The sequence below is a fragment of the Gigantopelta aegis genome, chromosome 13, assembly GCF_016097555.1.
Source record: "Gigantopelta aegis isolate Gae_Host chromosome 13, Gae_host_genome, whole genome shotgun sequence".
Classification (NCBI taxonomy): Eukaryota; Metazoa; Mollusca; class Gastropoda; order Neomphalida; family Peltospiridae; genus Gigantopelta; species Gigantopelta aegis.
The window spans coordinates 14,213,752-14,337,018 of record NC_054711.1 but is presented as its reverse complement, the minus strand read 5'-3'; the positions used below and the strand labels follow the sequence as shown (position 1 = coordinate 14,337,018).

At 37.7% G+C, this 123,267-nt stretch overlaps 1 protein-coding gene and 1 long non-coding RNA gene across 6 annotated transcripts; one reads left to right on the top strand and one right to left on the bottom strand.

Moving 5' to 3' along the window:
• The first annotated feature begins 21,663 nt into the window (after positions 1–21,663).
• On the top strand, positions 21,664–37,905 carry LOC121387754. Of its 2 annotated transcripts, XR_005959870.1 has the most exons (4): positions 21,664–21,977; positions 23,296–23,523; positions 28,050–28,213; positions 36,721–37,905. It is a non-coding gene; the product is annotated as an uncharacterized LOC121387754 (long non-coding RNA). The 2 variants fall into 2 exon arrangements; XR_005959869.1 differs by lacking the exon at positions 21,664–21,977 and having other exon boundaries at positions 23,180–23,523.
• A 28,877-nt stretch (positions 37,906–66,782) lies between these two features.
• On the bottom strand, positions 66,783–83,362 carry LOC121387753. Of its 4 annotated transcripts, none has more exons than XM_041518956.1 (4): positions 78,339–78,594; positions 74,744–74,923; positions 73,524–73,651; positions 66,783–67,728 (listed from the first exon to the last, which is right to left on the bottom strand). In XM_041518956.1, the coding sequence occupies exons 1-4, from the start codon at positions 78,422–78,424 to the stop codon at positions 67,517–67,519; spliced, it is 606 nt and encodes a 201-aa protein (XP_041374890.1). In that variant the 5' UTR covers positions 78,425–78,594; the 3' UTR covers positions 66,783–67,516. The 4 variants fall into 4 exon arrangements, 3 of the variants coding, with proteins under 3 accessions (XP_041374890.1, XP_041374892.1, XP_041374891.1); XR_005959868.1 differs by lacking the exon at positions 78,339–78,594 and adding an exon at positions 80,533–80,768 and having other exon boundaries at positions 67,491–67,728; XM_041518958.1 differs by lacking the exon at positions 78,339–78,594 and adding an exon at positions 83,334–83,362 and having other exon boundaries at positions 67,491–67,728.
• Positions 83,363–123,267: the final 39,905 nt, after the last annotated feature.

The window sequence follows — 123,267 nt, the reverse complement described above, 5'->3', positions numbered from 1 at the left end:
GGGTTAAGTTTAGGGTTATGGTTAGGGTTTAGAAAATCATATAGAATGATAAAGAGTCATTAATTTTGTCAAAATGTTAACTTAAAAAAAAAAAAACGTGGCGTCGTGGCAGGCCATCGGTCTACAGGCTGGTAGGTACTGGGTTCGGATCCCAGTTGAGGCATGGAATTTTTAATCCAGATACCGACTCCAAACCCTGAGTGAGTGCTCCACAAGGCTCAATGGGTAGGTGTAAACCACTTGCACCGACCAGTGATCCATAACTGGTTCAACAAAGGCCATGGTTTGTGCTATCCTGCCTGTGGGAAGTGCAAATAAAAGATCCCTTGCTGCCTGTCGTAAAAGAGTAGCCTATGTGGCGACAGCGGGTTTCCTCTAAAAAAATCTGTGTGGTCCTTAACCATATGTCTGACGCCATATAACCGTAAATAAAATGTGTTGAGTGCGTCGTTAAATAAAACACTTCTTTCTTTCTTTCTTTAAAAAAAAAAAAAATTGGGTATGGTGTCATACCCATTTTACCCTCTGGCAGAAACCCAGCACCATTTGGAAGAAGTAGGTCTAGCTCTTACAAGGCAAAGATCACCCCAATCATTAATAAAGTGACTCAGATCGATTTGTAGTGCATTATATAGATCTGTGACGTAGCATGCAGTGGTGATGCGCAGCTGGTTTGGGATTGATTCCCATCAGTGGGCCCATTGGGCTATTTCTAGTTCCAGCCAGTGCACCACAACTGGTATATCAAAGGTGGTGGTATGTGCTATCCTGTCTGTGGGAAAGTGCATATGAAAGATCCCTTGCTGCATTAAAAAAAATGTAGCAGGTTTCCTCTGATGACTATATATCAATATTGCCAAATGTTTGACATCCAATATAGTCAATGATGTAGTGCTCTAGTGGTGTCGGTAAACAAACCAAACTTTTCTTTTTCTTTTTTTAGCATGCAGCAGATTCTACTCATTCTGTTAGTAGGTCAATATGGTGACAGCAGAGAATGATTTTTCGAAAAACAGCTGATTCTTAGCGGATGCTAGTTTGGACCTTTTGGTCTTATCACATTTGTCTATCTACTCTAATGATACGTCGATTGGTGAGGAAGGAGGTGAAAATCTGTTAGGGGTACTTCTCTGTTAAAATTGATAATCTAAACAATAAAATATAAGTAATGTTTGATTTCAGTGATCATAAATGGCTCTAATAGTGAGAAATATGCCTAGTGTTTAAAAACTAGGGTCTGTCCCTTTAATTATAGAGATATGGCAGCGGTTGCAAAATGAAGTACTAGTAGGCGTTGGAACTGACAGAGTAGGAGTTGGGGGTTTATCGAGAGCTACAGACACTCAGTAATGGAGGCACGCGGGGGGAGGGGGAGAGCTCTATGGGCTGGAGTCTGTTACCACAGAAGTGTGCGATGTAGTCCACATGTAATGCATATAGTTGGTGAAATTGTTGGCCCAAGAATAGAACAAGTATGACTGAGTGGTTTTCCGTTTTAAAAACAAGCTATTTTCTGTTTCGAGTTTTTGTAAATTCCGTTTCATTTCCATTTCAGACTACAATATGCTATTAACAATTGAACTAACACAAGTTGTGACAAATTAAAGTCCGAACCAAATTGTTAACAACTACAATAAATTACTCTCCTACCTTTAATTGCCGATATATTTCCTCCAAATTTTGTTTAGACACGAGTTGTGAAAAAACCATTACAGTGACACAGATTCCACATACGAGACTGTAACGATGTTGCCAGTGTCGACTTCGCTGACATAGCATAGGACAAAATACATGTTTCTTTATGGAATACTCTTCAAGAGGGGTGAACGCCTCCAAAGTATGTGTCATAATTAATATAAAATCAATGATCTCTAGTGGTATCATTAAAAATAATAATAATAATAATAATAATAAAATTAATAATAATAATAATAATAAAATTAATATGACGTCGCTATTTGTTATTAAATCAAAGTAACCCTACATATTAGTAGCGAAAAATCAAAGCAAAGGCTACAATTATAATAACTACATAAAGTATGATTGTCTAACAATTAAGTACACTGCACTTAGGGTTCACAAAACGTAAACATTTATTTTTTCATCTCTGTGACAGTCTAACGTCGTCTGCAAATTGAAGTATGCGCATGACACAGCAGAAATAAAGTAACATTGCAATGTTCAGCCGAGCCATTTTTTGCTAAACGTTTGCAAACACATTTTGACTGGTGGTTCCAGAAATGGTCATTCGGTTTAATGTGTAGCGTAAAAATCTGTCTTTCAAGACAAGCGTTAGCGACAAACCGCTGGCTAAACTTACTCCTGGAAAAAAAAACCCTATACACCGACTGTCGTGTTTGATGGCAATCTGATTACAAGGTCAGGTCAGAGTGTTTAACATGCACATTCAGAACAAGCTGTTGTAGTGCATGCCTGTCATGGGCACAGGTGCCGGCCTCAGCCAGCTCTTCTGTCCAGGACAGGAAATGGGTGGATTGGAGGATGGACTGCCTACATGGGCAGGTGCAAGGGAGCACCAGCAGTCCGACCGGGGCCAGTAACAGGCGGAGGGTGGTATGGTGACCATACTATATGGAATTTGGAAGTCCAGTAGGATTAAGTCAAACAGAAATGCTGCGCAATTTTGTGAAGGAAATTAGGCGTAATTTTGAACAGTCCACCAAAAAGTAAAATAGGGAGCTACATGCATATAGTTTTGGAAGATTAGTATGCTGATTACAACAATTCCATCTACTTAAATAATGGTAAATTTTATCCATGCGCACGTAAAGCAATAGTCCTGCACCAAATATTCCTGAGACATTTATTCTGTCAAATGAAACTAAAATTAAAACATTTTTTAACAATCATCTAAGAACATATGTTACATATTATTAAATATACTCTTCAAAAAAAGAAACGCAAAAGGGTACAAATGGGTTATAACTCCGATTTTATGTTTCCTACCGGTTCATGCTTTGTGAATATAAGGTCATTGCATGTCCCAAACACATTCCCACGGTTACATTCGATAAAACGCAGCTACTGTACAATAAAGTTCCAATATGTGAATATTCGCAAAAACGCAGCCACGTGCAAACCATGTCACCACTGCACGTGCGTTGTCTGCACGTGCAACATGAACACCGACAGTATAAAAGTGCAGGGTGTTCGCTTGCCTGGCCTCTGTATCTGGCCGACAGTTGACAATCCAGGACATGCCACGTCTCAGTGAACCGCAGAGAAACAATGCCATCGGCCGACTAGACGCAGGCGAATCCAGAACGGCCGTTGCCAGGGCATTCCATGTGTCCCCAAGCACCATCTCCAGACTGTGGGACCGTTACCAGCAACATGGATCAACACGTGACCTCCCTAGATCCGGTCGACCACGGGTCACTACCCCCGGGCAGGACCGCTACATCCGGGTACGCCACCTTCGGGAACGATTGACTACTGCCACCTCCACAGCCGCAGCAATACCAGGTTTGCGCAGGATATCCGACCAGACCGTACGGAACCGCCTATGTGAGGTAGGAATTCGTGCCAGACGTCCAGTTCGAGGTGTCATCTTAACACCACAACACCGTCGACTCCGACTGCAGTGTTGCCAGATTCATCGACAATGGACTCAACTGCGATGGAGACAGGTGTGGTTCAGTGACGAGTCCCGATTTCTGCTCCGACGTCATGATGGAAGATGTCGCGTGTATAGGCGTCGTGGTGAACGTTATGCGGCAAACTGCGTGCAGGAAGTGGACAGATTCGGCGGGGGTAGTGTCATGGTGTGGGCAGCCATCTCACACACTGGCAGAACTGACCTGGTCCACGTGCAGGGCAACCTGAATGCACAGGGCTACATTGACCAGATCCTCCGGCCACACATCGTTCCAGTTATGGCCAACGCCAACGCAGTGTTCCAACATGACAACGCCAGGCCTCACACAGCACGTCTCACAACGGCTTTCCTACAGAACAACAACATTAATGTCCTTCCTTGGCCATCGATATCACCGGATTTGAACCCAATTGAGCATCTATGGGACGAGTTGGACCGACGCCTCCGACAGCGACAACCACAGCCCCAGACCCTGCCCGAGCTGGCAGCAGCCTTGCAGGCCGAGTGGGCCACCATCCCCCGGGATGTCATCCGTACTCTGGTTGCTTCAATGGGCAGGCGGTGCCAGGCAGTTGTCAACACACGCGGAGGCCACACCCGGTATTGACTCCAGATGACCTTGACCTTGGTGGTGTGTCCTATCACTTACTCACAATGGACTAGAGTGAATTGTGAACAATCCTGCAACATTTGGTAATTATCGGACTCACCATTCAATAAAATAAATCAATTCTCCAAATGTTACGACAATGTGGTTTTGCGTTTCTTCTTTTGAAGAGTATATATACATATAAATAACATTGTTAATGCATTTTTTGTTAAATAACTTTTATTCAGCAGCAGCAAGAATTATGTATTAGCAGCAAATAGCTATATATAGTAATGGCCGCTTCAAGTGGAAAATTGACTGTGGAAGATATAGTAACACTGATTAATTAATTGATATTAAATATTAATTTAATTGACACTTTATTGGAGGCTATTTTAGGGGTGGGTGGACTGTAGTGGTTTTATTGAGGAGGTGGGTGATGGATTCAGGGCCGTACCGTATAGGACCTGAGGGGGTGGGTGTGCATATGCACCTACCCCCAAATTATCAAAGGTGCCCATATTTTCTATCAAATTTAGATATAGTCACTTAAACTTTGTTTTTCTTCTCTTTTTCTTTCTTTATTTCTTTCTTTCTTTTTAGCCATTGTTGGTCCCAACTAGTTCATCAAGATAAACGTCTCCGGCACGATATTTATTATTGTGATGTTTATTGTTGTGCCGTAACGTTTATCGATTGGATCAAAATTTCCATTTGCACTCACAATTTAATAAAATCAGGCATATATGTGCTTTATTTATAACAAGTACAACAACATATTTTAATAAATTTTAGACTAAAATATTAATTACAATACCTTTGGTAACCTTTCCAGGATTAGATGTTTGAAGGTGACACATTTCCACAATTTGAAAGTTATTTTTATCCTGGCACATTGAAAATGCGGAATGAAAATATGGCGGAACAATAATTATTCGTATCAAGCATTTTACGTACAGCATTAAACATTGACTAATAAATATTAATTTATAATTCTATGATTCCTCAAATGTAAATATCACATTTAAGAACAAAACACTAGATTCTGTATTCTAATATGCTTATGTATGAAATTATAATTAGCTCTGCTGCATATAACACAAACTTTGATGGATGTGTCAGAAATGTGGGTGCTATACCCCAAGAACCTACATGTATTTACATATTCATATGCTACTAATTCTAGAAATTTATTATTAATTAACCCCTGATATATATTTTTGTCATTCACTTATAAAATCAAGCACATTAATTACATTTACGTTTTTATTTAATGGGGAAAAAACCCTGCTATGATCATGGTAAAAATGCCCCAAAAGTGTTTTAGTCTACCATTAAATTCCAAATTTCTTTGGAAAACACTGTATATAATGTAATATATTTGTGTAGTTTTCAATGTATTAGCTGACTCCTTCTACAAGCCGACCTCTTAGTTTGACCCTAAATATCAAGTACAAAATCATCGGCCTCCTGTATAAGCTGAAGTCATCTTTTGTCCAGTTATACATTGTATTGATTTCAATAATACTGTCGACAAATAGACATGTGCTTTTCTTTTTCATTATATTTTCTTCCCCTTTAATTGTTACAGACACAGTAATAATTATCTCAATGCTAATGTCTTCCATGCTGTGCAAAACTAATTTAGCACCGATAAATCATAACAAGAAAATAAACAATTCAAGCTGTAACAACATATCACTGCACATAAGTAATTTAATAATTCACTGGACAGCAAAAATAAACTCATTAAGGCATGTTTAATCCTTGTTTCCCCGACTCGGAAAGAAACGATTCTGTGACTGTTGTCCATGTCTGTTGTTTATACAAAATTGTGTGATCCAATCAAATAAGAGCTTACAAAATAATACAGACAGAGCCTAGGTGTCGAATAAAGATTTCGGAGCACATTTTTACCATTGAAATGTCAATAAAACAAGTAATTTTTATTATTATTCATCAAACTATTAATGCATTAAAGAATAAAAAACTACATAATACTGCGTGATGCAGTGTTTTATTTATACTGTGCACAAATTATTGTTAGATAATCTGTGAAAGGCTGTAAGGGTCTGATCAAAATTTGTAAGTCTGGGTCGGGAGTGTTTTCGATCGGAATTTTATGAATCACTTTGTTGCCTCCGTGTATACGCCGACTCTCTTCTTTTGGAAAGTCTAAAGTCGGCTAATACATGGCAATATACGGTAGATAATGTTTTTTCTCAAAAAGTTCCATTGTTTACATTTAAATTGTTTGTAGCTTGTAACCAGTGTGTATGAAATCTTACCGTAATACTGTATTTTCATTTTAATTTTTCTTGAATTTTTAGAAACTCCCAAGAAAGAACCTTATGAAAAACACTAATTATCAGAATATTTCTGATAAAGAAATGAAAAATTTGGCTGTATCATCACCAACAAGTGTAAGTTGTTGCTATTTAGTTTATGAACTTACTGCTATTGTAACATGTTACTGACCATAGCACAGACATCAAAATAAGTTGAGAATGGCCGTTCAGGTTACCACATGTCAAGAAAGTCTAGAATGGTATTTTATTCTCCACAAAATGTTATTAAAGAAGAGTACACCACTTTATACTTCGATCAATTGAATGTTATTTGGATATACATTAGAGCTGTTGCGATACCATACGTGTCCCGATACTTGGGTTACAATCTTTAGCCTTTCATATCTTTTCATATCAATCATCGATAATGAGACATGTTGTATTACAGGATAGTTCTATATAGTGTCCCATCTGCGTAGGCGCAACAGACTAAGCAGTAAAGCAGCCCCAAGTTCAGCCAGCAAACGTTTCGCTAACGTTCGCGAAGTGTTTAATTGGTTCCCAATGTCACCTGCATTTGGTTTACAGTGAAGCGCATAATCCAGTCTAGCGTTTGCCAATAGTACTGCGCACAGGTCAATCGTCAGTTTACAGTGTGGCAAAAGTAAAATAGTATTAATTTTTTGAAAATCGTAATTCCGTTTCCAAATGTAAATTCCGTTTCACAATGGGAATTCCGTCCGTTTTCCGCGATCGTGAAAAATTACTGGGTCTACTGTGCTCATGAATCAAAACAAAATATATTTTAAAAACAAAGGCAATGAGCAGTAATGGACGCTGTATTCGTGGGAAGCTCAAAGTTTTCCTGAAGAAATTAACCCATAGAACTCTGAAGCCGAGCTATACATTCAGACAAGAACCCAGAAAATATGAACTGGAGTCTGAGCAACTGTGGCGAAAATAGACGTCGAAAATGAGGGTAGTAAACGTCGCATACGACACCTTGTTTTGCAACCACTGTATGGTCTATGTCTATATGTCGTTTGAATAATAGTAATAAATATCTAATAAAAAAACTGCCTGAAGCGGCCAGTCGGCGAAGAAGCAATGTTTCCTGTGACAAGATCGGACTAATTTACCAGCAGATTTAAATAATAATAATGTTGATATGTTTATATATTCTTTGGGTTAAAATAATAATAACAATAATTTAAATAAAAATCTAATAAATAAACTGCCTGCAGTGGCCCACAGTCAGTCCGTCATTGGCCTGTCGTCAATTTCTAATGAAGCGGTGATGTTTCTTCTGACAAGAGTAGACTAATTTATCAGGATGTTTAAATAATAATAATGTAGATATCATGTTATTAAAGAAACTGCCTACATCGGCCCCCTGTCTTTTGAAGTGGCAATGTTTTGATCCATGATCGGACTAATTTACCAGCAGGTAGCCTAGTAGCTAATAATTATGTAGATATGTCTATATTTTCTTTGAATAAAATAAAATAAAATAAAATAAAATCTAATAAATTAAGAAACTGCCTACATGTGCGTGGCCTGCTGTTGGCCCACCGTCACTTCCTATCGAAGCAGCAATATTTCCAGAAACTGGATAACACAGTTTACCAGCGGGTATAATGAAAAGTAACTTGTCGACCTTAGCTACATAATCCCAGATGCGTACGCTGCTAGGATTTTTAATGGGGAGGGGTGCCAATTCCTGAGATCATGATGGGACCTATAGTTCACCAACATCAACGATCCGTTTTTTAACATTTTGACATTTATTGTACCTTCATGACTGGCATATCAAAGGCTGTGGTATGTGTTATCCTGTCTGTGGGATGGTGCACATAAAAGATTCCTTGCTGCTAATCGAAAAGAGTAGCCCAGGAAGTGGCAACAGCGGGTTTCTTCTGATATATCCGTAACCATATCTTTGATGTCATATCAGGCTTGTTGCATGCTTGCGATGAGCTTCCTGCAAGCTTATTCAGTTTAAGCTAGTATTTGGAACCTTTTTACAACCTTGCGACGAGCTTCCCGCAAGCTTGTCGCATGCTTATTCAGTTTAAGCTAGTATTTGGAACCTTTTTACAACTTTCCCGCATGCGTTTTTTAAACTGTAAATATTTATCATATATTAAAGACATTTTATATTTTTATAGCACATAAATTTCTTTAGCACTTTATCTCAATTTAGCATTATGCTTTCATCTCAATGTCATCATGTCATTTTTTTTTTTTTTTCTCCTTGCACTAGCACATTTCGTGTTGATTAAGTTATTCATATCTGCTGCGCTCATGCAGGCTTTACCATCCTTTTTGAACTCCCGAAGGGTGTACTCTACAAAGAAAAGAAAAGAAAATCAATATTTTGTTTCTGCAAATGAAAAAGAGACATTTATTGTGTAACCTTGTTTATGTGAATAATTATACTCATTTATACACCCTCCAGGATAACAAGTTATGACATAGTAAACTGATGAATATATACCTATTTAAGTAATTCATAAAGTGCTAGCTATCCTAAAATCAAAAGTGTCATAATAAAAAACTTTAGCAAAAAACAATAAATTAAAAAACAACGTAAGTTAATTTTAAGCAGGATCAGCCACAATAGCATTTGCGACCAATTCTGACATTATGCAGCTTACTGTCAACTTAAATTTAGAAAAATATTGCAGTAATGTGATATTGCAGTAATGTGCATGCTAAGTGTTATTGTTTGACTATCATTTTGATCTAATCAAATAAAATATAATAATTGCACAAACATTTTTCGTAAAATATTAGTTTGCATATTTTTTCTACATATTAGAATAAAGCTTATTTTGTACCAACATATGTGCAGGGGACAACATTTAAAGCCGCACGCCATAGTTCCATCCAGCGAAAATAAATTATAATTTTGGTTAATCTACACACCTGTAATACACTTAGATCACGTTTTTATAAAATGGAGTGAAAAAGCAGGTTTTATATCGATAAATACCATGGGAATCCCCATGTCCCAATTGCTTGAAATAATTTTGAAAGTTAGTATTCTGATGTCACCGTTAGATGTCGTTCGAAGCACAAAAATGCCTACGTCACGACAAATTTCACAGAGTGCTCACAGACTTGGGGTGCGTTCCTTTCACCTCTCCTGGACTTGTTCCATTTAACTGTTCTGTCCTGGACAGCGAACGGAATGAGTCTGGCCGGAACAGGAAGTTACTTTACCAACATGGGTGCTTCAGTTTAGGAAGTGGCTGCTGCAGCAATCATGATACTTGAATGGGAATAAGACGACACTGACCATGTTGACTATACTACAGTGTTTGAAATAATAAATTTTATATATTTTGTATAAACCGCAATTAGCTATGCATACATTCGCTATTCGGAACCGGGTACTAATGCCTAACCTATTGTTATTAGCAATTAGATGCACCGTTTATTATTGGTGGTGGGTGGTAGTGGTAGTGGTAGTGGTAGTGGTGGTGGTAGCATTTTTATTATTATTTATTTATTTATTTTTTTAATTTTTTTTGGGGGGGGTGCTAGTAGTAGTAGTAGTAGTAGTAGTCGTCATCGTCGTCTGGGGTGGAGAGGCACTTCCCCTCCCCAGGACGAAAATGTAGATTTTTTCCCCCTACTCTATTTAAATAAAGGTAACAATATATTTTGTGTCCCCCACCCCCACCCCCCAAGGTTGTATCCCCTCTCCAGATATCGTAAGACTTAGCTGCAGCAAAATTATTGGTTTTAAGGGTTTGTAATGTTTTGTATTGAGATACTTACTTGTCTGAACTTTATTGTTAATGAAAATGTTCATGAACTGTGAAGAAAAACCTCACAAATGAACAACAAGCAAACGACAACAAATCGGATGTTCATTGCGCGATCCGTACACGAGAAAACAAACCGAACCAAAATGATAACGGTCACGTGGTATAGCAACGTCTGTAACATTGAAATGGGAATATCCCCTCTAAAAATAGATTAGACCTTGTCTGCTCAACGTTTTTTTCTCAGAGGCACGTGGCTTTTTAAGAAATACGAAAAATGCATTTTGTGGTATTATAAACACCAGCATAATTTTACCAGGATTACCAAAAAACACTTCAGGTGAATGGAAATGTATATTCTAAATGATAAACGGTAAGTAAAGTGCAATTTTATTTGTGAAAAAATGGGTTTAATAGCGAAAAACAACGGCGTAATGGTTAACAACTAGGGCATGTCCCTTTAAAAATCTATGGTCACCAGATGTAAATGCACACAAGTTTTATACTTAGACCTACCTAATCCTAACACATTTAAACTATTGCTACATTGGTGGTTCAAATGTATTTAAAAACAAACTGATTCTCACTGTTAGTACTGATATATGGTACTTTTAATTTGAGAATGTAACTTCACCACGTAACCATGCAATTGACTGTTATTGTGATTTTAAAGTTGCGTAACCAACACGCGAACAGAACAGAACATATTGTGAAATATTGTGCCCTGAATGTGTCAGACAAAACAATGCAGTACATGTTTATGTATTCACAGAAATATACAAAATACTTCCTGCATCAGTTAAATATTAGTATGCTTCAAAACTAGCTTTTCTGATTATAGAAAATAATTCAATCGAGTGACACGTTGACCACAAAACACTTTGATAGCAATTACATCTACATCCAACTGTAGGCTGTCCATGCCACTGGCCTTGTTGACCGCTCTTCTTGAGCCTTTGGCAGAAGATATCGCCAAAATATCTTTGCTGAACAGTATATGCCCAGTAAAACATTCATTAACTTCCTTGGGTTGACCCCTTGTTGCTTAATCAGTCATTTGCTGATTGGTTACAAAAATCTGGTGATCAGATATTAGTCTGATTTTTTTGGTACCAGTGTCCTGCAATGATAAAAACAGTATTAAATATACACCAGAAGGGACACACACACACACACACACACACACACACAGTAGTAACCAGTAAGGGACATATTTACTCCAGTGTTCTCTGAACAAAACTACCTTATTTTTGCAACATTGCAAATAAACCAGTATTTTAAAGTCCTAACATTGCCATCACTACTAAGATTGTTCGGACCAGCCTTTTTTTTAGACTTAAATGACATATTAAAATAATTTCTTTGTTAAAACATCAGTGTCTGATGCAGTAAAATCCAGTCTGAACTCCTACTAGTACAAACATTGGGGCAACAAGTAATACATTGAATGAACGTTCATATACTTGTGTTTTTAAAGTTATTTCCACGACCTGTTTGAAGATTGTTCTAGCATCAACATAATTGTGATATTTTACTATTTGCCCGTATGAACCTTGTGAATACATTCATTGGTATTATGTACAAGGATGCTAAAGGCATCGAAATGAGTGATGGGCCTTGTAACCAATGTACAGGTTACCACAAAATACAGACATGGTAACCTTTAGGTTATCACAAATTTATATTTCCATTATAAATACTGTAACATTCCTTCACAGAACCACTAGTACTTGTTATTCATTCATATCACTGTTCTCACTAAACTGATACTGTATGTATATTAGAGCTGTAACGATACAGTATTGTATTGCGATATGAGGGCCACCACACGATACATTGATTAATCATTTTTGGTTTTCAGTACAGCAGGGAATATTGTAATTAACTGCCCAGTGGTCTGCATTGAAACCTAAACACGTCAACAAGAAAAATCTGCAATTAACTGCATTGAACAAGCATGTTATGTTTATTTTTCTGAAGACTTCCCATTTGTATTTCGAAACAGTTCAATTTCATTTTATTGTCAGGTGACAATTCCTGCCAGAAAGACATTTTTGGGTATGGCACTATGGAATTGAATGCAACTACAGTCAACAGGGGGTGTGGGGGGCCTCCCCCAGAAAGAAAATTGATTCAGTTTAGGGTTATGGTTAAGAAAATCATACATTAGTGATAAGAGTAATTAATTTTGTTAAAAGGTTATCTTTAAGAACAAAAATTGCAAATACATCTGGGTATGGCGCCATGTATACATACCCGTTTTACCCTCTAGCTGGCAGAAACCCTGACAGTAAGTAATTGTTTAAAAATTTGACATTGTATGCAACCCATACATGTGCATTATTTTTGTTTGAACAGTTAACGTTATTTACTTTTAGGCTAATTTAAAATGTACCGGTACCTGTCCAGGAACGGCCATCTTGATTTCATATTTTCATCACAAATCTTTTGCAGGCTTTAGTTGTAGTTGAGTAATTTCAAAGTTATTAATATTTTGAACAGTTTGTGTTTAATTAAGTATTTAGTAGTGAATATATAAGTTACAAAGCATTAAACATTTAGATCATAATATATGCTCATGCATACATGTTTTACTCTAGTATTTACAAATTGCATCTATTTTAGTATATGTCGACCCAATTTTAGCAATAGTTTTAGGGTTCATCATAGCCTAAGTAGTTATAAATTAATTGTGTTGTAGCTACACCATGCATCTATTTTCATCTTTTTATATGATTTCAGGTTTTTTTTTGCATAAAATAATTTTCACAAAATATAATGTAGACTGGATTTGATCGGCAATGTTAGATATTGTATAGATATTTTAGCTTTTAAAATATATTTTCAGCTTTTATTTTAAAATAGGTTTCGCATCACTGTATTTTAGAATGGTACGTTAATTGCCCCAATTTTAGTAATATTTTTTAGGGTTCATCATAGCCAAAGTAGTTAGAAATGTATTGTGTTCTAGCTACACCACTTGCATGCTTAATATTTTGAAGATTCTGAAAAACCAAATTATTTGCAACTTAAGTTTTAATATATGATTATTGTAAATTAATTTTCTGTGATGTTAGATACATGTATATATTCTCGTTTAAAAAAAAAATGAAACCCCCAACAAAACGCCCTCATAAATTCCTAATTTGCTTATTCAGCCTGGTATTAAATATGTAGCATAACCTGTAGTTAAAAACTGGCTCTTGCAGGTAGAGTTGGTTATATTGGGGCATTTTCTTCCCTTTTTTATGTTTTATCAATTGACCTATAGTCAGGTTGGCATGACTGTTGATGTATTTATTTGATGCTTGCTTTTTTATTAATTAGTCGTTAGCATACATTTTTGTATAGGAATATATTTTTGCTAACGGTGCATAGATCAAGTGTAGTACTGCATTATGACAGGTTAATTTCTTGAGAATGGGCTTCAAATTTATATGTATTTGTGGTACTAGCTGTCTTCTTCTTTTTCTTTCACTGTCTATGATATAGTGTTGAGAATCTGTTTGAATTTCATCATCAATCATCTGTTGTAATTTATGATAGTCAGTTAAATTAGTATTTTGTGATAATAACATTTTCAACAACAATGGATTATGCAATTTTATAATTGATCATTACGTAATTGATAGAGCTCAACTAATTAATTTTCGATTGTAATCAATCATTAAAATATCTCTACTTTTTTCACTGTATATTTTATGTTGAGCAACTATACCCCGGCCCGAAACAAAAATGTCATATTGGACAAAACGAAGGAAAATCAGAGCAAAGGTATCTGAGCATATGCAGTCAATATATACCAGTATTTCTGATGAAACGTTGACATCGGTAGAGGTTGATATATGTCACTATGAAAACGCATCATGTAACACTTTACAAGATGATGTAAACTCTGAACACCAGAGCACAATACATGAAGTTAACATACCTATACCTGTAAATGTAGAACATTCTGATTTAGAAGAAAATTCACCCGATTTAGAAGAAAATTCACTCAGTTCATCTGATTTAGAAGAAAATTCACTCAGTTCACCCGATTTAGAAGAAAATTCACTCAATTTAGAAGAAAATTCACCCGATTTAGAAGAAAATTCACCTGATTTAGAAGAAAATTCACTCAGTTCAGCCGATTTAGAAGAAAATTCACTCGATTTAGAAGAAAATTCACTCGACTCTGGGAATATTTTAAGTGGTAGTGATGATGACAGCATTGATTCTGATAATTGTAATGACAGAACTGATGAAATTTTAAAACCTCAACTTGCAGAATGGTCTTCAAAGTGTAAGTTACTCACAATGCGGTTTCTTCCCTTTTAACCATATTTCACGAGTATTTCATCCAACACTTCCTAAAGATCCAAGAACACTGCTTGAGACAATCAGACACTACCAGATTCGTGATGTTGGTGAAGGTTCTTACCATCACTTTGGAATTACGTCTTCTTTGAAAAATGCACTCTGCCCAGTCGATGCAGCTTTTGTTGATGCAGATACAGTTTCAATACAGATAAACATTGATGGTCTTCCATTGTTCAAAAGTTCCAGTACCCAGTTTTGGCCTATATTGGGTAGGATAATTGTTCCAACTATTACAGATCCTTTTATTATTGGCCTCTTTTGTGGAAAGAGTAAACCATCTGATGTGTTGGAATATTTGCATGACTTTGTGACAGAAATGTCATTGTTGCAACAGAATGGGATTGATATTGAAGGTTTTACTAGCATTTTAACTGTAACAATATCGTGTTTTATATGTGATGCACCAGCAAAAGCTTATGTCAAACAAGTCTAAGGGCATAATGCTTATTATGGATGTGACAAATGCTGTCAAAGAGGCTTGTGGGCTGGAAAGGTAACATTTCCTGAAGTTGATTGCCCTCTGAGAACGGATATTCAGTTAGTGACGAGGATCACCACAATGGCATGTCCTCACTGAATGACACTGTACATGTAGTTGGTGGGTCGGGACGTAGCCCAGTGGTAAAGCACTCGCTCGATGCACGGTCAGTCTGGGATCAACCCTGTTGGTGGGCCCATTGGGCTAATTCTCGTTCCAGCCAGTGCTCCACAACTTGTGACCTTCAATCGTGTAGCACTACTAAGAACTCACCCAACCGATATGCATGCACTTTGGACGCCTAGATGGACTGTGGTCTCCAAGTGTGTAACACTACTAAGAAGTCTCCCGACCGATATGCACACACTTTGGAGGCCTAGATGGACTGTGGCCTCCAAGTGTGTAACACTACTAAGAACTCGCACGAGCGATATGCATGCACTTTGGACGCCTAGATGGACTGTGACCTCCAAGTGTGTAGCACTACTAAGAACTCGCCCGACCGATATGCATGCACTTTGGATGCCTAGATGGACTGTGGCCTCCAATCGTGTAGCCCTACTAAGAACTACCCCGGCCGATATGGCCGCACTTAGGACACCTAGATGGACTGTGGCCTGTAATCGTATGTAGCCCTACTAAGAACTCACCCGACTGATATGCATGCACTTTGGATGCCTAGATGGACTGTGGCCTCCAATCGTGTAGCACTACTAAGAACTCGCCCGACCGATATGCACACACTTTGGACGCCTAGATGGACTGTGGTCTCCAAGTGTGTAACACTACTAAGAACTCGCACGAGCGATATGGACGCACTTTGGACGCCTAAGTGGTCTGTGGCCTCCAATCGTGTAGCGCTACTAAGAACTCGCCCGACCGATATGGACGCACTTTGGACACCTAGATGGACCATGGCCTCCAATCGTGTAGCGCTACTAAGAACTTGCCCGACCGATATGCACACACTTTGGATACTTAGATGGACTGTGGCCTCCAAGTGTGTAGCACTACTAAGAACTCTCCCGACCGATATGCACGCACTTTGGATGCCTAGATGGACTGTGGCCTCCAAGTGTGTAACACTACTAAGAACTCTCCCGACCGATATGCACGCACTTTGGACGCCTAGATGGACTGTGGCCTCCAAGTGTGTAACACTACTAAGAACTCGCACGAGCGATATGCACGCACTTTGGATGCCTAGATGGACTGTGACCTCCAAGTGTGTAGCACTACTAAGAACTCGCCCGACCGATATGGCCGCACTTTGGACACCAAGATGGACTGTGGCCTCTAATTGTGTGTAGCCCTACTAAGAACTCGCACGAGCGATATGCATGCACTTTGGACGCCTAGATGGACTGTGGCCTCCAATCGTGTAATGCTACTAAGAACTCGCTCAACCGATATGCACACACTTTGGACACCTAGATGGACCATGGCCTCCAGTCGTGTAGCACTACTAAGAACTCGCCCGACCGATATGCACGCACTTTGGATGCCTAGATGGACTGTGGTCTCCAGTCGTGTAGCACTACTAAGAACTCGCCTGACCGATATGCACGCACTTTGGATGCCTAGATGGACTGTGGTCTCCAGTCGTGTAGCACTACTAAGAACTCGCCTGACCGATATGCATGCACTTTGGACGCCTAGATGGACAGAACTCGCCTGACCGATATGACCTTTGGACCAATGTGTTTAGTGCTACTAAGAAATCGCCCGACCGATATGCACACACTTTGGACACTTAGATGGACTGTGGCCTGCAAGTGTGTAGTGCTACTAAGAACTCCCCCGACCGATATGGCCGCACTTAGGACACCTAGATGGACTGTGGCCTCCAATCGTATGTAACCCTACTAAGAACTCACCCGACCGATATGCATGCACTTTGGATGCCTAGATGGACTGTGGCCTCCAATCGTGGAGCACTACTAAGAACTCGCCCGACCGATATGCACACACTTTGGACGCCTAGATGGACTGTAACCTCCAAGTGTTTAGTGCTACTAAGAACTCCCCCAACCGGTATACATGCACTTTGGATGCCTAGATGGACTGTGGCCTCCAAGTGTTTAGTGCTACTAAGAACTCACCCGACCGATATACATGCACTTTGGACACCTAGATGGACTGTGGCCTCCAAGTGTTTAGTGCTACTAAGAACTCACCTGACCGGTATACATGCACTTTGGACGCCTAGATGGACTGTGGCCTCCAAGTGTTTAGTACTACTAAGAACTCCCCCGACCGGTATACATGCACTTTGGACACCTAGATGGACTGTGGCCTCCAAGTGTTTAGTGCTACTAAGAACTCACCCGACCGATATGCACGCACTTTGGACACCTAGATGGACTGTGGCCTCCAAGTGTTTAGTGCTACTAAGAACTCACCTGACCGATATGCACGCACTTTGGATGCCTAGATGGACTGTGGCCTCCCAAGTGTTTAATGGTACTAAGAACTCGCACAACCGATATGCATGCACAACCGATATGCATGCACTTTGGACGCCTAGATGGACTGTGGCCTCCAATCGTGTAATGCTACTAAGAACTCGCTCAACCGATATGCACACACTTTGGACACCTAGATGGACCATGACCTCCAGTCGTGTAGCACTACTAAGAACTCGCCCGACCGATATGCACGCACTTTGGATGCCTAGATGGACAGTGACCTCCAAGTGTTTAGTGCTACTAAGAAATCGCCCGACCGATATGCACGCACTTTGGATGCCTAGATGGACTGTGGTCTCCAGTCGTGTAGCACTACTAAGAACTCGCCTGACCGATATGCACGCACTTTGGATGCCTAGATGGACTGTGGTCTCCAGTCGTGTAGCACTACTAAGAACTCGCCTGACCGATATGCACGCACTTTGGACGCCTAGATGGACAGTGACCTCCAAGTGTTTAGTGCTACTAAGAAATCGCCCGACCGATATGCACGCACTTTGGACACTTAGATGGACTGTGGCCTGCAAGTGTGTAGTGCTACTAAGAAATCGCCCGACCGATATGCACGCACTTTGGACGCCTAGATGGACTGTGGCCTCCAATCGTATGTAACCCTACTAAGAACTCACCCGACCGATATGCATGCACTTTGGATGCCTAGATGGACTGTGGCCTCCAATCGTGGAGCACTACTAAGAACTCGCCCGACCGATATGCACACACTTTGGACGCCTAGATGGACTGTAACCTCCAAGTGTTTAGTGCTACTAAGAACTCCCCCAACCGGTATACATGCACTTTGGATGCCTAGATGGACTGTGGCCTCCAAGTGTTTAGTGCTACTAAGAACTCACCCGACCGATATACATGCACTTTGGACACCTAGATGGACTGTGGCCTCCAAGTGTTTAGTGCTACTAAGAACTCACCCGACCGGTATACATGCACTTTGGACGCCTAGATGGACTGTGGCCTCCAAGTGTTTAGTACTACTAAGAACTCCCCTGACCGGTATACATGCACTTTGGACACCTAGATGGACTGTGGCCTCCAAGTGTTTAGTGCTACTAAGAACTCACCCGACCGATATGCATGCACTTTGGACACCTAGATGGACTGTGGCCTCCAAGTGTTTAGTACTACTAAGAACTCCCCTGACCGGTATACATGCACTTTGGACACCTAGATGGACTGTGGCCTCCAAGTGTTTAGTGCTACTAAGAACTCACCTGACCGATATGCACGCACTTTGGATGCCTAGATGGACTGTGGCCTCCCAAGTGTTTAGTGCTACTAAGAACTCGCACAACCGATATGCATGCACAACCGATATGCATGCGCTTTGGATGCCTAGATGGACTGTGGCCTCCAAGTGTTTAGTGCTACGAAGCAACTCGCCCGACCGGTATGCACACACTTTGTATGCCTAGATGGACTGTGGCCTCCAATCATGTAACGCTACTAAGAACTCACCCGACCGATATGCATGCACTTTGGATGCCTAGATGGACTGCCAACCACCCCAAATAAAGAATAATAAAAACAGTTGACAAAAATTATTAATTAAGTTAGGTATAAACAAGGTAAAGGTACATTGTAGCTTCCAAGTGAGTTAGCAGCTCTACTCAGAAGTTGCCCAGCCGATATGCTCTCACCTCTGGAGGGTGTATACTACCAAATCAAATCCCATAGACGACAATAGTAACATATGCGGCTAAAACTCCTACCTGCAACGTATCAACCGACATAAACGCCACGGATATAAATACTACCACCCCTTACACTTAAAGTGAATCAGAAAAAAATGGGGGTCTAGCTGCTCGTTTCTGAGATAACGGGTAGCGTCTATGACTACCCTAGTTTCGCACAAAATTTGAGTACTTTTTTTTACAGGTACCCCATACATGTTTCAAGCACAAGGCTACTTGACACATTGGTACTAGATGAAATAAAATTGCACATTTATTTTACCCAGATGAAACTATTATTTTTTACAACCAACACACTCACAAATATAACCAATCACAGGACTTGTGGTGTTCGCTTCTCTATCAAAAGTTCGGTGCACCTCGAACTTTGACCCAGCCGGAAGTTATTTGGTATAGTACTACCTATACTGATAACATACATTTTTCAAAAAGTGTCCAGCTATGTGTCTTTATGACAACCAGGATCTGGTGTATTCTGACATAAACTGACAACCTCACTGAAAGTGTTGTTTCTACAGTGCAACCTAATATAATGTACACCTCAAAAAGCATATATATTGCATATAGTTTTGTACAAATGCAATATGTCATATTAAACAACAAAATGTTTTAAAATAAAACTCCTGAAGATATTTACTTTCAGTTGGGTGTGTGTACTCAGGTATATATGTAGAGACAACAAAGATAGTCAGAGTACCTCTACCCCTTTAAAGAATGCCATTAAAACACATGCACTTGATTGACCCCTAGATTATGAAGACCTTAACAGGCACATCAAAGAAATATCAGTATTAAAAAAATACACTGTCTGAGGAAGGAAACACAAACATGACTGTACCTGTATGAAGTAATGACTTAATGTCCTGAACATTAGTGTTGGGAGGAAATCCTGTATGCTGGGTGTGGGTGTCTTCAAGTTACCAGGTGTGGGAATTTCAAATCCATCGGCCATGCTGATTTTCATAATGAACCATCAAAACCATTGGCAGCCACCAATATTCCTGACTATATTTTATTTATAGCCTACTGTAGTTGGAGGTTTTAATAGTTGTGATATCTGGAATAATCATGCAGCTTTAACACATTTATTTTTGATTAATTACTGAAAAAAACTATTTTTAAATGACAAAATTACCCGAACATCTATTTTCTCGCATTATTTTCTAATCCGGATGAATACAATATGTACATTAGATGTATTCCTACAATCTGTAATCCAGCATTTTATTTAGCTAGTAACATTAGGTAATACAGCTTTAACAATAAAATAAATTATCAACTTAATCCAAGGCAGATAATCAAATCTGAAAAAATTGGTTCTGAATCTAGTATAAACTCAAAATGCTTTTCATGAGAGCTAACTAAGTGATTATTAAGAAACAAAAATGATCTGGAGATCTAAGTATATGTTTAACAACCTTATTGTTATGTACAAATAAGAACAGAAGGCACAATAGTGACAACAAATTTAATTATGTTTTTGGTAAAGTTTTTCTTCAAATTTACTTTAAATTTTGCATAAAACTACAAATTTGTCTAAAATATAACTTAGCACCCTATAAATATGTCAAAATGACAATAAAAATCAACTTCTTTACAAATTTGAGTTTTCAGAATATTTCATACATAAAAAATTAACAATGTTAATGGAAACTAAAGACATTAACCCACTATTGGCACATGCTATTTTTAATATAAAAATAAATTGCTATTAAAATCTTAGTTCAGGTTGCCTATATATAATACCATATTTAAGAGCAGTTGTATATGGCAAGTCAAATACCATGTAAAAAGAAATTATTGAAATCTTTACAGTATGAATTATAGGCCAAAACCAACTTTTCTTCAGTGCTAACTTTGATTCAAACTCCATTCAGAGCCATGTACAGAGATTATTGTCATGGTCAAGGTCATTGTGAACTTGCATGATCGAGTGATGGCTAATTAATCAACCAGTATAGTTTAATTAAATAAAATGACAAAATCATAATATTTTTTATTATGCACTGAATATGTGCTATAGGGTGTATACTACCAAATCAAATCCCATAGACGACAATAGTAACATATGCGGCTAAAACTCCTACCTGCAACGTATCAACCGACATAAACGCCACGGATATAAATACTACCACCCCTTACACTTAAAGTGAATCAGAAAAAAATGGGGGTCAAGCTGCTCGTTTCTGAGATAACGGGTAGCGTCTATGACTACCCTAGTTTCGCACAAAATTTGAGTACTTTTTTTTACAGGTACCCCATACATGTTTCAAGCATCAGGCTACTTGACACATTGGTACTAGATGAAATAAAATTGCACATTTATTTTACCCAGATGAAACTATTATTTTTTACAACCAACACACTCACATTTATAACCAATCACAGGACTTGTGGTGTTCACTTCTCTATCAAAAGTTCGGTGCACCTCGAACTTTGACCCAGCCGGAAGTTATTTGGTATAGTACTACCTGGAAGCTTAGACGAACCGACACCCATCCCTACCTAACCCACTATCATGGGTTGTCTAAACTGTCCACCTAAATGCCCCAGAATATTTTGTTATTAGATTCGACAGATATGTTTGATGTAGAGTGTAATATATTGTTTGAAACATTTTTTTTATATCCTCTAGTTTCATCAGATTTGGGAATATTTCGGGTGGCAAAGCCTACTAGGTACATTGTACATGTAAGTATGTTTACAGGTGGCAAAGCCTACTAGGTACATTAATGTATATGTAAGTATGTTTAGAGGTGGCAAAGCCTACTAGGTACATTGTACATGTAAGTATGTTTACAGGTGGCAAAGCCTACTAGGTACATTAATGTATATGTAAGTATGTTTACAGGTGGCAAAGCCTACTAGGTACATTGTACATGTAAGTATGTTTACAGGTGGCAAAGCCTACTAGGTACATTAATGTATATGTAAGTATGTTTACAGGTGGCAAAGCCTACTAGGTACATTAATGTATATGTAAGTATGTTTACAGGTGGCATTTAGCTCAGTTGGTAGAATGCTCACCTGACTTACCGGTACTCATGTTGTTGCAGGGCACAATATTTCACGAGAACCGTTGTTATGTTTGCGTGTCGGTTACGCAACTTTAAAAGTAACGAGAGCTGCCATCCAGTTACATTCTAAAATTACAAGTACCATATATCAGAAAGGAAAGTGAAAATCAGTTTATGTTTTTAAATACATTTGAACCACCAATGTAGCACAGAACCCATAGTTCAAGTGTTTTAGGATTAGGTAGGCCTAACTCGTTGGTTATGAGAACTATATTCATGTAACCGAACAATTGGTTGCCTAAGTAAAACTCACGTGAACTGACTTCCGGTTACCTAAGATTTTGAAATATTGTGTCCTGTTGTTGGATGGAATCTCAAAATCTCCAGCAGCCTATGGTTACAAAATGTTCTCTAGACTAGAGACTATAGTAGTGGTGTCATTAAGCAAAATAATTAACTTTCAGTATCAGGGCTAACTCTGGGTGAGTAGAACATTGCGCTAAATTCATTATCTGTTAAATATTTTTAAAAATGAAGAAATCCAGTTATTTTCTCACTATGTATTATTTATTACATCAAATTATTTTGTTGATTTTTTTTTTTTTTCAATTGGCCAATTTGGCGAAGGAAGGACATTTTATTTACGCTTATATGGTGTCGGACATATGGTTAAGGACCACACAGATATTGAGAGAAAACCTGCTGTCGCCACATCATGGACTACTCTTTTTTTCGATTAGCAGCAAGGGATCTTTTATATGCACCATCCCACTGACAGGATAGTACATACCACGTCCTTTGTTACACGAGTTGTGCACATGGAGCACTGGCTGGAACGACAAATAGCCCAATGGGTCCACCAGTGGGGATCGATCCTAGACGGACCGTGCATCAAGTGAACACTTTTTCCACTGGGCTACGTCCCCCTTCCACCCCCACCCCCACACACACATAGTGCCTGAGCTAGCCCTAAGTAAATGTTTATTTTTCAGCTGTTCTTTGACGATGAGATGATATTCATTCCGTGATGGCTATAAAGAAGGGTCGAGTGCGACGCTATGTCATCTATTTCCTGTCTTTCATCTACTTCTCTCTGTGGGGCTTCGCACTGTTCAACTACCGCAGTCACTGTGTGTTCACGATGCCCAACACGTTGATGCAGCTGCCGCAGATAGACAACTTAAACGCTGGGAAGTGTCAGGTTGACTGGGATGCCTTAGGTAAGTAATTACATTTATCCTATAACTTACCCATGATATCCATGCCATAAACCCATGTGATAATTTTAGTATATTAGCCCGGTTAATAATGGTATGCAAATTTGCAAGGTCTCTAGGTAAAGTGTTGCTGTAGATGGGTCATTTGCTTACAAACCAACAAGACCTGTGTACCTAAGCGCAACGTTTTCAAAGATTTTGTTAAAACACGTGATGTCAAACTAATTTGTGCTAATTGTGATGACGTCATATTATGGATGGCGGTGACTTCAGTACTGTGATTTACTAAAAATTTAAATAAAATGTTATTTTAGATGTGTTATAGCATAAATTTTAATATGTAAAATATAAACCTCGTCTAGTTAATCGGTCTTTGCCTCGGCAGAGCCTCGACAAATACAGATTAAAATAGACTTGTTTGATATTTTCCCATATTTTGTCATGTTGCACGGTCAGTGTAGAATTGATGCCCACCAGTGGGTATTTCTCATTCCAGCCAGTACTCCACAACTTGTGTAACATATGTGTTTTTTTGTGGTTTTTGTTTTTAGTTTAATGACACCACTAGAGATCATTGATTTATTAATTTTTGGGGGAGGTCCCCTAGCTAGTCCCTCTTCCTTGGATCCATTGATTATTTAGGTGGCAGCTAGTTTCTTTCTTCCATTCATAGATCAAATAGACAAAAGAAAAAGTTTGGTAGAGTAACAGGGACGGATCTAGGAAATATTGGTGTGGGGGACTAACGGCAGGGTTGCAGAAAGTACTCGCTTGCCAAATGCAAGTGAAAATTCTCACAGGCGAGTTGAAAAATGCAAGTGTCAGTCTGACGGGCGATCTGTCTTTTTCTGACTGGTGGTATTTTGTTTTTGTTTTATACATTTTGAATTTTGTAAATCTACATGAAAGAACTGTAAAAAAAAAGAAGTCTTTATTAGAATATTTCAAAATATATATATCATTTGATGTGAAGACGATGCATACTATAATACACATGTATTATTAAACAGTAATATATTGGCGGAATAGTATAAATTGTGGCAGGATAGTGAATTTTAGTTGGTTCTGGTCCGACAGGCTAGTGAAATATTTTGCATTTCTGTAACCCTGCTAACGGAAGAAAAGGGGACATGAACCAACTCATCAAGATGGCATCCCAATGGGAAAAAAAGGGGGACACTACAATATTTGTTTTGGGGGGGGGGGGGGGGGGGGGGAGGTCCCTAGTCCCCCTTCCTTGGATCCATTGATTATTTAAGTGGCAGCTAGTTTGTTTTTTTACTTTCCTAGATCAAATAGATGAAAGCAAAAGTTTGTTAAAGTTTGCTTTGTTTAACAAGTCGATTAGACCACATTAAGTAATCATCGCTTATTGAATGTCAAACCTTTGGTACTTCTGAGATATAGCCTTCAGAGGTGATATATATATATATATATATATTGAATGTCAAACCTTTGGTACTTCTGAGATATAGCCTTCAGAGGTGATATATATATATATATATATATATTGGATGTCAAACCTTTGGTACTTCTGAGATATAGCCTTCAGAGGTGATATATATATATATATATATATATTGGATGTCAAACCTTTGGTACTTCTGAGATATAGCCTTCAGAGGTGATATATATATATATATATATATTGAATTGACTTGAGACTGGTTGACCCGATGTCGGGCCAATATCGGAATGCCGACTATGACCCGATGATGGTGCAGGGGTGTAACATTCTCTTTGAGAATGGCCAATACAGCACAAAATTGAAGTTTTGAGTAAAATTCAGTATCCGTAAAATTCTGTGATATTTGTGTTTTTGCACAGTTCTTTACACTGTTTTTGTTTAAGTCTTGAATTTTTATACTGATGTTGATCATCACTTTATTTATTTGCATTACCATAGTTTGACACCCAATAGCCGATGTATTTTTCGTGCTGGGGTGTCGTTAAACATTCATTCATTCATTCATTTAATGACCTGATGTCTAGCTGACATCGGGCGATGTTGGGCCGACATCAGACTGCCATAACTTCTTAAAAGCTATGTTGGAGCAGCATCTATATATGGTGATATATATATATATATATATTGAATTGACTTAAGACTGATTGACCCGATGTCGGGCCAATATCGGAATGCCGACTATGACCCGATGTCTAGCTGACATCGGGCCGATGTTAGGCCGACATCAGACTGCCATAACTTCTTAAAAGCTATGTTGGAGCAGCATCTATATATGGTGATATATATATATATATATATTGAATTGACTTAAGACTGATTGACCCGATGTCGGGCCAATATCGGAATGCCGACTACGACCCGATGTGTAGCCGAAGTCAGGCTGACATCAGACTGCCCTAACTTCTTAAAAGTTGGATCAAGCAGCATATATCTATATATGGCTGGTGATATTGAATTGACTTAAGGCCGACTCTGACCTGATGTCGGGCCAATATCGGAATGCCGACTATGACCCGATGTCTAGCCGACATCGGGCCGATGTTGGGCCGATGTTGGACCGACATCAGACTGCCATAACTTCTTAAAAGCTATGTTGGAGCAGCATCTATATATGGTGATATATATATATTGAATTGACTTAAGACTGATTAACTCGATGTCGGGCCAATATCGGAATGCCGACTATGACCCGATGTGTAGCCGACGTCAGGCTGACATCAGACTGCCCTAACTTCTTAAAAGTTGGATCAAGCAGCATATATCTATATATGGCTGGTGATATTGAATTGACTTAAGGCCGACTCTGACCCGATGTCGGGCCAATATCGGAAGGCCGAGTGAGACCCGATGTCTAGCAGACATTGAGCCGACATAACACGAGCATACAACTATCAAAAATGTACTTTGAAGCATCAGCCTAATCCAATTACATCCGCTTTAGTTGATGTTGGATCACCCTAACAACTATATATATATAATAATGTATATATGTAGGTGACGTCAAGAATTGATGTTTTGCCAACCGCTTTAAACCTAAAAGTAATTAATTAAGTAATTAACACTGTAACACATATTCCAGTAATATCCACTTCCCCAATGCAGGGAAACCCCTAACAGCTTGAGGCTTATTATAGCATATTCTTTTATATAATATTCATATGTGCCAATGATGGGCCGATGATGGGTCGACATCGGACCGCTTGTGTTCGGACGAGCAAAAATGACTACGGGCTGACATCGGCAACCAACAGCGGGCTAACGATTTGGTCGATGATGGGCCATCGATGGTCCGACGAAAAAGGCCTATTGGGACTTTTTGTGGCCTCGAACTGTTGGCAAATAACGCAGTATATGCCTGCAAATTAAAACAAATTTTTTTTTAAAGTAAAAACTGCAACTGTCAATCACTGGGGCTTGTTTTACGAAATACAGGTCAGTAACATTATATCATAATACACTGTACATTCACGTGTGTTGTGTCAAAGATGCATAAACTTGATAATTAAAGTAGAAATTCAAAATTTGTGGACAAATATATATATCATTTAATTAAAATCTGGGGGTTTTTGTTTTCAAATTTACATGGTTTTATGAAATTGAAGTAATAAATTTGTTTGATACAATTTAAATGTATAAAACTTACCGGTGTTTTCACTAATAGCATAATACTGTATATTTCGGCTATCAATACAAAAGTGTAAAAAACAAACCATAATTAAACATATTTGGGAAAAGAATCTATTCCAAAGTATAATGTTACAAACACAAAAAATATAGTATGCAAATATGTTGTTTATAAATAATAAATACGTGAATATATATATATATATATATATATATACCAGAAATTGTCCGATTTTCACTGCTTGTATTCAACCATGTAAAATCGATTTTCCACACGGGATCAAATCCAGACTTTCTTTTTTGAGTCGAAGGTGTGGAAAATGAATCGTCAGCTTTTCTTTTGGTTGGTGTTGTAGGTGCCGTGTCAGATTGTGTTGAAATCTCTTTGTCAAAAATTACAGGAACAGCTTGGCGGATTAGCAGTCCCAGGAGATGTCCGGTAAAATTACCAAATACCAATTAACACAAGAATGTGATCTAAAGACTGGTCCATTGTTAGGTATTGAGGAAGTGTTTTACTGATCGGGGTGCTTGAGATTCTGTGACACAAGTTGTTTCCAAGAGGTAATCAACTGCCACGCTCGTACTTGTGGTAATTGTTTTCTAAAGCACTTGAAATCAAGGCGCTTACACGCTGTCAAAGCGCTTACTTTACGGACCAAGGCGTGGTGGGCCACTACGCCTAACGGCCCTGGGGAAACCTCTGCTTTAAAATCCTGTTTAATGAGCATAGATTACATTTTGATGGTAACTCTGTTGCCGTATTGCTGAGTTGTACTAAGTTCAGTACACCATCACTGGCATATATTGCATTTTGGGAAATGAACTCCTTGTATATTTCTTGTCATCACTTGTATGAGAATTTCAAATGTGTAAAATATTCAATGATGTTTTATAATGATTACATGAAAATGACTGCATGCATAATGTTTTCCAGGTGAGGTTCGCAACACATGACCTGATTCTGCTGCCAGTGTGTACTGCTGCACACTGGTTCTTGATGGCAATGGAAGAAGATTTTTATTTAACGACGCACTCAACACATTTCATTTACGATTATATAGCGTCAGACATATGGTTAAGGATCATACAGATATTGAGGTAGGAAACCTGCTGTCGTCACTTCATAGACTACTCTTTTTTCAATTAGCAGCAGGGGATCTTTTATATGCATCATCCCATAGACAGGATAGCACATACCACGGCCTTTGATGTACCAGTTATGGTGCACTGGCTGGAGCAAGAAATATCCCAATGTACCCACTGACGGGGATCCATCCCAGACTGACCACGCATCAAGCGAGCGCTTTATCACTGAGCTACATCTCGCCCCTGATGGCAATGAAGCCAAACAAATATACAGTAGCTTGCCTCGACTCATTAAAATCACCGGAACGATCCTCGCGATTTTGCAACTACTGGATGTGAGCAACTGACAGTATTCTTATGTTATAAATAAATATTCCAATACATTTATTTACAAATATTTTGTAATTACTGAATGTAACCATATGTCGAGCAGCGCAAGAGATAAAATCATAACTTGTTTACCTCTCAAAATGTGTATTGTGTTTTCATTGGTCCGATTTATCAACTTTTGATAATATATCCTTTATTTTGATCCAAACTTCTGCAATTATTAATTATGGCCTAATTGTTTTTATAGTTAGTGCCTTTAATAGAATAATATTATGTACAGTACTTTCTTGTCAATCATGAATAATACATTTTGTTTCAGAAACCTTTTTTAAAAGTTAAATGGTCTGTGAAAAGTAACATGCATGAAAATTATGATTTGTGCCTCCAGTTATATAAGTATGGACTGTTTGTATTATGCATGTCCTACAATTAAACTGCAGTGAAACCCCTCAAAATCGGACAGCCAGTGGACCAAGGAAAAAGTCTGGTTTTGAGGGGTATCCGGATTACAGAGGTTTCAGTATTGAGGTAAACCATTTGTTGGTTGGTGTTCTCTACTGATATAGTAACTAATAAAACTGCCAAAAAAACAGGTACACTTTCGAACTTTCGAATTATTTTCAGTTTTATCATCAATAGATAATTCAACATGGCGGCAATTCCATGTCCAAATAAATACTGACATGAAACACTGTTGACAAACTCTTTATTATAAAACAACAACAAAAAATGAATTAAATTCCTAGTTGCTTTGCCGTTCATTGCGGTAATCGTGAGACGTACATGTAGGCTATGAAAAGGAGCTCAATCAAATTCGTACGTTAATCCAACTTTGTAACAATCGAGCTCAGAATAAAGGGAGTACATGTGTTTCCTCCAGTTATTTAAACACCAAAGCTGTTAATTAATCCCTTAATTGGTATGTGTCAACTGCACAACAGTGACACTGGAGCAAGCGCACATGTAATTAGCTCTGCATACGCAATCATGTTATCAGCCGAGGGGGTATTCAAAGTATAAGTAATACACAAATTATTGACGTCGGTGTGACCGTCTGGTTTTCTGAGTTGAAATTTGCATTATAGCAACATAATGGGACCGGATAATTTCGTCCGGTGCAGTTTAGAGGGGTATATTTTAGTGTTAAAAGATACGCAAATCACAGGACCGTGTAAAACGTCCGGTTTTGGGTTAATTCCGGTTTTGAGGGGTTTCACTGTAGTTCCCAGCCCTGTCAATATCCTGGCTAGAACACTATAACAAGAACCAATTTTGATGGCAGAGAATACGTAGTAGAGCGTGCGAAACATGTCCCTGGGGGTCTTGTTGAGTGGAACAGTGTGCAACATCTCTGCAGGCAGCAGTTGGATGGGAACAGCTGCGGTATATCCACATGCATGGTCAGTAATTTCAACATCTCTGCAGGCAGCAGTTGGATGGGAACAGCTGCGGTATATTCACATGCATGGTCAGTAATTTCAACATCTCTGCAGCCAGCAGTTGGATGGGAACAGCTGCGGTATATTCACATGCATGGTCAGTAATTTCAACATCTCTGCAGGCAGCAGTTGGATGGGAACAGCTGCGGTATATTCACATGCATGGTCAGTAATTTCAACATCTCTGCAGGCAGCAGTTGGATGGGAACAGCTGCGGTATATTCACATGCATGGTCAGTAATTTCAACATCTCTGCAGGCAGCAGTTGGATGGGAACAGCTGCGGTATATTCACATGCATGGTCAGTAATTTCAACATCTCTGCAGCCAGCAGTTGGATGGGAACAGCTGCGGTATATTCACATGCATGGTCAGTAATTTCAACATCTCTGCAGGCAGCAGTTGGATGGGAACAGCTGCGGTATATTCACATGCATGGTCAGTAATTTCAACATCACCTGATTTCTTTTTTTCTAGGCAACAAAAATTAATGCATTATTGTTGTGAATTCATTTACATGTCTAAGCAATAAGTAGTGATAATTCGTAACACATTGTGTGATGTCACATTAATTGTATACATTGTATACATTATTGATGTCATTATAATTGTAACTACTGAATATACGTTAACATAAAGAATTATAGAATAAACTTAAGAACTAGTTCCTCCAACCCAACCCAGGCCTCCCAGACCTCCTATATTTCCTATATCTTTTATAGGATCCTATAAAACTCCTATATTGAGATTCATTTCCTATATTTCCTATATTTTACTCAATTGCTTTGCCAGAATGCCGATGAATAAAATATGTTTTACTGAGTTATGTTCGCAGTGAAAGGTAGCCAGCCTGTCTGAAATTCAGAAGATGCTTTGAATGTGCACTAACTTTCAAATTATCCGGGATATCGATATGGACTGCTAGCAAGCCTCTATATATATTTGTTCAGGGTTGAAAATTAACGTGAAAACCATTGTCGCCAGCAGGGCCAGTTGAAGAAAAATCTTACTGGCCTTCTCAAATTCAACTAGCTCTCCAATTTAACTGCACAGCCAAAATCAAAACTAGAATGTTCTTTGTTGAATAATAACCATATATAATAATAACCATGTATATAGTCCATTTGCATCGAAAGAAAACCGATGAATTGGCATGTAACTTCATAACGAATAAAGTTAAAATTCATAGTAGAAACATATTATTAAGTTTTAAACCCATACCAACCCAAGTCACATTTAAAGAGAAAAAAAATAGTCCAGTATAAATAAAAGTTACTTTAAAAGTTACCATTAAATGATACAGATTAAATATAATTTTTAATTCAGGGATACAATTTTTTTTTCTAGAACAGCCATGATATGCAGCTTCACTTACATTGTCTCTGAAGTAATCGATACTGGGGGGGTGGGGGTTACTGAGTGGGTGAGTGGTATGCCACTGGAAATAGGTTAGGTGCCATAGGGCGTAGGCGGTTTCGGCCGTAGGGGGAGTTAGGTATATCCAGGGGACTGCCTCCCCCCCCCCCCCCCCCCCACGTCGGGGCCTCCCCGTTTTGGCCACACTGAAGTTCCCAATATGATGGGTGCCCCTTTAAACACTTTAAACATTCTGACCCCACTAAATAAACTTCCTGTGGTCTTGGCCCAACCTCCTGGGAAACTAACCTCCTTCAAAATTTAGGGTTAACTCGAAGAGCTCTGTATGGTATATATATTTTAAGTTTAGAAACGCCCGATCTAAAAATGGCGATCAAAAAAGTATAATTAAAATTGTATTTATTTATTAATATTTTTGTTAGAAATGGCGCATCAAAAATATAATTTTAAAGTCCCAATATTCCCATTGGCTTAATTTCAAAATTGACCTAAGTAATTTCTGCCCCGGATTGGGCCCCTGGCCTCCAGAGGTCGAACCCGGGGTGGACATGCTCGAAACCTTAGTGGTATATGAGCATGTTAAAATCATCACGATATGATCAAAGGCCATGACTGATGGGTAAATCTCCATGAAACTAAAACTTGATCTGTACCAGTATGTGATAAAGATATACAGGTCTCGGTGGCGCAGTGGTTAAGCCATCAGACTACAGGCTGGTAGGTACAGGGTTCGCAGCCCGGTATCGGCTCCAACCCAGAGCCAGTTCTTAAGGTCTCACTGGGTAGTGTAAGGCCACTACCCAAACAAAAATGCATGCTTGCGGCTGGGTTGTTGCAAGGTAGTTACAAGGTTGTTACAAGGTAGTACAAGCAATGCAAGCTATTTGCAAGCTAACATTTAGCTCGCGTAAGGTAGTCAGTATTTCTGCAAGCTTGCCGCATGCATGTTTTCATTTGTGAAAGCATGCGCAAGCTTGCTGCATGCATATCTTCAACTGTGCAAGCTTGCCGCAAGCATGTTTTCATTTTTGCTAGCTTGCTGCAAGCATATCTTCAACTGTGCACGCTTCCCGCAAGCATGTTTTAATTTTGCAAGCTTGCTGCATGCATATCTTCAACTGTGCAAGCTTCCCGCAAACATGTTTTCATTTTTGTAAGCTTGCTGCATGTATATCTTCAACTGTGAAAGCATGTCTACACTTGTAGAGAAAAAGCTAAGTCAAAATCATTTTCATGGTTATTTTTTTTTAATTCATAACTTCTCATATGATTTATCAAATTCAGTGGGAACAGTGGCTAAACAACCAAACATACATGTTACAGATTTAGATAGTATTTACAATATAATTAAAACAAAATTAATATTAATACATACGAATGATAATACAATATGGTTAAAACAGAATCATCTTGTAATAATTGGATTTTCAATTGGCCCCAAAAATAATAACATATGCATGGCCATGAGAGGATGACATGGGCCATGTTTGGTTGAAATTAGCCTGGTGGAAGTTGAGAAGATGTAGAAAATGTCTGAGCCAATCAGAGGCCAGGGTGGCCATCTTGGATTTTGAATCAGCCACAAAAATAACAACACTTAGTAAGTCATGAGAGAATCATTTGGACTAAGTTTGATTGAAACCTGCCTGGTGGACCTTGAAAAGAAGCAAAAAAATGTCTCTGTCAATCAGAGGCCAGGGCAGCGATCTTGATTTTAAATCTGCCCGAAAAAATAACAAACTTGGTCAGGGCCATGAGAGGATCATTAGGAATACATATGGTTTAAATTTGCATGGTGGAACTTGAGCAATTTTTGTTTGGGTACACCCTCTTCTCTCTCTCACTAACCACAAACCAACTAACCCTCTGTCCTGGACAGATATCCCAGATAGCTGAGGTGTGTGCCCAGGACAGCATGCTTGAATCTTAATTGGATATAAGCACGAAAATAAGTTGAAATGAAAATAAATGATTACCGTATATTGCCGTGTATAAGCCGACTTCGTGTATAAGCCGACCCCTTAGTTTGACCCACAATAACTGCTATAAAACGATCGGTCCTGTGTATAAGCCGATACCAAATTTTTGCAAAATGACAAAAGTAAACATTGTAGCTGACCACTTATTTTACTATGTAAACCTGTAAAAATATACCAGTATCCCGGGATTGTCTCATTCTTGTTGGTATCGTCAGCTGTTTTAGCACGTAAGAGAGTAACCCATCCCTCATTTTGATTATACCGTTGGAGACACCGGCGGTGTCAATGCAATTTACTACCCATAATATATATACTGTATACATGTATGTATATGTGCATTTTGAAAAAAATAGCACACTAGATGTGGTTTTAAAATAATTATTCATGAATAAACATACACATTTATAAATATTTGTCATACATTTATCACAGAAAGAAATACACAAATTATGTATTTAAAATGTCAGTAATGTCTGATAATGGTTCATTCACTGTCGTCGGTTGGTATGTCGGTTGTCCTGTTGCCTTCAAATTCGGAATCCGAATCCTGTGATGAAATAATTTTCCAAATCGTTTCATCAATGTTGTCTTCATAATAATCGTCAATTTCCGTGTTTTCTTCAACATCGGCTTCCGCGGTTTCTCGTGCAGTTGCTGGTTCGCCGTTTGTCTTGTCAGCGTGTATTGGTAACAAGTGCTCTACAAACAGTGCATAGTCTTCTGACTCGTCCATGGCATTTGAAATTCCAGTCTTGAGGAAGCTGCGTACAACCATTGCTGTAGGGATCGGGTTCCATGCATCCTTTATCCACTGGACGACAGTTGGGTGTCTCATCCATGTTTCCTATCTGTCCCAGATCAAAATCGAACCGTTTCCTTTCTTTTATTATGAAGCGGTGAAACGATTTGACTTTGCTGTCAACTTCTGCTGGTAATTTCTGGGCAATATGTGTCTTTTGGCGAAGTACAAAGTTATTTCTTTCCATAAATTGTGAACACCATTTTCCGGATGCCTTAAATTTCGATGGAATTTCTAGGTCGTTCCTTGTCTTGCAGATATGCATGGCCCGCTGTCTTATCATCATTGGCGTTATGATGTCACTGCACTGCCGTTGTTCGCTGACCCATGGTGCTAGAGCTTCTTCAAGAGCCAGGTTTGGTGACACGGAATGCCGTTTAGCCTTTTTCGTCTTCGGCATATCAGCAATTGAGTCTGTCTTTCCTCCAGTTGTGCACTTGTTTTTCATTGACGTCGAACTGTCGAGTGGCTTCGCAATTGTTTTTCATTTCGGCAAACTCGATTACCCGTAATTTAAAACAGGCATCGTATGTCGATCTTTTTCGTTTCGAGCTCATAGTGCAGCATTATAGCATCGAAGAGAATAGTTATGAAATACTGTACCCCAGTATTTATATCATTTTCATATATTACTCTCAACTGATGTTTTGACTACTGATAATGACATGAAACAATGCCGCCATTTTATGATTCGAGAGGCCACACACGCGGCTTAATTAATCTTTCACATATATATATACAGACATATCTTTCTTCTCATCTGTTGGTCATTATTACAAAAAAGACTTTAATGCCCACCACGAGAGGCCATAGTAATGTTCATTGTAATATAGCACCAGCATATTTACGATTGAGTAGTAACAATGCATCCGTGCATTCAGCAGGTACATGTAATTAGCATTATTAGTATGACGGCAAAATATCAGTTCAATTGAACTCGGTATACATTTAATCCCTATTGCTCAGCCTCATCCCCCTCCCTCACCCACAAGAAATCTACAGTTCAGAGGTCACAGTAAAAAGAAATCAACGGCTTGGGAAATGATGGTTTGGAAACGTGGTTTAGCTAAACCGACAGTAACAATGTTAGGATTATATTGATATCATTCCACTCCGGAAAATACTAGTAACTAAAACTAAACTAAATAACTACCAGTAAATACAAACAACAAAAACATTTCAAGTACGAAAATAGCAATAAACACAAACACATACTTAGGCCAAATATTGATCGATGCTATCCAGTACAGTGGAAGAATTTACATCGAACGAATAAATGGCGGACGAGACGTGAAAGAAACACCACGTGTTTTTACAAAAAAGTTTAACACACAATATAGAAAAAGAAAACTACCACTATGTGATGTTTTATTTATAAATTTTTTCCACACATGACTGCCATTTACGGGTAAGCTTTGAAGCATAAACGATCGGTCATATCAAAAGTTGAAAGTTGTAACCACATTAAACCAGTTTTCGTTCATCGGCTGTTCACGATTTTACGTATCGAATTCTAGACTCCCTGTATAAGCCGACCCCCCTTTTTAAGAAGGTATTTCTAGGCTTCAAAACTCGGCTTATACACGGCAATATACGGTATAAGACTCCATCATATGTGGACATGTGGGATAGAAAAAGTACACCCGAGATGGTGGAAATTTCGACTTGAGATGAGGCTTGCCATGGTAGAAATTTTCACCACCGAGGGTGTAGTTTTTCTATCCCACATGAACACATATAATTAATGGAGCCTTTTTATCTCATTCGGGACAAGACGTAGCCCAGTGGTAAGGCATTCGCTTGATGCGTGGTTGGTTTGGGATTGATCCCCATCAGTGGGTCCATTGGGCTATTTCTCGCTCCAGCCAGTGCACCAAGACTGGTACATCAAAGGCCGTGGTATGTGCTATCCTGTCTATGGGATAGTGCATATAAAAGATCCCTTGCTACTAATCGAAAAGAGTAGCCCATGAAGTGGCAACAGCAGGTTTCCTAGCTCCCACAATATCTGTGTGGTCCTTAACCATATGTCTGACGCCATATATAACCGTAAATAAAATGTGTTGAGTGCATCATTAAATAAACCTTTTTTTCTCTCATTCATTCGGTAAATAAGATGGCTGAACAAGTCACTTTTTTATTTGACAATTTTATCATAAATAAACTACACTATCATATTTGCCGTGTTTGTTTCACACTACAAATTAACAAAATATCTTTTAAAATGAAGGTTTTAATAACAAAATATTAATTTAAAACTGTGTAATGACTTCGCTCACATCACCATCTCACATTAATATGACGTCATATATTACCAACGACGTCATGTTAAACGAGTGCACGTGATATCCCATGTAGGATAGAAATTTCTTATATAGCTTTCTTTCATGGGATAGCTCTGTCCTACATACCTGAGGATGAGAGAATAAGCTATACACAAAATTTCAGCTCAGTATCCCAAGACATTGTGAAAAAAAACATCCAGCAAACTATATGTGGGACAGACAGAAGGACAGAGATGAAACCTATAGTCCCCTCCGGTTGGATCGGTAGGGAACTAGTCGTCAATATGTATATCAATCATTTTTATTGACAGAATGCTGAATGCCTTGTGAAAGATGTTTGCCCGACATTCATGCACCATCACCACGTTCCATACTGTTGGGAGTATATGATGAAGATACTGCTAGCTGCCAGGAACACAGACAACTGCGACTCAAAACTGTTTCTGTGCCCACAACCAAAATGCTTGGAATGGAAGGGTTGTGATGGATGTTTGATGTGGGAGCATTCGGTTTGCACGATAACAACAGACAAGCACCCGTACTGTGGACTTTGTTTGCCATTGCACTATAAAAACTAAATATTTACCATTCTTGAATTTGACATTTTCTGCAGTCATATTAAGTTTTAATTTGCATGCATATATAGATGCCAGCCATTACGAATTTGGCGGAATCATTACAAATTTAAAGCATAGATTTCGTTATTACCATTGTCTTGTTAGAAATTCCGATTTTTAGAAAGAAAATAGTAATTTTGGGTATTTGGTATCGAATCGTATTTTGGAAGGAACAAATATTAACACCAGAGAAATGGAACTTTTCCCCTCTCCACTGTGAACAATCATAGATTGGTTTCCTGCCTTAGAATAAACCAGTCTAGCAATCGGTCTTCTGAACAGCCCCAATGTTTGACAATTGGTTATGGCCTTGAACTTGACTTTACCAAAATGTCGAAAAACGCACTCCTGAGCCATCACTGATTACATTCCTATTTTGGGAGGTGGGTGGGTGGGATTCCGATTTTTGAAGGCCTGGATTCCGATGACATTCCAACTAGGGTTGGCATCTATGTGCATACACAATTACTTGAAGATTTTTTGAAAGAAATGTACAAAATTATTTATTTGATACATATATTTATCATATAATAGCTAGCATGTCCAGAATTTTATAACTTTACAAATTAGATGTAAATTAATTGGGATCACGGCAAACGTTCTACGGTGACACTGCATGCATAATTGTGACACTCCACAATTGATGTGTGCATTCATAGTTGTCAAACAAAACCATTTCAATAGTAACTTCACACTGAAAGCTGTCCAGCATTCAGAAAACAAAAAACGTTAAGCACTACTAGTGCTACTAGTTTTTAATGTAAGGACATCCAAAATGACATCATTCAATTTTGATGTCATTTCCATTCAAAAAGACACCGAATCACATTCTTACATCATTTGAATATCGAGTAATGGCTGACTGGAATTAAAGTTGTATGTATAGTTTACAAAAACATGTTGAATTAAGCTTGAGATTATTACCCTCGTGTGTTTCGATATCTTCAGTATCATATATTAGGAATAAAAATGTATTATGCTCATATAATACAAATTTTATTCCTAATATATTATATTGACCACACAGATATTGAGGGAGGAAACCCGCTGTTGCCACTTCATGGGCTACTCTTTCCGATTAGCAGCAAGGGATCTTTTATATGTGTCATCCCATAGACAGGATAGCACATACCACAGCATTGATGTAACAATCGTGGTGCACTGGCTGGAGCGAAAAATAGACCAATGGGTCCACATTTTTATTGTTGAATTATGACCTTGTTTATATTTGGATGTGTTAATTTCACAATTTCATTTTTATACACCCATCTATGATGAGTCTTATTATGGTATGCCATTGTCCGTCTGTCTGTTAACTTGTTCTTGTCTAGAGCATATCTTGCATACAGATGCGTACAGGACCATCAAACCTCACATGTAGGAACAACTTGGGATGGTGGTGCATCGCGTACTATTACTAGGCCACTGTGACCTACATTTCACAGCCTACTGCACATATAACAGTAAATCCATATCCAGACCATATAACATAAGTTGTGGACAACACTAGTACATGACATACTTATTAAATTTATTGAACTTTCATATAAATATATAAAAAATGTAGGAACTACTTGGGATGGTGGTGTGTTGCATACTATTACTAGGTCACTGTGACCTACTTTTCATGGTCCACTGCACATAGCAAGAAATCCTTATCCACATCATATCTTGCATACAGATGCATACAGGACCATCAAGCCACATGTAGGAACAACGGCGAGATCTCTGGTAGTGTTGAATGATATTTACTGTGTGTCACAAACGCTGTTAATTCTAAAATGTAGGACATTTGTTGTAAGACAGTAAAAGAAAAACATTCCGTTTGCTGATCTTGTTTTTATCTTGGTTTACAATAATGGTTTATCTGTGCAATGAAAGTTCAATAACTTTCATTTGCGGTGATAAAAACAAAAAAAGCACATTTAGTAATTTATTTATAGTTATGTCTGTGCTTATATCCAAATAAGGTTCAAGGACGCTGTCCTGGGCACACACTCCATCTCTCTGCGCTGTTTGTCTTGGACAGAGGCATAGTGGTTAGTTGTTAATGTGGTTAGTGTGAGAGAAGTCGATGTAGAATTCTTACACTTACCCAATGGCTTAACCACTACATCAGCGATGCTGGTAAAGAATTACACTTTCAGAAATGATTTGAAAAGACACAGGCTATTTGGTACATGACACATTCTGCATGTCGCATGGGAATGTGGTACACACGTTGTTCTGTATTCGCCCAGGGCAGAACGTAGCCCAGTGGTAAAGTGCTCGCTTGATGCGCGGTCGGTTTTGGATCATTTACTGTCGGTGGGCTCATTTGGGCTATTTCTCGTTCCAGCCAGTGCACCACGACTGGAATATCAAAGACCATGGTATGTGTTATCCTGTCTATGGGATAGTACATATAAAAGATCCCTTGCTACTAATGGAAAAATGTAGCGGGTTTCCTCTCTAAAACTATATGTGAAAATTACCAAATGTTTGACATTCAATAGCCGGTGATTAATAAATCAATATGCTCTAGTGGTGTCGTTAAACAAAACAATCTCTCGAGCATTTGGTAATTCTGACACGTAGTCATCAGAGAAAATCTGCTACATATTTCCTAATGTAGCAAAGGATCTTATATATGCCCTTTTCCCCAGACATGAAAACACTTACCACGGCCTTTGATTCCAGATCGACCGCACATCAGGCTAGCGTTTCACTACTGGGCTATCAAACCATCTCAGTGGATCCATTCAACTGATTGTGTTTTTTCTCATTCCAACTGGTATATCAAAGGCTGTGGTATGTGCTATCCTGTCTGGGGTTGGGCATATAAAAGATAAAAATATAGCAAGCTTTCTCTCTGAGAATATATGTCAAAATTACCAAATATTTGACAACCAATAGGTGATGATTAATAAATTAATGTGGTCTGGTGGTGTCGTTAAACAAAACAAACTTTTAACTTTATTGTATACGTCCTGACAGTACACCCTTGTTAACGCGAAATGTCACACGGTAGGTCGTGGTACATGTGCCTCATTCTGTATTATATACGCTCTGTACAGTACACCCTTGTTGACGCGAAATATCACACGGTAGGTCGTGGTACATGTGCCTCATTCTGTATTATATACGCTCTGTACAGTACACCCTTGTTAACGCGAAATATCACACGGTAGGTTGTGGTTGATATGCAATGGTAGCCCCAGCACTGTATATTGTTTAATGGGGTTTTATATATATTAATATTACAAGGAAGGAGGGAAATGGTTTATTTAACGACGCACTCAACACATTTCATTTACGGTTATATGGCATCGGACATGTAGTTACGGACAACACAGATATTGAGGAAGGAAACTCGCTGTCGCCACTTCATGAGATACTCTTTTCGACTAGCAGCAAGGGATCTTTTTTATGCACTATCCCACAGACAGGATAGCACATGCCACGTCCTTTGATGTACCAGTCGTGGTGCACTGGCTGGAGCGAGAAATAGCCCAATGGGCCCACTGATTAATATTATAAATACAGACATAGTACAAATGTATGCAACATTATTTTGAAACACCCATGCTTGGTTTTACATAACAAATTTGAAATTTAACATGTACAATCAGCGATGAATTTCAAAACAGCCATTTAATAACTTTTGTGATGTATTCTCCTGAGACATATTTTATTATAAATGGTTTTAGAGAATATTAAGATGACATTGTTTAACATGTGGTTGCTTAATACGTGTTAATTTTACTATATTGAATAATTTTGGAACTTCTTAGATGTGTTTTTAAAAAACAGGTCGTTGCTAAATCCAGGCCAATTTTCACTATATTAGATGCATTGGCATAGCCAGAATTTTTTTAATTATTTATTTATTTATTTATTTTGAGACACATTTTTATAAATGGTTTTTAGAATTTTTTTTTTGGGGGGGGGGGGGGGGGGGGGGGGGTTGCACCATCACATTTTATTAGTCATACTATGTGGCGACAGGCAAACAAAAGTTGATGGGGAGAAAGAGGTCCTCCCTATAGGACAGCCACTCCTTAGATCTTTTACTAAACAATACATCGTCCTATATTGATGCAGGGGACTGCCACATCCAGACTAGTTTACTAAATCAAAACAAGAATAGGACATTATCATTGGAATAAATACAGCCGTGATGACATACACCCGTGGATCACTGCTCAGAGGACAGCCATATCCAGACTAGTTTACTAAATCAAAACAAGAATAGGACAGTGCTCATTGGAATAAATACAGCCGTGATGACATACACCCGTGGATCACTGCTCAGAGGACAGCCATATCCAGACTAGTTTACTAAATCAAAACAAGAATAGGACGGTGCTCATTGGAATAAATACAGCCGTGATGACATACACCCGTGAATCACTGCTCAGAGGACTGCCACATCCAGACTAGTTTACTAAATCAAAACAAGAATAGGACGGTGCTCATTGGAATAAATACAGCCGTGATGACATACACCCGTGAATCACTGCTCAGAGGACTGCCACATCCAGACTAGTTTACTAAATCAAAACAAGAATAGGACAGTGCTCATTGGAATAAATACAGCCGTGATGACATACACCCGTGAATCACTGCTCAGAGGACTGCCACATCCAGACTAGTTTACTAAATCAAAACAAGAATAGGACAGTGCTCATTGGAATAAATACAGCCGTGATGACATACACCCGTGAATCACTGCTCAGAGGACTGCCACATCCAGACTAGTTTACTAAATCAAAACAAGAATAGGACAGTGCTCATTGGAATAAATACAGCCGTGATGACATACACCCGTGAATCACTGCTCAGAGGACTGCCACATCCAGACTAGTTTACTAAATCAAAACAAGAATAGGACAGTGCTCATTGGAATAAATACAGCCGTGATGACATACACCCGTGAATCACTGCTCAGAGGACTGCCACATCCAGACTAGTTTACTAAATCAAAACAAGAATAGGGCTGTGCTCATTGGAATAAATACAGCCGTGATGACATACACCCGTGGGTCACTGCTCAGAGGACTGCCACATCCAGACTAGTTTACTAAATCAAAACAAGAATAGGACAGTGCTCATTGGAATAAATACAGCCGTGATGACATACACCCGTGAATCACTGCTCAGAGGACTGCCACATCCAGACTAGTTTACTAAATCAAAACAAGAATAGGACTGTGCTCATTGGAATAAATACAGCCGTGATGACATACACCCGTGAATCACTGCTCAGAGGACTGCCACATCCAGACTAGTTTACTAAATCAAAACAAGAATAGGGCTGTGCTCATTGGAATAAATACAGCCGTGATGACATACACCCGTGGATCACTGCTCAGAGGACTGCCACATCCAGACTAGTTTACTAAATCAAAACAAGAATAGGACTGTGCTCATTGGAATAAATACAGCCGTGATGACATACACCCGTGGGTCACTGCTCAGAGGACTGCCACATCCAGACTAGTTTACTAAATCAAAACAAGAATAGGACTGTGCTCATTGGAATAAATACAGCCGTGATGACATACACCCGTGGATCACTGCTCAGAGGACTGCCACATCCAGACTAGTTTACTAAATCAAAACAAGAATAGGACAGTGCTCATTGGAATAAATACAGCCGTGATGACATACACCCGTGAATCACTGCTCAGAGGACTGCCACATCCAGACTAGTTTACTAAATCAAAACAAGAATAGGACAGTGCTCATTGGAATAAATACAGCCGTGATGACATACACCCGTGAATCACTGCTCAGAGGACTGCCATATCCAGACTAGTTTACTAAATCAAAACAAGAATAGGACAGTGCTCATTGGAATAAATACAGCCGTGATGACATACACCCGTGGATCACTGCTCAGAGGACTGCCACATCCAGACTAGTTTACTAAATCAAAACAAGAATAGGACAGTGCTCATTGGAATAAATACAGCCGTGATGACATACACCCGTGGATCACTGCTCAGAGGACTGCCACATCCAGACTAGTTTACTAAATCAAAACAAGAATAGGGCTGTGCTCATTGGAATAAATACAGCCGTGATAACATACACCCGTGGGTCACTGCTCAGAGGACTGCCACATCCAGACTAGTTTACTAAATCAAAACAAGAATAGGACGTGCTCATGTGGAATAATTCAGTATGATGATACGCTCTGTACAGTACACCCTCAGTTAACGCCAAATATCACACGGTTTACTCGTGGTACAAGAATGGGCTGTGCTCATTGGTATATATACAGCCGTGATGTACATACACCCGTTAACGCGAAATATCACACTCAGAGGTTCGGGGTACATGTAGACTAGTCATTCTGTATTATACGCTCTGTACAACAAATAAACACGGGACACTCTCATTGGAATAAATACAGCCGTGTTGACATACACCCGTGGATCACTGCTACAGAGGACTGCCACATCCAGACTGGTTTAAGGACAACACAAGATATTGAGGTAGGGAAACCAGCTGTATACCACTTCATGGATCACTCTTTTCGACTAGCAGCTGGGATCTTTTTTATGCACTATCCCACAGACAGGATAGCACATGCCATTGGAATGATACCAGTCGTGGTGCACTGGCTGGAGCGAGAAATAGCCCAATGGGCCCACCAGATTAATATTACAAATGCAGCCATAGTACAAATGTCATTGCAATATTATTTGATGACAACACCCATGCTTGGTTTTACAGAACTGCCACATTTGAAATTTAAATCAAAACACAATCAGCGATGAATTTCAAAAGAGACATACATTTAATAACTTTTGTGATACATTCTCCTGAGACAAATTTGATTATAAATGGTTTTAGAGAATATTAAGATGACATCGTTTCTAACACGTGGTTGCTTAATACTGTTTAAAGTTACTACATTGAATAATTTTGGAACTTCTTAGATGTTTTTTTTCGGGGACAGGTCGCTGCTAAATCCATGCCAATTTTCACTATATTAGATTCATTGGCATAGCCAGGATTATTTATTTATTTTATTATTTTTTTATTTTTATTTTTTATATATATTTTTATTATTCGAAAAAAAAATAAAAAGGTGTGGGGGGGGGGGGGGGGGGGGGGTGGTGATTACATCACTTTTTTAATTTATTAGTTTTACATACTAGTGGGGCTCAGGCAAACAAAAATTTGATGGGGAGAAAGAGGCCCTCCCTATAGGAGGGGGAGAAAGAGGCCCTAGGCCACTCACCTCGAGATACTGGACAATACATCGTCCCTGCATTGCTCAAAGAGGACTGCCACATCCAGACTAGTTTACTAAATGAAAACAAGAATAGGGCAGTGCTCATTAGAATAAATACAGCTGTGATGACATACACCCGTGAATCACTGTTAAAACAGTGATGATATCGGGTATTCGCGAAATGTGAGCATAATAATACTGCACACGTCATGAATACTGCCATAACAGCTGTCAAGTCCGTCACTTATCTAAAACGATGAGAAAATAATAAATGTGCAAGAGTTTCACCAAAGAGATTTAAAAGTTCAAAATATGGAATAGTATCGGCCATCATTTTGGTTAATGATTCATCATATTTAGTAAACATGGTCTCCAAATGCCTACCATAAAACGTTTGATGTCCCCAAGAGTCCCTGGACATCATAACCCTGACTGAATAACTTTTGTTCTTGAAGTTGCATCTGAAGTCTTAACGGTAGCTGGACGGGACTTTAAAACTCTGCCGGTTTACACAGAATGCCGGTTTGGACAGAGTCCACTGTATAGATGTTTGGCAGTAAAGCTAATGTGAATAAATGTTATCTAGATTCAGGCATTTTCGTTTAATTGTGTGTGTGTGTGTGTGTGTGTGTGTGTGTGTGTGTGTTACCCGAATGCCTGAATCTAGATAACATTTATTCACATTAGCTTTACTGCCAAACATCTATACAAAAGGTGCATCTATACAAAAGGTGTGGATATATACAAAAAATGTGGTATTTATGTACATGTGTATTTTTTGGTCCAGCAAGTTGAGACTGTGCCCTACCTCACTAGAGCCCCCTCCCCCCCCCCCCCCCCCCCCCCCCCCACACACTCCAGATGTTGTTCCTGTGGGCCTGTGTTATTGTCAACAAAAACTGGCGATCACACTAGCTAGTGGCTAAAAACAACAACAACAACAACAAAAACAAACAAACAAAAACAAACAAACACGTCGATACAAATAAAGCCTTATAATGTATTTATTTGGTCCAGCAAGTTGTGATTCGGACAGCAGGATGTCCGGCAGGAATCTCAGCTAATTTCAGACCCTGAATACGCTTGTTTAATACTACATACATTTACTATTAACATTAATTGCGACAACAATTTACACTTGGATGTTTTTCGCAACTTTGTTACTGGGGAAGACCAATATGTTTCGCTTTCTGAATAAAATGTCAAACATTGACAATACGACCCCACTAACGTTAATACTGTTAAGCCTCCGTGTTCTGCATTTAAAAACAAAGCAGAGATTTAATCAAAATCTATATAATTCAATGGCAATTTGTTAAGAAACTTTTTTTTTTTTTTTTACAAAGACATTTTTTGTAAAAGAAAATTATGGGACATGGTATGGGTTTAAATCTTAAAGGCATATTGTCACAGACCACTGACCTATTTAATGGTCTAACAAAGTATTACCTGAACAAAAATAATTTGATTTGTCCCTAAATATACTTTATTCAACCATCTTCATAACCATCATACTCCATTTATTAATGACATTTTGTAAAAATAATTGAATTAATTATGGCAATGGTCCATAATTCAAAAACTAAAATTGCCGAGAGGGATGACATGGATTTCACTCCATCATGGTTCAGTTAAGGTGATGCGATAGCTAGATTTGGTTTCCAACAATTAATGTAATTTGTATTTATTATCCATTTTTAGAGAAATACGGTCCTTAAATCCGTGAAGTATGCCTTTAAAATATCATTTTATATGAGTTTTAGTATCATTTAATATGTAGTTAAATGCCAATTAATTGGGTTTACTTTTGACGCAGACTAGATCAATAGTTCATTGGTCCAGTCATTCCCAGTCTGGAACTCGCCACGGTAAGATGTATGTGTTTGTTTCGCTTATACACAATCAGTGGGAGGGGGGGGGGGGGCATCCCCCATTTTCCCAGGAAATGTTTACCTTTTCGCTTATTGTCATGGAAATGGAGTAAATGGAGTTTTCTACTGGGATGAATGCGGCCACTGGAACTGATTGAACGCTACGACGCTTCTCGTTTCGACAGCCTGCACCACCAGTTTGGATTCTTTTTAGCGAGTTTCCTTGCCTTCACGTGTTTTTGTCCGGCTGACTTTTGTGGACGTGTTTTTCGATGATTCTGCAGAACGCCACGGTTGTTCGCATTTAGTCTCTACCTGTCCGAGCCTGTCCTAGCAGCACTGGAAGATTGACTACTTCACACTAAGAAGAAATAGGAAGCGGGGTCGGCCCCTACTATTATTTTCTAGACTATACAGTACTATACTCTATTTTATATTGGTACCATCTCGTAACCTCCGAAGCTGGACCCGTCCGCATCATACCAACCATGACGACTGGATTATATCTAGTCTGATACTCTCTTGTTCAGACGGATCCGACTTCTCAAGATTTGTATTTCATCACAACACTACACCTTCCACATCTAATGACTGTCACCCTAGAGGTTTTCTTGACGGGATGCAACTCATCTCGTTCCTACAAGCTGTGCACATTAACAGCCTTAACGAGGCCACACACGTGGACATATAGATCGGACTTTAAACTTTTAGACCTTCGTTAAAACTTTTGTCGAAATTACTCCTTTTTTTTCCTGTTTTATTAAATAGTGGGATCCTCTCTTCTTTCTCTTATTTATTTTTGGACTGTCCTTCTAAAATGCTCCAAATTAGGGGCCTATATAAATATTCGGTCGAGCAGTCAATTCCATCTTATTTCTGGCTTGCTAACTTTTTCTCTTTTTGTTAAAAATTATATCAACTTTTTCACTAATTGCTATTTCCAAAATTCTGCCCATTTTCAACTATACTCCACCCCCCTTCTGTCCCGTTTGAAGTGTCATGTTTAATTAACTGTTGTTTTTCTAACTTCATCATCCACAGTATAGACCTTGAACACTAAATTATCAGGAAAACGCATCTTAATTTCAAAATTCTCCAGTAAGGTAGGTAGGTAACTAGTTTAACGTGCTCATATACCACTAGGGTTTCGAACACGCTTCTCCCGTACAGTAAGGGTGGGACGTAGCCCTGTCTTAAAGCGCTCACTTGATGCACGGTTGGTCTGGGATCGATCCCTGTCGGTGGGCTTATTGATCTATTTGTCGTTCCAGCCATTGCATCACGACTGGTATACCAAAGGCCACGGTATGTACTACCCTGTCTGTGGGATGGTGCATATAAAAGAACCCTTGCTGTTAATCGAAAAGAGTAGCCCATGAAGTGGCAACAGCAGGTTTCGTCTCTCAATATATGTTTGGTCCTTAACCATATGTCTGACGTAAATACCCAAATCTGTATAACATAATTTATTTGTATTAGCAGACCGGCCTCGGTGGCATCGTGGTTAGGCCATCGGTCAACAGATGCTCCGCAAGGCTCAATGGATAGGTGTAAACCACTTGCACCGACCAGTGATCCATAACTGGTTCAACAAAGGCTATGCTTTGTGCTATCCTGCCTGTGGGAAGCACAAATAAAAGATTCCTTGCTGCTAATCGGAAAGAGTAGCCCATGAAGTGGCGACAGCGGGTTTCCTCTCAAAATAGGAATTTTTGGTTTTAGACCTGATTGTCAGAAGCGAATGTGTCCAATTAAAAAAAAATATCCTCGTTTGCACCATAGTTCTGTTAGTGAAGTGTGTATTTAAAAGCATTATTTTCTGTTTCATTCTCTCATTATCAAGTCTAACAGCCGTAATAATTTGAGAGGTCCTACATGTAGCAGATATTATCATATAGTGAACAGCTGGCTGTGGTACAAAATTCAAACCCAACACACAGTTTTATTTTGATAAACAGTGAATTGTATTTATTTTGTGATTATCTGCATTATTTATCTCTCTCTCCCTCTCCCCCCCCCCCCCCCTCTCTCTGTGTGTGTGTGTGTGTGTGTGTGTGTGTGTGTGTGTGTGTGTGTGTGTGTTTTCATATAAGATCTTTTATTTTCAGTGAAATAAAAGTATGTGATATTTTTCATATCACATACTTCAAGAATTTGATAATTTTGCAAATTAAGCGAAGTCACGGCACTATGCTTATTACTAGGGTGACACTCAACAGTTGACGTATGCATTCATAGTCATCAAATAAAACATTTCAATAGTAACTTTACACGGAAATCTGTGCAGCATTCAGAAAACAACAAAAAACGTTAAGCACTAGTTTAATTTGATGTAAGGACACCAAAATTACGTCGAGTTTGACATCATTTCCATTCAAAAAGACACCGCGCCACATATTCTTACGTCATTTGAACATCTAGTACCGGCGGAATGGAATTAAAGTTGCGTGTACAGTTTACAAAAACATGATAAAGAGATTATTACCCTTGTGAGTTTTGGTATCGTCAATATCATATATTAGGATATATATATATATATATATATATATATATATATATATATATATATATATTTGTTATTCCTAATTTATGATATTGACGTACCGAAAAACACTGTTAATACCCCCCCCCCCTCTCTCTCTCTCTCTCTCTCTCTCTCTCTCTCTCTCTCTCTGTGTGTGTGTGTGTGTGTGTGTATCTACTATCTATGCATATATGTTAAAAAAGTTGTTTTTTTACAACACCACTAGATCACATTGATTTATTAATCATCGGCTATTGGATTTCAAACATATGGTCATTTTGACACAGTCATAGAGAGGAAACCCGCTACATTTTTTTTTCATTAGTAGCATGGTATCTTTTATATTCACCATCCCACAGACAGGATAGCACATACCATGGCTTTTGATATACCAGTCATGGTGCACTGGCTGGATCGAGAAATAGCCCAATGGGCCCACCGACAGTGACCAATCCCAAACCGACCGCACATCAAGTGAGCGCTTTACCACTAGGCTACGTCCCACCCCATGTATGAAATTGAATATTGGTATATGGGTGGGTTGGTATGTAGGTACGTACGTGGGTGGATCGATGAATGTTTAAAGTTTGGTTTGATTAACGACAACACTAGAACACATTGATTAATTTCTGAATCACCGGCTAGAGTTTTAGATAGGAAACCCACCATTTAGTAGCAAGGGGTCGTTTGTATGCACCATCCCACAGACTGAATAGCACATATCACGTTATTTGATATACCACTCGTGGCGCACTGGCTGGGACGATAAATAATCTAATGGGTCCACCTACGGGGATCGATCCTAGACAGACCGCACATCAGGCAACTTATTTACCAATGGGCTACGTCCTGTCTCGGATGAATGGATGGATGCTGTATGCATGCAAGCATGTATATTTACGTGTGTTCACGCGTGCCTGTATGTGTATCTGGCTATGTCCCAGTTTTGGCGATAAATTAATGTTGACTACCATTCTCGGTAGTGTCGTTGTTAAGCCATCGGAATTAAGGCTGGTAGGTACTGGGTTCGCAGCCCGGTACCGGCTTCCACCCAGAGCGAGTTTGTTTTATCGACTCGGTGGGTAGGTGTAAGACCACTACTCTCTTTTCGCTCACTAAACACTAACAACTAACACACTGTCCTAGACAGACAGCCAGATAGATGAGGTGTGTGCCCAGGACAGCATGCTTGAACCTTACTTGGATATAAGCAAGAAAATAAGTTGAAATGAATGAACTAAATGAATGTCGACTTTCACTTACATTTATACGTCGTACTTATCTTAAAGTCAGCGTATTTCCTACTACTCAACCCACATGGTGATATCCCGGATCTCCTTTCACAAAAATATTTTTTGATCTCTGGTATATTTGTGTGATATCTCCCCGCCCCCTCCCCTCCCCCTTCACGCATGTGTATATATGTATATAATTGGCAATAATTGGTTTGATTACTGTCTTATGAATATCGGCCTCGCTGCATTCACCATTCTAACCTTTGCAGGATAAAACCGATATCTTAAGACAGTAACCAGTTATTATTTGTATCCTGCAATCCTACAGGAATAGTGGGAAAGTATTATTTATTCCATTTTTGTGTATGCAAATCGAGTATCGTCACCCTACCAAGGCTTTTGCCTTATTTGATGTCGAACTATGTTTCCAAACTCTAATTAATAAAATAATAAATAAATATGCTGCCCACTGCCCCCTTTCCTTTCTCACCTTTGAATTCCATCTCATTTCTTCCAGATCTGGCAACTCCTCCTATCTTTCAACTTCTTTCGCTGTCCACCTCCACATCCCAGTCCTTGTCTCTCCAACCGCGACAGGTGCTTGTCTCTTGTGGCTATCTGTGCCACACACCTGCCATTCCCCCATCAGCTTTTAGCTGTGGGCTTAGTCTGACGACTTCGGGGAGTGTTCAGTAGTTACTTCTGGCATTGTTAAGAGGCACTTGTAACCACCTACTCTGCACCCCTACTACCGGCGGTCGTTGCACGTTTTGTATTGTTATCGCAAAACTAAAATTTATTTGTGTTTACTGTACTAAAAGAACGGATTTAAAGAGTATATCTAGTCTGAAATTCTTGAGTCGAGTTGGGTTATATATATATATATATATATATATATATATATATATATATATATTAAAATAATTTCTTTCCTTTTGTTGTTCAATTGTTGTCTAAGGAGCTATAATACTTTTTTTTTTTCATAAAAAATATTATGTCGACAAAGAAATTTGAATCTATTGTTATTGCGTTAAGCCAGACTTAATGTTAGTATATTGTTATACTAATATTTTATTACATTAAAAAATAAATACTTCTTTTATCTCACTTGACTTGTTTTATGTTAATATAACGCTTAGAAATATTGACTGTTAGAAACTCTCAGGGCACCATATGCCTGAAAATGAGGGTTTTTTGCCATTTTGAAATTGGCAGAAGCGAAACATCAGACAATGTACATGTAAGGACATCTCAATTTGCCATGTCTGAAATGTGTACACGCCATCCTAATGACGTGTGATATGATAGTAATTCAGCCAATTTTAGTTTTCTGGTGTCATTTGCAGAATGAATATTATAACCCTGGCATTAAAAAAGTTAAAAGTTATTTTGTTGAACGACACCACTAGAGCAAATTGATTTATTAATCATCGGTTATATTTGGATGTCAAACATTTATATATCTGACATAACCCGCTACAGGTTTTTATTAGTGGCGATGTATATTTTATATGGACCATTCCACAGACAGGATAACACATACCACGGACTTTCATATACAAATCGGGGTGCACTGACTGGAACGAGAAATAGCAAAATAGGCGTGAATAATGGCTTCTACACCAATCCTGCTACATAAGTGTCAGAAGATACTTGCAATTGGAGGGGTCAGTAATGTACAATATAGAGCACATTGATTAATTAATCATGGTCTATCGGATGTCAAATATTTGGTAATTCTGACACGTAATCATCAGAGGAAACCCACTACGGTTTTCCCTGGTTGGAAGGGGAAAAAAACCCGAGTTGAATGTATCCACCCAGGTAATTCGATTCTACGACGCAAGTGCCTCGGGAAAGCTCTCAACCGATTCAGCTAAATCCCACCCCGTGCTAATGCAAACAAATGCAAAGCTATATGTTTTGGCTCTTTAGGTGGATTCACTACAATGTCAGTCTTAAATAGCATCACCGTAATCTATCACAGCTATAGGGTTAGTCTATTTCCCATTCTATGTTTATTTCTATCTCCGTCATATGATAAACGTTTTATGTTTACTTTGAGAATTGTCAGTCCAATGTGAATATCCAAATTTGAACACTGCTGAACAACTCTTTGTCATATGATAAACAATCTATGTTTAGTTTCAGAATTGTGGGTAACTTGATTTTACACTGTGTATCATATATATGGATGGGGCGTAACTTGGGAAGTTGCCCCTGAGACATAATTTGTGGGATGGATGTCCACTACTGAACACTTGTTTATCATAATATTTAGTTTCAGAATTGTGGGTCTAATCTGAATATTGAGCTGATCTCCGAATTTTGACGTTTAATGGGGCGTCATGTTCACACAGTCTCGAGCCACCATAGACTTCATATTTCCATAAAACATGCATTATAGAATGTATCTGTAGAATTCTATAAAATTTCCAAGTTTAGTTTCAGAATTGAATGACTGTAATCGAGTTTTGTGTAGTTGTTCTTATAGCCATATATAGGGATGGGGCGTTACCTTGGAATTTACCCCAGAGCCACCCCGAGTTTGTTATATATGGGTTGAATGTGCACTGGTGAACACTTGTTTATCATATGATAAACATTCTATGTTTAGTTTCAAAATTGTTGTTATCTTGATTTTACACTGTGTTCCATATATAGTGATGGGGCGTTATTTGGGAAGTTGTCCCTGAGCCACCCCGTTTTTGTTATATATGGGTTGGATGTGCACTAATGAACAGATGTTTATCATGTGATAAACATTCTATGTTTAGTTTCAGAATTGTTGTTCCATATATAGTGATGGGGCGTTATTTGGAAAGTTGCCCCTGAGCCACACCGTTTTTGTCATGTATGGGTTGGATGAGCACTAATGAACAGTTGTTTATCATATGACAAATTTTCTATGTTTAGTTTCAGAATTGTGCGTCTAATCTGAATATTGAGCTCAATCTTCGAATTTCGACATTTAATGGGGCGTCACGTCCAGATAGGGTCTTGAGCCACCCTAGACTCTTCACATTACCAAATAACGTGCACTATAGGACGGATATGTAGAATTTCATAAACTTTCTATGTTCAGTTTCAGAGCTGCATGACTCCAAACGAGTATGCATGGTGTAGTTATACTGTGTACCATATGTTTATGGCTTGGGCGTTACCTCGAAAGATGCGCCTAAGCCACCCCGTGTTTGTTATATATGGGTTGAATGTGCACTGCTGAACACTTGTTTATCATATGATAAACATTCTATGTTTAGTTTCAAAATTCCAGGATGTTGTATAATTCAGAGAAAACCCCCCCCCCCCCCCCCCCCTAAATGTTGAATGTTGTTCTGTCAGAGCAATATTCAATATTGAATGTTGAACGTTGAATATCGAACCAACTTCAGCTTCCCCAATAAACAACACAAGACAGTACTATATGCTAGAAACTGTATTTTTGTTTTGTTCCAGCCTTGCTGTTTAAGAATATAGCTTCCTAAGTGGATCTCACACGCGTGTCCTTTACTCTAAACAATGTATTTTTGTTTTGTTCCAGCCTTGCTGTTTAAGAATATAGCTTTTTAAGTGGATCTCACATGCGTGTCCTTTACTCTAAACACTGTATTTTTGTTTTGTTCCAGCCTTGCTGTTTAAGAATATAGCTTCCTAAGTGGATCTCACATGCGTGTCCTTTAGTCTAAACACTGTATTTTTGTTTTGTTCCAGCCTTGCTGTTTAAGAATATAGCTTCCTAAGTGGATCTCACACGCGTGTCCTTTAGTCTAAACACTGTATTTTTGTTTTGTTCCAGCCTTGCTGTTTAAGAATATAGCTTCCTAAGTGGATCTCACACGCGTGTCCTTTAGTCTAAACACTGTATTTTTGTTTTGTTCCAGCCTTGCTGTTTAAGAATATAGCTTCCTAAGTGGATCTCACACGCGTGTCCTTTAGTCTAAACACTGTATTTTTGTTTTGTTCCAGCCTTGCTGTTTAAGAATATAGCTTATGTCACAGGCGTTTCCTTTACTCTAAACACTGTATTTTTGTTTTGTTCCAGCCTTGCTGTTTAAGAATATAGCTTCCTAAGTGGATGTCACAGGCGTTTCCTTTACTCTAAACACTGTATTTTTTGTTCCAGCCTTGCTGTTTAAGAATATAGCTTCCTAAGTGGATCTCACAGGCGTGTCCTTTAGTCTAAACACTGTATTTTTGTTTTGTTCCAGTCTTGCTGTTTAAGAATATAGCTTCCTAAGTGGATCTCACACGCGTGTCCTTTAGTCTAAACACTGTATTTTTGTTTTGTTCCAGTCTTGCTGTTTAAGAATATAGCTTCCTAAGTGGATCTCACACGCGTGTCCTTTACTCTAAACACTGTATTTTTGTTTTGTTCCAGCCTTGCTGTTTAAGAATATAGCTTCCTAAGTGGATCTCACACGCGTGTCCTTTACTCTAAACACTGTATTTTTGTTTTGTTCCAGCCTTGCTGTTTAAGAATATAGCTTCCCAAGTGGATCTCACACGTGTGTCCTTTACTCTAAACATTGGCTTCGTTGTTTGGATGTTTTCGCCTCATCAGTAAGTCGGTCCAGGTTAGTGTAGAGTGCATCTGTGGTGCCGAGTTGCTTTTCCATGAATAGATCCATGGCTACCATGGACAGTCCAGAAAGGATCAAGGTCAAAGAGGTTCCCTGTTCTCGGGGTGGTGTTTCTCGTTCCAGCCAGTGCACCACGACTAGTATATCAAAGGCTGTGGTATGTACTATCCTGTCTTTGGTGATTATGCATATAAAAGAACCCTTGCTGCTAATCGAAAAGAGTAGGCCATGAAGTGGCCACCATACTGACAACCGTGCCGAAGCGTGGAATACTATATTGGAAAGGCTGTGGTATGTACTATCCTGTCTTTGGTGATTATGCATATAAAAGAACCCTTGCTGCTAATCGAAAAGTGTAGCCCATGAAGTAGCCACCATACTGACGACCGTGCTGAAGTGTGGCATACTACCTTGGAAAGTATAGATCTCTTTCCTGAATTTGATTATCGGGCACCGTCAGGGTGACGTCTCCAAATCCGTACACCTCTGAAGGCCTGTTTCTTTGGGGTAATGGTATGCATGGCATGCAGCTATACATGCAGCCTTCAGATGCTATACTGTGATGAGAGGGCAGGCTTCTTTCATCAAACTCCATTCCCTCCAGGGGTCTCTCATCACGCATCTGATGGTCTTCAGAGTCAGACTCTGGCACGGACATAACATCAGAGTCTAGCCTGTGAAAATCATAATTTTCAGAGTCAGACTCTGGCACAGACGTATCATCAGAGTCTAGCCTGTGACAATCATAATTACAATCACCTTCTGCCCTTCGGATGCGATGAACTGAAGAGCGTGGACGCACTACAGCATATCGCGCGGGCACACAATAATCACCTTTTGCCTTTTGGAAGCCATATCGTGTAGGAAAAAACTCATTGAGGAAGTAACTCAAGTCCTCGTTGGTGAATGGATATGACTGATACCTATTTTGATGGTTAGAACCATGTGGGACATCTACCACCTCACCGTCACTGTCACTATAGCTGCTTCCTGTCTGGCTGATGGTGTGACTGCCAGTGCCGGTACCAGCTACAGTGTAGCTGGTTCCTGGCTGCTGGCTGACGGTGTGACTGCCAGTGCCGGTACCAGCTACACTGTAGCTGGTTCCTGCCTGCTGGCTGACGGTGTGACTGCCAGTGCCGGTACCAGCTACATTGTAGCTGGTTCCTGGCTGCTGGCTGGTGGTATGACTCCCAGTGCTGGTACCAGGTTCCTCCAACTGCTGAGATAGCTGTGGCCTGGTGGGTTCCAGCACAATCATGGCCTGAAAGTTTTTTATGGAAGTCCCGACTGGTGCCATGGATCTAATTAAACTTGACGGCAACTCAGCACCTGCACCTGTTACTGTGTTTCGCTGGGTCTAAAATAAACAGAATTTACATATATATACATTTATTATGTACATCGCCATGAAATATATATATATATAGATCTACAGAAACCTTAAATGTAATATTGGTGAAAAGTAATATTTTTACTATAATTGTTACAGTAAAAATATAGAAATCATATATATATTTTCTATTGCCACAACTTTGTATTGATGGAACAAGTTCCTGCTTCAATTACCTCCCGTGTAAACTATACAGTCTATTGAAGTCAATGTTTCATTTTTTTAGTTCGATGATTACCAATGCATCTGATCGTATTTCAAAAAAAAAGAGAAAAAAGATGAAATTGTATGAGAGTTTGTTTTTGGTTTTGTTTAATGACACCACTAGAGCACATTTGGTTATTCTGAAATATAGTCTTAGAGAAGAAACCCGATTGTGTACGAAACCAAATTGTGGGGCACAATGTCCTGTAAATGACTTTAACTTTGATTCATGTTTTGTTATTGTTTGAGGAAAAGTATAATTTTCAGGTATGTTTTTACAGCAGTAATATTAAATAATTATTAAATTAACTGTCGTTAAATAAAGGCTAATTTTAAAAGTGCATAATCATGTATATTTGCTGCAAGAATTCATATTTATAGATGATACTTTGGTTGGTGGTAGTGTAGTGTAGTGTTTTTAACCACGTACATTAACATTGTCGCCTATATCATTTTATTTGGTATAGTACCATCCTTCCAAACTATTATATTAGCTAGACTAAAATGTTCATACATTTACAATTTACCATTACCATAATACTGTTTACTGTTGGTACAATACTGCTTTCAATAAAATCTGGACTGAACTCCATTACCGGTTCTGTTGAAGCTTATCACTCAATATAAATAATTTCCACTTCAAGCTAAAATATATACACTGTACATAGCTTTTTTATCAGTGCAATTTTATGTCATAGTAAACCTTCAGACATACAGGCCCTTTAGTAACTCCATCTCTAATATAATTTGTTTACACAGTTTAATCTGGTTTGTTTTCCTTTCCATATATATATTTTCTAAAATTATCTTTTGATGTTCTGGTTTTAAATTAATAGTGATTTATGCTATGCTCAGAGTACCAACTGTCACGATGGAGTTGGCCAATTCGACAATCTCACGACTTCTACAAGTGGTTGTTTTCATTCATAATGATAACTTAACATCAGTTTTTCACAGGCAGGTGAGGTATATGTCTAGGACAGCGTACTTGAAACATAATTGGAAATATGTACAAAACTATTTGGGAACTACTGCTTAAATTAGTAATTAGAAAAACTAACAAAAAACTTGAACAAAGTTACTGAACAAAACGACAAATTAAAAACAGTAAAAACTTTAAAATGGTCACGGTTCTTCTTCTTCTTTTTTTGCGTTATACGTGTATGTTTATACAACATTTGTAAAGAAAATGCAAATGAAGAACATTTTCAAAAATAATTGTAGTAGTGTAAAATATCAACGAAACTATGACCCATAAATATGAATTTTTTCATCAAACAGTACATGACTATAATACAGGTTGATAATACCAGGTATATTTACAAAATTAGTTTGATCAAAGGATATATACATGCATACATATACATATACATATATATATATATATATATATATATATATATATATATATATATATATAGAGGAGAGAGAGAGAGAGAGAGAGAGAGAGAGAGAGAGAGAGAGAGAGAGAGAGGTTATTACCATAGTGTTTTTCGGTATCGTCAATATCATATATTAATTAGGAATAAAAATTGTATTATGCGAGCCTCTGGCGAGCATAATACATTATTTTCATTCCTAATATATGATATTGACGATACCGAAATACACGAGGGTAATAATCTCTTTATCATATAAGGTCATGCTTAATACAACGTGTTTTTGTAAACTGTACACGCAACTTTAATTCCAGTCCGCCATTACTAGATATTCAAATGACGTAAGAATATGTGGCGCGATGTATTTTTGAATGGAAATGACGTGAAACTAAAATGACATCATTTTGGATGTCCTTACATCAAAAGAAACTAGGACTTAACATTTTTGGTTTTCTGAACGCTGGACAGCTTTCAGTGTCAAATTGCCATTGAAATGTTTTTATTCGATGACTGAATGCATACGTCAATGATGGAGTGTCACCCAAGTACGTTTGCTTAAATGTAATAAACCTAGTGCCGTGACCTCGATTAATTTACAGTTAATTTGCAAAGTTATCAAATTCTTAAAGTATGTGATCTGAAAAATAACACGGAATGCTGAATAACACTCTCTCCACCCTCCGCCTGTTACCGGCTACGGTTGGACTGCTTGTGCTCCCTTGCACCTGCTAGTGCAGGCGGTTCCTCTTTCACCCACCCCAACCCTTTTCTGTCCTGGACTGAAGAACCAGTTGAGGCCAGTACTTGTGCCCAGGACAGGCGTCAACTACAACAGCTTGCTCTGAATAGGCACGTTAAACAATTTCCCATTCACATTCCCATAACACTCTCTAACATGCTCTTTGAAGTTAACCAGACTGTAAAGTAAAGATTGTTTTATTTAACGACGCCACTAGAGCACATTGATTTTTAATCTTATCATCGGCTATTGGACGTCAAACATATGGTCATTCTGACACTGTTTTTAGAGGAAACCCGCTGTCGCCACATAGGCTACTCTTTTTTACGACAGGCAGCAAGGGATCTTTTATTTGCGCTTCCCACAGGCAGGATAGCACAAACCATGGCCTTTGTTGAACCAGTTATGGATCACTGGTCGGTGCAAGTGGTTTACACCTACCCATTGAGCCTTGCGGAGCACTCACTCAGGGTTTGGAGTCGGTATCTGGATTAAAAATCCCATGCCTCGACTGGGATCCGAACCCAGTACCTACCAGCCTGTAGACCGATGGCCTGCCACGACGCCACCGAGGCCGGTTTAACCAGACCGTGTCTGTAATTAAGTATTACGTAGCGAGGCTCTCCACCATGGATGAACACCAACTACCAAACATGGGACCATTTCGTTCCGCTTAGTCAGCGATCTATTATTCTGTAATTATCATCCTAATCCTCGACAGCCAAGACCATCCGAGACAGGCGCGCTTCGCTTGTTTGACATGATTGAGAATACATTCGTCTTTAAAATACTATCGGCAATGACAGTTTGATCAATCCACACGCGTCGAATTTTAGAGGTGCATACTCTGTTAAATCTTTATGGCGGGACCAAAGAATTAGGTCAAGAGATGAGGTCGAGGTTATCGAGTTTTCGAAGGTCGTTATTACTAATTTATATAGCAACTCAGCCTGGACCTTCGCTTCAGATCGAGAGATCGAAGTTTTCGAGAGATCAAAATTCTGTTGAGAGTTAATGTAGAGCCCTGAATGATCTCAGTTGTCAGTGTATTTATCTTTTCTGTCCAGAGTTAATGTAGAGCCCTGAATGATCTCAGTTAACAATGTATTTATCTTTTCTGTTGAGTTAATGTAGAGCCCTGAATGATCTCAGTTAACAATGTATTTATCTTTTCTGTTGAGTTAATGTAGAGCCCTGAATGATCTCAGTTAACAATGTATTTATCTTTTCTGTTGAGTTAATGTAGTGCCCTGAATGATCTCAGTTAACAATGTATTTATCAGGCTGTGAACCTACACCACCGAGGCCGGTCACTAGTTTAAAGACAAGTGATAAAAGATCACTTTTAAGAAAAAACAGGTCCACTGCAGAGCATTTACTTTCCTTAGTAACAGAAGAGGGTATACCACAGAGTGGCCAGTGTTTCCAGGTCTAAGAATCTATTTGGATCCATTACTTGACTTTAAAAACCGATCCTGACAGATAGATTAGTAGAGGAAACAAACTCACATCACCAGGGGTCCATGCTGCTGTTTTACACAGGTCGCAAATCTCGGCAAATCTGAGTTGTCCAACCGAAGACATTGGAGTACACGGTTCTCAATACCACAGCCATCGAAAAAAACTGAGAGGGGCTTTCCTCTTGTCGCCACCCATAGGGCGTTGAGTAAAAAAAGAGCAAATAGCAATCTGTAAAAACAAAATAAAAAATTAAATTAAAATTAATAATTGTGTGTGTGTATGTATAAATCTTCTAGACCTTTATTCAAATGAGGAATTGTGAAAGGTTTGATAAATAAAGTTTTTGATACTATGAGTCATATTCATGTGGGTCTGAAGATCATTTTTGAAAAATAATTTACAATTGTGTGCATTTATCAAGGAAGTAAAGCAAAAATATAACCCAAAATATTTAAAATGAGTTCTGTTTATAATTGACTAAAAGCACCTGTACAAAGTATGTTTCTTTATTTTTAAAGCATAGGTGGGCATTTATGATGACAGAGCTGCAGGTAATAACTTAGTGATACGTATGCATAAATCTTGGTAAAAGATCCATAAAAAAGCATTTTGAGAGTACTGCTAAAGCAATATACGTCCACTATCGGACCCAATAATGTTTCTTATCTCCTAAATTCATGGGCCAAACATCTATGAAAAGTGGGTAAATTAGTTGAAGGGCCATAACTCTGTCAAAATTGAGTAAATCGGCATGAAAGGCAAACTTGATCCGTAACAGTACATGATAAAGCTATAAACAAAATTTCAGGTTAATATCTCAAGGCCTTCGGGAAAAAAAGTCCGGGAAAACAAATTTTCATATCTCCTAATTTCAAGGGCCATAACTCATACAAAAAAGGGTAAATCAGCATGAAAGTCAAACTTGATCTATAACAGTACATGGTCAAGCTATACACACAATTTCAGCTCAATATCTCAAAGCCTTCTGCAAAAAAACATCAGGAATATGTGGGACAGACAGATGGACAGATCGACAGACAGAAGGACGGAGATGAAACCTATAGTCCAGTCCGGCTGGACCGGTTGGGGACTAATAACTAGTCTTCTATGATTATCAGTATTATTTTGTTCAGTATTACATCATGATTCACTAAGCAAGTTTCAGAGATTGCTACACAATTTTAAAACAGAAGTTGTTTTCCAATTGTTTTTAATCGACTAGAATTCAAATGTTACTAACCACAATTTTGGAAAACACAGTGTCCCCTGTTTGTATTTAAGTTTATTCAAAAGAATAAAACTCCAATGACTGCATGCCTACATTTTACTTGATAAACAAGAGGTCCCTGGGTATAAACAGTCACCTGGCCCCCACCTACCAGACTTGTGGAATGCATGATACCCATTTTCGGGAGTGGAGTGGCTAGAGAATGATCAAATTCATGATTTTGGTTCTCTAGTTTAAATGCATTTCTCTTATTTATACAAATCTAGTAACATTCACTTTTTTTTTTGAAAGGTTATAAATGCAAAGTTTGTTTTGTTTAAGGAAACCCGCTACATTTTTCCATCAGTAGCAAGGGATCTTTTATATACACCATCCAAAGACAGGACAGCACAAGCGAAGGCCTTTATTCCAGTCGTGGTGCATTGGCTGGAACAAGAAATAGCCAAATGGGCCCACTGATGGGGATCGATCCCAGACAGACCGTGCATCAAGTATGCACTTTACCACTGGGCTATGACCCGCCCCAGTTTAATAAATAAAGTATGAAAGAAAGACAGGTTTTATTTAACAATGCACTCAACACATTTTATTTACGGTTACATGGCACCATATGTCTAGGACCACAGATATTGAGAGAGGAAACCCACTGTCGCCACTTCTTGGGCTACTCTTTTCAATTAGCAGCAAGGGATTTTTATATGCACCATCCCACAGACAGGGTAGTACATACCACGGCCTTTGATATACCAGTCGTGGTGCACTGGATGGAACAAGAAATAGCCCAATAGGCCCACTGACTGGGATCGATCACACAATGACTGCAGATCGAGCGAGTGCCTTACCACTGGGCTATGTCTGCCCACTCCCCAAGATTATGAGTCATATGAGTGTGGGTGTGAAGATTGTTAAAAATACACCACAAATCATGCATTTTGGGAACGTAGTTTCTCTATTTTATAGCATTTCTCTGGAAGTACTAAAGAATTTTTAATATTTTCCTTGTGGGCCCTGGGGGTGGGAGATATCAAAATTGTTAAATTTTTTATGTGTCAAATCTTGAAATTTATGGAAGATTTTTAAAAACTGTCTTAGTTTTTTTCCCGTTTTAGACCCCATCCCTCAGGCCACTGAGTAGTTCACCAAGGTAAACATCTACAGTTTGTTTTTTAACTTTTTGACATTTATTGTTACGGCACACAGGCCCGTAGTCAGCCATATTTGCGGGGCGGTGTGTTGAGATATTGGGTGGAACAAAATTTATATCATGGGTGCCGAAGACACTCTAATCGAGGTCTAGGGGTTTCGAGGGCATACTTCTCCAGAAACATTTTAAATGTAGATGCTCAGAGGTGCATTCTGGAGCTATCTGTGATGGGTTTTTAATATTTTATTTCATGTATTTTGAGGTCGTAGCGCGTACATTTTTTGATAAGACTTCAAGAGCAGCAGTAAACTTTAATTACATTAAAACTGTAAAACTGTAAAACCGTTAACATTGATGAATAATGTACTTAATTGAGTATATTGCATATGTGTATGGGTAAAAGAAACGTAAATATATGGAATGTGCGTATGCTTGCATAATGGGTACATCTCGTACACTATTTTATGATAATTTCCAAATACGCCAATATACTTTATGTCTGATCCGATCATGCATGTCCAAGGTAGAAACCATCAGTCGTGAAATTTAATTTCATGCTTATGCTCAAGTATTTTGTTGAAAAACATATTTTGAATGTCTAGAGATCAGTTTAATTAGAAAAAGATTTCCCATCTTCATTCATCGATAGTGCGATGTCGATAATTCGGGATTTTTTTTTTTAAATCCTCTAAATTCGGGCAAAACTCAGCCTGCCCACCCCACCCCCAACCCTCAGAAACAATTGGAGCCTGTATGCCTGTGAGGGGCTGTATGATGAGTATACGGTTATCATTAACAGACAATGATTCATAGTTTGTAAAAACAGGAATCTAGAATTTTAATAACATTGAATCACTAAACGCGCGCGTGGTAAAAAACAACTCATCAATGTGTTTAAATTTTGGTATTGGGCATAGCTTTGCTTTCTATTTGGTGTATTGACGGCATTGGAATCACTTTCGTGAATAATATTTAAATCAGTTGCTCCCCCTTGACTGTTAATTCGACAAGGGTATTGCAATCGAACTTTATTCGAGACGGAATGAAATGGTACCGGTACCAATCATATGGCAGACACGGTTTGAGTTGAGAACGCATTCGACAGTGTCAGCTGTTAAATAAACTCATCTCTAAACAACATGCAATATAAAAATCAATTCGCCGAATGCAACAAAGTCATTAGTCACATTTAACTGACATTTTATTATTTTTCGGGTGATCGTAGTTGATCAAGATATTTCATAAAGTGTTTATTTTATTGATCAGCTATATTATACCTTTTTTCTTTTTCATAAGAAAAGCATCCAACGTTTGACTTGGCTGCACATTTTTTGCTTCGCTTTCTTTGCTCAGGTCGTCCCATGATAGTCGTAATTTGTAAGTCGACAAAATAGCACTCCACAATTACTTACATGATAAGACTGGTTCTCAAATGAATATAGGTCTCACTATACAGATATCATCTGCCATTGAAACTCATGTTAAATTGCCCAACTTCAAATGAAGATTGCAAATAGAACGGGTTCTCGTTGGCACTAACAACATACACCATTGCGAACATACATTATATAAACATTTATTTTCACTCAAAAATTGAGAACATTTCCGTCTTAGTTTTTTGCTATATGACCGCATCTGACTGTAATACCAGTCCGAACAGGTGGTTCATTAACCGATTCACTCGAGCTGTCTCTTACGCTATATGCCCATGTCCCAAAAGGTCGATGCACAATATTACAAAATGGCATGGGCAAAATACAGCCAGAAGGCTTACCATTAAACAGACATACTGTTTTAATTCTTCACCATTTCCTAGAAGTGAATATGTGAGCCATAACTTGTGTCATAATTAGAAACTATAGTGGACCGTGATCAATGAACTCTCACCCGGAAGTCATCTTTGTAGTGAGACCATATCCATAACGACACCTTGTAATATCGTTCATGCATTAACGCATGCACCATTTTAGGCCAAAAAAATATTTATGGAAATTTCCGAACGCTGAAATTAATGTTTGAACTTCTACAGAGACGAGACAAATAATATCAAAGGGCGGGCTTCCAATAATGGTTTCGAATAAACTAGCATTTAACCTTCTGAGTACTGCAGGCGAGATATCTCGCCCGACGTCACGTCAGTCGATATACTGTACACTCTATACAGTGCATTCCCCAATTCATATTTCCCGCCGTTTTGCACATGACACTCACCGGAAACGGAAATATAATTAAAGAAAAAAGTATTTTTTTTCAAAATGGTTGATTTTGTATTGATTTTTTCAGGAAGTATTTTCGCTTGACAACAATGGTGGCACGTCGCGGTCATTTTCAGGGATCGATAGCTGATTGTGACAGCTAATTTGATAATAAATTTGATCGTTTTACCAACAATGAAAATTACCAAATATTGCAATATGAATCGTAGTTCGGGTTTAAAAAAAAATTCTGGTCAGAAAACCACTGTTATCGGGAATAATGGACATAAATACTGGACAGCTGGCCACAAATGCCCGTAAGTAAACGCAACTTTTTTATTTTTTTTGCCTAATTTTAATCACCATTAGCCGATCTAAAATAATAAAATTAAAAAAAAAAGCCACGAAAATAATACTTACCGATTCATATATGAACTATATTTCATGTATTTATAAAACATTTAAGTGAATATATGTGAGTAAAAAAACTATAAACTTGTACCCACTCAACGTCGTTAATCCAGTAGTCTAAAGGTTAATACAACCATCTGTTAGGGTAAACATTAAAATACTTATAATAGGAAATAAAAAGCATTCTATACATTTTTGGGCGGAACTCCAATTCTCGCTGGGGGGGGGGGGGGGGTGAAATAAAAAACATTATACATTTTTGGCCGGAACTCCAATTCTCGCTAGGGGGGGGGGGGTGCATGGAGGAATAATAAGCATTATACATTTTTGGCCGGAACTCCAATTCTCGCTGGGGGGGGGGGGGGGGGGGCGTTTGCACCCCTCTTGGCTACGGCCTGGCACAGCAATAAACATCACAAAAATAAATATTGTGCTGCAGACATTTATCTAGATGAACTAGCCACAGGTATGTGTCAGAATGATCAATTTCACAATTTTGTTTTTCAAAAGTAAAATTTTCGTCTAAAGAAGATTTTGAAATCTAGAGACCAATAAATGTCAAAATGTTAAAAAAGGTAGATGTTTACCTTGGTGAAAGAGGCTCTGATATCTGCATTCACACACACACACACACACACACACACACACACACACACTAATAATAATAATAATAATGAATAAACTTTACGTGTTTGACTTCATCTTCATTCTATGAATTTAAATCAAAAAGTCATAGCAACGTATAGTGACGTTTTATACAAAGGAAAACGTTCAGAATTATCTCCCCTTTACATGAGCGTCAGTCGGTGGGGGGAGGGTACACCTTGTCTATAATACTTTGCAACACAATAAACGACGGACCTCTAATAAGCGCCGGGCCACCAATAAACTCTGGGGAAGACAGCCGAATACTGATTACTCCTTGGCATAACTGAAAAAAAAAAAAAAAATCCCATACACACACAGAAAAAAACGTATTAAAAATGACGGGTCCCTTTTTATGATCACTTCCTGTCTCAAAACGTAGAACCGGATGAATTGATGGCTAGAGTTAGCAAGGATGTTATGTGAAACTTTAATTAGGTTTGTTGACCATTTTCATGTCAATAGTGTGGGCCTTGGGCTAACTTTTTTTTCCATCGAGTGGCGCCACGCATGTGCAGTGAAATACAAGGCCGTGCATTCGTGTTTATCCTGTCATCAGGATGGTCAAGTTAAACAAGCAAATTTAACTAATGTCGGAACAGAGTAGCCCTAACGTTGGACAGGGGTGTCCTTTCTCAATATTGGTGTGGAATTGAACCAGATGTCCGATTCCTGAGGATTTCTAATGAATTACTTGACATGCGTCGTAAAAATAAAAAAACCTTCCGCCTAAATTATCCACAAAATCCTTGTTCTATATAAATCTTTAGCACAAGCTATACCTAAATAAAAGTGATTTTTGATTGTTCTAATACACGTTTACAAACTTACTGAATCAAATTGTTACAAGATATTATCTACAATTGTTTTGTTATCGACACCACTGGAATTACTTACTTTATTGGTAGTTTCGGTTACAATTTTGATCGACACAAAACTTCATTTGAAAATTTCATTACCGAAAATATTGGACTCAAGTACTCGAGGGTCAAACTTGACCCGGACCCGAGTACCCGACACTTACACTAGATGATAATAAAACTAAGGAATAAAGTAAAATAGCATTGTGCATCTTAATTCCAGCACTGAACATGGTAAAGTTTGTTTTTTAAAAGTCTGTTTTTTATTTAATGACCTCACTAGAACACACTGATTTTTTATCTTATCATCGGCTATTGGACGTCAAATATATGGTCATTCTGACAGGTTTTTTTAGAGAAAACCCGCTGTCGCCACATAGGCTACTCTTTTATGACAGGCAGCAAGGGATCTTTTATTTGCACTTCCCACAGGCAGGATAGCACAAACCATGGCCTTTGTTGAACCAGTTAGGGATCACTGGTCGGTGCAAGTGGTTTACACCTACCCATTGAGCCCTGCAGAGCACTCACTCAGGGTTTGGAGTCGATATCTGGATTAAAAATCCCATGTCTCGACTGGGATCCGAACCCAGTACCTACCAGCCTGTAGACCGATGGCCTAACCACGACGCCACCGAGGCCGGTCACTGAACATGGATGCCAAATCATGCATTCCACACATTTTGCCTTTATTTTGTTTTCCCTTCGTATTTCATAGCCCTATAATGTAACCGGTGGCAAGCATATGACAAAAGAACGTAAACATATAATTAATGATAGTTCTCTTCCTTGCACGGGTACTCGAGTCTTGAGAACGGACTCAAGTCTTGCTAGACTCAGCCTGTGCTCGAGTACTCATGGAAACCCTATTTTGGTGGCTGTCACCTTTTGCTGTGACTATCTATGTGTTCCCTTAATAATTAAATTTCCGTTACATTCATTACAATGTAACGTCATCCCATTGGTCCAGACATAGCATAGCAATGGGAGTTTGTTCATATCGATCTCGATGAATGTAAAAATTACCTTGTCAGGGAACGTCATATCTGTTGACATCATTTTATATGGGCAAGTTGTCTTATACTTACCATGCTAAACTTGGGTTAGTTCGTTTAAACACCAAATAGACATACCGGTAGTTTACAATGTGCTGACATATGCCATTAAACAATTTGTTTTGTTCAGTGTAGACCCACGTCACAAGTTAACAGGCTGGGTGTGTCCGGTATCGCTTGTTATAGGGCTAAAAGGTTCATTGCATTTCACTTTAACCAGGGGCAGCATTTAGCTCAGTAGGTTGAATCTCGCATGAGGTGCTTGCGTTGCAGGATCGAACCACCTTGGTGTTGACTGGGTTACATGGTAGCAAACTTGGGTTAGTTCGTGTAAATCACTCACCAGTATCTAAGATGGTCAGAGCTGCATCATATTTCTCCCTGACCAAGGGATTCTTCAGAGACTGTATAATCCTTCTCTTTTGCTTGTCCATACGGACCAAGTGGTCCCTCAAATCAGAGGAAGAGCTGTCAAAGATCTGTCCACCAAACAAGGCATAGGAGGGAGCACCCTGTCTGGACAGATGCTTGGTATCTGGTTTCATAACTGTAATAAAAACATAAAAATGTAACAAGGAAAGGATAGCAACAGTTGCTTAATGTCACTACAGAGCTCTATTTGATGTCTAACATTATTATTTTTATACTTGTCAAGAGGTATATGGTATATATCAAATATGGAGGAATAGAGAGGGATATATAGAGAGAGAGATAACGAGGAAGAGAGTTAGAGGGGTGGTGGGTAGGAAGTAAGAACATAGCCCAGTGGTTAAATGCTCCCATGATGCAGTCTAGGAATGACCCCCGTTAGTGGGGACATTGGGCTATTTCTTGTTCCAGCCAGTGCTTGACAACTGGTGTAACAATTAAAGGTCATGGTATGTACCATCCTGTCTGTGGGATGTTGCATATAGAAGATCTCTTGCTACTAACTGAAAAGAGTAGCCCATAGCAGGGCTTCTAGAAATTTTGTAAAATCCACTAGCCATGGGATCAGTAATTTAAAAAATGTACTAGCCATGATAAAAAATTCACTAGCCCTACTTTACTTTAAGTTAATAGAATTTTACTAAATACATGTAGTAGTAATAATCAGATATGTCAGAGGGTCTATACTAAAGAGGCTTAAAAACACTGACATAGTGGTTGGAGTAGGGGTCAGTATATTCATATTTACAAAATAGACTTAACTGCAACATTTGACAATTTTTGTTTTTCACTAGCTGTCGGGCATGGCAATTGTAGTTATTTACTAGCCCAACATTGAAAATCACTAGCCACGGGAGTGGGGCTATCATAATCTAGAAGCCCTGCCATAGTATTGTTACAGTGTCTTTCTGATGCCCTATAACTGTAATAAACACATTTAGTGTATCATTGTACTGACGTGGCTTTTGGCGTAGGGCCTCCACGAGTCGAAAATATTGGACTCAAGTACTCGAGGGTCAAACTTGACCCGGACCCGAGTACCCGACACTTACACTAGATGATAATAAAACTAAGGAATAAAGTAAAATAGCATTGTGCATCTTAATTCCAGCACTGAACATGGTAAAGTTTGTTTTTTAAAAGTCTGTTTTTTATTTAATGACGTCACTAGAGCACACTCTAAATATGTCAAATATGTGGTCATTCTGACAGGTCTTTTTAGAGGAAACCCGCTGTCGACACATAGGCTACTCTTTTACTACAGGCAGCAAGGGATCTTTTATTTGCACTTCCCACAGGCAGGATAGCACAAACCATGGCCTTTGTTGAACCAGTTAGGGATCACTGGTCGGTGCAAGTGGTTTACACCTACCCATTGAGCCTTGCGGAACACTCACTCAGGGTTTGGAGTCGATATCTGGATTAAAAATCCCATGTCTCGACTGGGATCCGAACCCAGTACCTACCAGCCTGTAGACCGATGGCCTAACCACGACGCCACCAAGGCCGGTCACTGAACATGGATGCCAAATCATGCATTCCACACATTTTGCCTTTATTTTGTTTTCCCTTCATATTTCATAGCCCTATAATGTAACCGGTGGCAAGCATATGGCAAAAGAACGTAAACATATAATTAATGATAGTTCTCTTCCTTGCACGGGTACTCGAGTCTTGAGAACGGACTCGAGTCTTGCTAGACTCATCCTGTGCTCGAGTACTCATGGAAACCCTATTTTGGTGGCTGTCACCTTTTGCTGTGACTATCTATGTGTTCCCTTAATAATTAAATTTCCGTTACATTCATTACAATGTAACGTCATCCCATTGGTCCAGACATAGCATAGCAATGGGAGTTTGTTCATATCGATCTCGATGAATGTAAAAATTTCCATTACATTCATTACAATGTAACGACATCCCATTGGTCCAGACATAGCATAGCAATGGGAGTTTGTTCATATCGATCTCGATGAATGTAAAAATTACCTTGTCAGGGAATGTCATATCTGTTGACATCATTTTATATGGGCAAGTTGTCTTACTTGGCATTATTGTTTATGGATAAAAACAATAATTAGAAGATAACCAAATGGAGTTTTTAATTTTGTGGGTGACCAAATAGACATACTGGTAGTTTACAATGTGCTGACATGCCATTAAACAATTTGTGAACATGTTACATGGTAGCAAACTTGGGTTAATTAGTCCATTTAAACACCAAACAGACATACCAGTAGTTTACAATGTGCTGACATGCCATTAAACAATATGTGAACATGTTACATGGTAGCAAACTTGGGTTAGTCCATTTAAACACCAAACTGTCATACGGGTAGTTTACAATGTGCTGACATGCCATTAAACAATTTGTATGTTACATGGTAGCAAACTTGGGTTAGTCCATTTAAACACCAAACTGTCATACGGGTAGTTTACAATGTGCTGACATGCCATTAAACAATTTGTATGTTACATGGTAGCAAACTTGGGTTAGTCCATTTAAACACCAAACTGTCATACCAGTAGTTTACAATGTGCTGACATGCCATTAAACAATTTGTGAACATGTTACATGGTAGCAAACTTGAGTTAAGTCCATTTAAACATCAAATAGACATACCAGTAGTTTACAATGTGCTGACATGCCATTAAACAATTTGTGAACATGTTACATGGTAGCAAACTTGAGTTAGTCCATTTAAACATCAAATAGACATACCAGTAGTTTACAATGTGTTGACATGTCATTACACAATTTGTGCACATGTTACATGGTAGCAAACTTGGGTTAGTTTGTTTAAACACCAAATAGACATACGGGTAGTTTACAATGTGCTGACATATGCCATTAAACAATTTGTTTTGTTCAGTGTAGACCCACGTCACAAGTTAACAGGCTGGTGTGTCCGGTATTCGCTTGTTATAGGGCTAAAAGGTTCATTGCATTTCACGTTAACCAGGGGCAGCATTTAGCTCAGTAGGTTGAATCTCTCATGAGGTGCTTGCGTTGCAGGATCGAACCACCTTGGTGGATCCATTCAGTTGACTGGGTTTTTCTCGTTCTAACCAGTGTACCACAATTGGTCAAAGGCCATGGTATGTGCTTTCCTGTCTGTGGGAAAGTACATATAAAAAGATCCCTTGCTACTAATATAAAAATGAAGCGGGTTTCCTCTCTAAGACTCTGACATCCAATAACCAATGATTTTGTAAGTAAAGAATGTGCTCTAGTGATGTCGTTAAACAAAACAAACTTTAACTTTAACTTGATTTTCCACTTATGTCCAATTAGGGTTTAAGCATAATGTCCTGGGCAACCACCTCCGCTATCTGTCTGTCTCTCAAGGAACTGTTTGATTGTTGTTAACGAGGCAACTAATTGAAAGGAATATTTTATCAACAGATGGTTATTTCGACACATGATCAAGAAACACAGAGAAAACCTGCAACCACCACATCAGGGTAAAATTACGTACCCTAAAATCTTGAAATTAAAACTAATATTTATATTTTTTAATTTTTTAGATAGATGACTATCACTGTCATTTGATAGTAAGAGAAGTGCTGTTTAAAATTTATCAAAGCACATGTAATGCTGTGTCCAATTTCAAAATTTAAAACATAACCAACTAGTAGGGACAATTATATTATGGGTTGTACTTTTTACTACACACCAGCAAATTGTTTTCTGGTAGTAAATGTGACTGGCTATTAAAGCAGCAAGGGATCTTTTATATGCACTTTCCCAATGACAGGACATCACATACCACAGAACTTGATGTACCAGTCATGCGGCACTAGTCCATAGATGGCAATTGATCCTGCAATCCACTACACCTCACGCGAGCACTCTACCATTGAGACACATCCCATGAGATGTGAACTCAGTACCTACCAGCCTTATGTCTGATAGCTTAACCACTACCTACCTACCTACCTACCTACCTACCAGCCTTGTCTGATAGCTTAACCACTACCTACCTACCTACCTACCAGCCTTATTTCTGATAGCTTAACCACTACCTACCTACCAGTCTTATGTCTGATAGCTTAACCACTACCTACCTATACCAGCCTTATGTCTGATAGCTTAACCACTACCTACCTACCAGCCTTATGTCTGATAGCTTAACCACTACCTACCTATACCAGCCTTATGTCTGATAGCTTAACCACTACCTACCTACCTACCAGCCTTATGTCTGATAGCTTAACCACTACCTACCTACCAGCCTTATGTCTGATAGCTTAACCACTACCTACCTATACCAGCCTTATGTCTGATAGCTTAACCACTACCTACCTACCAGCCTTATGTCTGATAGCTTAACCACTACCTACCTACCTACCAGCCTTATGTCTGATAGCTTAACCACTACCTACCTACCAGCCTTATGTCTGATAGCTTAACCACTACCTACCTACCTACCTTACCACTACCTACCTACCAGCCTTATGTCTGATAGCTTAACCACTACCTACCTACCTACCTACCTACCAGCCTTATGTCTGATAGCTTAACCACTACCTACCTACCAGCCTTATGTCTGATAGCTTAACCACTACCTACCTACCAGCCTTATGTCTGATAGCTTAACCACTACCTACCTACCTACCTACCAGTGATAGCTTAACCACTACCTACCTACCTACCAGCCTTATGTCTGATAGCTTAACCACTACCTACCTACCTTAACCAGCCTTATGTCTGATAGCTTAACCACTACCTGCCTACCAGCCTTATGTCTGATAGCTTAACCACTACCTGCCTACCAGCCTTATGTCTGATAGCTTAACCACTACCTACCTACCAGCCTTATGTCTGATAGCTTAACCACTACCTACCTACCAGCCTTATGTCTGATAGCTTAACCACTACCTACCTACCAGCCTTATGTCTGATAGCTTAACCACTACCTACCTACCAGCCTTATGTCTGATAGCTTAACCACTACCTACCTACCTACCTACCTACCTACCAGCCTTATGTCTGATAGCTTAACCACTACCTACCTATACCAGCCTTATGTCTGATAGCTTAACCACTACCTACCTACCAGCCTTATGTCTGATAGCTTAACCACTACCTACCTATACCAGCCTTATGTCTGATAGCTTAACCACTACCTACCTACCAGCCTTATGTCTGATAGCTTAACCACTACCTACCTACCTACCTACCTACCAGCCTTATGTCTGATAGCTTAACCACTACCTACCTACCACTACCAGCCTTATGTCTGATAGCTTAACCACTACCTACCTACCAGCCTTATGTCTGATAGCTTAACCACTACCTACCTACCTACCTACCAGCCTTATGTCTGATAGCTTAACCACTACCTACCTACCTACCTACCTACCTACCAGCCTTATGTCTGATAGCTTAACCACTACCTGCCTACCAGCCTTATGTCTGATAGCTTAACCACTACCTGCCTACCAGCCTTATGTCTGATAGCTTAACCACTACCTGCCTACCAGCCTTACGTCTGATAGCTTAACCACTACCTGCCTACCAGCCTTACGTCTGATAGCTTAACCACTACCTGCCTACCAACCTTACGTCTGATAGCTTAACCAATACCTACCTACCTACCTACCAGCCTTATGTCTGATAGCTTAACCACTACCTGCCTACCAGCCTTATGTCTGATAGCTTAACCACTACCTGCGTACCATGCCTTACGTCTGATAGCTTAACCACTACACCACCAACGCCAGTGTTAAAATGCTATGAGCCACTGTGATCGACATAGGAAATTGTAGGCTTACTGTAAGTAAGTTTTTCTTAACGTGACATGATATCAGGACCTTGAGATGTTTGTGAACATACTGGTGACCAGGTATCATATCCAAACTGAGACTGATCCACCACATAGCTCCTTAAAACATATTTCTAGATCTTACCACACTTTTCAATGGTCTTGGAACTGCAGTCGATACTGTGAAACAAGACAAATCTCGAATCAGTTGCAGTCATTTTGGCAAAATCCAGAAACTTGCAGGTGCAGTCTAACTGGTGTTCACGGATATCACTGAAATTCAATCAAGATGTCAATTATAAGACATATTTTTTATGGATACACCATTAGGGATGGAGTGCAACTTTAAGAACTGGCAGCTACACTATTCCAAAATACTCTGACATGCATTACTGCAATGCAATGGACAGATTGTCCATGCTTTCACTAAACAAATGTATTTTAATAGCTTTAAAGACTAGGAACAAGGCTCTATACATTAACTCTTGTCTAATTAATTGCCTGCAACAGGTGATTTAGGATGTATAATTAGAAAACTGTTCCAACAACTTCTATTAAGATATATATTCTATCAGTCTTCACCAGGAGAGGCATGTGTGATCACTCCTGCTCACCTTCACACTCACCTGCAAAGGTTTAGGAGAGTGGCAAATTGATGATCTCAGTTAACAATGTATTTATCTTTTCTGTTGAGAGTTAATGTAGAGCCCTAAATGATCTCAGTTCTCAATGTATTTATCTTTTCTGTTGAGAGTTAATGTAGGGCCCTGAATGATCTCAGTTCACAATGTATTTATCTTTTCTATCGAGAGTTAATGCAAACCCAGAATGATCTCAGTTGTCAGTGTATTTATCTTTTCTGTTGAGAGTTAATGTAGAGCCCTGAATGATCTCAGTTGTCAGTGTATTTATCTTTTCTGTCCAGAGTTAATGTAGAGCCCTGAATGATCTCAGTTAACAATGTATTTATCTTTTCTGTTGAGTTAATGTAGAGCCCTGAATGATCTCAGTTAACAATGTATTTATCTTTTCTGTTGAGTTAATGTAGAGCCCTGAATGATCTCAGTTAACAATGTATTTATCTTTTCTGTTGAGTTAATGTAGTGCCCTGAATGATCTCAGTTAACAATGTATTTATCAGGCTGCGAACCTACACCACCGAGGCCGGTCACTAGTTTAAAGACAAGTGATAAAAGATCACTTTTAAGAAAACAGGTCCACTGCAGAGCATTTACTTTCCTTAGTAACAGAAGAGGGTATACCACAGAGTGGCCAGTGTTTCCAGGTCTAAGAATCTATTTGGATCCATTACTTGACTTTAAAAACCGATCCTGACAGATAGATTAGTAGAGGAAACAAACTCACATCACCAGGGGTCCATGCTGCTGTTTTACACAGGTCGCAAATCTCGGCAAATCTGAGTTGTCCAACCGAAGACATTGGAGTACACGGTTCTCAATACCACAGCCATCGAAAAAAACTGAGAGGGGCTTTCCTCTTGTCGCCACCCATAGGGCGTTGAGTAAAAAAAGAGCAAATAGCAATCTGTAAAAACAAAATAAAAAATTAAATTAAAATTAATAATTGTGTGTGTGTATGTATAAATCTTCTAGACCTTTATTCAAATGAGGAATTGTGAAAGGTTTGATAAATAAAGTTTTACTATGCATTTTTGAAAAATAATTTACAATTGTGTGCATTTATCAAGGAAGTAAAGCAAAAATATAACCCAAAATATTTAAAATGAGTTCTGTTTATAATTGACTAAAAGCACCTGTACAAAGTATGTTTCTTTATTTTTAAAGCATAGGTGGGCATTTATGATGACAGAGCTGCAGGTAATAACTTAGTGATACGTATGCATAAATCTTGGTAAAAGATCCATAAAAAAGCATTTTGAGAGTACTGCTAAAGCAATATACGTCCACTATCGGACCCAATAATGTTTCTTATCTCCTAAATTCAAGGGCCAAACATCTATGAAAAGTGGGTAAATTAGTTGAAGGGCCATAACTCTGTCAAAATTGAGTAAATCGGCATGAAAGGCAAACTTGATCCGTAACAGTACATGATAAAGCTATAAACAAAATTTCAGGTTAATATCTCAAGGCCTTCGGGAAAAAAAGTCCGGGAAAACAAATTTTCATATCTCCTAATTTCAAGGGCCATAACTCATACAAAAAAGGGTAAATCAGCATGAAAGTCAAACTTGATCTATAACAGTACATGGTCAAGCTATACACACAATTTCAGCTCAATATCTCAAAGCCTTCTGCAAAAAAACATCAGGAATATGTGGGACAGACAGATGGACAGATCGACAGACAGAAGGACGGAGATGAAACCTATAGTCCAGTCCGGCTGGACCGGTTGGGGACTAATAACTAGTCTTCTATGATTATCAGTATTATTTTGTTCAGTATTACATCATGATTCACTAAGCAAGTTTCAGAGATTGCTACACAATTTTAAAACAGAAGTTGTTTTCCAATTGTTTTTAATCGACTAGAATTCAAATGTTACTAACCACAATTTTGGAAAACACAGTGTCCCCTGTTTGTATTTAAGTTTATTCAAAAGAATAAAACTCCAATGACTGCATGCCTACATTTTACTTGATAAACAAGAGGTCCCTGGGTATAAACAGTCACCTGGCCCCCACCTACCAGACTTGTGGAATGCATGATACCCATTTTCGGGAGTGGAGTGGCTAGAGAATGATCAAATTCATGATTTTGGTTCTCTAGTTTAAATGCATTTCTCTTATTTATACAAATCTAGTAACATTCACTTTTTTTTTTGAAAGGTTATAAATGCAAAGTTTGTTTTGTTTAAGGAAACCCGCTACATTTTTCCATCAGTAGCAAGGGATCTTTTATATACACCATCCAAAGACAGGACAGCACAAGCGAAGGCCTTTATTCCAGTCGTGGTGCATTGGCTGGAACAAGAAATAGCCAAATGGGCCCACTGATGGGGATCGATCCCAGACAGACCGTGCATCAAGTATGCACTTTACCACTGGGCTATGACCCGCCCCAGTTTAATAAATAAAGTATGAAAGAAAGACAGGTTTTATTTAACAATGCACTCAACACATTTTATTTACGGTTACATGGCACCATATGTCTAGGACCACAGATATTGAGAGAGGAAACCCACTGTCGCCACTTCTTGGGCTACTCTTTTCAATTAGCAGCAAGGGATTTTTATATGCACCATCCCACAGACAGGGTAGTACATACCACGGCCTTTGATATACCAGTCGTGGTGCACTGGATGGAACAAGAAATAGCCCAATAGGCCCACTGACTGGGATCGATCACACAATGACTGCAGATCGAGCGAGTGCCTTACCACTGGGCTATGTCTGCCCACTCCCCAAGATTATGAGTCATATGAGTGTGGGTGTGAAGATTGTTAAAAATACACCACAAATCATGCATTTTGGGAACGTAGTTTCTCTATTATTTTATAGCATTTCTCTGGAAGTACTAAAGAATTTTTAATATTTTCCTTGTGGGCCCTGGGGGTGGGAGATATCAAAATTGTTAAATTTTTTATGTGTCAAATCTTGAAATTTATGGAAGATTTTTAAAAACTGTCTTAGTTTTTTTCCCGTTTTAGACCCCATCCCTCAGGCCACTGAGTAGTTCACCAAGGTAAACATCTACAGTTTGTTTTTTAACTTTTTGACATTTATTGTTACGGCACACAGGCCCGTAGTCAGCCATATTTGCGGGGCGGTGTGTTGAGATATTGGGTGGAACAAAATTTATATCATGAGTGCCGAAGACACTCTAATCGAGGTCTAGGGGTTTCGGGGGCATACTTCTCCAGAAACCTTTTAAATGTAGATGCTCAGAGGTGCATTCTGGAGCTATCTGTGATGGGTTTTTAATATTTTATTTCATGTATTTTGAGGTCGTAGCGCGTACATTTTTTGATAAGACTTCAAGAGCAGCAGTAAACTTTAATTACATTAAAACTGTAAAACTGTAAAACCGTTAACATTGATGAATAATGTACTTAATTGAGTATATTGCATATGTGTATGGGTAAAAGAAACGTAAATATATGGAATGTGCGTATGCTTGCATAATGGGTACATCTCGTACACTATTTTATGATAATTTCCAAATACGCCAATATACTTTATGTCTGATCCGATCATGCATGTCCAAGGTAGAAACCATCAGTCGTGAAATTTAATTTCATGCTTATGCTCAAGTATTTTGTTGAAAAACATATTTTGAATGTCTAGAGATCAGTTTAATTAGAAAAAGATTTCCCATCTTCATTCATCGATAGTGCGATGTCGATAATTCGGGATTTTTTTTTTTAAATCCTCTAAATTCGGGCAAAACTCAGCCTGCCCACCCCACCCCCAACCCTCAGAAACAATTGGAGCCTGTATGCCTGTGAGGGGCTGTATGATGAGTATACGGTTATCATTAACAGACAATGATTCATAGTTTGTAAAAACAGGAATCTAGAATTTTAATAACATTGAATCACTAAACGCGCGCGTGGTAAAAAAAAACCCATCAATGTGTTTAAATTTTGGTATTGGGCATAGCTTTGCTTTCTATTTGGTGTATTGACGGCATCGGAATCGCTTTCGTGAATATTTAAATCAGTTGCTCCCCCTTGACTGTTAATTCGACAAGGGTATTGCAATCGAACTTTATTCGAGACGGAATGAAATGTATGACATGTTAAACATATTTACGGTACCGGTACCAATCATATGGCAGACACGGTTTGAGTTGAGAACGCATTCGACAGTGTCAGCTGTTAAATAAACTCATCTCTAAACAACATGCAATATAAAAAGCAATTCGCCGAATGCAACAAAGTCATTAGTCACATTTAACTGACATTTTATTATTTTTCGGGTGATCGTAGTTGATCAAGATATTTCATAAAGTGTTTATTTTATTGATCAGCTATATTATACCTTTTTTCTTTTTCATAAGAAAAGCATCCAACGTTTGACTTGGCTGCACATTTTTTGCTTCGCTTTCTTTGCTCAGGTCGTCCCATGATAGTCGTAATTTGTAAGTCGACAAAATAGCACTCCACAATTACTTACATGATAAGACTGGTTCTCAAATGAATATAGGTCTCACTATACAGATATCATCTGCCATTGAAACTCATGTTAAATTGCCCAACTTCAAATGAAGATTGCAAATAGAACGGGTTCTCGTTGGCACTAACAACATACACCATTGCGAACATACATTATATAAACATTTATTTTCACTCAAAAATTGAGAACATTTCCGTCTTAGTTTTTTGCTATATGACCGCATCTGACTGTAATACCAGTCCGAACAGGTGGTTCATTAACCGATTCACTCGAGCTGTCTCTTACGCTATATGCCCATGTCCCAAAAGGTCGATGCACAATATTACAAAATGGCATGGGCAAAATACAGCCAGAAGGCTTACCATTAAACAGACATACTGTTTTAAATTCTTCACCATTTCCTAGAAGTGAATATGTGAGCCATAACTTGTGTCATAATTAGAAACTATAGTGGACCGTGATCAATGAACTCTCACCCGGAAGTCATCTTTGTAGTGAGACCATATCCATAACGACACCTTGTAATATCGTTCATGCATTAACGCATGCACCATTTTAGGCCAAAAAAATATTTATGGAAATTTCCGAACGCTGAAATTAATGTTTGAACTTCTACAGAGACGAGACAAATAATATCAAAGGGCGGGCTTCCAATAATGGTTTCGAATAAACTAGCATTTAACCTTCTGAGTACTGCAGGCGAGATATCTCGCCCGACGTCACGTCAGTCGATATACTGTACACTCTATACAGTGCATTCCCCAATTCATATTTCCCGCCGTTTTGCACATGACACTCACCGGAAACGGAAATATAATTAAAGAAAAAAGTATTTTTTTTCAAAATGGTTGATTTTGTATTGATTTTTTCAGGAAGTATTTTCGCTTGACAACAATGGTGGCACGTCGCGGTCATTTTCAGGGATCGATAGCTGATTGTGACAGCTAATTTGATAATAAATTTGATCGTTTTACCAACAATGAAAATTACCAAATATTGCAATATGAATCGTAGTTCGGGTTTAAAAAAAAATTCTGGTCAGAAAACCACTGTTATCGGGAATAATGGACATAAATACTGGACAGCTGGCCACAAATGCCCGTAAGTAAACGCAACTTTTTATTTTTTTTTTGCCTAATTTTAATCACCATTAGCCGATCTAAAATAATAAAATTAAAAAAAAAAGCCACGAAAATAATACTTACCGATTCATATATGAACTATATTTCATGTATTTATAAAACATTTAAGTGAATATATGTGAGTAAAAACTATAAACTTGTACCCACTCAACGTCGTTAATCCAGTAGTCTAAAGGTTAATACAACCATCTGTTAGGGTAAACATTAAAATACTTATAATAGGAAATAAAAAGCATTATACATTTTTGGGCGGAACTCCAATTCTCGCTGGGGGGGGGGGGGGGTGTGTGAAATAAAAAACATTATACATTTTTGGCCGGAACTCCAATTCTCGCTAGGGGGGGGGGGGGGCATGGAGGAATAATAAGCATTATACATTTTTGGCCGGAACTCCAATTCTCGCTGGGGGGGGGGGGGGGGGGCGTTTGCACCCCTCTTGGCTACGGCCTGGCACAGCAATAAACATCACAAAAATAAATATTGTGCTGCAGACATTTATCTAGATGAACTAGCCACAGGTATGTGTCAGAATGATCAATTTCACAATTTTGTTTTTCAAAAGTAAAATTTTCGTCTAAAGAAGATTTTGAAATCTAGAGACCAATAAATGTCAAAATGTTAAAAAAGGTAGATGTTTACCTTGGTGAAAGAGGCTCTGATATCTGCATTCACACACACACACACACACACACACACACACACACACACATAATAATAATAATAATAATAATGAATAAACTTTACGTGTTTGACTTCATCTTCATTCTATGAATTTAAATCAAAAAGTCATAGCAACGTATAGTGACGTTTTATACAAAGGAAAACGTTCAGAATTATCTCCCCTTTACATGAGCGTCAGTCGGTGGGGGGAGGGTACACCTTGTCTATAATACTTTGCAACACAATAAACGACGGACCTCTAATAAGCGCCGGGCCACCAATAAACTCTGGGGAAGACAGCCGAATACTGATTACTCCTTGGCATAACTGAAAAAAAAAAAAAATCCCATACACACACAGAAAAAAACGTATTAAAAATGACGGGTCCCTTTTTATGATCACTTCCTGTCTCAAAACGTAGAACCGGATGAATTGATGGCTAGAGTTAGCAAGGATGTTATGTGAAACTTTAATTAGGTTTGTTGACCATTTTCATGTTATTGATTTAAGTTACAGTAAACTATTATGTTGATTGCGCGAACCATGCACCAGAAAACAAACTGAACCAAAATGATAACGGTCACGTGGTATACCAACGTCTGTGACGTTTACACAGGAAGATTCCCTCTAAAAATAGATTGGACCTCGCTTGCTTACCGTTTTTTCTCGAGTGCGCGCTGCATTTTAAGAAATACAAAAAATGCATTTCGTGGTTTTACAAACATCAGGATTACCAGGATTACAAAAAAGCACGTAATGGTGAACAACTAGCCATAACTAGGGCGTGTCCTTTTAATATTTGTTAGAATTAAAGGGACATTCCTGAGTTTGCTGGAATTTTTAAGATGTTGTCGACTAACAGAGCCTTTTTGCCGACATATCAAATATATTTTTCTGTATAAAATATTAGTGGCTGTATATTAAAAGTGTTTTTGATTGTTCTAATATTTGTACAAAAGTCTGAACCAAATTGTTAACAACTACAAACAATTTCTCTCCTACTTTAATTACCGTTACATTTCCCCAAAATTTTGACCACACACAAGTTGTGAAAAAACCATTACAGTGACATAGATTCCACATATGAGACTGTAACGATGTCGCCAGTATCAACTTTGCTGAGATAGCATAGGGCAAAATACATGCAGTTTTGTGCCGTCTGCCATTTTTATTTTTATGGAATACTCTTCAAGAGGGGTGAAAGCCTCCAAAGTATGTGACCTAATTAATATAAAATCAATGATCTCTAGTGGAATACTCTTCAAGAGGGGTGAAAGCCTCCAAAGTATGAGACCTAATTAATATAAAATCTGTGATCTCAAGTGGAATACTCTTCAAGAGGGGTGAAAGCCTCCAAAGTGTGCGACCTAATTACTATACAATCAGTGATCTCTAGTGGTATACTCTTCAAGAGGGGTGAAAGCCTCCAAAGTATGCGACCATTGACAATAAATAAATACACTTTTATTTGTCATACAGTTGTTATGCAGTATATACCAGAGGTTGAAACTGATGCGGGGTACCCCCAAAAATGGAAGTGCAATTTTCAGCAAAAATGACGGTTGCTATTAAAAACATTAATTAAATCTCTTAAATGATACGTGACCCCCCATTTTCTTGCAGGTAGATTAGATGTGAGGTGCCACACTTTCTATTGTTGTACTTACTGGGTGTGTTGAAACGCTGCTTATATCAGTTTTATTAGTAAACGTTAACATTATCGGCAATAGGAATTGATTTGGTCTATTAGAACCTACAGAGACGAGACAAATAATATCAAAGGGCGGGCTTCCAATAATGGTTTCGAATAAACTAGCATTTAACCTTCTGAGTACTGCAGGCGAGATATCTCGCCCGACGTCACGTCAGTCGATATACTGTACACTGTATACAGTGCATTCCCCAATTCATATTTCCCGCCGTTTTGCACATGACACTCACCGGAAACGGAAATATAATTAAAGAAAAAAGTTTTTTTTTCCAAATGGTTGATTTTGTTTTGATTTTTTCAGGAAGTATTTTCGCTTGACAACAATGGTGGCACGTCGCGTTCATTTTCAGGGATTGATAGCTGATTGTGACAGCTAATTTGATAATAAATTTGATCGTTTTACCAACAATGAAAATTACCAAATATTGCAATATGAATCGTAGTTCGGGTTTTAAAAAAAATTCTGGTCAGAAAACCACTGTTATCGGGAATAATGGACATAAATACTGGACAGCTGGCCACAAATGCCCGTAAGTAAACGCAACTTTTTTTTTGTAATTTTAATCAGCATTAGCCGATATATATTTCATATATTTCATGTATTTATAAAACATTTAAGTGAATATATGTGAGTAAAAATTATAAACTTGTACCCACTCAACGTCGTTAATCCAGTAGTCTAAAGGTTAATACAACCATCTGTTAGGGTAAACATTAAAATACTTATAATAGGAAATAAAAAGCATTATACATTTTTGGGCGGAAATCCAATTCTCGCTGGGGGGGGGGGGGGGAGGGTGCGTGAAATAAAAAGCATTATACATTTTTGGCCGGAACTCCAATTCTCGCTTGGGGGGGGGGGGGGGGAGGGTGCGTGAAATAAAAAGCATTATACATTTTTGGCCGGAACTCCAATTCTCACGGGGGGGGGGGGGGGGGGGGGCGTGGAGGAATAATAAGCATTATACATTTTTGGCCGGAACTCCAATTCTCGCTGGGGGGGGGGGGGGGGGGCGTTTGCACCCCTCTTGGCTATGGCCTGGCACAGCAATAAACATCACAAAAATAAATATTGTGCTGCAGACGTTTATCTAGATGAACTAGCCACAGGTATGTGTCAGAATGTTCAATTTCACAATTTTGTTTTTCAAAAGTAAAATTTTCGTCTAAAGAAGATTTTGAAATCTAGAGACCAATAAATGTCAAAATGTTAAAAAACGGACCGTAGATGTTTACTTTGGTGAAAGAGGCTCTGATATCTGCATTCACACACACACACACACACACACACACACACACACACACACACTAATAATAATAATAATAATAATAATGAATAAACTTTACGTGTTTGACTTCATCTTCATTCTATGAATTTAAATCAAATAGTCATAGCAACGCATAGTGACGTTTTATACAAAGGAAAACGTTCAGAATTATCTCCCCTTTACGTGGGCGGCAGTCGATGCGGGTGGGGGGTACACCTTGTCTATAACACTTTGCAACACAATAAACGACGGACCTCTAATAAGCGCCGGGCCACTAATAAACTCTGGGGCAGACAGCCGAATACTGATTACTCCTTGGCATAACTGAAAAAAATAAAAAATCCCATACACACACAAAAAAACGTATTAAAAATGACGGGTCCCTTTTTATGATCACTTCCTGTCTCAAAACGTAGAACCGGATGGATTGATGGCTAGAGTTAGCAATGATGTTATGTGAAACTTTAATTAGGTTTGTTGACCATTTTCATGTTATTGATTTAAGTTACAGTAAACTATTATTTTTAAGTTACTGTTGAGGCCTTTCCCAGCGATGACGTTGACGCTAAAGTGCAAACCAAACAAGTATCGTGAAAAACCCTGAACCGGACTTCCCCATAAACCAGTCTATTTCCGTTTGATTTGTTTTTAAAGCTGCACACCCTAGTTCCATCCAGCGAAAATAAATTATAATTTGGTTAATCTACAAACCTGTAACACACTTAGATCATGTTTTTATCAAATGGAGTGAAAAAGCAGGTTTTATATCGATAAATACCATGGGAATCCCCATGTCCCAATTGCTTGAAATAATTTTGAAAGTTAGTATTCTGATGTCACCGGTAGATGTCGCTCGAAGCACAACAATGCCTACATCACGACAAATTTCACAGACTTGGGGTGCGTTCCTATCACCTCTCTTGGTCATGTTCCAACTGTTATGTCCTGGTTGTATCCCCTCTCCAGATACCATAAGACTTAGCAAAATTATTGGTTTTAAGGGTTTGTAACGTTTTGTATTGAGACACTTACTTGTCTGAACTTTATTGTTACTGAAAATGTTCACGAACTGTGAAGAAAAATCTCACAAATGAACAACAAGCAAACGACAACAAATAGGATGTTGATTGCGCGAACCATGCACCAGAAAACAAACTGAACCAAAATGATAACGGTCACGTGGTATACCAACGTCTGTGACGTTTACACAGGAAGATTCCCTCTAAAAATAGATTGGACCTCGCTTGCTTACCGTTTTTTCTCGAGTGCGCGCTGCATTTTAAGAAATACAAAAAATGCATTTCGTGGTTTTACAAACATCAGGATTACCAGGATTACAAAAAAGCACGTAATGGTGAACAACTAGCCATAACTAGGGCGTGTCCTTTTAATATTTGTTAGAATTAAAGGGACATTCCTGAGTTTGCTGGAATTTTTAAGATGTTGTCGACTAACAGAGCCTTTTTGCCGACATATCAAATATATTTTTCTGTATAAAATATTAGTGGCTGTATATTAAAAGTGTTTTTGATTGTTCTAATATTTGTACAAAAGTCTGAACCAAATTGTTAACAACTACAAACAATTTCTCTCCTACCTTTAATTACCGTTACATTTCCCCAAAATTTTGACCACACACAAGTTGTGAAAAAACCATTACAGTGACATAGATTCCACATATGAGACTGTAACGATGTCGCCAGTATCAACTTTGCTGAGATAGCATAGGGCAAAATACATGCAGTTTTGTGCCGTCTGCCATTTTTATTTTTATGGAATACTCTTCAAGAGGGGTGAAAGCCTCCAAAGTATGTGACCTAATTAATATAAAATCAATGATCTCTAGTGGAATACTCTTCAAGAGGGGTGAAAGCCTCCAAAGTATGAGACCTAATTAATATAAAATCTGTGATCTCAAGTGGAATACTCTTCAAGAGGGGTGAAAGCCTCCAAAGTGTGCGACCTAATTACTATACAATCAGTGATCTCTAGTGGTATACTCTTCAAGAGGGGTGAAAGCCTCCAAAGTATGCGACCTAATTACTATAACATCAGTGATCTCTAGTGGTATACTCTTCAAGAGGGGTGAAAGCCTCCAAAGTATGCGACCTAATTACTATAAAATCAATGATCTCTAGTGGTATCATTAAAGAAAAATAATAATAATAATAAAATTAATATGACGTTATCACGTTTGCTTTTATATCATACATGTTATGACGTTGCTAAGATTAAGTCATATCCTTTCACCCCTCTTGGAGAATATTCCATAAGAAGTCAAAATGCCAGCCAGCACCAAATTACATCCTTTTTGCCCTATGCGATCTCAGCAAAGTTGATATTGGTGACATGGTTATCATCTAGTATGTGGAATCTGTGCCATTGCAATGGTTTTCCCCAGATTTCTGTTTGGACAAAATGTGAGTAAAATCTAACGAAAAATAAAGGTAGGAGAGCAATTTTTGGTAGTTGTTAACATTTTGGTTCAGACTCTAATTAGGTTAAATTTCATTTTATTTCCTAAAAAAGACTTTTTTTTCATATGTACAAAATTATTTGAAGACAAAATCCAGTTTGGGCTTCTTACAAATATTAAGATGACCAGAAACACACTGAATATACAGACACTAATATTCTAAACAAGAAAATATATTTAATATGTAAGTTTAATTGTAGAAATATTTTATTAGTCGGAAACATCTTACAAGGTAGCAAACTCGGGAATGTACCTTTAATGTAAGTTTAGGGTTAGTTAGTTATAGACAATACCTTTTTAAACATTTTTTTCTATAAAAGAACAATGTTTATATTTCATAATCCAGTATCACTACATTTTGCCTTTGAAAAATGAGACATTTTTACTATTCTGTGTAAAATTTCCTCCACAAGGGTGCTTTTGGTGCAAATATAGGACAGATGACACAATGAGGCATTATGGGACTAAAGGTTCGTTTTATTCTATAGACGCTCGGTTCATTCTGTCAAAATACACCCTATGAGATTTATAAGTATTAAAATACAGTCTCACTTATTGATCTACTTCGTGGCCGAGTGGATACAGTGCTCGGTTACAGTGCCAATGGTCTAAAGTTCAAATCCCAGACCCTAGCACTACATCATTTGTAGTCTTTAATTCAATCTCCACATGATATCGCTATTAAATACGTGCTGGAACAATTGGATTACTTAGAGTAATCAATAGTCGTGCACACCAATAGTCGTACACACCAATAGTTGCATACCAATAGTCGCATACGTCACATTTTTTCTAAAGCTTGCGAGCACGCGCGAATCAGTGATGTCACATTTATCAACAAATGATAAAACAACATTTCCTGGTCCATTAACAGAATATGTCTAAAATGAAATGCATTTTGATAAGTGATTTACATCATTAGTTTTTCCATCAGTGAAACAGCAGTTTTCTCTAATATCAAATATATTAATGGTCCACAGACGGAAATTGAATGGAGTGCGCTGGTATTAGTTATGTTTTATGTACGGTAGTATGCCAAAAGTGGATTCTATTTAAAAACTTGCTTTGGCAAATGAATTCAGCAGTAAATATTAATAACAAATAATGTGTTATATACAGCAAAAGACTAAATATTTAAGTAAATAATATTTGTTTTCGGTTACACACGTTTATTTTACAGTTTGTTCTTAGGTGTGCGACTGTTGGTTACTCCAGGCAGTCATGTATTCATAGGGAAATCTGCATGCGATTGAACCCTGACATCAAAATACTTTTGATGAATTAAGAAAACCTTTCAGGAAATTAGTCCACAACTGCCATTTTGCACTGTGCCCAATATATTACATAGCATGTAATATTAAATCAACCTAAATAAACAAAACTTTTACAGCACTGTCATCATCAAAGTCTTGTCTGTTTCGCAGATTCACTGCATACAAGTTTTGGTGACATCATGTGACACACGTCCCTCGTAACTAATTTGTAACAGATTTGACTGAATGGATTCTAAATAAATATTATATATAAATTTACAGCTTATACATGTATGTTATTTTTAATTTTTCTGAGAATTGTATCTGTAAATAATGTGTCCATATTAAGCCTTTAATTCTTTATCTTACGAAGCCATAACCAAGGAATATAGTTGATTAGTCTAAAATAAAGCACATAATCACTGTGTACACGTAAGTTAAATTCTTGTTGTAAAAATGTTCATTTTTTAATTTCACCACATTGTTTCTGCCAGAAAGAAATTGTTGGGTACGGCACTATGGAATTGAATGCAACCACAGTCACCAGGGTATGGCGCCATACCCGTTTTACCCTCTGGCAGAAACACTGCACCATTTGGAAGAAGTAGGTCTCTTAAAAAGCAAAGATCACCCCAATTATTAATAAAGTGACTTTTTATAAAACGCTTGAGACAAAAAAAAAAAAAAAAACCCGCTCAGATTGATTTGTAGTGCATTATAAACCTGTGGTGTAGCATGCAGCGATGATGAGCGGTCGGTTTGGGATTGATCCCCATCGGTGGGGCCCATTGGGCTATTTATAGTTACAGCCAGTGCACCATGACTGGTATATCAAAGGCAGTGGTATGTTGTAACGTTCTGATCCGACACTAGCATTGTGTAAATTGAATGTTAACCTTGACTACTCCACTCATGTTTTATTTAAAATAGACATCAAGGTTAATGGGCTATAATCATGATAAACGATATATATTTTTTGTATGAACTGTTGAGCCAACCTTAATTATAGTGACCAGGCCTTTCCCCAGGAATTTTTTAAGGCGCTTACATATTTAGGATCAGTATAACACAAATCAAGCCAAAATTAGTGGGGTAGTGGGTTGAAAACAGTATTTGCCTTCAATCCAGCTAATCATGGGGTTTTTGTTGTGTTTTTTAAAACATTTTTAAAGTAACCCATCAATTCCCCACCCCCAACAATTTCCTAATTTGCGCCATGTTGTTGCTGTTAATTTCAACGTCATGTTAAATGCTTGTTGTGATTTCTGCTTGTAAAATACCTAGGTTAAGAATGTTGACTGCACAGTATATTCCATTTATAAAGGGGAAAAAAAACCCGTTAATAAAATTAAAATTTATGGTCTTTTTAAAATCCAGCTAACTTATTAAACGTCACCTCACAGTTTTACAAATATATATATCTTACATTATCTAACAAATATGATTATTGTAAACTAATTCATTGTACGTTTAACTGCAATTTGTATAAATACTGCATGTTCATTTCCCTCAATCGCGACAACTATCGTTTTTCTACAAATTTACATCAAGATTCACTTCTGTATAATCGTATTGTTTAATGTCCGCAATGATGTCTCTTGACATGTGGGTGTCAGCTGACTCTGAAGCGTGACATATATTCGCGCCGAGAGCTTTCCTCAGTTCAGCCAATGAATGTTCTTCCTAATGGTTGCGAACTATTTGATTGGTGTCCATTTGGTTTAACGTGTAGCGAACGTTTTCTTTTCACTCGGTCTGGCTGAAACCAGCCCTTGGGATAGCCTACATGAAGTTAAAATAACAAGTTACAGATCTTCTAGACATTGAATCACCGTCACATTGCTGTCATACATGTCGAATGCATGCCATTAAAAATTAATAACCTTGATTATTAAAATAAGCAAACATCATAAGGCCTACGCCGTATTCTGGATAACATCGTTTCTCGTTACCGGTCACGAGATCGCTTTTACGCTAATTGAATATTTGGTATTATTATTATGTTTGAGGTGTCTGATAGATTATGTAACCATTTGTTCTCATCAGAAGATAAATTTTAGCCACTTACGAATTTTATTAGCCTTTTTGTGTAAAAATTATTTTAATTGGCAAATGGCTAATTTGGCTACAGACAGCACGAGTCCTGGATGTTTTCAATGTGTTTTGGGAAGGGGGTGTTAGGATAGATTCGAAATTACTGATTGCCAACGTAACTGAACTTTTAAAAAATGCTTCACCTATCGTTTATTAAGTTATTTCTGTCAAGACTGACTGGAAAGATGAGTATAAAAGATTTGTTGCTGGTGGACAAATGTAGCAAGTTTTCTCTAACAATGTGTATCAGTGACCAAATGTTCAGGGGTGCACAAATGTGAAATTGTGATAGTTGCCCGGTGGGCAACCAGTAGCTGAAGTTTGGTTGCCCAACATCATCTCTTGGTTGTCCACATATTTCATAAAATGTTTTATGAATATAATTTTGAACTGTCTTTAAAATGAAACTGAAATTTAAAATGTTTTTATTATTATGATTACTTATCAGTTTAGTTTTATTTCTTTTTTAACATTATTTATCTACAGCTCATCTTCGCTTAGGCTGAAAAAAAGTTTGTTTTGTTTAACGACACCACTGGAGCACACTGATTAATTAATCATCGGCTATTGGATGTCAAACATTTAGTCATTCTGACTCGTAGTCATCAGAGGAAACCCGCTACATTTTTCCTAATGCAGCAAGGGATCTTTTATATGCACTTTCCCACAGACAAGAAGGCACATACCACAGCCTTTGTCCGGTTGTTGTGCACTGGTTGGAACGAGAGAAAAAAAATCAGCTGAATGGATCCACAGAGGTGGTTCGATCTCGCTTGGGCTGTCAAAGTCATAATACTTTGATGAACTCAGGGCTCATCCAGGATTAAAAATACCTGTTGCCAAATGTGATTTTTATTTGCCATAATGAAAATGTTTTAGCCAAAATTGTTTTGTGTAGTACTGTATAGAGTATTTATATATGAATATGAAAATGTATCTTTTTCAGCTAATTATTTACAAACTGGAATGCATCTGAATAACAAAATTATCCCCGATCAAAATCAAAGACAGCAATGGGGGTAGGGGCAGTTAATATATTACTTTGATTTTTCAGTGGGTGAGGGGAGATATGCAGAGTTGGAAGCCAATGCCCTCTGCAAGCACACCCAAAATTCTAAGGCCTATGGCATTAATAAAAATCTGAGAGCCCTCTTCTTCTTTTTTTAAACAGTGCTCATTATTTCTGTAAAATAGCAATCTTTCTTTTGGTTTGAACTGCTTTTAAAATTACATTCCCTGGAATATTTTTTATTATTTAAGCATATAGAACAGAAAATCCAATTATGTTTGGTGCATATATGACGCCGCACTCCGCATTGGTTTCACTACGCTGACTTATCCAGGTAAAAAACAAAGCCAGTATTTTGAAAGTGGGACACTTTTGACGGGCTCGTACCGATCTCGGTTTTCATTGGCTTATCACAAGTATAGAATTCCCCAATGAGATTACGTGAGATTTCGCAATTTTTGAACAAATTTAACTGTCTTGATTGAGGGGTCGTCTCATATCTCCAAAACATATTTATATCCATAGAGGTATGACACAACACCTTTCCAGGGGTCGGTGGGGGATTTCCCTTGAAATTTTGACAGTGGCCAGCGGTTGGCGTATGCGTTACATGTAAGAGGGTGTTACGTAACGCTCTAGGGGTAGAGGAAGAGGGTACTGTGTTCGATTTACATAACATTTTTCAAGACTATAGGCCTATATTATTTTTATTCATTACTTTGACCTAAAAAGGTGTTTTTTGGATATGCGCGGTCAGTCTAAGATCGATTCCCATCGACGGGTATACAAAAATACCATGGTATGTGATATCCTGTCTGTGGGATGGTACATATAAACGATCCCTTACTAAAAAAAAATGTAGCAGGTTTCCAAGGCGTGTGTGCAGGGATTTCAGCGGGGTTGGGGTTATAGACTGTGTTGAGCGAAGTTTATATGGGGCCCTGCTCCCCCCCAAAAATACATTTCATTTTTTTTTAAACTTGGGCAAGTAAGGGTTTCGACCTCCAACACCCCCCCCCCCCCCCCCCCCCCCTGCACATGCACTTGATTCTTCTCTAAGATTATAGGTCAAAATTACCAAATGTTAGACATCCAACAGCAGATGGAAAAAATGATAGGATATGTTTTATTTAACGACGCACTCAACACATTTTATTTACGGTTATATGGGGTCGGATGATTATTAAATCAATATGCTTTATCTTTGATGTCGTTAAACACCCCCCCCCCCCACTTTACCCTTTCCAATGAAATAATATTTATTTGAATTTGTCGATTTTAACATGTAAAATTAAGAAGTGAAAACGTTCATTGTCTACTTTAGTATATTTTATTTTAAAAATATATATATGATTAATGTGTTACTAGTATACAAACTAAACTTTGAAAGTTCTACTAACACTATAAAATATCAATTCTGAAATAGGAAGATACGACTGTCGATAATACATTGTCAAGATCAGACCGGTTTTAACTAAAGACTCTAGTACCGTATCCTCAACCGAACCAATCTAATTAAAATTAGCTCCACTATTACATGTGGATCTAACAGCAGCCAGTTGTAGCACATGTCCACCAATCAAAACCTTACTTGTAGAATCATGCCAGTGATTTGAAAATAATTTGAAAATATTCCGAATTATCCTGAGGGTATACGATATGTTTCATGTGAATTACGAATGCCTTATTTAGACCAGTAGAACTAATTTAAATCAGATTGCTAACAACACTGCGTAGTCTCCAATGTCCAGGTAACATTTCGTCTGTAAATAATAATTTAAATATTGACCAATCACACTTCGCCTTTTATAACGTTATTTGGGAGCATACAAATTCTAAAAATATCAGGCGAGTCTATTTCAGTGGCCGCACTACAGCGAACCATACCAATACGTACAGGATAGGTTATCAGTCTTCAATTTTACATTAAAAATTATTTATTTATTTATAAAAAAAAAAAACCAAATCAGTCTTCAGTTTTACATTACAAATTATTTATTTTATAAAATAAAACATGTCGTATACCCTCAGGATAATTCGGAATGTTTTCAAATTATTTTTAAATCACTGGCATGATTCTGCAAGTAAGGTTTTGATTGGTGGACATGAGCTACAACTGGCTGCTGTTAGATCCACATGTAATAATGGAGCTAATTTTAATTAGATTTCAACCGAACGTTCTTCGTACAGCGCAAGATTTCTCTTTTAATTTTTTGAGACGAACCCTACAATTTGAAATCTGCAAACACACGTGTAACTGAAACTGACAACAGGCTGTTGTTTGTGCTTTGCTGAGCTATGGCGGCACAGGCGACGAATCAAGCGTATACATTTGACGATATCCATTCATAGCGAACACACACAACTTTTTTAAAAGTGCATTTGAGCTTGTATTTCACATTTGTACATGATGTTATAATATGGTAACCAGAGAATATAACTTTAATTGTATTTTAAAATAACCCATCTATTCCACACCCCAACAATTTCATAATTTGCGCCATTTTATTGATTTCTGCATCGTGTTAAATGCTTGTTGTTGATTTCAGCTTGTAAAATATGTAGCCTAAGAATGCTGACTTCACGTTATGACAACTATCCATTTCCATCAAAAGGTTTTGATTAAGAAGATAATGAATTCAAATTTTACGGTCTTTTTAAAATCTAGCTAACTTTTGAGATGTCACCTCACAGTCAACAAATTTATATAATATTTTATCTAACAAATATCATGATCATTGTAAACTAATTGTATTCAGTGTATGTTTAACCGCAATTTGTATAAATACTGCATGTTCCTTTCCCGCGATCGCGAAATGCATGAGTGCGAAATGAACAAAGACAACGGGAATAAACAAACGAAACAGCAATTAAGTATTAATTGATGAGAATAACTATTTGTTGGTGGGGGTTTTTCTGACAAATTTACATCAAGATTTACTTGCGTGTAATCGTATTGTTTAATGTCTGCAACAATGTCTTTTGACATGTGCAAGTCTCAGCTGACTGTCAAGCGTGACCTATATGCACACTGAGAACAGCCAACAAACGTTCTCCAAACGTTTGTGAACTATGCGATTGGTTCCCGACGTGGACATTGGGTTTAACGTGAAGCGCATAAACCAGTTTAGCGGACGTTTTTGTTTTGCTCGGTCTAGCTGAACTCGGCCCTACCCTACTTGTCTTTGGCCCTGAACTAGCATGTGTATTGAAACTGACATGCAATTTCAGTCCATTTTTATTACTTTGGCTCAAAGACTTTACAGAGTTAAAATAACACACTACAGATTTTTCTGACTTTTCTTGCATACATGTTGCCGTTAAGATTAATAACTGTTTTTATTAAAATAAGCAAACATTGTTATGCTGAATTCTTGATGACACCGCTTCTCGTTACCAGTCGCGAGATCCCTGTTAATATTTGGTATTATTATTATATGTTAGGTGTCGAATAGATTATGTAACCGATTGTTCACATTGGAAGGTAGAAAATGGCTTAGCCAAATTTTTAGCTCAGAACTGGATGGTTGTTGGTGTAGTTTGTGATCTTTCACATGTCTTGTGCCCTTTGCTAATAGCCACCATTCTGAAACGTATCTCTCTGCATTGAACTCGTCAAAATCATGCACGGTGGACACTGAGTGGATGGCAGCGTTAGGATGGATATTTATATTGCGTGTCAGTCAAGTTATCAGTTTCGATACTTTTGAATTGCCTGTGACTGTCCGAGTGTCAGGAAGTTTTGTTTTTCATTTTACTTGTTTTATGATTTACTTGGTTGCCCATCGGGCAACTGTGTGACAAAGAATGGTTGCCTGCAACATATTTTGGTTGTCCCGGGTGTGTGGACAACCGATTTGAGCACCCCTGATGTTAGATATACACTAGCAGATAATAAATAATTTGAGGTGTTCTAGTAATAATGTTAAACAAAACAAACACAAGGTAAGATAAAACAACCATGGTTTTAAAACAAACTTTATTTGGAAACAAAAGTCAATTTAGTCTGGTAGACTAGATATACCATACAGATACACTGAAACATCCAATGGTTATTTGGCATATATTGTATAATATATCATACCATGATAGTTTTATTAAATTGCTATAACAGTTGAAATTGTAGCAATATATATGTTACACAATTATTAGTAGTAATATAACTCTGACTAAACTGTCATTGTGTATTGGCCAAGGTCATATTGATTCAGAAAGCCACATGACTCAGGCTGAATAGTTTATTTGCATTACTCATGCTGAATAGTTTATTTGCATTACTCATTGGAAATTGAAGATTGTAATAATTCAATACTTTTCTATCACAGTTCAAATACCTGAACTGATATCACTATTTATCCTATAACTTACCCATGATATCCATGTCATAAACCCATGTGATAATTTACTTTATTAACCCGGTTAATAATGGTATGCAAATTTGCAAGGTCTCTAGGAAATGTGTTGCTGTGTATGGGTCATTTGTTTACAAGCCAACAAGACCCGTGTACCTGAGCATAACGTTTTCAAAGATTTGTTTAAAATGCGTGACATCAAACTAATCTGTGCTAATCATGATGACGTCATATTATCGATGGCGGTGACTTTAGTAAAAAATTTAATTAAAAGGTTATTTTAGAAGTGTTATAGGATAAATAAAATTCGCTACTCTTGTTTTTTAATATGTAAAATATCAACCTCGTCTAATTAATCGGTATTTGTCTCGGTAGAGCCTCGATAAATAACGATTAACATAGACTCGGTTGATATTTTTCATATTAAAAAATACTCATGACGAATCCTCTATATATGATGATGTTTATACTTAATTTAATGCATTTCAGTTAACCCCTAAACATATCGAGCCAAAGTTGAACTCTGTATTTGTGTAACACATGACCAACACTTGTACATGTCCGCCATTAAAACTTTGACTTCTGAAACTGCCTTCTCTTCTTTTTCTAGAAACCTGGTAAAGCCTAGTACCCGGTAACATTATGGAGGCTCATCCGGGATATCTAGAGCCACTTGTGTCGGATGCCACTACGAATCCTTACAGAGACCATCAGGGACTTTGTCAAGATAGAAGAGGATATTCATAGACTTAGCCATCTTGAGTATATTGACATCATCGAGAAGTGGATGTTAGGAATTGCACAGAGTGCAGACAGAGGGATAACTGTTTTTCAAGCATTACAAGACTATCTTTCCAGGCAGCTAGACATGGATCAACATGTATCATCAACTTCGGTGATTACACTGCACAAGAATTTTATAATTTCTTGGCAAATTGAGGCGAAGCATGGTATTTTGTATTTAAGTCTTATTCGGCAAATTGAGATTGGTGTCCGAAAAAAACTTCCCTGAACGCGAGATAGTTGATGCCATACTACGTGCTATTCCACCAGGGTCAGGTCTTTGGAGTTATCTTGAAGGTAGACCAGATTTAAATCTTGCTGCTGTAAGGGGGATCATTAGAGCACATTACCGCAACAGAACTTTTCACAGAATTAAACAAGGCGACACAAGGTTTGCAAGAGGAACCACAAGAATTTCTCATACTAACGCTCAACCTTCGACAGAAAATATTGTTTGCATCAAAGGAAACGGATGATAATACCAAATACAAAAAGAGCTTAATCCACTCTTTGTTTCTGAGAACTGTATTTACGGGCTTGACAGATGAACCCATTAATCAAGCTTTGAACCCATACTACATCGTCCAGACATCTTAGATGAGGAACTGATTCTAGAAATGAATAATATCACAGCACAAGAGGGCGAAAGAAAATCAAAGTTTGGCAAGATTACAGTTCAGCAGGTGGATGTTGACACAGACACAGATAACGAGACGCATGCAAACAAAAGAGAACCAAAGGAAGGAACTTTTGTAACCAATTTGAAGGAGCTTCAGGCAGAGGTAGCAGCATTACGTAACGAAATACGGAATACAGCAACAGTTATGGACAACCAAAGTAGAAATAATAGCAACAACAGCAGAACACGACCAGTGGGAAAATGCTCAAACTGTAGACAGGCAGAGTACTGCAATCATTGCTTTCGATGCGGTAGCAGTGAACATTTCAAGGCAGGATGTCGGCAAGGTCCACAGGGAAACACCAACGGGTTACTCCATGGGGACCAGCAGTAACTCAATGTCGAGAGTCCCCTTCAAGACAATACTGTTTTTCTTGTGGACAGTCTAATCTGTGTTCTCAGTAAGTGGAACAACTATTCTAGTGGGTGGACGGAAATAGATTTTATGTTGGGACAAATGCCAAATGTTTTGAGAGTACCATTTTTAGTTACAAATGCGGCCGGAATGGACCGCCCCATAATTGGGTACATTGTCATTGAGTGTTGTTCTAATGCTGAGAATGCAGAAAGTAGTAATGCAATTAATTCAGCATTTCCATCTCTGAGTAGCAAGGATGCATCAGCAGTTATTAGTTTGTTAAAAGCTGACAGGGTAGAAAATATTAGTGTTGTTAGGACAGCGTAGCAGGGTCACCATCCCTAGTCACTCATCTAGGTTAGTGAAAGTCTCAGAGGTAATACTAGTGACACTCCAATCCATGTATTGTTTACTCCAGAAGTAGACAAAGACAGGTATACAGTTGAGATTCCAGAAACCCTACTTAAAATAAGGAATGGGAGTTCTTGTACTATAAAACTACTTGTGTCAAATACTTCCTCAAGAAGTGTGACTCTCACAAAACATACAGAACTTGGTGTAATCCAACCCATCAGGTCAGTAATGCAAATACCGGTCAGTGGTCAGTTTCCTGGCAAATGTCCAGATGATGTGAACTCTTTAGATATAACAACAGGATCAACAAAATGTGCACCAAATCAAGAAAACTCTGAATACTGGGATCCACCAGTGGATCTTGAGCAAAGTGGAGTGGACCCGGATCAGGTTTTAGAGATCAAACAGATGTTAAGGGAGATGTGCGATGTTTTCTCTCCAGATGATGATGATATTGGTAATGCACCTGAACTTGAAATAGACATACATCTGAAAGATTATACACTGGTACAGCAGTCATATATATCAATCCCTAAACCACTTTATCAGGAAGTCAAAAACTATCTCCAAAATCTGTTGGCAAAGGGGTGGATTCGTAAATCAAAGTCATCTTACACCAGCCCTGTTGTATGTGTGAGGAAAAAAGATGAAAGTCTCAGACTCTGTGTAGACTATCGACGCCTTAACAGTAAAACAGTTGACGATAAATACCCACTTCCAAGGATTCAAGATGCCCTGGATAGTTTGGGAGGAAGTCAGTGGTTCACGCTCTTTGATCACGGTAAAGCTTACCACCAGGGTTTTATCAAAGAAGAATGCCGCCATCTAACAGCATTTATAACCCCATGGGGCCTATATGAGTGGAATCGGATACCATTTGGCCTCAGTGGATCACCAGCTAACAGCATTTATAACCCCGTGGGGCCTATGTGAGTGGAATCGGATACCATTTGGCCTCAGTGGAGCACCAGCTAACAGCATTTATAACCCCGTGGGGCCTATGTGAGTGGAATCGGATACCATTTGGCCTCAGTGGAGCACCAGCTAACAGCATTTATAGCCCCGTGGGGCCTATGTGAGTGGAATCGGATACCATTTGGCCTCAGTGGAGCACCAGCTAACAGCATTTATAGCCCCGTGGGGCCTATATGAGTGGAATCGGATACCATTTGGCCTCAGTGGAGCACCAGCTAACAGCATTTATAACTCCATGGGGCCTATGTGAGTGGAATCGGATACCATTTGGCCTCAGTGGAGCACCAGCTAACAGCATTTATAACCCCATGGGGCCTATGTGAGTGGAATCGGATACCATTTGGCCTCAGTGGAGCACCAGCTAACAGCATTTATAACCCCATGGGGCCTATGTGAGTGGAATCGGATACCATTTGGCCTCAGTGGAGCACCAGCTAACAGCATTTATAACTCCATGGGGCCTATGTGAGTGGAATCGGATACCATTTGGCCTCAGTGGAGCACCAGCTAACAGCATTTATAACTCCATGGGGCCTATGTGAGTGGAATCGGATACCATTTGGCCTCAGTGGAGCACCAGCTAACAGCATTTATAACCCCGTGGGGCCTATGTGAGTGGAATCGGATACCATTTGGCCTCAGTGGAGCACCAGCTAACAGCATTTATAGCCCCGTGGGGCCTATGTGAGTGGAATCGGATACCATTTGGCCTCAGTGGAGCACCAGCTAACAGCATTTATAGCCCCGTGGGGCCTATGTAAGTGGAATCGGATACCATTTGGCCTCAGTGGAGCACCAGCTAACAGCATTTATAGCCCCGTGGGGCCTATATGAGTGGAATCGGATACCATTTGGCCTCAGTGGAGCACCAGCTAACAGCATTTATAACTCCATGGGGCCTATATGAGTGGAATCGGATACCATTTGGCCTCAGTGGAGCACCAGCTAACAGCATTTATAACTCCATGGGGCCTATATGAGTGGAATCGGATACCATTTGGCCTCAGTGGAGCACCAGCTAACAGCATTTATAACCCCATGGGGCCTATATGAGTGGAATCGGATACCATTTGGCCTCAGTGGAGCACCAGCTAACAGCATTTATAACCCCGTGGGGCCTATATGAGTGGAATCGGATACCATTTGGCCTCAGTGGAGCACCAGCTAACAGCATTTATAACCCCGTGGGGCCTATATGAGTGGAATCGGATACCATTTGGCCTCAGTGGAGCACCAGCTAACAGCATTTATAACCCCGTGGGGCCTATGTGAGTGGAATCGGATACCATTTGGCCTCAGTGGAGCACCAGCTAACATCATTTATAGCCCCGTGGGGCCTATGTGAGTGGAATCGGATACCATTTGGCCTCAGTGGAGCACCAGCTAACAGCATTTATAGCCCCGTGGGGCCTATGTGAGTGGAATCGGATACCATTTGGCCTCAGTGGAGCACCAGCTAACAGCATTTATAGCCCCGTGGGGCCTATGTGAGTGGAATCGGATACCATTTGGCCTCAGTGGAGCACCAGCTAACAGCATTTATAACTCCATGGGGCCTATGTGAGTGGAATCGGATACCATTTGGCCTCAGTGGAGCACCAGCTAACAGCATTTATAACTCCATGGGGCCTATGTGAGTGGAATCGGATACCATTTGGCCTCAGTGGAGCACCAGCTAACAGCATTTATAACCCCATGGGGCCTATGTGAGTGGAATCGGATACCATTTGGCCTCAGTGGAGCACCAGCTAACAGCATTTATAACTCCATGGGGCCTATGTGAGTGGAATCGGATACCATTTGGCCTCAGTGGAGCACCAGCTAACAGCATTTATAACTCCATGGGGCCTATGTGAGTGGAATCGGATACCATTTGGCCTCAGTGGAGCACCAGCTAACAGCATTTATAACTCCATGGGGCCTATGTGAGTGGAATCGGATACCATTTGGCCTCAGTGGAGCACCAGCTAACAGCATTTATAACTCCATGGGGCCTATGTGAGTGGAATCGGATACCATTTGGCCTCAGTGGAGCACCAGCTAACAGCATTTATAACCCCGTGGGGCCTATGTGAGTGGAATCGGATACCATTTGGCCTCAGTGGAGCACCAGCTAACAGCATTTATAGCCCCGTGGGGCCTATGTGAGTGGAATCGGATACCATTTGGCCTCAGTGGAGCACCAGCTAACAGCATTTATAACTCCATGGGGCCTATATGAGTGGAATCGGATACCATTTGGCCTCAGTGGAGCACCAGCTAACAGCATTTATAACTCCATGGGGCCTATATGAGTGGAATCGGATACCATTTGGCCTCAGTGGAGCACCAGCTAACAGCATTTATAACCCCATGGGGCCTATATGAGTGGAATCGGATACCATTTGGCCTCAGTGGAGCACCAGCTAACAGCATTTATAACCCCATGGGGCCTATATGAGTGGAATCGGATACCATTTGGCCTCAGTGGAGCACCAGCTAACAGCATTTATAACCCCATGGGGCCTATATGAGTGGAATCGGATACCATTTGGCCTCAGTGGAGCACCAGCTAACAGCATTTATAACCCCATGGGGCCTATATGAGTGGAATCGGATACCATTTGGCCTCAGTGGAGCACCAGCTAACAGCATTTATAACCCCATGGGGCCTATATGAGTGGAATCGGATACCATTTGGCCTCAGTGGAGCACCAGCTAACAGCATTTATAACCCCATGGGGCCTATATGAGTGGAATCGGATACCATTTGGCCTCAGTGGAGCACCAGCTAACAGCATTTATAACTCCATGGGGCCTATATGAGTGGAATCGGATACCATTTGGCCTCAGTGGAGCACCAGCTAACAGCATTTATAACCCCATGGGGCCTATATGAGTGGAATTGGATACCATTTGGCCTCAGTGGAGCACCAGCTACATTTCAGAGGTTCATCAAACCTTGCCTTTTAAGGTGCGCAGGTACGATCACGCTCGTACAGCGCACATAATTTCAATCTGGCAAGTGTGAAAAATAACGCATGTTACACTTAACAAACAGTGCATGTAAAATAATTTTTTATATTGATTGCCACTATTTACCTTATGTAGCTGACAGAAAGATCCGTTTAATAATACCAGAAAAAAAAAGTTTCGAGAACGGTAGCGTCCATGCAAGATTTTAATATATGACTGGTACTTATATCTTTGCTATACAAATTGGAAAACACTGGTTTAATAGACATCTTCGAAGACGTACCAATCCAATCAAAACTTCTTTGCCTATATAATTTATTATTAATTAGAAACAGTCGACTTTTGTAAGGTAATAGATCACAATGTCTAATAAGGATAACTCATGTATACTGTTTATATAGTTATGACAAAAAGAGAAAAGGGATTGAATTAAATGGTGGCTTCTGTAACCTACACAACTGAATCAGCGTTTGTAAAATTGTCTCGGTTAGTTTCATAACTGTTGGCCTACAAAGCTTACATGAGGTCCCGAAAATGGCAATCTGTAATTTTATACTTTCTTTAAAAAAAAGAAAAGAAATGCAATTTAGACAGAATAATGAACAGGAAAAGAAATGATAATAGGTATGTAGGAATAAGCCAAGGTATTTTTTTTTACGTCTATTAGTTTTCTTTTTTATCTTTAAAAAAAATCAAATAAAACTTCATTTAAGTATCTGTATTTCAGCCAGATGTTAATGAATGTGCATATGTTATTTATATATATATGTATACATGTACACACTATACTAACAGTAATCAGTGATCATTGCCGACTATTTAATTTTTGTTTCGTTTGTTAAAAAGTCACAGACCATGTGACTGGAACATGATTTGATGCGCAGTGTTCTGTGGCATATTGACCAGTCACAGCTATTGGGGTCAGATTATTTTTACTCTTGGAATTCTGCAGGCACAAGCTGGTCTACTTGACAACTTATTACGAATAGATGATGGGTGTCTAAAATTATGGGATTTTTTTATTGTTTATTATGGCATCCCACATTTGTAATAAAATCCTTTGTAATGACAGATTTTGTCAGAGTTTGTATATTTTTTATCAACAACATTGGGGCCGTCTAGATCAATGATGTAACGCTGTCAGAGACGTTGTCACTTGTAGGATGTGGGAGGGAGACTGGTTGCGTAATTGTTGAATTAAAAATGCCACGTGAATGTCAATGTCCCAACCAATACTATCAGTTGAAGTAATTGTAGGCCTACGTTTCACAAGTTATTATTTTGTTTTTAAATGTTTTAATAATATGAGTTGGTAGTGCACATCTGAGATGCTTGAATCATAGTTCATGAACCACCTCCTCGGAACCAGTGGGTTTTTCCCATCCCAACTATCTTAATTATGTTCATTGTACATAATAATGAAATAATAATGAAATTCAAGACAAGTTGATTCCTATATTATATATAGGTTTAGCTGCACGTTCATCAAACCATCTAACACTGAAAAGGGTATATATATATAATTGTGTGCCTCAAATTATCTGAATAGTACATATTGTAATTAAAAAAGCTAATTGTCTCCATCAGTGTATACGTGTGTATTGATAGGGTAGGACTTTTACGTTGTGTCATTTATGCTTCATGTCGAGAAATTCGTCAGTTGATTCTACTACAGCAGTTTCACCCATTAGTTCTAACAGAGCTGCATGATCAGATGGGACATTTGGGTGTTGACTCCTTTCACTTGCTAGAGAGAGGTTCTTCTGGCCGAAAATGGCCTCGTATATAACATTCTGTTTTACCGAACAGTGTGGATGTTTAAAAGACAAAAGACCTCATCAGTTAAGAAGTGCTCTACTTAATCCAGTTGAAACTTCACATCCATTTGAGTTTGTTTCGGTTGACTTTTTGCACTACACAAGGTTTGCGTAAGCATATGCAACTCGGAATAAATCCAGTAAGACTGCAGATGACAGAATCTTCAACGACTTTATTCCGCGTTTTGGTTATCCACATCGATTACATCATGGGGCGAGACGTAGCCCAGTGATAAAGTGGTCAGTTTGGGATTGATCACCGTCAGTGGGCCCATTGGGCTATTTCTCGCTCCAGCCAGTGCACCACGAATGGTATATCAAAGGCCATGGTATGTGCTATCCTGTCTGTGGGATGGTGCCTATAAAAGATCCCTTGCTGCTAACTGAAAAGAGTAGCCCATGACGTGGTGACAGCAGGTTTCCTCTCAACATCTGTGTGGTCCTTAACCATATGTTTGACACCATATAACTGTAAATAAAATGTGTCGAGTGCGTCATTAAATAAAACATTTCTTTCGATTACATCATGACCAAGGCCGGGAATTTTAAAATCAACTATTTCATCATCTCCAAAAAATGTCTAGTATTAACTGGCCACTTACTACCCCCCCCCCCCCCCCCCCCCCCCCCCCCCTTACAGCACATTGAAGTTAATAGGGATTCTTCAGAATCGAGCAGCGATGACTTAGTTGGAGGACTCTGGAATAGAGACAGTAACAGCTTGAACCCAAATGCAGAGATTTTCATCCCAGAACATCGCGAGTTATACTCGGAGGCTAACATTGACAAAACTGGGAAAAGTAACACTAATGATGGTGATAGTGCTGATGAAGAGGATAATAATCATGATTCCCTGGATGATGATAACAGTGATGGTAACCCAGATGAAGTGAACACAAACATATCTAGGCATTCTGTTCCAGACAAGCTAGAGGTTGTAATGTACCAATCATGTGATTGTCAGGTCAGAGTTTGAAGTGCACCGTCAAATGTTCAAGGAGTAAACCGTAACTATGGCTGTGATTGGTGGATATATGTGACACTGGTTATTTGTGCAAATAATATGACAAATGCCTCATCAGTTCCACATGTTTTATTACCTGAACAATTATTACACTAGTGACATTTTGTACTTGTCAGTAACTGGGGTGGCAATAAAAGTTTCTACTGGCATTTTGTGCGGACCAGAGGGTGGGTACTGTAAACTTCCTGTAAGTGCTTAAAACAATACATGACAGTAGTGTTTCTTCGAATAATTATCAATGGGAGGTATCACACTGTCAATGTATATGCTGGCCCGGTGGTAAGAATTGTTACTATGGTCGTCAATAGGAATTTATTTGGTCTAATGGAACCTACAACCTCGGAAGCAGGGAGCGTCTTGCTCCATTGAGACTAACTTAGGATCAGATCGGTATACCACACCAAGATGCATGGACAAATGGAGTAAACTGTCAAGTAGTCTGGGTATAAACTTAATAACATTGTAAATTAATTAAAGTAAGCATTGTATGTAGAGACAGGCAAGATCTCTATTTTAGAGTAACAGAGTTGTAGTTTTAGTATCATGGTACTTTTAAAATCCATGCATTTATATACCTGGATTTCTGGATATCTCAAAATTCTGCATATGAATGCGAGTTTAATTTGAGAATTGACCCTAGCTTCAGTACACCAATTAGTAATTAGGCATTTTGCTTTAAAGGAAAATGTCAAGACGTCATTTTTTTAATAGAGGGAGGATGTAATGTGATCCGACATGAGGATTGTGTAAATTGATTGTTAATCTTCTACTCCACTCACAGGGTTCGCACGGGCCTGGAAAAGTCCATGAATTTTGACGTAGTACTTGAAAATTCAGAAAAGGTCCTGGAAAAGTACTGGAATTTCATTAAAAACTACTTGAAAATTGCTGAAATGTACTTGAGTTTTTTTTTACAAGCAGAATGTCTCTCTCTTACTGATCAAAATCTGGAAAAATAATAAGTATTTGATGACGTATTTCTCGGGTATTTGTCGTAATCAAAACCCGGAAGTGATATGTGTTGCTGCCGATATAAGATAGACTGGCATACAAGTCCTTGTTGTGCTTGCTATATGCACCACAGTGTGAAGATTAAAGTAGACTGGGCTGCTGTCTACTGGAAACAGTGCATTACTAATAGTTGAACCGGTTTATGAGCGAGACGGGTAACCAGTCGTTCCCACCGCGTCTAATTGTGGTAATTTCATTTAATACCCAATTATATGATTATTAATCTACGTTTCAGAAGTATTCAGGAACCCAAAATAATTAATAATCTGGTTATGTTAAGTTGATTGTAAGTGTATTTGAGTGTTAGAAGAGTGAAGCGAGAAACCACCATTGTGGAATCCGATAAGTTTAGCGTTGATTTTTATGGGTATTGAGAATGTTATAGATTAAATATAATGCACAAAGGCCAACACTAGGAATAAAGCAGTTTGTATTAGAGCAGTTTATCTGAAAAATCAGATTGAAAGTGGGTATTAGTGCAAAAATAGTAATTACCCATAATGCTTTAAACAAAATGGCAGCAGCCATTATATCGCACATGTGAAAGTTCCACCACAATATTTTAATCAGCCCTAACCCAAAATAGTTATACGATAGCCTCCTAACATTTGGCGTTTGTTCTGAGTCACATTTGTTTGTGCAGTTGAATTTTCTCGTTGTTTGGTATGGCGAAATGGTGTAGTAAATTGGACAAGAGTATAATGGGTTTGCATTCCATAAAATGAGATATTAAAATGCCACCACAATATTTTAATCAGCCCTTAATAGTATTTAGATTTTATAATTACGGTTTTGTTCTGATGTTATATGTCACTGGTTAGTAGACTATTATAATATATATATGTGGTCAAAATAGAATATAACATGAATTAAGTTAGCATATCAAATGTTGTGGTATGTACTGTCCTGACTGGAAAGATGAGTATAAAAGATTTGTTGCTGGTGGACAAATGTGGCAAGTTTTCTCTAACAATGTGTATCAGTGACCAAATGTTAGATGTACACTAGCAGATAATAAATAATTTGAGGTGTTCTAGTAATAATGTTAAACAAAACAAACACAAGGTAAGATAAAACAACCATGGTTTTAAAACTAACTTTATTTGGAAACAAAAGTCAATTTAGTCTGGTAGACTAGATATATACTGATGGAAAGAAGTTAAGGATCACACAGATAGTAACAAGAAATAATGACTGCATCAAAAATCAATTGATATTGTCAGAAATTGACTGGGAACATATAGGCAGCACATTCAACACTATGGACATTCAATCTCACATTACAACTTGGTATGAAATACAGACATTACTACACTGGTCTACAATTCCATGTTTTCTTATTTCTTTCCATCAGTATACCATACAGATACACTGAAACATCCCATGGTTATTTGGCATATATTGTATAATATATCATACCATGATAGTTTTATTAAATTGCTATAACAGTTGAAATTGTAGCAATGTTACAAATTATTAGTAGTAATATAATGACTAAACTGTCATTGTGCATTGCCACAGTCATATTGATTGAGAAAGTCACGTGACTCATGTTGAATAGTTTATTTCCATTACTCATTGCAAATTGAAGATTGTAATAGTTCAATACTTTTTTTTATCACAGTTCAAATACCTGGGCCCGTTCCACAAAGTGATCTTAGCCCTAAGATCACTTAACCTTTAGACTACTGGATTAATTTTTAACAAAAAGTATTATTTTTGTCTTTTTTGTAATTTTTATTATTTTTAGATCGGCTAATGGTGATTAAAATTAGGCAAAAAATCGAAAAAGTTGTGTTTACTTACGGGCATTTGTGGCCAGCTGTCCAGTATTTATGTCCATTATTCCTGATAACAGTGGTTTTCTGACCAGAATTTTTTTTTAAACCCGAACTACAATTCATATTGCAATATTTGGTCATTTCCGTTGTTGGTAAAATGATCAAATTTATTATCAAATTAGCTGTCACAATCGGCTACCGATCCCTGAAAATGACTGTGACGTGCCGCCATTGTTGTCAAGCAAAAATACTTGCCAAAAACCAAGGTATTTTCAATTGAAAAAATCAAAACAAAAGCCACCATTTTGGAAACAAAATCTTTTTTCTTTTATCATATTTCCGTTTCCAGCTGGTGTCATGTGCCAAAACGGCGGGAAATATGAATTGGGGAATGCACTGTATACAGAGTACAGTATGTCGACTGATGTGACGTCGGGCGAGATATCTCGTCTGCAGTACTCAGAAGGTTAAGGTGATCTTAGCACCAAGATTGCTTTGTGGAACAGGGCCCTGAACTGATACTACTATATATGATGATGTTTATACTTAATTTAATGCATTTCAATTAACCCCTAAACATATCGAGCCAAAGTTGAACTCTGTATTTGTGTAACACGTGACCAACACTTGTACGTGTCCGCCATTAAAACTTCGACTTCTGAAACTGCCTTCTCTTCTTTTTCTAGAAACATGGTAAAGCCTAGTACCTGGTAACATTTTGGGGGCTCGTCCGGGATATCTAGAAGATGGTGGAACAGGCAGAAGATCTCCATCTACAAGTCAAGAGCCACTACGAATACTTACAGAGACCATCAGGGACTTTGTCAAGTTAGAAAAGGATATTCATAGTCTTAGCCGTCTTGAGTGTATTGACATCATCAAGAAGTGGATGTTAGGAATTGCACAGAGTGCAGACAGAGGGATAACTGTTTTTCTAGAAACATGGTAAAGCCTAGTACCCAGTAACATTCTACTCGGTAACAATATGTCAAAATTACCAAATGTTCGACATCCAATAGCTGATGATTAATAAATCAATGTGCTCTAGTGGTGTCATTTAAAAAACCCACTTCATAATTTTAATTTTTTGGGTTTTTTTTAGGGCTTTTGTTTTTAATTTATTTTATTTCATTATTTTTTTTTTTTTTTTTCTTAAATATTGTCCTCACCATATAGCTAATTTCATTGAGTGAATTTAATGAACAAATGAATTTGAATCAACACTCGAGCACACTAAAAACATCCCCTAGCTAATTTTAAAGTTTATGACTGAAAATAGGAGAATGAAGCATCCAGTTGAGAAACAGCACAATACTCAACTGGGTAAGAGAAAGGAAATAATTTTCTTGAAATGACACCACATGAAATGAAAGCACATTGTGTAATCAACAGTATAACATATGGCAGTTGTGACACTCGACATTGGTGCGACCACAAAAGTGGCTAGTACCAACTTCTATTCTGGGCTGTGCTGCGTTAGTGCACGTTTAAATTGGATATTTTGTTTTGTTTTGGGTTGATACTGTTTGAACAGTGATATTAAAAACTTCAACTGTACTTGGTATTCCAATATGCATGTTTATGTAATGGAATATCACTGTCTTCTTTCCAGAACACAATACTGGAAAAGCTATATTTTGTTTGGTGTATTACAGTGGTGATGATGGCCATCATGGCACTTCTTTTGAGCAAGGTAATTATTCATTAGTAAATTAACATCAAGCAATTTATTACCCCAGCGGTCACTCATAATGGGGACAATATTTTTCATATTGTCTCAGTGGGAAATATTATGCATTGGTTCAACAAATAAGACTATTGGACGATTTGACGCTTACAAACCAATGACCATGTCGGTACTAAAGATGACGTCATTACGATTTGGCAAACACAGAAAATGGCGTCACATAGTTTTTAACCTTCTGACTACTGCAGGCGAGATATCTCGCCCGACGTCACGTCAGTCGATATACTGTACACTGTATACAGTGCATTCCCCAATTCATATTTTCCGCCGTTTTGCACACGACACTCACCGGAAACGGAAATATAATTAAAGAAAAAAGTTTTTTTTTTCAAATGGTTGCTTTTGTTTTGATTTTTTCAATTGAAAATACCATGAAATTTTTAGTTCAAAAAGTGGTTTTCGGCAAGTATTTTCGCTTGACAACAATGGCGGCACGTCGCGGTCATTTTCAGGGATCGATAGCTGATTGTGACAGCTAATTTGATAATAAATTTGATCGTTTTACCAACAATGAAAATTACCAAATATTGCAATATGAATCGTAGTTCGGGTTTTAAAAAAAATTCTGGTCAGAAAACCACTGTTATCGGGAATAATGGACATAAATACTGGACAGCTGGCCACAAATGCCCGTAAGTAAACGCAACTTTTTCGATTTTTTGCCTAATTTTAATCACCATTAGCCGATCTAAAATAATAAAAATTACAAAAAAAGACACGAAAATAATACTTACCGATTCATATATGAACTTTATTTCATGTATTTATAAAACATTTAAGTGAATATATGTGAGTAAAAATTATAAACTTGTACCCACTCAACGTGGTTTTTGTTAAAAATTAATCCAGTAGTCTAAAGGTTAAAGGGTTCTCTATAGACCACATATACCAAAAAATAAAAGGTTTTTAGAGAGATAAAAAAAATAGCTGGGTAATAAATAGAACAACAAAGCTTGGTGTCCTGTGTGACAATTGCCATGATGTGACTCTTACTTGTTGTAAGCAAGGTAATTAGTCATTAGTAAATTAACAAAGTAATTTATTACCCCAGCGGTCACTCATAATGGGGACAATATTGTTCATACTTTCTCAGTGGGAAATATTCTGCATTGGTTTAACAAACAATACTATTGGACGATTTGACGCTTACAAACCAATGACCATGTCGGTACTAAAGATGACGTCATTACGATTTGGCAAACACACAAAATGACGTTATGTAGTTTAAAGAGTTCTCTATAGGCTACATATACATATGTACATATATAAACAAAATGAAAGCTTTTTAGAGAGAAAAAAAAATAGTTAGGTAATAAACAAGTGAAAATTATTTCACTCGGGACATAAACTTGATAATAACTGGTAACCCGTTTATTATCCTCCATGTATGTCAATATTAGTGCACAATATTTCATGCTAACCGTTGTTCTGTTCTAAAAATAACTTTACCAAATATCAAATAAACTGGGTTTTAATCAAATGCAGTAAAATATGTTTAATTTAAATTTTATTTGGCTTAAAGTTAAAATATCAGCTGGAAATACTGTCGTTAAAATGTAATTTTAATGGAAGTTTGAGTTAATTGAGCACCAAGCATATACAAATGTAATTCATGTAACTGAACAGTTATCTAGGTAACAATCATTTGAAATTACTTGTGGTTACCATAGCAAAGATTTGGAAATATTGTCCTCTGCAATATACTGTTCAACCATGTAAATAGATTTGCCTCATACTTTTTTTGAGAACAGGATGTAGACAGAGTGATTCAATATCTCCAGTTTCTTCTCTTTGTGTAAAAAAAAAATAAAACTAATAAAATAACAAAATAATATATATAATGTACCGTATTTTCCCGTGTATTATGCACACTTTTTTTCCAGAAAATACAGGTTAAAAATGGGGGTGCGCACTATACATAGCAATAGAAAAAATATCTTTTAAAAATGTCCAGCGATCACCCATGAAAAATCGCCGATCGGTAGTTTACGGTACTTTACAGGTTATTGACAGTGTTCATTACAACGAAACGCCAAAACCCTCTTAAAAATCGCTTTTCACTTGTGATGGTTGTAATAAATGCAAAATAAATCTACAACAGTATCCATACCTCGCCAAAAAGTGCACAAAAATGACAAAACTGGACCGTAAATATTTTTAATTTCCATGAGATTTAATTCGGCCATTTCCGGCAAACCGGAAATATACCACACTATTATAAATTTAGAAATCTCGCGCATTCACGTTAGCCATGAGAACGAAATGTAATATGCTATATTTTTTTTTCCATATATTTATTAGTCATTTACAGTGTATGGGGTATATAACTTTGTTTTGATTTATGCACGTGTGAGTCTGTAACATGTAAGTACGCAAGTACTAACCTTTGTTTAATGTGACATGTAGGTCTATGTACTCAAATACCTAACTTGAGTTTTGTTTTTTTGTTTCTTGAATATACCGCTTCTTTCGCTTTTCCGAAGTTTTCGTTAATTTTGGTGACGGGGAAAGCAGTACATCTTGCATTCACTGTCGATTTTGTGGTTTAAAAAAACGCAATCTAATTAAAATTAGCTCCACTATTACATGTGGATCTAAAGACAGCCAGTTGGAGCTCATGTCCACCAATCAAAACCTTACTTGCAGAATCCTGCCAGTGATTTAAAACTAACAACACTGCGTAGTCCCCAATGTCCAGGTAACATTTCGTCTGTAAATAATAATTTAAATATTGACCAATCACACTTCGCCTTTTATAACGTTATTTGGGAGCATACAAATTCTAAAAATATCAGGCGAGTCTATTTTAGTGGCCGCACTACAGCGAACCATACCAATACGTACAGGATAGGTTATCAGTCTTCAATTTTACATTAAAAATTATTTATTTATTTATAAAAAAAAAAAACTAAATCAGTCTTCAGTTTTACATTACAAATTATTTATTTTATAAAATAAAACATGTTTTAAGGCATTCGTAATTCACACGAAACATGTCGTATACCCTCAGGATAATTCGGAATGTTTTCAAATTATTTTTAAATCACTGGCAGGATTCTGCAAGTAAGGTTTTGATTGGTGGACATGAGCTCCAACTGGCTGTCTTTAGATCCACATGTAATAGTGGAGCTAATTTTAATTAGATTGAAAAAAACGCTGCGCATTATATTGTGGTTCATGTTTTTTTTCTTGGAATAAACTTTCAAAGTGGGGGGTGCGCATAATACATGGGAAAATACGGTACATATACATATACATATTTAGAGTTTATAACCAGTGTGTTTTGGTATCATTAATATCATATTAGGAATAAAAATTGCTTCCCAGAGGCTCACATCATACATTATTTTTATTCCTAATATATGATACTGACGATAGTAAAACACATGAGGGTAATAATTGCTTTATGATTATCATGTAATCTCAAGCTTAACCCGTATCCTGCCGCATTCTTTTTGCTAAATTTAAAGAATTTTCACCTGTTCTACGTTTCTAGTAATTTTATTAAAATCCATGGACATTTTAACATGAAAGTACACCCATATATACCATAATGATCCACCTACGTAATGATAGAATTTTGTAGATGGTTATTTTATTTATGTTACCATGGCAACAGCTGCAAATTTCAATATGCAATTTTTTCATTAATAATTAAGAAAACACGAATAAAACACTATTATTTTTCTTTTAATTTAAGTGTACGCTGTGATTTATTAAGCATAGTGATTGATTTAAAGAAAAAATTAAGTAGACTGCCATTTTGTTTCTGAATAATAGGGTGCAATGCACATACTGTCATCAACACATTTTTTTGTAAATTATGAAGATAATATCCAACATTAACTATTATACATTTCTGGTAATATTATTAAAATCAGTTGACATTTCAGCATGAAATTACACACATATATACTAAGAATATCCACCTACATAACTCTAACATTTTATAGTCAGTTAAGTGATTTATGTTACCATGGCAACACCTGCAAATTTCAATATACCATTTTTTATTAATAATTATGAAAACATTAATTTAAAACTAATATTTTGCTTTTAATTTAAGTCTGTGGTGTGATCTATTAACCATACTACTCAATTTAGAAAAAGAATTAAGTAGACAGCCAATTTTGTTTTTTAATAATAGGGTCAAATGCACATACTACCATTAACGCATTTTTGTAACTTGTGGACATTGTGTCCAACATTACCTAGACACTATAAATATGTATACTATCTCTATTACTTTATATATCTTTGTTAAATGACACAAAAAATTTAAAAAGGTATATGCCCTTTCACTTCCTGTCATTTTCAAATGAACATTATAATTATTAATTCTGTTACCATGGTAACCAGTGCAAAAAGAGGAACCGTTTCCCATATGAAATGTTTTAAATGAATTTATTTGAATACAAATCACTGTATAAAGATGTAATAATAAGCTCCCAGCTGTTTACAAGAGAAGGGTGAACATTGTGAATTCTGTTACCAAGGTAACCAATGCAAAACAGAAAACAAATTTCTAAAAAAAATTAATTTTCAATGTATAGTGACAATTGTACTATGCCTGTAGAAAAGATATATGAAGCTTATTAATTCTGTTACCATGGTAACCAGTTCAAAACTATATGTTACCATGGTACCCAGTTCGAAACTGTTACCATGATAACCAATGCAAACTATTGGTTACCATGGTAAGGTATGTAAAACTGAAAACTATTTGCTGTGTGCATGCAACTTTTGGGTCATAAGGTCAAAAGTAAAGGACACCAGTAATCAATAATTTGAGGGTACTTGAAAACTCAAGATCATAACTGCCGCTACTAGGTGGTTATGGGGTTTGGAATCTTTTTAAATTGGACACTGCATTTCATGTACAAACTTTAAGCAGCAGCTATCTTACTATAATCGTTTTAAAAATTATTAAAACGTATCAATTAATTCCCAAGATTTTAGGGTACATAATTTTATCCTTCATACCTTTTGGCAGAAACCCTGGACACTGATATTAGAATAATAGAAATAGTAAAAAGGATTTTATGCATTTCAGTAATTTATTGTGACACAAGATACTTGCAATAGTGCTTCACACGGTCACAATTGTAAAAAAGAAAAGAAAAATGTCCATTCATCTAAAAAATGTTTTAATACCCAAAGAAACAAACATCAACATGGGAGCCCTAATTAAAATTTAACATGTACCGTATACATGTGTATCCAGTGTTGAACACTTATGCATGATACAAAATAGATCTAAACGGTCACCTCAGTAAATTGCTGACCACAACTACCAAACACATGGAGTGTGGAGCACCCATTTTCTTAGGGGAATTAAAATGACCAAATTCATGGTTTTGGGTTTTCCATGGGTGAGAGCAACTACCAAATAAATTTGGTTGGAAATTGTCTAGTATTTCTGAAAACATAATAGTTTAAATGCATTTGTCTACATGATAGATGAGATGGTTTAATGAATTTGTCTCCTACCTGAGGGGAAGGGGATCAGGGGACACGACATTAACGAAATTCGCAAAATTGATATTTGTATGGTATTCCTGGACACAACAATTGGCTTAATTTTCCCCTATTTGTGCCCCACCCTTAGGAGAGGGGCAGAATGACCAAATTCACAAGGAAATGGGTCACGGATATGCAATTTCACAAGTTATATATACTGGTCATCTATTTGCCTTTATATATTATTTGAATACTATCCAGGTATAGCATTTCAGGCAAATGAGCTGGCCTAAAACCTTTTCATCATGTATTTCCATCATTTTACTCGGACACAATATTAGTTGTAATCCATGTAAAAAATATGTAGTGATTCATTTGCAACCCTATATACATGTAGCTGTTCAGGGCTGTAACTAGGATTTAAACAATGAACCAATGAGCATGGAAGGTGCAAGACACCATTTTGCGGTCATTTCAGGGAGGTTACATGCTTCAAACATCAGTATCAATAAACTATTTTTCTATTATTTCACACACACACACAATGCATTCCTCCCACACCAGGGGCGGGATGCAGCCCAGAGGTAAAGCGTAGTTGGTTTGGGATTGATTCCCATCGGCGGGCTCACTGGGCTATTTCTCGTTCCAGCCAGTGCTCCATGACTGGTATATCAAAGGCTGTAGTATGTACTATCCTGTCTTTGGGATGGTGTATATAAAAGATGCCTTGCTACTAATAGAAAAATGTAGGGGGTTTTCTCTCTAAGACTACTAGTATGTAAAAATTACCAAATGTTTGACATCCAATAGCCGATGATTAATAAATCAGTGTGATCTAGTGGTGTCGTTAAATAAAAAATAAAACACACACACACACACACACACACACACCATTGCCTCTACCCGTTAGCCGAGACCCTGCTGTTTGGCAGTAAAGCTGCACGTACTTTAGCAGGGCAGACACTGCTGTGTAGGCAACGACCCGAAACATTGTTTTTGTCTCAAAAATCGTTAAACAAATTATTTAATGCAAATAAAATGTTGTATTCAGGATGTAATAATCATAAATCATAAAACGATCCTATATTGTTGATAAAAATATCAAAGAAAAATCGCAAAAACTTCAAAGTGTAGTTGACCTATATTACCGACACTTGACCCAGATACAATACTTCGCGGGACCAACTGCCAGTAATTTCTTCTTCTTTCACTCCGTCAATAAACATGTCAGAAGAAGTTGCACAAATATAAATTCATGATTCCGATAATAATGTTTTAAACATTTACTTGTGTGACATCTCGGTAGGGAGCACATTTTTTATGTCCGCTCGGACTACTGTGCGTCACGCATAAACGTTTCACGTTTTTGACTTCTAAATTTTTTTTAATCGGTTCCAACTACATTTTGTGCCACACATAAACACATTCTGACCTCCCTCTCTAAGGCCTAAGCGACAGGGCCCAAAATGAAAAAAATTAAGCGGCATAGGCCTAAGCGTACGGGCTCTCATTTTTGTTGGGGATGCAGGCAGATTTCTGCCAGAGTTTAACGAAAATCCCTGAATCTGAATAACAACAACAATTGCTGTTTAAAAAATTAGTTATCACCGTATTTTTAAAATAAAAAATGTGATTACTTACTCTGAATCTATTGCAAACCATTATCCTACTGTAATTTTCACATTTTATATAGGTCCATATAGTTACCGGATGATTTTTTGGGGGTGTTCCGTAACACAAAAAAGGACCATGTCGATGTTCTAAAAAACGGTCGATAACTGTTGCATGGAAAAAAAATTGGACCTCTCGGTGAGGGTGTGTATACCCCCGACGCATCCACACCAATTGGTACCGTACAGGCCTGATGTACTAATCATAAGCGTACGGGATCCCGTTTTGTTTTGTAGGGGTGGGAGAAGGAGAAGGGCAGGCTAATTTGTGCCCGAATTAAACGAAAATACCACCAACTAAAAAACTACATTTATTAGTTTTAGGTTACTGCCAACTAGCTATATATAATATAGGGTTTCAAACAAAGCACTACACAATTTTACATAGATTTAATTACAACTAGTATTGTGGGAGAAATGTTGGAAATACTAGTACATGATGAAAAGGTTTCAGACCAGCTCAATTTGCCCGAATGTCTGTCGTATTCGCCCGAATTTTAGATTTTGGTACTAATAAATTTATCAAAATACTACAGTTTACCTCATGATGATTAATTTATCTTTATAACATATGCAGATATGTGTGCAGGGAATGGGTCGAAACCCCCCCCCCTTCCGGCCCCTGCTGTAGCAGATTAAAAAAAACAAAAGCAAATTCAATACATATTCCGGCGGTGCATTACAGAAATCCCCTATAAACTTCGCTCTCCAGACACCCCTACCTAAAATCCCAGCACACATGCCTGATTTTTTAAAAATTGTCATCTACCATACAACATTATTACAAAACATTCACTGCTTATATACGCTTATTCATAAAAAGCCATGCACGCCCCATCCCACCCACACAATCCTTGGATCCACGACTGGTACAGTATAGTACATGCTTTAATCTATTTCAATAATAAAAACAAAACACCAGTGGCCCCACATAATTATGTGTGACACGCAACGAGAATGTTTTGTGATTGGTTATTGAAAATAATGTAGGTCAAGGTATTTTCCAGACTACTTCCTCAGATATTCGTAACCTATCGTTTGTAATTCATTTTTTAAAAATGAGAACAAATATATATCCACTCAGTAGTGATTAATACTAATGTGAATGTTGAAAAGGAAAAACTGGCAGAAAACCAACACACAACAAAACAACCACGAACACCGAGCACATGTGCATATTCGATCATATAGTCGACGTAACTGTTTAAGTAAACAGCTAGTTACAGTAGAATATCGTCTGCTGCAGTATAAGTAACCACGTTGTAATTATTAATGAAAACAGTTAGCAGCACATGCAAGCAATGTGTACTACTGCTGTCAAATTGTATGGCGGGAAATGTGCTGTCACATGACCTGTTGTTTATAAATAGAAATAGGGAAATGGCGCTTTTCAATGACTGTTTATGCCGTCAGATTACAACTATTTGATCGTGTTTGTACCTTTTTTTAGGCATTAAAAGTGATACTTGTTCTATTTTAATGCAACTGTCATAATGTAGTTCATATATAATAGTATATTATGACAACTTTGTAGAGATAAAAGAAACCGCTACAAAAAAAACCCAAGAAACAATAACAAACCATTTACAATAGCACGCGCCATTTGACGGGTCATTTTTGTTTTCAAAAAAACATAAGATGTACAACAGCAATTTAGCAAATATTTGGATATGTCATTCTAAGACTATTTATTGACATTTTCTTACTTTGTTTTTGACAAAAATGTCAACAATTAATTTAGAAAACGATTTTTAAATGAAAACAATGCAAAGTGATGTCATTGTGATGACACTTGACGTGTATACACGTCAACGGCAGGAAACGGGTTAATACAATGTGTTTTTGTAAACTGTATATGCAACTTTAATTCCAGTCCGCCGTTGCACGGTATTCCGATGACATATAACAATTGTTAGTCTTTTTTTTTTTAATTTATCAACTTATATAACTATCACAAATTGGATAAATCGCTTGTGACGGTTATACATCGATAAATTTCAACAAAATGATGAACAATTCTTATAATTACAAACAGCACAACTTATTTAGCTAAAACTATATAATAATTATATATATATATATATATATATATATATATTATATAATATATCATATGATAGTTTTATTAAAATTGCTATAACAGTTGAAATTGTAGTAATGTTACAAATTATTAGTAGTAATATAACCGACTACACAGTCAATGTGTATCGCCATGGTCATATTGAGAAAGTCACGTGACTCAGGTTAAATAGTTTATTTGCATTACTCATGCTGAATAGTTCATTTCCATTACTCATTGCAAATTGAAGATTGTAATAGTTCAATACTTTTATACCACAGTTCAAATACTTGAACTGATATCATTATATATGATGATGTTTATACTTAATTTAATGCATTTCAATTAACCCATAAACATATCGAGCCAAAGTTGAACTCTGTATTTGTGAAACACGTGACCAACACTTGTATATGTGTCTGCCATTAAAACTTCGACTTCTAAAACTGCCTTCTCTTCTTCTAGAAACATGATAGAGCCTAGTACCCGGTAACATTTTACCTGGTAACGATATGTCAAAGTTACAAAATGTTCGACATCCAATAGCTGATGATTAATAAATCAATGTGCTCTAGTGGTGTCCTTAAAATAAAAACTTTATAATTTTAATTGTTTGGGGTTTTTTTTTTTTATTATTTATTTTATTTCATTATTATTTTTATTTTTTTTAATATTGTCCTCACCACATAGCTAATTTGAATGAGTGAATTCAATAAATTTGAATCAACACTCAAGCACATGAAAAACATCTGCTAGCTAATTTAAAGTTTATGACTGAAAATAGGAGAATGAAGCATCCAGTTGAGAAACAGCAGAATACTCAACTGGGTAAGAGAAAGGAAATAATTTTCTTGAAATGACACCACTTGAAATGACAGCACATTGTGTATAATCAGCAATATAACATATGGCAGTTGTGACACTCGACATTGGTGTGACCACAAAAGTGGCTAGAATGCTCATATTCTGGACTGTGCTGTGTTAGTGTTCTAAAAAAAAAAAATCACACTAATTTAGATTACTTTAACAGTAAGCTTAAATTAGATGTTTTATTTTGTTTTGGGTTGATACTGTTTGAACAGTGATATTAAAAACTTAACTGTACTTGGCATTCCAATATGCATGTTTATGTAATGGAATATTACTGTCTTCTTTCCAGATTGCACTCTACTGTGTGACAGTGGGGATGATGATAATGTTACTTGTTTTAAGCAAGGTAATTAGTCATTAGTCAATTAACATATAAAGTAATTTATTACCCCAGTGGTCACTTATAACGGGAACAATATTTTTCATATTTTCTCAGTGGGAAATATTCTGCATTGGTTCAACAAACAATATTATTGGACGATTTGACGCTTACAAACCAATGACCATGTTGGTACTAAAGATGACGTCATTACGATTTGGCAAACACACAAAATGATGTTATGTAGTTTAAAGAGTTCTCTATAGGCTACATATACATATTTATTTCTTAAATATTGTCCTCACCATATAGCTAATTTGAATGAGTGAATTTAATGAACAAATGAATTTGAATCAACACTCAAGCACACGAAAAATATCTGCTGGCTAATTAAAGTTTATGACTGAAAATAGGAGAATGAAGCATCCAGTTGAGAAACAGCAGAATACTCAACTGGGTAAGAGAAAGGAAATAATTTTCTTGAAATGACACCACATGAAATGAAAGCACATTGTGTAGTCAGCAGTATAACATATGGCAGTTGTGACACTCGACATTGGTGTGACCATAAAAGTGGCTGGAATGCTCATACCAACTTCTATTCTGGGATGTGCTGTGTTAATGTACTAAAAAAAAATCACATTAATTTAGATTACTTTAACTATGTTTAAATTAGATATTTTATTTTGTTTTAGGTTGATACTGTTTAAACAGTGATATTAAAAACTTCAACTGTACTTGGTATTCCAATATGCATGTTTATGTAATGGAATATTACTGTCTTCTTTCCAGAATGCACTCTACACATCCTTGGAAACGCGATTATTTATTATGTGCTTTGTATGCTGTTTTACAATTGCCATGATGGTGGTGTTACTGGTTGTAAGCAAGGTAATTAGTCATTAGTAAATTAACATAAAGTAATTTATTACCCCAGCGGTCACTCATAATGGGGACAACATTGTTCATACTTTCTCAGTGGGAAATATTCTGCATTGGTTTAACAAACAATACTATATATTGGACGATTTGACGCTTACAAACAATGATCATGTTGGTACTAAAGATGACGTCATTACGATTTGGCAAACACACAAAATGATGTTATGTAGTTTAAAGAGTTCTCCATAGGCTACATATACATATGTACATATAACAAACAATACTATATATTGGACGATTTGACGCTTACAAACCAATGATCATGTTGGTACTAAAGATGACGTCATTATGATTTGGCAAACACACAAAATGATGTTATGTAGTTTAAAGAGTTCTCTATAGGCTACATATACCAATGACCATGTTGGTACTAAAGATGACGTCATTACGATTTGGCAAACACACAAAATGATGTTATGTAGTTTAAAGAGTTCTCTATAGGCTACATATACCAATGACCATGTTGGTATTAAAGATGACGTCATTACGATTTGGCACACACACAAAATGACGTTATGTAGTTTAAAGAGTTCTCTATAGGCTACATATACATATGTACATATATACAAAAAATAGCTAGGTAATAAACAAGTGAAAATTATTTCACTCGGGGACATAAATTTAATAATAACTGGTAAGTCGTTTATCATCCTCTATGTATGTCAATATCAGGGCACAATATTTCATGCTAACGGTTGTTCTGTTCGTGTGTCTGTTACAAAAAAATATATTAATTCACGTGTTGTGCCAATCGGTTAAGTGGTAAATCATTACATGTTCTAAAAATAACTTTGGCAAGTATCAAATAAAATGGTTTTTAATCAAATGTATAATGTAATTTTAATGGAAGTTTGAGTTTAAAAAAATATAACTAATAAAATAATATATACAATGTACATATATACATATTTAGAGGTTATTACCAGAGTGTGTTTTGGTATCGTTAGTATCATATTAGGAATAAAAATTGCTCGCCAGAGGCTCGCAGAATACATTATTATTATTCCTAATATATGATATTGACGATACTGAAAGACACGAGGGTAATAATCGCTTCATCATGTGATCTCATGCTTAATACGTGTTTTTGTAAACTGTATATGCAACTTTAGGTCTCAATACAGAGATCACTTCCAGGTGAGAATTCATTCATCACGGTCCACTATAGTTCCTAATTGTGACACATGTTATGGTTCACATATTCACTTCCAGGAAATGGTAAAGAATTAAAACAATACGTATGTTTAATGGTAAGCCTTCTGGCTGTATTTTGCCCATATCATTTTGTAATATTGAGCATCGACCTTTTGGGACATGGGTGTATAGTGCAAGAGACAGCTAGAGTGAATCGGTTAATGAACCACCTGTCGGACCGGTACTACAGCCAGATGCGGTCATATAGCAAAAAACTGAGATGGAAATGTTCTCAGTTTTGAAGTGAAAATAAATGCTTATATAATGTATGTTCACAATGGTGTATGTTGTTAGTGCCAACGAGAACCCGTTCTATTGGCAATCTTCGTTTGAAGTTGGGCAATTTAACATGGGTTTCAATGGCAGATAACATCTGTGTAGTGAGACCTTAATTCCAGTCCACCATTACACAGTATTCAGATGACATATAACAATTGTTCGTAAAAAAAATTCGAATTTAGCGATGTATATAACAATCACAAATTGTATAAAATCACATAGCATAGCAAAGCTGTTATACATGATAAATTCGCACAAAATGATGAACAATTCTTATAATTACAAACAGTACAACTTATTTAGCTAAAACTACATATAATTCATAAATCAGTTTCTAATGTTCTTTCCATGATCTGCTTTACGTATTAACATCCCATTTGACGTAATGACATAATTTTTTGATGTGTTTAGTTTTAAATCCTTCACTACATTATGCAATTTTATGCAGTTTTTGACAGTTGTACATCTTCAATTGAGTAAAAACAAAAATGACAAACAGATTTTATATAATTACAAAGACAGGAGCTTGTGCAGAAGGTGGGTTATGGCAATCAAACTCTTCCCTTGATATCCACTCTATTATTCCCGGTCTAATTATGAGCATATCAAACTCTTCCCTTGATATCCACTCTATTATTCCCGGTCTAATTATGAGCATGTATGTGACAGAAGGTGGGTTATGGCAATCAAACTCTCCCCTTGATATCCACTCTATTATTCCCGGTCTAATTATGAGCATGTATGTGACTGAAGTGTAGAACAGCTAAAAATTGAAATAAATAATAAAAATCTATGAAATTCCACAGTTGCTGGTAAAAAAATAACAACAAATTAATGGAAGAAAAATAAAGTTCAAATCGTCGGTTTTCCCCAACCATGTAGACTACTCCCTACCGTTCTCACAACTTTCTATCAAATATCCACCATACAAAGTTCTCAAATGTGTATATATTTGACTGATATTACTTGAGTGTTTGCAATAAAAAAACATGGTAACAGCATTTAATAACATTTTAATTTGTAAAACGCCACATTCCACTTCCTATTGTTTACTTCCGGATTCTATTCAATGTTTGTGATCGTGATTTAAATAGAGAATAAGACATGAGCGGCCGTTAGAAACCATTTCTTACACACCCGTTGGTGAGAACACCATGCGTTATTTTTGATAACACATAGTTGTTTGCACATGTATGTGTTATATATACACACACACACACACACACACACACACACACACACACACACACACACACACACAGTAAAGTACTCGTGTAACGAACCAGAAGGGATAATGATAATTAGTTCGTTATAGCAGTAGTTGTTGTATACATTTGTACAAGTTGGTTATTAAGGTATACGGAGACAAAACGGGACTTTACAATCAGTTCATTCTATGCAGTACTTCTTTATATGTGTACTTTACTGTATAAGGTGGGTTATGACTATGATTATTTCTGAATTATGTTCTTTATTTGCATTATTGACTTTTACAATCAAACTCTTTGTATAAACATATTCCCACTTTATAATGTGAAAAAAGAAGACAGAACTCTTTGACCATTTTAAAGTTTTTACTGTTTTTAATTTGTCGTTATTGTTCAGTAACTTTGTTCAAGTTTTTGGCAATCAAACTCTTTGTTTCCACTCTATCATGACTAATTATGACCTTCTGATGTACTGCAGGTGAGATATCTCGCCCGACGTCATGTCAGTCGACATACTGTATACTGTATATAGTGTAAACTTCCCCAATTCATATTTCCCGTCTTTTATGCACACGACACTCAAGGTGGGTTATGGAAACGGAAATATAATAAAAGAAAAAAGAAATTTTTATCCACTCTTCTCAAAATGGTGGCTTTTGTTTTGATTTTTTCAACTGAAAATACCTTGAAATTTTGAGTTCAAAAAGTGGTTTTCGGCAAGTATTTTCGCTTGACAACAATGGCAGCACGTCGCGTTCATTTTCAGGGATCGATAGCCGATTGTAACAGCTAATTTGATAATAAATTTGATCGTTTTACCAACAACGAAAATCACCAAATATTGCAATATAAATTGTAGTTTGGGTTTTTTAAAAAATTCTGGTCAGAAAACCACTGTTATCGGGAATAATGGACATAAATACTGGACAGCTGGCCACAAATGCCCGTAAGTAAACGCAACTTTTTAGATTTTTTGCCTAATTTTAATCACCATTAGCTGATCTAAAAATAATAAAAATTACAAAAACCCACAAAAATAATACTTACCGATTCATATATGAACTTTATTTCATGTATTTATCAACCATTTAAGTGAATATATGTGAGTAAAAATTATAAACTTGTACCCACTCAACGTGATTTTTGTTAAAAATTAATCCAGTAGTCTAAAGGTTAAGCAGTAGTTCCCAAATAGTTTTGTGCATATTTCCCATTATGTTTCAAGTACGCTGTCCTAGCCATATACCTCTCCTGCCTGTGAAAAACTGATGTTAATTTATTATTATGAATGAAAGCAGCCAGTTAATTTATTATTATGAATGAAAGCAGCCAGTTGTAGAAGTC

What these genes read in the sequence shown, in the direction of transcription:
- LOC121387753 (XM_041518956.1), bottom strand. Translation starts at nt 78,424, where the DNA reads ATGGGACGACCTGAGCAAAGAAAGCGAAGCAAAAAATGTGCAGCCAAG. An exon ending in TCTTATGAAAAAGAAAAAAG is followed by an intron (nt 74,924 to 78,338) that starts GTATAATATAGC and finishes TTGTTTTTACAG; the next exon opens with ATTGCTATTTGCTCTTTTTT. An exon ending in CAAGACCATTGAAAAGTGTG is followed by an intron (nt 67,729 to 73,523) that starts GTAAGATCTAGA and finishes TTTTTATTACAG; the next exon opens with TTATGAAACCAGATACCAAG.